Raw genomic sequence first — 144179 nt, forward strand, 5'->3', positions numbered from 1 at the left:
TTGCATTGTTGTACAGCAGAAATCAACACAACATTATAAAGCAATTTTCCTTCAATTAAAAAATAATCAAAGAAAAAAAAAAACAAAACACTGGAAAAAAATCCATAAGAGGGTCAATAGACAGCCATACTATCTTACTTCACAAAAGCAAGTAGAGCCTCTAAATAGTATAAAATCACTGGTTTAGACATCCCACACAATAGCTCATGTAGTAAATATGAAAACAGCATTGCTTTGCAGGTCATTTAATATGGATCTGTCTGTTTAAGTGTGGAAGACTGGAGGGCAAGGACAGTTGGAAAGGGACTTATTAAAATGTATTACTTATGAAACTGAGCAGGACCCTGAGGGGCCTTCCTGAGTACAGAATCCCCTCTATGCCCCCATTTCTTGTTTGTAGAAAAAAAGGCTTTAGTCTTCAAAATCTTTACTGAGCTTCAGAGAGTAGGCTCAAGCAGTTAGTGATTAGGACAACAGAGTCATTAAACTCCTAATTCTTCCTGAAGGGATATAGATAAAATTTAATGCATATCTTTGAGCTTTTGTGTAGAAACTAAGACCCCACCGAGGTGGAGGATGGTGACTACATGCTGACTACACACATGTAGGCCCCAGACTGGAGCCGGAAGACTGTGGTTTCCCAAACATCACCTTATTATCTCACCACCAACCTGTTACTGAGTCCAAACTCACTCTGCTCACCACATGACAGGTCAATAAATCCAAAAGACTAGGTGTTGAGGCAAGGAATATAACTTTATTTGGAAAATTGTCTGGCCAAGAAGATGGCAGAATAATATCTCAAAATAACCATTTTATTGGAATTGGGAAACCGGTATCTTTTACAGAAAGGAGAGGGGGAAGCAGTGAGGAAATAAAGTAAAAAGTCATTAATCCTGCAAATATTTCCTGGAATGGGCCAATCTCAGGGAGGAGATAAGTTAAGTTCTTCCTTCCTGTAGCCATCCACAGGTGAACAGGGTCCTGAACAAAGGCACTTTGTTTTAACATTCAGACAGAGAAGCAGGGTTTCCCAAAGCAGGCCATTATGCATGACATAATAACAAAAGCAACAAAAAGCAAAGATTAAAGTCAAAGAAACAGATCCAACATGGATTGGATTTAATCCATTTAATGACTGTTGTCCTAATCACTAACTGCTTGAGCCTACTCTCTGAAGCTCAGTAAAGATTTTAAAGACTAAAGCCTTTTTTTCTACAAACAAGAAATGGGGGTATAGAGGGGATTCTGTACTCAGGAAGGCCCCTCAGGGTCCTGCTCAGTTTCATAAGTAATACATTTTAATAAGTCCCTTTCCAACTGTCCTTGCCCTCCAGTCCTCCACACTTAAAAATTGGCTCTTCCCTATCAACCAATCAGAAGAATGTCCACAGTTCTTTCCTAACATTGTCTTTAAAACTCTTGCTTGAAAGCCATTTGAGAATAATCTGCCTGTTCTTCTTGCTTAATGCCCAAATAAATCCTTACTCTGCTGCAAACACCCACTGTCAGAGTTTGGCTTTCTATAACATGGGCACCAGAGCACTTATTTAATAACAGCTTCAAACATAGTAGATATTTAAGGTTTCTTAAATTGACGGTGAAATTATTTCTTTAGTCAATCTGATCTAAAAACAACCCAGATCGATGTGCATAAAAACAAAAAGCAAATGAAGCCAGTAGATTATACTTTGTCTTAATTCATGAAAGAAAAAATAGTCCTTAGTTATACCAATTGTCCTATGAATCAGGTTAAAATGATTCAACTAATATATGCTCCCTACTGGGATGCTATGCCAAATGTTTACCCTAAGCTTTACCATAGTGTCCTTACAGAAGAAATAATTTATCACAAACTGGAATGGTTTAAAATAAAACTACCTATTCTTTGGGAACAAAACCTGCCACCCCAAAACGTCTCTTGGGCACGCAGATTATTTTGAGCTGAAAACAACACCCAAAAGACTCAGGAAGAAATTTTGACAGTCCTCTCAGCTGCCTAAAGAATGTAGCTAGAGCTGTTCCAGGAAGGGAGCTATCATCAAAGAAAACTGTTGTATGAACTACATGTGTAGACTGGGAGAAACCTAGCAAAATCTGTTTGTTAAAAGTCTCATTGTCTCCTATTGTCTCTATATGGCAGAGTAAACATTTGTTTACCAAGCATCTGCCTTTCCATCTCCTTGTGAATTGTCTTCCACCCCTCCGAGGTCCTCGGATACCCCCAAAGTCCTCTTTTGTCTTTAGCTGAAGAGGGCATTTAAGGTGAGGGCTTCAGCCATTTTGGTGAGTCACTCATTTTTCCTCAGTCTCTCACATTGTACATTACTAGTTTTTTTTTTTCTCCTGTTGATCTTTCTCACATCAATTTAATTCTTAGATCACCCTGAAGGATCAAGATGGGTAGAGGGAAATTTCTTCATCCTCAACATGAACAAATTAAGGATATTTCACTTCTAAAATAAAGAATCCTTACCTAACAAAATAAATTTACATTGCTTTTAAATTGTTTTCAGGCAGAGTTTGATCCCATATTCAGATTATAATATGGGATCAAACTCTGCCTGAAAACAATTTAAAAGCAATGTAAATTTATTTCCTATAAGCGGCACATGTTTATTAACATTATTTTGTAGCTTTAGCTCCATTCATTTGCGTTAGAGAATTATAAGAGTCTAAACCCTTCAGTTAGCCCTTTGACTTAGTTAAAGCCCTGAAAGCAATTTCCTCAGGTTGAGCAATCTGTGTGACAGATTTGAACTTACCCCTTTCCCCTTTAACACCTGTGCCTTGTCTTCTTCAGTACTTAAGTCACTTGAAAGAGTGATAAAGGAGGTCAGGTTATGCAATCTCAATTGCCAGTTGCATATTAATGGCAAAATTCGAACTGAATATTAATACAAACAACATATTTTGTTTTGTGATCTCTTAAATTTAGTAAAAAAATTTAAATAGCAATGAACAACTTTGCCTATTCACTTCATTTATGCATAAAGAAACCTGAACTGGGTAAATGGTAAATGCACCTCATGGAGAATTTTACTATTAGTAGTAAAAAGAGCTCTTGGGTTGAATATTCTGTTTTCTAAACAATCATAGTTAGAAATCAAAAAGAAAAAAGAAGTCATTTCTAAAATGCTTTCCTGGGATGTCTTTTTTTCTTTCTGTAGACTTCTGGTTTGATCGCTCATCTACTAGATATTTCGTTAACTTTTTCAGTTTGTTTTCAGTTTGGCATGATCTTTTAAAGAAAAGCATAGAATCAGAGCACATCTGTAATCAAGGGGGTTTCGGTAGGGGGTACGGAGGCTGGGAAAGGTACCCAGAAAACCAAGATTTCTCACCAACCTGCGCGCCAGAAGAGCATCTCTGGCCTCAGCAGGAAAACCCAGCAAGGGCGCCTGGTGGCGCCTCCTCTGTTGTCTCCCGCTTCCCCCAGTGACTAGAGAAGGGGTCACCAGACCCGCGCCAGGCTGCGATTGGACGCGCCGTCGTCAGGCGCCCTCCAGAAACACAAACGCTTCTGCAAGTGAAGGGCTTTAGGTTTTTTACGTCTCCCCGCGCTCCCCTCCGCTCTCCATGCCAGGTCTCTCTGGCTTGCTTGGGCTCGTTCGCGCGGCCTGAGAGTTAGCAATAACCTCGCTGCCGCCTCCGCCTAGCTCTAATTTCCGCCCCAGCCTCTCCACTTTCTCTGAAGCCCTCTGCTCCCGCCATGGGGCCAACTTGGGGCTCCTAAGAGTTGTCACCTCTTAGCTGCGCGCTCTTGGGCCAAAGTCTCCGAGGGCGGGATATGGCTTAGGGCGCTAGAGTGGTCAGCACAGAGGTAACTGGAAGGGGAACGAACGGCTCTCTGGGATAAACGAGGCCAAACGATGAGTTTCCATAAGGAGGACGGAGTGAGCAGCCTGTGCCAAAAGGCGCTGCACATCGTCACGGAGCTGTGCTTCGCGGGCCAGGTGGAGTGGGAGAAATGTTCGAGCATCTTCCCCCCGGACGGGGGCAGCCAAGGCGGAAGTAACACAGGTAACTGCGGAGGGCTCCGCTCGCGACCTCGCAGTCCTAGGGGACTCGCGCTCTCGGTCCTAAGCTCCTGGGTCCTGCGCCTTCCGCGCGGCGCAGGGGCTTCTTTAGGACGCCTAGCCTTCGTATCTTACCCGTCTCCTTTGGTTAGCTCCTGGCGACTTCCAGTGTGGACTGTTCGGGTTTTGTCTTCTGCCTCCATCTGTCTGGCTTCTTCCACTTCTCTGGTCCGCTTCGTACCCGCTGCCGCCGTTTCTCGCTCCTAGGTTCCTGTACCCTCTTTCTCTGAGCTCTCCCACGCCTCCCATCTCGCTCTCAGAGAGAGGCGAGCGCGGGCCGCGGTGTCCAGACCGTTAGCCGAGAGCTGCCCGCGGGGGCCATTTGCCACCGGGACTCTGGCTGCCCTCGCTTTTGTCCCGCAGGTGGCGGATCGCGGCTTGGGGAAGGGCCCAGGCCGAAGAATCCGTACTTAGATGCAAAAAAAAAAAAAAAAAAGAAAAGAAAAGAAAACCAAACCAAAGAAACAAACAAACAAAAAAACGCCTTGGAAATGGGGCTGCGTTGGTCCCCGAGAACAGAAAGGAGCCCGGTAGGGGTAACCCACAACCAGTGTCATGTTTGCATTTGACAGTGTGCAAAACCCTTTAATATATATGAAATTCTAGGGCTTCTTGACAACGTTGGACCAACAGCAGGGATGATCTACTCCATTTTTCGAGGCAAAAAGTAAGGCTTAGAGGACAGACAGATTTAAGTGGAAGAAGGAAAGGTTTATAAATCCTTTCTACACAGGTGCTCATACAGCCCTTAATACAGGCATCCTCTCTGCCCGTCAACAAACTTGGGGGGAAAAACGGGGTGGGATGGAGGAGGCACACGGACCTTTAGAAATCTGAAGGTGGAAAGAAGTCTCAGGTAACAGATTTTTTGCAAAAGGAATGTGGAGCATAGCAGAGCCACTCAGGGGTGATGCCTGGAGGGAAAGATTTATAACCACCTGCGCTGTGAAGTTTGTCTAGCCTATTGTGCCATTGATGCGGTCTAGCTGGATTCCTGGAGTTGCAGGCCGAGTAGTTTTAGTATATGTGCTGCCGAAGCGAGCACAGGCCGAGTAGTTTTAAGAGTGCCATGGGAGAGAGTCCACATAGTTCTGGGAGATGAACACAGGTTTGAGGATTTTTGTTATTGCGCTGGAAGATCGTCATTCCTTCTGTAGGGTTTGTTTCTTTCCTTTTACTAGCCTGTCATTTTAGTCTTCTGGTGGGACCTCGTGGATTGAGGGTAGTCAGGGCAACAGATGAGAGCTGGACCTTAGCTCAGCGTGGAATGTTAACAGTGGAGAACCCTGTATTCTGAGAAGGAGACAAGGAAGGCACAGTTAGCGGGCTCCCCAACCACTACCACCAAAGACAAAGAGAGAAAGGAGGGAGGTGGGGAACAAATGTGTTTTAACCTTTACAGTACCATTATTTAAGTGGAATATTTGTACTTTAAAAAATTCTCTGATCATGGCAACAGGAACCAAGAGAGGCTTCTGTCTGCCCTTGGCAGAACCTGAGGAGATGTTGCTACTTGGGCCCTGGAGAGGAATGATACATAACTGCTGCTGTACATATGCTGGAAACATAGACATTTTGTGAATTTTAATAACCATAGCAGAGTCTTTTCCATTTGTTCAGCAGGTGTTACATTCCTAGGAGTGTGTGAAATTCAACTACTAGTTGAAGGCACTGGCTGAATATTGCCTATATGCCTGTCTTGTATATAGTTGCTCAGCATGAGGTAAACACTCAAAATAGTTTGAACTTAAAGTCTTCTGTGGTAATTGGATAAGTTGTTCTGAAATGATGATATACATGCTAAAGATAAGACTCAGAGATGGAAGTGCAGTGAAAGAAATGAGAGTATTTAAAAGATCTGAACTTTGGTCATTTAATAGTTGATGCTGTGGATAAAACTACTGATTTCCACTCCAACCCCAACCCCACCCCCTTGTGATCATACAACAAATAGTGGTTTTCTGGGCCTCAGATTGGCTGGTAATGAGGAAAATCTGAAGACTGGAAGCCAAATACTAGCTTTTAAATCTTTATAAATACACAATTATGGCCTTCAGGTGGGCTTCCCAGGTGGCTCAGTGGGTAAAGAACTTGCCTGCAGTGCAAGAGATGCTGGAGATATGGGTTCGATTCCTGGGTCAGGAAGATCCCCTGGAGGAGGGCACAACAACCCACTCCAGTATTCTTGCCTGGAAAATCCCATGGACAGAGGAGCCCGGTGGGCTACAGTCCCTAGGTCTCAAAGAGTCGGATATAACTGAAGCAACCTAACTCAGCACAGCTCAAGGTAAAACACAGCATATGAATTGTAGAGAGAATTCTGAACTTGTTCTAAGCATTACAGAAAGTAATTGTAATCCTAATTCCTTTCGGATTTGTGCCTGGGAACAAAAATGGAGCAAAACAAAATCTCAAACAATTGCATGGGTATTTTTCTGCCCTTAAGTGAAAATATGTACTATTCACATTGGGTATTCAATTTAATATATGAATACTTATTGAATGATTACCACTAAAAAAGACATCCTACTAGGTTGTCTATGAGATATAAGGACGTAGAAGCTTGTTTTACACTTTCCATTCATAAATCCATGCAACAATTAAAAGTAAAATAATCTGCAAATAAGCTCCTATTACTAATAGATATCTATGAAATGTATCAAAGATTAATTATCAAATCTTTAGCTATATTAATTAGCTACTCACCCTCACCTTGTTCTTTGTAGTAGATTTTCTTATGCACTTGTTCTAGTAGGTGGTTCTTGACTCACTGTTTGTTTAATGAGAAACACATTATGGTAAGAGGAAATGGACATTGAATAGAATGATGGTTTTTTACTTTCAGCACTGCCCAGGTGGTGCCAGTTATTCTAAGGTTGCAACGACAATTGCAAGCTTCCAGATTGTGCATGATTTTAGATTCCTTCATGCAGGGGTTGGGGGAGAGAAGTTTAGGTACAGGGCTCTCTTGGTCTCCTTGGGGGATTGAATCCAGGAGGCCCCACAGATACCAAGAGTTATGATGCTCAAGTTCCTTACATAAAATGCTGTAGTATTTGCGATAGCACTTCTTCTCATATACTTTAAATAATCACTAGATTACCTATAATACCTAAATCATCAAGAGATACTTCTAATACCTCTTCATCTTCTTGATGAAGAGGTATTCATACCTTCATCAAGGTATTATAAATACCTCTTGATGAAGGTGAAAGAGGAGAGTGAAAAAGCTGGCTTAAAATTCAACATTCAAAAAACTAAGATCATGGCATCTGGTCCCATCACTTCATGGCATGAAAAAATGAAATGGAAGTTGCTCAGTCATATCTGACTGTTTGTGACCCCATGGAGTCTACAGTCCATGGAATTCTCCAGGCCAGAATACTGGAGTGGGTAGCCTTTCCCTTCTCCAGGGGATCTTCCCAACCCAGGGATTAAACCCAGGTCTCCTGCATTGGAGGGGGATTCTTTACCAGCTGAGCCACCAGGGAAGCCCACTTTATGGTATATAGATGGGGAAATAGAGAAAGACTTTATTTTCTTGGGCTCCAAAATCACTGCAGATGGTAACTGCATATATGAAATTATAAGATGCTTGTTCCTTGGAAGAAAAGCTATGGCAAACCTAGACAGAGTATTAAAAAACAGAGTACTCTGCTGACAAAGGTCCATATAATGAAAGTTATGATTTTTCCAGTACGTGAAAGTCACTCAGTCATGTCTGACTCTTTGCGACCCCATGGACTGCAGTCCATGAAATTTTCCAGGCCAGAATACTGAAGTGGGTAGCCTTTCCCTTCTCCAGGGGATCTTCTCAACCCAGGGATCAAACCCAGGTCTCCCACACTGTGGGTGAATTCTTTACCAGCTGAGCCACAAGGGAAGCCCAAGAATTCTGGAGAGGGTAGCCTATCCTTTCTTCAGCAGATCTTCCCAATCCAGGGATCAAACTGGAGCCACAAGGGAAGCCCAAGAATTCTGGAGAGTGTAGCCTATCCTTTCTTCAGCAGATCTTCCCAATCCAGGGATCAAACTGGAGCCACAAGGGAAGCCCAAGAATTCTGGAGAGGGTAGCCTATCCTTTCTTCAGCAGATCTTCCCAATCCAGGGATCAAACTGGAGCCACAAGGGAAGCCCAAGAATTCTGGAGAGGGTAGCCTATCCTTTCTTCAGCAGATCTTCCCAATCCAGGGATCAAACTGGAGCCACAAGGGAAGCCCAAGAATTCTGGGGTGGGTAGCCTATCCCTTCTTCAGCAGATCTTCCCAACCCAGGGATTGAACTGGGGTGTCCTGCATTGCAGGCAGATTCTTTACCAACTGAGCTATCGGGGAAGCCCTCACATATGGATGTCAGAGTTAGACCATAAAGGCCGATCGCTGAGGAATTGATGCTTTTAAACTGTGGTGTTGGAGAAGACTCTTGAGCATCCTTTGGACTGCAAGGAGAACAAATTAGTCTATCCTAAAGGGAATCAGTCCTGAATATTCTTTGGAAGGATTGATGCTGAAGCTGAAGCTCCAATACTTTGGCCATCTGTTGCGAAGAGCTGACTCATTGGAAAAGACCCTGATGCTGGGAAAGATAGAAGACAAGAGGAGAAGAGAACAACAGAAGACGAAATGGTTGGATAGCATCACCGACTCAATGGACCTGAGTTTGAGCAAGCTCTGGGAGATGGTAAAGGACAGGGAAGCCTGGCGTGTGCAGTCCATGGGGTCACAAAGAATGAGACACGACTGAGTGACTGAACAACAACAATCTAAATCAAGGTAAATGATATGTCACTCATTCATTTGGCCCTCAGCCATGTCTGACTCTGCGATCCCATGGACTGTAGCCCTCGAGGCTCCTTTGTCCATAGGTTTTCTCAGGCAAGATTACTGAAGTGGGTTACCATTCCCTTCTCCAGAGGATCTTCCTGACCCAGGGATCGAACCCAGGTCTCCAGTGTTGCAGGCAGATTTTCTTCCATTTGAGCCACCAAGGAAGACCCATGTAAAGGTAATGTAGACAGTTGCTTGTTTGACAATCCATTTTTTTTTTAATACTTCCTGAATTTTTAAAAATACTTTCAACCTGTGGCTGATTGATTGCATGGATATGAAACATGGATACAGAAGACTGATTGTAAGCCTAAAGTTACTCTACCTTAAAGAAGTCATGAATTACATATAGAAATAAAATATTCTTCTACTGTTTTTTTTTAATACCAATAAAGAACAGGCTTCACTATTCTCTTTACCATTTACTACAATAGCAGTAGCAGAAGCAGTGATAATGTTATTGACTTGAGAATCAAGCAGTCAAGTTGACAGATTCTATATTTTAGTAAACTTTACAGTAACTTAACTGCAGATGGCAATACTGGTTAATTTACTCTTTTTCAGAGACATTATTGATGTCAACATTACTAGTACACTAGAAAGTTCATTGTATGCAGTTTTTTAGAAAATCAGATTTTTGCAGTCTTTTTAGCACTGATTCTCCCCCTCCAAAATAGACAGGTCACCCACTAAATTCATTAATGTAAAAGAGAACTTAATATTCTAATACTTAGGGAAAATACAAAACAGTATATTGGCCTATTGCCTTAAATGTAATTCTTCATGTATACTGTGACTGAATATACATAATAGTTTTTGAACTGGATTTGAGTTCATTTCTGGTCTTTAATTGCTATTCCATATCCAAATGCTTATGAGATTTTAGGAAATTTCATTACTTGAGAAGCAGACCTCATAAATGCAGCTAATCAACCCTCCTTAAACTCAGTCACATCACAACTGTGCAGACCTAACCATAATTTTAAAATTTTATACAAACATTTAATTTCTCAATGTTTTAAATTTACATTTTACACTTTTAAATTAGTACTAAAATTCTAAAATAAAAATGTAAACAAATTCTTCTAAATTAATATATGTGTTCTTCATTTTCTTAAGATGTGGGAACAAGTAGGTATTTATATGGCAGACACTTTCGTTGAAGTTACTTGACTAATAAAAACAGAGATGGCTAAGTAAAAAAATCAAAATAACATGATTTCCTTTGAGAATAAGGCATTTTCAGTCTGTCATAATAGTTTAAAATGAATAAAAAGACTTTATAGGTTTTCTCTACAGATAGAAAGCAAATGATTACCCAATTAATTTAATTATTTTGTATCACTAGTAGTGATGAGTTTTATACATTAGATCTGATAGATAGAGTGCCTGATGAACTATGGAATGAGGTTCGTAACATTGTACAGGAGACAGGGATCAAGACCATCCCCATGGAAAAGGAATGCAAAAAAGCAAAATGGCTGTCTGGGGAGGCCTTACAAATAGCTATGAAAAGAAGAGAAGGGAAAAGCAAAGGAGAAAAGGAAAGATATAGCATCTGAATGCAGAGTTCCAAAGAGTAGCAAGAAGAGATAAGAAAGCCTTCCTCAGTGATCAATGCAAAGAAATAGAGGAAAACAACAGAATGGGGAAGTCTAGAGATCTCTTCAAGAAAATTAGAGATACCAAGGGAACATTTCATGCAAAGATGGGTTCGATAAAGGACAGAAATGGTATGGACCTAACAGAAGCAGAAGATATTAAGAAGAGGTGGCAAGAATACACAGAAGAACTGTACAAAAAACATCTTCATGACCAAGATAATCACGATGGTATGATCACTCACCTAGAGCCAGACATCCTGGAATGTGAAGTCAAGTGGGCCTTAGAAAGCATCCTTACGAACAAAGCTAGTGGAGGTGATGAAATTCCAGTTGAGCTATTTCAAATCCTGAAAGATGATGCTGTGAAAGTGCTGCACTCAATATACCAGCAAATTTGGAAAACTCAGCAGTGGTCACAGGACTAGGAAAGGTCAGTTTTCATTCCAATCCCAAAGAAAAACAATGCCAAAGAATGCTCAAACTACCGCACAATTGCACTCGTCTCACACTCTAGTAAAGTAATGCTCAAAATTCTCCAAGCCAGGCTTCAGCAATATGTGAACCGTGAACTTCCTGATGTTCAAGCTGGTTTTAGAAAAGGCAGAGGAACCAAAGATCAAATTGCCAACATCCACTGGATCATGGAAAAAGCAAGAGAGTTCCAGAAAAACATCTATTTCTGCTTTAGTGACTGCCAAAGCCTTTTACTGTGTGGATCACAAGAAACTGTGGACAATTCGAAAGAGATGGGAATACCAGACCACCTGACCTGCCTCTTGAGAAACCTATATGCAGGTCAGGAAGCAGCAGTTAGAACTGGACATGGAACAACAGACTGGTTCCAAATAGGAAAAGGAGTACGTCAAGGCTGTATATTGTCACCCTGCTTATTTAACTTATATGCAGAGTACATCATGAGAAACGCTTGGCTGGAAGAAGCATCAGCTGGAATCAAGATTGCTGGGAGAAATATCAATAACCTCAGATATGCAGATGACACCACCCTTATGGTAGAACGTGAAGAGGAACTAAAGAGCCTCTTGATGAAAGTGAAAAAGGAGACTGAAAAAATTGGCTTAAAGCTCAACATTCAGAAAACTCAGATCATGGCATCTGGTCCCATCACTTCATGGGAAATAGATGGGGAAACAGTGGAAACAGTGTCAGACTTTATTTTTCTGGGCTCCAAAATCACTGCAGATGGTGACTGCAGCCATGAAATTAAAAGACGCTTATTCCTTGGAAGAAAAGTTATGACCAACCTAAATAGCATATTCAAAAGCAGAGACATTACTTTGCCAACTAAGGTCCATCTAGTCAAGGCTGTGGTTTTTCCTGTGGTCATGTATGGATGTGAGAGTTGGACTGTGAAGAAGGCTGAGTGCCGAAGAACTGATGCTTTTGAACTGTGGTGTTGGAGAAGACTCTTAAAAGTCTCTTGGACTACAAGAAGATCCAACCAGTCCATTCTACAGGTGATCAGCCCTGGGTGTTCTTTGGAAGGAATGATGCTGAAGCTGAAACTCCAGTACTTTGGCCACCTCATGCAAAGAGTTGACTCATTGGAAAAGACTCTGATACTGGGAGGGATTGGGGGCAGGAGGAGAAGGGGACGACAGAGGATAAGATGGCTTCATGGCATCACTGACTCGATGGACATGAGTCTGAGTGAACTCCAGGAGTTGGCTATGGACAGGGAGGCCTGGCGTGCTATAATTCATGGGGTCTCAGAGAGTCGGACACGACTGAGTGACTGAACTGAACTGTCCTGAAAATTGTATAAAGAATTACAGTTTAGAAACATAGTAGGCATGTTAGGGTCAGTAGAAATCCTTGAGAGTTGTAGGTTTCAAAAAGTAACTGAAGCACAGTGAATTCAGACCTGTAGGCACATTTGAAGAAGGATGCACCAGAGGGTTTTTTCCTTCCCCATACTGATACTCCACTGAAGAATGGCCAGCTTCTACTATTTCTAGTCTCATATTTACATGATCTTCAGTACATATTGTGCTTGGTCTCAGTTACTTCTAGGCAAATGGATGACTACCTTGGCTTCAAAGGCCAAGCAGGTATCAGCAAACATCCAGTACTCTTCCCTGTGAGATATCAATATTTTGGCAGTATTGTCATGATTTATTTTTTGCCTTAAACTTTTTTCCACTTTGAGACAATTTAAGATCTGTGTTTCCTCTCTATATGAACTGTGAATTTCAGAAATCTGATTCTTTCAAGAGCAATTTAATATACAAAGTATATAGCTGTCCATTTCATCCCTATCAGATTTTCTTTAAAACTTAGTCATCATTGTAATCTGGTTTTATGGAGTAAAATTGTCATTATTGGGAATACATCTGCATTCATTTACAAATTGTTTTTGTACAAAAACTGTCAGAAAATGAGCATTATCATAAATGTTTAATGGACTTTCCAATTTCAATTTCAATAATCTGTATTTTGAAAATATAATTATGTTTTTCCTGATCTACCTTTTATTCTGTTAATGACATTAACTCAATAGGCTGTAAACACTTTGGGGGCAGTGGCCAGTTTATTGTTTTATCCTCAGTGCCTAGAAAAAAACTGTGGCTTGTTAAGAGTTTCAATAAATATTTATTGGATACTGAGAGAATGAATATTCAATTAATGAATTTATCCTCAAGAAGCCTCAATATCCTTAACTGTATAACAGTGGGTGCTATTTAGTCATTTCCCAATTCCTTCTGAAACTCAGTCAGTTCAGTTCAGTCACTCAATCGTGTCCAACTCTTTGTGACTCTGTGGACTGCAGCACGCCAGGCTTCTCTGTCCATCACCAAATCCTGGAGCTTGCTCAAACTCACGTCCATCCAGTTGGTGATGCCACCCAATTATCTCATTCTCTATTGTCCCCTTCTCCTCCTGCCTTCAAACTTTCCCAGCATCAGGGTCTTTTACAGTGAGTCATTTCTTTATATCAGGTGGCCAAAATATCAGAGCTTTCAGCTTCAGCATCAGTCCTTCCAGTGAATATTCAGGACTGATTTCCTTTAGGATTGACTGGTTTGATCTCCTTGCAGCCCGAGGGACTCTCAAGAGTCTTCTCCAACAGCACAGTTCAAAAGAATCAATTCTTTGATGCTCACCTTTCTTTATGGTCCAACTCTTACATCCATACATGACTACTGGAAAAATCAAACCATAGCTTTGATTATAGGGGCCTTTGTCGGCAGAGTAATGTCTCTGCTTTTTAATACTCTGTCTAGGTTTGTCATAATGTTTCTTCCAAGGAGCAAGTGTCTCTTAATTTCATGGCTGCAGTCACCATCTGCAGTGATTTTGGAGCCCCCCAAAATAAAGTTTCTCACTGTTTCCAATGTTTCCCCATCTATTTGCCATGAAATGATGGGACTGGATGCCATGATCTTAGTTTTTTGAATGTTGAGTTTTAAGCCAGCTTTTTCACTCTCCTCTTTAACTTTCATCAAGAGGTTCTTTAGTTCCTCTTCACTTTCTCCCATAAGGGTGGTGTCATGAGCATATCTGAGGTTATTGGTATTTCTCCTAGCAATCTTGATTCCAGCTTCTGCTTCATCCAGCCTGGCATTTCACATGATGTACTTTGTATATGTCATTTTTGAGTTTCAATTTTGAACTTCTGAAACTAAGTTGTATATATTTGTATCTTTGTGTCTATGGTGTCCAATACAGTATTCTATGTAGCTAATATACTACCGATTTAGTTTTATGATAATGGCAAAAATTAGAGCACTTAGGCATTTACAAGCTAGAATATGATAAGCAACATACTCAAAAGTAACAACTTTGGATGTGCATTCACTTCCTGAGTGTATTCAGGTAGAACTATGACTCCATGGCTCAACTTATATGTTACATAATAAATGTATTGAATTTATTAAAGTTCTAGAAAAGTGGGAATATCTGTTTAATATACCCATTCATAATAGTAAAAGGAAAGTCTGTTCATTTGCTTATGTAAAAAGTAGCATAGAAAAAATAATATTATTATTATTCAAACTGCTATTAGTCATTCCAGTAAGAACTAGAAATCATCATTTTGCAGTTGTGAAAACTAAGGCAGGAAAAGTTAGCAACTTCCCCTCAATCACAACTAATTAATGATGTGGCTAGGATAACAATGCTGGGCTCTTTAGATCCTGTCCTAGGCTCAACAAAAAGTAGACATAAAAAGAGATCCTGGGGCCATCCATGGTGCTAAAGAACACTAGAACAACATCGATTTCCTCTGTTGGTGTAATAAGCAATACTGTTCAAGTTTAGAAACAGAATTCCTGAAGAGAGCTTCTAAATAGAGTTATTTTCTTTTTCCTTACAATATTAAATGTCCTAGTGACCATTGAAGCTGTAAGAGCTGACAATAACATAGCTTAGGTAGACTGTCAGAAAGTAAAGCTATATATATATATATATATATATAATGAATATATTAATTATTTCCTGGAATTGTGCTGTGATGGCCTAAGAGCTAAAAGGTAAAATCATCTAGAGGGAGAGGTGAGGGAAAAACGAACTGATATTAACTTTTTTCCATTCAGATGTGTCCCAAAGTGTTATAATCTACTGTTAAATATTCTGTTATTGAATAGAGAACATGATAGCTTTTAAAACCTTGTAAGTCAGTTTGTCCATACTGCAAGGTTATTTTAATTTAACAATGAGGACTGTTGTTTTCTCTTCAGTATCCATTGTTCCTTTAGTTGTGTTTAAGTAGTCACACATTTATTTATTTATTTAAAATTATTATTATTATTATTTTACTTTACAATATTGTATTGGTTTTGCCATACATCAACATGCATCCGCCACGGGTGTACACATGTTCCCCATCCTGAACAAAACAATATTAAGTGATATATTATCATTTTGAATATATTATGAGTTGTTAATATACATGAGAGGTAGTTTTAGCATTATGCTTTTTTTTTGACAAATATTTACTGAGGTCTTACTATGTGAAAGCCACTGTGCCAAACATTTAAATGTACGGGTACCATTAAATGTGCATAGTTTTTCAAGTTAACATAAATGTAGAGTTAATATATAATAAGAGATTATAAATTATTTACTCAATTATGAATATATGTAAAGATTTATAAGTAAATTTGGCTAATTTAATTATATTTGATATCATGCTTGATACTGTCAGGCAGGCTTATTTCTCTCCCTTGATTTTTGTCTCCTCATAACAAAGGTTTGGAATGACAGACTAATTACAGCTCAAGCAGGCAGGATTTCTCAGCCCCTGTCTTTTCATAGTAAACATTCAAAACAATGGTAAGGTTACAGCTCAGTTATAGCTCAAACAGAGAGGTTTTTTACTAAACAGACAAGGGATAGTACACTCCTGAGATGTGGGGACAAACCAACCCTGAAGTACTGGCCACAATCCCTCTTGGCTTTCCCTTTTTATACTCCCTGTTTCCTCCTCTTAGTTCTACCCTGTACAAAATGCAAATGGGCCAGTCAGGGAAGGGATGCATAGTAGGTCACATGGTCACATGCATAATAGGGCTTTTATATATTCATCTAAATGGATGCAGACTGAGAGTTTTGATAGTTTCAAGTTATATAATAACAGGCTGTATTGTGTATGTCTTTCCCATAATTCAGTCTGTTATAATCAGATGTATGTATGTATAGAATATTTATGAATACCTAATGGACTCCTAGGAGCCTAAGGTCACTTAAGGAAGTCCCTGTGGTTAGTTTGTATCTATTGTGTGCCTACATTACCTGTGCAGGAGTTGGAAAAGTTTCTGGGGTTATTTTTATAGCCTATATGTGAGCACTCCTGGGCCTGCCTGGAATGGGATTTAGAGATCAGCTTGCATCCTTTTCAGTTAGGCCACCTCTTGTTGCTTATGCCTAACTTCCTATCTAACAATACCATTTCATTGAATTTAGGATGCTGTTGATTACAAGGCACACCATTATTTTATATTACACCAGGAAAATCAAAAAAGACTACAAAAATTAAATTATGACTTGGTGCTTTTTCATCACATAGAACTTTTAGTTTACACTTATGGAAAAATTTCTTTTAAAACAGACATAAATTTTAAAAATCATATATCACTCTTGTACAAGTATAAAAAGGGAAACAAAACAACAACAACAGAAATGAAAACATAAAAGACAAATAGATTAATTTAAAATGTAAAGTACTGAGTCTGATTCTTCTGAATGGTGATACTTTCATTTATGCACATATTATTGGAGACTATGGCATCAAAAATACTGTCAAGAGTAGTAATGATCAATTTTTTTCCTTAAAGGAGTTCATTGTTGTGCTAAGTTGCTTCAGTCATGTCTCTTAGCAGTCCCATTGTAGCATGCCAGGCCCCTCTGCCTATGGGATTCACCAGGCAAGAAAACTAGAGTGGGTTGCCATGCCCTTCTCTGAAAGAGATGGGAATACCAGACCACCTGATCTGCCTCTGGAGAAATTTGTATGCAGGTCAGGAAGCAACAGTTAGAACTGGACATGGAACAACAGACTGGTTCCAAATAGGAAAAGGAGTTCGTCAAGGCTGTTTACTGTCACCCTGTTTATTTAACTTATATGCAGAGTACATCATGAGAAACGCTGGACTGGAAGAAACACAAGCTGGAATCAAGATTGCCGGGAGAAATATCAATAACCTCAGATATGCAGATGACACCACCCTTATGGCAGAAAGTGAAGAGGAACTAAAAAGCCTCTTGATGAAAGTGAAAGAGGAGAGTGAAAAAGTTGGCTTAAAGCTCAACATTCAGAAAACGAAGATCATGGCATCAGGCTTCCCACCACTTCATGGGAAATAGATGGGGAAACAGTGGAAACAGTGTCAGACTTTATTTTTCTGTACTCCAGAATCACTGCAGATGGTGACTGCAGCCATGAAATTAAAAGATGCTTACTCCTTGGAAGGAAAGTTATGACCAACCTAGATAGCATATTGAAAAGCAGAGACATTACTTTGCCAACAAAGGTTCGTCTAGTCAAGGCTATGGTTTTTCCTGTGGTCATGTATGGATGTGAGAGTTGGACTGTGAAGAAGGCTGAGCGCTGAAGAATTGATGCTTTTGAACTGTGGTGTTGGAGAAGACTCTTGAGAGTCCCTTGGACTGCAAGGAGATCCAACCAGTGCATTCTGAAGGAGATCAGCCCTAGGATTTCTTTGGAAGGAATGATGCTAAAGCTGAAACTCCAGTACTTTGGCCACCTCATGTGAAGAGTTGACTCATTGGAAAAGACTGTGATGCTGGGAGGGATTTGGGGCAGGAGGAAAAGGGGACGACAGAGGATGAGATGGCTGGATGGCATCACTGACTCCATGGACGTGAGTGTGAATGAACTCCGGGAGTTGGTGATGGACAGGGAGGCCTGGCGTGCTGCGATTCATGGGATCACAAAGAGTCGGACACGACTGAGCGACTGATGTGATCTGATTTGATCTCCTGGGAATCTTCCTGACCCAGGGATTGAAGCTGTGTCTCGTCTCCTGCATTGGCAGGCAGGGTTTTTTTTTTTTTTTTTTTAACCACTAGTACCACCTAGAAAATCCCAGAGGAATTCAAAAGAGATATAAATACTAGTGTTACTGTGCTCTAAAGCTAGCTAACAATACTTTCTGCGGGGTGGCGCGGAGCGGATGCGAAGCGGGGCGGTCCGGCGGCATGTCGGTCAGCAGGAAGAGCTGGGCCACTCTATCCAGGTGAGCCGGGGTCCCGACTGCTCTGGGGGCCACAGGGTCGGGGCCACACGGAGCAGCCCCTGGGGTTCCAGCCCTCCTTCCTCCTTGGGGACGCAGGCCTGAGCAGGCTGCCTACGGAGGGCTGTCCAGCCTGGAGAGGCTGCTCTGGGGGCTGGGGAGGTGTTCAAGAGGTAAACGGCCAAGTCTCAGCTTCTGAGCCACCCCTGACTGCTTGTCTTTCTTTGGAAAATCTGAGAGGCCCCTCCCGGGAGGAGGTGGCCACACTGCCTCGCAGGGTCAGTGAGTGGGCCAGGCGGGAAGGTGCCTTCCCAGGGATGAGGCTCAGGCTCTGGGCGCAGCGTTTTGGGGTGCTGTTGGGGCTGGGAAACCTCATGTTTGGCGCTCTCCCTCTCTGCACTTCAGTTTTCACTCACGAGCGGGGCCTTCAAAGGGTCTGGGGACTGGGTGTCTTATCCTTGTCTGCTGGACATCTAGTCAGAGAAGCCTGGGGGGTGAGTGTCCAGGAGGTAGCACCCTCATGCAGTTGGAGTGCCAGGCTGCCTCGGCACAGGAGTGGCTGAGAGGAGCTACCCCACGCCCGAGGTCAGGGGCGGCGGCCGAGAGGAGCTACCCCACATCCAAGGAGCAGCGGCTGAGTGGGCGCAAAGGTCCGAGAGGAGCTACTCCATGTTCAAGGTCAGGAGGTGCTGCGGTGAGGAGATACCCCTCGTCCAAGGTAAGGAGCAGCGGCTGCGCGTTGCTGGAGCAGTCGTGAAGAGATACCCCACCACCAAGGTAAGATAAACCCAAGTAAGATGGTAGGTGTTGCAGAGGGCATCAGAGGGAAACACACTGAAACCATAATCATGGAAAAATAGCCAATCTGATCACATGGACCACAGCCTTGTCTAACCCAATGAAACTGAGCCATGCCATGAGGGGCCACCCAAGACAGATGGGTCATGGTGGAGAGGTCTGACAGAATGTGGTCCACTGGAGAAGGGAATGGCAAACCACTTCAGTTTTATTGCCTTGAGAACCCCATGAACAGTATGAAAAGGCAAAATGATAGGATACTGAAAGAGGAACTCCCTGGGTCAGTAGGTGCCCAATATGCTACTGGAGATCAGTGGAGAAATCACTCCAGAAAGAATGAAGGGATGGAGCCAAACAAAAAACAATACCCAGCTGTGGATGTGACTGGTGATGGAAGCAAGGTCTGATGCTGTAAAGAGCAATATTGCATAGGAAACTGGAATGTCAGGTCCATGAATCAAGGCAAATTGGAAGTGATCAAACAAGAGATGGCAAGAGTGAACGTCGACATTCTAGGAATCAGTGAACTAAGAAGGACTGGAATGGGTGAATTTAACTCAGATGACCATTATATCTACTATTGTAGGCAGGAATCCCTTAGAAGAAATGGAGTAGCCATCATGGTCAACAAAAGGGTCTAAAATGCAGTACTTGGATGCAGTCTCAAAAACGACAGAATGATCTCTGTTTGTTTCCAAGGCAAACCATTCAATTTCACAGTAATCCAAGCCTATGCCCCAAACAGTAATGCTGAAGAGGCTGAAGTTGAATAGTTCTATGAAGACTCTTGAGAGTCCCTTGGACTGCAAGGAGATCCAAGCAGTCCATTCTGAAGGAGATCAGCCCTGGGATTTCTTTGAAAGGCATGATGCTGAAGCTGAAACTCCAGTACTTTGGCCACCTCATGCGAAGAGTTGACTCATTGGAAAAGACTGATGCTGGGAGGGATTGGGGGCAGGAGGAGAAGGGGACGACAGAGGATGAGATGGCTGGATGGCATCACTGACTCTATGGACGTGAGTCTGGGTGAACTCCGGGAGTTGGTGATGGACAGGGAGGCCTGGAGTGCTGCAATTCATGGGGTCGCAAAGAGTCGGACACTACTGAGAGACTGATCTGATCTGATCTGACCTGATGAAGACCTTCAAGACCTTTTAGAACTAACACCCAAAAAGATGTCCTTTTCATTATAGGGGACTGGAATGCAAAAGTAGGAAGTCAAGAAACATCTGGAATAACAGCAAATTCGGCCTTGGAGTATGGAATGAAGCAGGGCCAAAGGTTAATAGAGTTTTGCCAAGAGAACACACTAATCATAGCAGACATCCTCTTCCAACAACACAAGAGAAGACTCTACACATGGACATCACAGGATGGTCAACACTGAAATCAGGTTGACTATATTCTTTGCAGCCAAAGATGGAGAAGCTCTATGCAGTCAGCAAAAACAAGCCCGGGAGCTGACTGTGGCCCAGATCATGAACTCTTTATTGCCAAATTCAGACTTAAATTGAAGAAAGTAGGGAAAACCACTAGACCATTCAGGTATGACCTAAATCAAATCTCTTATGATTATACAGTGGAAGTGAGAAATAGATTTAAGGGACTAGATCTGATAGACAGAGTGCCTGATGAACTATGAATGGAGGTTCATGACATTGTACAGAAGACAGGAATCAAGACCATCCCCATGGAAAAGAAATGCAAAAAAGCAAAATGGCTGTCTGAGGAGGCCTTACAAATAGCTGTGAAAAGAAGAGAAGTGAAAAGCAAAGGACAAAAGGAAAGATATAAGCATCTGTATGCAGTGTTCCAAAGAATAGCAAGGAGAGACAAGAAAGCCTTCCTGACAATCAATGCAAAGAAATAGAGGAAAACAGTAGAATGGGAAAGACTAGAGATCTCTTCAAGAAAATTGGAGATACCAAGGAAACATTTCATGCAAAGATGGGCTCGATAAAGGACAGAAAGGGTTGGACCTCACAGAAGCAGAAGATATTAAGAAGACATGGCAAGAATACACAGAAGAAGTGTACAAAAAAGAGCTTCACGACCCAGATAATCACGATGGTGTGATCACTCACCTAGAGCCAGACATCCTGGAATGTGAAGTCAAGTGGGCCTTAGAAAGCATCACTACAGACAAAGCTAGTGGAGGTGATGGAATTCCAGTTGAGCTCTTTCAAATCCTGAAAGATGATGCTGTGAAAGCGCTACACTCAATATGCCAGCAAATTTGGAAAACTCAGCAGTGGCCACAGGACTGGAAAACATCAGTTTTCATCCCAATCCCAAAGAAAGGCAATGCCAAAGAATGCTCAAACTACCACACAAGTGCACTCATCTCACACGCTAGTTAAATAATGCTCAAAATTCTGCAAGCCAGGCTTCAGCAGTACGTAAATCGTGAAATTCCAGATGCTCAAGCTGGTTTTAGAAAAGGCAGAGGAACCAGAGATCAAATTGCTAACATACGCTGGATCATCGAAAAAGCAAGAGAGTTCCAGAAAAACATCTATTTCTGCTCTATTGACTATGCCAAAGGCTTTTACTGTGTGGATCACAGTAAAGTGTGGAAAATTCTTCAAGACATGGGAATACCAGACCACCTGCCCTGCCTCTTGAGAAACCTATATGCAGGTCAGAAAGCAACAGTTAGAACTGGACATGGAACAACAGACTGGTTCCAAATAGGAAAAGGAGTACGTCAAGGCTGTATGTCGTCACCCTGCTTATTTAACTTATATGCAGAGTACATCATGAGAAACGGGGGCTGGAAGAAGCACAAGCTGGCATCAAGATTGCTGGGAGAAATATCAATCACCTCAGATATGCAGATGACACCACCCTTATGGCAGAAAGTGAAGAGGACCTAAAAAGCCTCTTGATGAGAGTGAAAGAGGAGAGTGAAAAAGTTGGCTTAAAGCTCAACATTCAGAAAACTAAGATCATGGCATCTGGTCCCATCACTTCATGGCAGATAAATGGGGAAAGAAGGAAACAGTGTCAGACTTTATTTTTCTGGGCTCCAAAATCACGGCAGATGGTGATTGTAGCCATGAAATTAAAAGATGCTTACTCCTTGGAAGGAAAGTTATGACCAACCTGGATAGCATATTGAAAAGCGGAGATATTACTTTGCCAACAAAGGTCCATCTAGTCAAGGGTATGGTTTTTCCAGTGGTCATGTATGGATGTGAGAGTTGGGCTGTGAAGAAAGCTGGGTGCCAAAGAATTGATGCTTTTGAACTGTGGTGTTGGAGAAGACTATTGAGAGTCCCTTGGACTGCAAGGAGATCCAACCAGTCCATTCTTAAGGAGATCAGCCCTGGGATTTCTTAGGAAGGAATGATGCTAATGCTGAAACTCCAGTACTTTGGCCACCTCATGCGAAGAGTTGACTCATTGGAAAAGAGCCTGATGCTGGGAGGGATTGCGGCCCAGAGGAGAAGGGGATGACAGAGGATGAGATGGCTGGATGGCATCACCGACTCGATGGACATGAGTTTGAGTGAACTCCAGGAGTTTGTGATGGACAGGCGGGCCTGTTGTGCTGTGGTTTATGGCGTCGCAAAGAGTCGGACAGGACTGAGCGACTGAACTTAGCTAAACTGAATGGTAGCCGTATAGTTATGTTGAATCTGACAATGTTGCCAAACTCATTTGACCCAGCAAAAATTTGGTTATGAAGGTTATGTGTTTGTTTCACTATTTTCTCAACACTTTCTTCCAAGCCATTTAAACTCATTCTTTGACTTCTGATTCTGATGCATTTGCTTTAGCATAAACAGAGAGAAAAGTATGACACAATTACTTAATGACTACTAGTAGTTGTAACAGGTCATTGATGCTGATACATTCTTATTTCGAAAACTGAAATGTCAAAAATATGCATATTATAATCAATTAAATATGGTAATGATATGAAGTTTCTATCATCTACTAAAATTCAAAAAAAAAGGCACACTGCTGCTACTGCTGCTCCTAAGTCACTTCAGTCGTGTCTGACTCTGTGCGACCCCGTAGACGGCAGCCCACCAGGCTCCCCCGTCCCTGGGATTCTCCAGGCAAGAACATTGGAGTGGGTTTCCATGTCCTTCTCCAATGCATGAAAGTGAAAAATGAAAGTGAAGTCGCTCAGTCGTGTCTGACTCAGCAACCCCATGGACTGCAGCCTACCAGGCTTCTCTGTCCATGGGATTTTCCAGGCAAGAGTACTGGATTGGGGTGCCATTGCCTTCTCTGGAAAAAGGCAAAAGTCAATAACAATTAAAATAGAAATTTTAAGAGGCATTGTTGCAACAGTAATAGGTTGGTTGATTATGTATTGGATTTATGGTTGAGGAAGAGACTGATAGCTGTTTCCTAGTATTCATTTCCCCCTTCTATTTCACAGCATTAGAATCCTTTAGTTTTAGTTTGGTATGTGGCAGCATTATTTAAAAAAAAAAAAAAAAACAACTTTAAAAAGGACAGCTTTTTTCAGCATACTTTATAGGTTGGTACAATCGCATGACTAAGTTATGATTGTCGGAATATTAGCAGCAGTGATGTGCACTACTTCTAGATTTTTCCCTTGAAGTGAAAGGACACACCATTACCTTCCTTTCTCCCTTGTTATTTTTCATCCAGCTGCCTGGAATGTAGACATGTAAACTTGCATCTTGGACATTAAGGAAGAGGTAAAAACCTTTGAATAGTAAAGCAAAAACATGGGAAAAAACAGGATTTCAGACACTTAAGCTGATGTGTTTACCATGACTTGCTTATACTGGACCAATTAATTAAATGAGAGAGAAATAAACTTCTATTTTGTTTGTTACTATCAATTTGGTCCCTTGTTGTAGAAATCAGAATTATGTGGCATTATAATAATAATACCATATTGTTGTTGTTGCTTAGTTACTAAGTCTTGTCCAACTCTTTGCAACCCCATAAACAACAGCATACCAGACTTGCCTGTCCTTCAGTATATACCTGACTTTGCTCAAACTCATGTCCATTGAGTCAGTGATGCCATCTAACCATCTCATCCTGTGTCACCCCCTTCTTATCTTGCCCTCAATCTTTCCCAGAATCAGGGTCTTTTCCAATGAGTCAGTCCTTAACATCAGGTGGCCAAAGTACTGGAGCTTCAGCTTCAGCATCAGTCCTTCCAATGAATATTTAGGACTGATTTCCTTTAGGATTGACTGGTTTGCTCTCCTTGCAATCCAAGTGACTCTCAAGAATCTTCTCCAGCACAGTTCGAAAGCATCAATTCTTCAGCGCTCAGCCTTCTTTGTGGTCCAACTGTCACATCCATACATGACTACTGGAAAAACCATAGCTTTGACTATATGGACAATGAAGACAACCAAAGAAACAAAAGATTTGCAATTTACAAGAAATTATAATTTCTGATTAATTGAGAAGTTACTTATTTGTACATTTTGAGAAATTAAAGAACTAGAATTTTTAAATTTAAAAAAGTGGTACAGTAGTAATTGGAATCGAGAGAATAGCAATTGGTCTATGATTTTCTGCATCATTGTAGCCATCTGCATGGATAATACGTACTTAGTCCTAACAGTATTTACAATTTATAATAATTAAGACCATGCAAATATTAGAAATTAGCAAAATCCTGGTTTATTAAAAGCTTATGAGGACGTAGCATGTTTTTGCTAATTATGTTTTCTGATGAGAGTGGTTTTTTTTTTTTTTTTTCCCCAGAACTCTCTGACTTTATTTTGAGCTATTAAGGCATGATAAAAGAATAAGATCTTTATAGCTACATATGAAGAGTCAGCCAGCCAGACAGATAAGTAGACACATAGAGGTAGAAGCAATAGTTATGCATATGTATGTAATCAAATCAGGGTTTGTGTAATATTAAACCTGATTATCCTTGAGCCTAATTTAATTTTTGAAATTACATTAACTTCAATTCTTACCAAGATATAATTGGATGCATGGTATATAATGGGCTATTTTTAATTATCCAGAGACATTGAAAGTTTGAGCTACAGAGATCCTACTCATCAAGTTTATTCATTATACAATGGGTAACTTCAAAGTCTGTGTGGCGAAGGAAAATCATTCATATTCATCTCCCTCCAGTGATCTCATCTCCACCTTACTTCATTTCTTTCATGATCATTACCAAACACTTGTCATTATGTTAAAAGTACTATTTTAGAATTATAAATCCAAATATTCCAAACCCCAACCAAAAGCTCCTGTGCTTTCTTCTTTTGCATTTGGAAACTCCATTCAATTTTCTACCTCTAGGTGAATTCCCTGTCAATAAATATTGCATCATGCTTATGATACATCATTTAATCATTGCAATCACTTTCTCCTTTGAGGTTTATTACATTCTTCTGGGAGGATAGAAGATGCTCATTCATGGATAAATTCATCTGCTTCTTTATTCCTACACCAAAGAACCTGAATATTTAGAAGATTTTAAAACCAGGCAGGCTAGTATCACTCTTAGTCTTCAGTTGCAAAAGAACCCTCAGTTCTGACCAGATGTCGTGTGTTTTCCTATTCCATTTTCTCCTATTCTCTAAAGTTCATGTATCAAATTTTCCCCACTGTATTTAAATATTCCAAATTATTTTCCAACATCCCAAAATAACTGGTAGTTGACTCTAACTCCTATTTGGAGAGAAAATTATAAACAAGAATTCTCTTGAATTCCTGCCTATACTTATAGAATTTGACTTCAGAACTATCCTCTTTTTCTTGAAAAGGAAGAAGTGATAGAGTTCTTTCATCTTTGCTTCAGATTCCATCCATCATCACCTTTTATGTGACTTTATTAATTATTCACTCTGCTTGATTTTCTTTCTCTCCTTATCTGGTACTACTTTCCCATAAATTATAAACCGTGATGAAATATTGCACATTTTAATTAAAAACACCCATTAAAAACATCAATTCCAAGAGTGATTCTTTTTTTTTTTTCCTTTTATTTTTTTTTATTTTTTAAACTTTACATAATTGTATTAGTTTTGCCAAATATCAAAATGATTCCGCCACAGGTATACATGTGTTCCCCATCCTGAACCCTCCTCCCTCCTCCCTCCCCATACCATCCCTCTGGGTCATCCCAATGCACTAGCCCCAAGCATCCAGTATCGTGCATCGAACCTGGACTGGCATCTTGTTTCATACATGATATTTTACATGTTTCAATGCCATTCTCCCAAATCTTCCCACCCTCTCCCTCTCCCATAGAGTCCATAAGACTGTTCTATACATCAGTGTCTCTTTTGCTGTCTCGTACACAGGGTTATTGTTACCATCTTTCTAAATTCCATATATATGTGTTATTATATTGTATTGGTGTTTTTCCTTCTGGCTTACTTCACTCCAAGAGTGATTCTTTCCTCCTTTCCTAAATACAATATCTTGAAAGAACTATCTATACTCATAGAATTCACATCCTCACTCTCATTCATTCATTAAACTACATTCATCTGGTTAACACAGTCTCTGCTGCACTAGTCTCATTGAATTCACTGCAGACTTACTTGTTTAAGTTAATATTTACTTATCTACCTTAGTTTTGATTGAACTTATTTTAACTTCTTATACTACTTATCACTTTATAAATACTCTCCAAACTTCTATGAAAGCACCTTGACCTCATTTTTTTTCATGTCTCTACTCTTTCTCAGTCTTATATGCAGGTTCTTTGTTCTTTAAATTTCTCTTTCTTTCTTTAATTATTGATGTCTTCAGGATTCTGTTGAGGAGCTTTAACCTTCTTTGTCATGGATTCAGATTCTTCTGTTTAAAGAAGTCCTTCAATTTTATTTTCAGTTGCAGTCATATACGACCAACAGCTTACTCAAAATTTCTACTTGCATGTTGAGTATTATTATTAATATATGGTCTCAACCCAACATAGTTGAAGTCATGGTCTTCCTTACTTCATCATCCTGTTTGTCTCCCAATGAATCACATTCTTATTCTTCAATCTTCACACTCCTCACTAGCCCCTTGCCTTGCCAAATACCTCTAAAATGTGCTCTTTTTCCCATTCTAGCCACTCTTGTTCAGAAATACTCTCATCTCTCATGTGGATGACTACTATAATCGGTAACTATTTTTTCTCTTCTCATCTGGTCTCCACTTTTATTTTCTCCCCAGCCAGAGTGTTATTTATGAAATGCATATTTAACCATTTCATACCTTGACATAAAAATGCTTCTGGGACTACATCTTTCAATTTGAACTAAGTCCAAACTCATAACATCCTTTATGTCATAGTTAAATGTTGAAAAACAAGCATTAAAAAATTTTTTTAAAACATTTTGATGACTTTATAAATTCTCACAAATCCTCCCTTAATCTTTTTTAAGCTCCCTTAATCTTTTGATAGTCAGAGTCTTTATCTTGTTTAACAAATTTTGTTGAAGAAAACGTCGTAAAGACCTAATAATTAAACTCTTGGTTTTGTTTTTGAAATACTCTTATTTGTCATAATTGCAATAATAAGAAATGTAAAAATATATAATGCAATAAGCTTGTTTTTATAATTTTAGTTTTATTTTTCTCAAAGAAATTCTAATTAATGAAACTCCTTTCACCTTTTCCTGTTGTGGGAAAAGCCCTTTCCCCTCGTTTTGCATTTCTGGATGGAAGAAGCTACAAGATAAGATAATCATGGAATCTTAGCTTACCCTATCCCTAAGACATGACTTACCTGTTTCCCTATTCATTGATGGATATTCTCTACTCCTTCATGTAGTAAATTTTATAGGGTCAAGTACTCATGGAGAATACTTGTGGTTGTCCAGCCAGGCTTCTGGCTGTATCTGAAAGTCTAATTAATTCAAGGTGATTTGTTAGAAAGTCCACTTTCTAACAGACCTAAGAAGAGTTGATTCTTTTGAACTGTGGTGTTGGAGAAGACTCTTAATGTAAAGCCTCTAATTAAAAAAAAAAAAAAAAAGAGTCCCTTGGACTGCAAGGAGATCAGTCCTGGGTGTTTATTGGAAGGACTGATGTTGAAGCTGAAACTCCAATACTTTGGCCATCTGATGTGAAGAGCTGACTCATTGGAAAAGACCCTGATGCTGGGAAAGATTGAAGGCAAGAGGAGAAGGGGATGACAGAGGATGAGATGGCTGGATGGCATCACCGACTCAATGGACATGAGTTTGGGTAAACTCTGGGAGTTAGTGATGGACAAGGAGGCCTGGCATGCATGGGGTCGCAAAGAATCAGACACGACTGAGTGACTGAACTAACTAAGCTTATACTCACTTTTATTATAATTGCTACCTGGTTGAACAGTTTCTCTGAGCACAACTGGGTAGAAAAATAGAATGTTATTTATTAGCTTCTTGAAAAAATAATTTTTACTTAGAAATCTTGGTCTCTAATATAAATAAATTCACTCCTTTTAGTACCAAAATAACATTGGAAGATGTTTCTCTTCTTATTAATCTGTGAATCACCATTCAATCCATACTCATTCCATACCTATGCCTCCTTTCCCCTAGGTACTCTTGTTTAAAGAAAAAAAAAAAAAGTTGATAATAGTAACAACCCATTGTTGCCCTTACTATGTTGTTGTTACCCATAGTTGTTGCAAACTATGATGATAAATAATTTACATACATTTCCTTATGTAAAACTCACAGCATTCCTATGAAACAAAAACATAAATTCCTCAATTATACTAAGATTCTTAAAGTCTAAACAAGTTGCCCGAAGCTACACAATGGTGGGGCTGACATTTGAACCCAGGTCAAAATGGTTTCATAGTATAATTATACTATTTTCCTAGTATAAGAATTTCTGCATATTCCTTTCATATCCCTCAACTCTTAGTTATCCAGCTGTCTTGAAGTACATAGGCATATCTTTTTAGATAATTCCCCTAATATGTTTTCAGAAGCCCCATAAATATTTTTTGACTGTGTGATATATACTAAACACTAAAAAAGGTAAATAAAGGAAGTGAGTTTATTTTTAGGCTGGGAACACTTGGAGAAGCAAAATAAACACATATTCACAATCCCTTATCCACAATTATTAAACCTCCAAACCTCAAAAAACTGAAAATTATTTTGTAAATTGTCCAATTTGGCACCAATATCTTACCTAAATTGACATTAAGTTGCTTATGGTCTTCAGTGATCCCATTCACTGTGCCTAATTCATATATTTCATTACATATCTATTAATGTATTTGGTTACTAGATGTTATCCCTGATAATGTTTACCATAATACCTTTCTAATATCCAAAAGAAAATAAGTTTTGAAACCATTGTATCCCAAGCATTTAGGATAAAAATTATAGGCCAAAAAATTATTACTGTTACAATACTAGTGCTGTGGTGGTGGGTGTGCTTTAAAAGCCGTTAGGAACAGAGGAGGCAGAAAGAGCTGCAGGGAAAGATACTACTGGATCTGGTTATTGAAGCATGAATACAAATTTGCCAGGCAGACAGATAAGAGAAAACAATGGAGCCACTTGAAACAGACTGAGCAGAAATCGTGAGAGAGTAATATGTAGCCCGGAGGAGGAGAATAGGCAAGAGAGTGACAGATGAATGAAGTTGGGTCAGTAGCCAGGGGTCAAATCACAGGACACTGTGGAATGTTATGCAAAGTTTTAATTTGATCCAGATTGACTAAGGTGACCTGGGAGGATGTTAGGCTAAAAGAGGTAGGAACACAGTTTATCTAAGATGCATAATAATATAATATATAAATTAATAATAACTTTATTCCTCCTATCCCGGTATTACTGATAGTATAGGCTGTCACTTTCAAAAGTGATTTGGTTTGGATTAAATACATGACCAAGAACAGTGAGAAGAGAGGTGTGATATTGTGCATATGTATTTAGTCTTTGTCCACAATTCCTGGCTCACAGCTCCCCAAAACCTTAGAATTTCTTCAGTGATGAGAGCCATAAAAGTGTCTTGTTAGGTTAATGGCATGACTTTTGGATCCCAGCTAAGGTTGGGTACTGTTTTCCAGAAGATCAACCATGTATTAGAGGACTGGAACTTTAGTTCCACCCCTGCTGAACTTTTGCCAGGGGAGAAGGGCTGGAGGTTGAATCAGTTGGAGGTTGAACCACTGGCAGTTTTTTTACTCAGCCATGCCAGTATCTTGAAGCCTCTATAAAAACCCCAAAGGATGGGGTTTGAGAGCTTCTATGTTAAACATGCAGAAATTTGAAAACAGTGTGCTCTGAGAGGGCATGAGAGCTTTCTCAATACTTTGCCCAATGAACTCTTCAATCTGGCTATTCCTGAGTTATATCTTCTTTTAATAAACTGGTAAATAAACAAGTTTCCTGAGTTCTATAGGCTTGTCTGGCAAATTAATCAAACCTAAGGAATAGGTGGTGGGAACCTCCTCCAATCTTTTGCCAGTTGGTCAGAATCCCACAGGTGACAACCTGTGTTTGCTACTGGCATCAGAAGGGAGAGGGACAGTGTGTTGGGACTGAACCCTTAACCTGTGGAATTTGATGCGACCTCCAGGTAGTCAACCATCAGAACTGAGTTGAATTTTAAGAACACAATTGGTATCCAGAGAATTGTTTGTGGTTTGTGAATCACCCCTCCTCCCACACACACATTGAAATTGGGTAAAAGAACCTAAAAACAGGGGGTATTTTCAGTTATAGACTGAAAACTGTTTCTGTCCTTTCTCCTATCCCACATTGTCCTGCCGTCTCCTTATATCTTGGCTTTAGCTCCAACTGAGCAGAACTTAGCCACTGAAGAAGTTAACTGGGTTAAAATATCCAGAAAAAATATGTAAGTGGGGCTTAAAATATATGAAGATTATGAAGCAAATCATAGGCTTCCTTTATTTCAAAATTGTAGTTAAAAATCAGGAAGCATATTGATTTTATATTTTTTCTCTTTTACTCAAGTTATAGTGCTAAAAATAAACTACAAAATATAAAATATGATCACACATTCCTCACCAATGGAATATAAATGGAAATTATAATCTATGTAGCTTTAGCTTCAATTGAAAAATGAAGGAAAAATTAATTTCTGTATATATAGCATGTTAAAATTAATTTTTATTCATATAATTAAGAAGCAATAAAAACTTAGAATTATTTCAATTTCTGAATGGATTTGCATCAGCAATAGATTGAGAATTAAAGCAGAACCATTTTGTCTCACTAATTACAGACAGATAAAACTACCAATCATTTCCCTATCAGGTCAATGAAAATAAAAGTAAAATAATATTTCTCTGAAATTGTAGGAACTGGTAAACTTACATGATGTTTTTATTAGTGAGTCTGTGTTCTGTTTTGAAATATCTGTTGTTGTTGTTGTTCAGTCATTAAGTCGTGTCCGACTCTTCGAGAACCCATGAACTGAGGCACACCAGGCTTCTTTGTTTATCTCTAGCTCCCTAAGTGTGCTTAAACTCATGTCCACTGAGCCAGTGATGCCATCCAATGATCTCATCCTCCGTCACCTACTTCTCCTTCTGCCCTCAATCTTTCCCAGGATCAGGGTCTTTTCCAATGAGTCAGCTCTTTGCATCAGGTGGCTAAAATATTGGAGCTTCAGCATCAGTCCTTCCAATGAATATTCAGGATAGATTTCCTTTAGGACTGACTAGTTTGATCTTCTTGCTGCCCAAGGGATTCTCCAGAGTCTTCTCCAACATCACAGGTCTTAAGCATCAATTCTTCAGTGATCAGCCTTTATGGTCCAACACTCATGGTCCAACTCTTATGGTCCAGCTCATCCAAACATGACTACGGGAAAAACCATAGCTTTGACTACACAGAATGTTGTCAGCAAAGTGATATCTCTGCTTTTTAATACACTGCCTAGGTTTGACATAGCTTTTCTTCCAAGGAGCAAGTGTCCTTGAATTTCATGGATGTGATCACCATCCACATTGATTTTAGAGCCCAAGAAAGTGAAATCTGATCCTGTTTCCACATTTCCCCCATCTATTTGCCATGAAATGATAGGACCTAGTTTTTTTGATGTTGAGTTTTAAGTCAGCTTTTTCACTCTCCTCTTTCACCTTCATCAAGAGGTTCTTTAGTTCCTCTTCACTTTCTGCCATTAAAGTGGTATCATCTGCATATCTGAGGTTGTTGATATTTCTCCCAAACATCTCAATTCCAGCTTGTGATTCATCTAGCCTAGCATTTTCTGTGATGTATTCTGCATATAAGTTAAATAAGACTTATGTACAGCTTTGTTGTACTCCTTTCCCAATTTTGAACTGGTCAGTTTTTCCATACATGTGGGCTTCCCTGGTGGCTCACTATAAAGAATCTGCCTGCATGCAGGAGCCCCAGGAGATACAGATTCGATCCCTGGGTTGGGAAGATCCCTTGCAGGAGAGCATGGCAACCTATTCCAGTATTCTTGCATGGAGAATCCCATGGCAGAAGAGCCTGGCAGGCTACAGTCAATAGGGTTTCAAAGAGTTGGACACAACTGATGCGACATAGCATGCACAAATACATGGAGTTGTTCCATGTCCAGTTCTAACTGTTGTTTCTTGACCTGCATATGTGTTTCTCAGGAGTCAGGTATGGTGGTCTGGTATACCCATATCTTTAAGAATTTCCCACAGTTTGTTGTGATCTACATTGTCAAAGCCTTTAGTCAATGAAGCAGAAGTAGATGTTTTTCTGGATCTCCCTTGCTTTCTCCACAATCCAACAAATGTTGGCAATTTGATCTCTGGTTCCTCTGCCTTTTCTAAATCCAGCTTGAACATCTGGAATTTCACAGCTCACATACTGTTGAAGCCTGGCTTGGAGAATTTTGAGCATTACTTTGCTAGCGTGTGAGATGTGTGCAATTGTGCAGTAATTTGAATATTCTTTAACGTTACCCTTCTTTAGGATTGGAATGAAATCGGACCTTTTCCAGCCCTATGGCCACTGCCAAGTTTTCCAAATTTGCTGACATATTGAGTGTAGCACTTTAACAGCAATGAAATTTTTTAGGATTTTAAGTAGCTCAGCTGGAATTCTATCACCTCCACTAACTTTGTTTATAGTAAGGCTTCCTAAGGCCCACTTTACTTCCCACTCCAGGATTTCTGGCTCTAGGTGAGTGATCAAACCACAGTGCTTCTCTGGGTCATTAACACCTTTCTGAGTATTCTTTCCATTTCTTCTTAATCTTCTGCTTCTATTAAGTCCTTACCATTTCTCTCCTTTATTGTGCCTATTCTTGTATGAAATATTCCTTTTATATCTCTAATTTTCTTGAAGAGACCTGTCATCTTTCCCATTCCACTATTTCCCCCTATTTTTTTGAATCATTCATTTAAGAAGGCCTTCTTGTCTCACCTTGTTATTTTCTGGAATTATGCACTCAGTTGGGTATATTTTTCCCTTTCTCCATTGCCCTTCACTTCTGTTCTTTCCTAAGCTATTTGTAAAGCCTCCTCAGACAACCACTTCGCCTTCTTGCATTTCTTTTTCTCTGGAATAGTTTGGTCACTGCCTCCTGTACAATGTTACAAATTTCTGTCTTATTCAGGCACTCTATCAGATCTACTCCCTTGAATGTATCTGTTACCTCCACTGTATATCACAAGGGATTTGACTTAGGTCATACCATGAGTGACTAACACTTTCACTGAATGATCTAGTGGTTTTCCTTATTTTCTTCCATTTAAGCTTGAATTTTGTAATAAGGAGCTCATGATTTGGGCCAACTGCAGATCTTGTTTTCAGTTCAGTTCAGTTCAGTCGCTCAGTCGTGTCTGACTCTTTGAGACCCCATGAATCGCAGCACGCCAGGCCTCCCTGTCCATCACCAACTCCCGGAGTTCACTCAGACTCATGTCCATCAATTCGGTGATGCCATCCAGCCATCTCATCCTCTGTCGTCCCCTCCTCCCCCTGCCCCAAATCCCTCCCAGCATCAGAGTCTTTTCCAATGAGTCAACTCTTCGCATGAGGTGGCCAAAGTACTGGAGTTTCAGCTTTAGCATCATTCCTTCCAAAGAAATCCCAGGGCTGATCTCCCTTAGAATGGACTGGTTGGATCTCCTTGCAGTCCAAGGGACTCTCAAGGGTCTTCTCCAACACCACAGTTTAAAAGCATCAGTTCTTCGGCGCTCAGCCTTCTTCACAGTCCAACTCTCGCATACATACATGACCACTGGAAAAACCATAGCTTTGACTAGACGGACCTTTGTTGGCAAAGTAATGTCTCTGCTTTTCAATATGCTATCTAGGTTGGTCATAACTTTTCTTCCAAGGAGTAAGCATCTTTTAATTTCATGGCTGCAGTCACCATCTGCAGTGATTTTGGAGCCCAAAAAATAAAGTCTGACACTGTTTCCACTGTTTCCCCATCTATTTCCCATGAAGTGGTGGGACCAGATGTCATGATCTTTGTTTTCTGAATGTTGAGCTTTAAGCCAACTTTTTCACTCTCCTCTTTCACTTTTATCAAGAGGCTTTTTAGTTCATCTTCACTTTCTGCCATAAGGGTGGTGTCATCTGCATATCTGAGGTTATTGATATTTCCCCCAGCAATCTTGATTCCAGCTTGTGCTTCTTCCAGCCCTGCGTTTCTCATGATGTACTCTGCATATAAGTTAAATAAGCAGGGTGGCAATATACAGCCTTGACATAGTCATTTCCCTATTTGGAACCAATCTGTTGTTCCATGTTCAGTTCTAACTGGTGCTTCCTGACCTGCATATAGGTTTCTCAAGAGGCAGGTCAGGTGGTCTGGCAGTCCCATCTCTTTCAGAATTTTCCACAGTTTATTGTGATCCACACCGTCAAAGGCTTTGGCATAGTCTTGTTTTAGCTGACTGTATATAGCTCTCCATTTTCAGCTGCAAAGAACATAATTGCTCTGATTTCCATATTGACCATCTGGTGATGTCCATGTCTCATGGTATGTTGGAAAAGGATGTTTGCTATGACCAGTGTGTTCTCTTGGAAAAACTGTTAAACTTTGTCTTGCTTCATTTTGTACTCTTAGGCCTAACTTGCTGGTTATTCTGGGTATCTCTTGACTTCCTACTTTTGCATTCCAATCTGATATAATGAAAAGGACATCTTTTGCTTTTTGTTCTAGAAAGTATGGTAGGTCTTCATAACCAGTCAGCTTCAACTTCTTCACCATTAATGGCTGGGACACAGACTTGGATTACTGTGATAATAAATGGTTTATCTTGGAAACAAACTGAGATCTCTCTGAGCTTGCACCCAAGTACTACATTTCAGAATCTTTTGTTGACTATAAGGGCTACTCCATTTCTTTTAAGGGATTCTTGCCCACAGTAGTGATATAATGGTCATCTGAATTAAATTTTCCCATTTCTGTCCATTTCAGTTCACTGATTCCTAAGATACCAATGTTTACTCTTTCCATCTCCTATTTGACCACTTCCAATTTACCTTGATTCATGGAGCTAACATTCCAGGTTCCTATGCAATATTGTTCTTTATAGCTTGGACTTTACTTTCACCACCAGGCGCAACCACAACTGAGCATCATTTCTGCTTTGGCCCTGCCACTTCATTCTTTCTGGAGCTATTAGTAATTGTTCTCTGCTCTTCCCCAGTAGCATATTGGACAACTTTTGATCTTGGGGGCTTGTGTTATGGTATCATATCTTTTTGCCTTTTCATACTGTTCATGGGATTCTCAAGGCAAGAATACTGGAGTGGGTTATCATTTCTTCCTCCAGTGCATTTCTATATTTTATTCTATATTTAAAATTCTATACTTTATGATTACTTAAGAGATATTTTTGTTTATTAGTGCTTGGGCTGGACAGAGTCACACCAAACTGAGGTTACTGGTTGCTTTCAAGGAGTGGTGTTTTACAATGGTGATTAAAAGAAATTAGATTTGTTCTTTAGTTTGCTAGGGCTTCCATAACCAAGTACTACAATGGGTCACTTAAACAACAGAAACTTACTCCTCAGAGTTTTGAAAACTAGAAGTCTTAGATAAGTTGTCAGGAGGGTAGATTTCTTCCGAGTCCTCTCCCCATTGGCTTCTTGATAGCTACCTTCTCCCTGGGTCCTTACATGGTCTTCCTTCTATGACTCTCTTTGTTTTAATCTCCTCTTCTTATAAGCACCTCAGATATATTGCGCTAGGGCTCATTCATATGACCTCATTTTGCCTTAATTACTAATTTAAAAGGCCCATCTCCAAACACAGTCATATTCTGAGGTCCTGGGTGTTAGGACTTTAACATATGGATTTAGAGGTGGTGGAGGGACAGACACAATTCAGTCTATGTTATATCCCTAACATATTTTATTTAAAACAGAGAAACAAAAGAAATTAAGAGTTATATTTGACACTGATGCTAAACAAAGTTGTGTAATAAAAGTATATGGTTATCTAAGTCTAGAAAAGTTCGTGGGATATCTATTTAGTCTTCCAAACTTTAAGAGTGCTGCTGCACTGGGATGACCCAGAGGGATGGTACGGGGAGGGAGGTGGGAGGGGGGTTCAGGATGGGGAACATGTATATACCTGTGGTGGATTCATGTTGATGTATGGGAAAACCAATACAATATTGTAAAGTAATTAGCCTCCGATTAAAATAAATAAATTTATATATAAAAAAAGAGTGCTGCAGCACCAGATTGCTAACATTTGTAATTTTAGGAAGGTGAAAATGGAAATTGGTAGAGGGATATTCTTAACATGCTTCAATGGATTTTACTTTTTGAAACTGTTTTCAATGTACAGAAACATTTGGGAAGACAGTACAGAGTTTCCATATTCCCCACACTCAGTTGCTCCTATTATCAACATTTTACATTAGTATGTGAAATACTAATGTATTTGGTTACAGTTGCTGAACTAGTATTGATACATTGTTAACTGAAGTCCATACTTTATTCAGATTTCCTTTTTCATAATGTTCTTTATTTTTTTAATTTAAATTTATTTATTTTAATTAAAGACTAATTACTTTACAATATTGTATTTATTTCAGGTTGGAGAAGGCAAAGGAGACTAGGATAATTCCATCTAGATTACCATATCACATTTAATTATCATGTCTCAGTCTCTCTGAGAAATGACAGTATGACAGTTTTTCAGACTTCCTTTTTTTTGACAACATTGGGTTTTGAAGAGTACTGGTCAGGTGTTTTGTAGAATGTCCCTATACTCAAATTTTATTATTTTTTTTTTCATGATTAGATCTGGGTTATTAATTTGGGGAGACAGATTGCAGAGATAATGTGCCATATTCATCACATCATATCAAGGCTATTGCCATGATTTGTCACTGTTGATGTTCCCCTTGATCACCTGGATGAGGTCTGTATTTTTCAAATGTCTCCTGTGGAAAATTATACCATTTTGCCCCTTTTCATACAAAAGGTACTAATTTAGGTACTCATTAGGAGGAAGTACTCATTAGGAGGAAGTCACTTTGTACATTCCACAGTTAAGGAGTAGAGAGCTGTTTTCCACTTCTTTGAGGGCAGAGTATCTACATAAACTCCTTGGCATGATTTTGCATGAGAGATTTGTGATTTCTCTCCCATTTATTTATTTATATAATCTTATTAACTTTTTATTGTATTCCTTTTAATTATTTTATACATATATTAATTTTGTAATTATTTAAAAATAAGAATATTTTAAAATTCCTTAGCAAATTATTAACCAATTTTGGACTTCAGAAGTTAGGAGCACTCGAGCTTATTAGAAAGGTCCTATGGAGTTTTGAAGAGGGGTTTCCCAGGTAGCACAGTGGTAAAGAATCTGCCTGCTAATGCAGGAAGTGCAAGAGATGCATGCTGGTTTGATTCCTGGGTTGGGAAGATCCCTGGATTAGGAAATGGCAACCTGCTCCAGTATTCTTTCTTGGAAAATTCCATGAACAAAAGAGCCTGGTGGGTCCATGGGGACACAAATACTCCAACATAACTGAGCGACTGAGTACATACACACACATGGAGTTTGAAAATACAACTAATTGTGTACTCATTCTCTATTAGTAATGTGTCCTAGGTGGTGCTAGTGGTAAAGATGCTGCTTGCCAGTCCAAGAGACATAAGAGACATGAGTCCAATCCCTGGGTTGGGAAGGTTCCCTGGAGAAGGGCATGGCAACCCACTCCAGTATTCTTGCCTGGAGAATCCTATGGACAGGGGAGCCTGGCAGGCTATGATCCATAGGGTCACAAAGAGTCATACATGGCTGAAGCTGCTTAGCACACACACATTCTCATTTAGACCACAGAAAGCTGCTTATACAAATATTTAACATTATTACTGCTTAGAGAGTAAAAAGGTTACATCTGTAGATCAAAGATGAAGCCAACAGAAGGCTTTCTTGTTAAATACAGTCTTAGAGCATGTTAAGCTTCATGACTTCAAGGTAGGTTGCAAGGAACTAACCTTCATTTTGCAAACTCTTGGACCCCCTTGTACTATACTTGGAAATGATATGTATATATCATGCTTTTCTTGTATACAACTGGAAACTTCCTGGGATAGAATTTTTCAATTTTTTCCTTTGAATATATATATATATATATATATATATATACATACATACATATATATGCGTGTGTGTATATATATATATATATAGTTGGAGTATAATTGCTTATAATACTATGTTAGTTTCTTCTGTACAATTAAGTGAATGAACTATATGTAAATATACATATTTCCTCTCCCTCTTGGACCTCCTTCCCACCTCCCACCATCCCACCCATTTATGTCATCAATGGTATAGATGAACCTATTTCCAGGGCAGGAATGAGATGCAAACATAGAGAACAAACATAATTATTAATATTTCCTCCTTACGAAATTACTTAAAAGTAGATTATTGAAACTCTAAATCGGCATACTATTAGTAATAACCATAATATCACATTATCCCACAATTACTGCTCTGCTATATACATTATCAATGACTTAATATTTCTCCTACTTTGTAATTTTTTTCCAGATATTTCAGTCAGCCTGTTAGCAGTTGTTGTCAGCTTTTGTGGCCTGGCCTTGTTGGTTGTTTCACTTTTTGTCTTCTGGAAGTTATGCTGGCCTTTCTGGAAGAGCAAACCCATGACTTTCAATGTCAGTACTCTACCACAGAGCATGTCAAGTGCTCCCACTGAAGTTTTTGAGACTGAAGAGAAAAAAGAGATTAAAGAAAATGGAGAACCAGCACCAAAAGTTATTGAGCCTGCAATAAAAATCAGCCACACTTCCCCTGATATCCCAGCCGAAGTCCAAACTGCTGTAAAAGAACATGTAATTAAACATGCACGTGTGCAAAGACAAACAACTGAGCCTACATCTTCATCCCGGTAAGGAAAGATCAAATAAACAAAACTCTTTGGGCTGTGTGTGTGTCTGTATTTGTGTGTGTTGTATATGATTTTCTAAGGGAGAAAAACTGAGGTGGGAAAGGAGAAAAGACAAACTAGAGAAATGAGAAAGAGGAAAATAAATAATAGAGTAAGGAGGGAATTGATAGGACAGAATAAATAGGGATGAAGACAAAGAAATTGAGGACAAAGTCAGACAGAGAGTGGTACCATGAAAGGTAGAGGTTTCATTAAAATAATCTAATTAGAGATTTATTTATTGGCTTTTTCCTTTGAAATATTTTTGGTTGATCTCCAGTCTTTTGATTTAGTTTAATACAACCAATAAATAAATCAGCCATTTGCCTTGTGTTCCATTAAATCATCTACAAGTTCACAGTCAAAACTGAGTAACAGAGGCTAATGTTAGTTTACACTTGTTTAGCACCTATACCATAAACTGCTAGAAAATTTCATTGCTTATTGTAACTCACAGACCAAACTATTATGGTAAATTCCACAACAGCTTTGGTGAGTATCATGAACATAGCAAGAGTGTACATGAAGGGAAGCCACAGGGAAACCTCCTTAAAGTGATACATTTTAAGGAGGTACATTTTAATTCAGCCTGGAAAAATCAGCAAGTTTATGTGAACAAAAATAATTTGCTATAGTGTATTTCAAATTGTGTTAACTGTAAATGGGAAAAGATTCTTATGAAAAGATTTTTTTCTACTAAGTATGGTCTTCGATCTTTACCATGAAAAACCAACATGTTGGCTGCGACGGGTGCACTAAAGCGCGGGCGGCTGTGACTGGCGCACTAAAGCAAGGCGGAGAGGAGCTACCCCACTTCCGAGGTCAGGGGCAGAAGCCGGGAGGACCCCATGCCCGAAGGGCGGTGGCCAAGAGTTACCCCATGTCCGAAGTCAGGGGCAGCGGCCGAGAGTGCCAGGCTGCGCCGGCGCAGGAACGACCGAGAGGAGCTACCCAAGTCTGAGGTCAGGGGTGGCTGCCAGGAGCAGCAAACCCACGCCCGAAGCCAGGGGCTGCGGCTGGGAGGCGCTACCCCACGCCCCCACACCCGAGGCCAAGGACCGCGGCCGGGAAGAGCTACCCAACACCCGAGGCAGGAGCGGCGGCTGGGAGCAGCAAACCCATGCCCAAGGCCAGGGGCTGTGGCTGGGAGGAGCTACCCCACACCTGAAGCCAGGTGCCGTGGCCGGCAGGACCAACCCCAGGTCCAAGGAGTGATGGCTGCATGGGCGCAGGAGGGCCTGGAGGAGCTATCCCACGTTGAAGGTCAGGAAGGGCGGCGGTGAGGAGATACCCCTCATCCAAGGTAAGGAGCAATGGATGCGCTTTGCTGGAGCAGCCGAGAAGAGATACCCCACGCCCAAGGTAAGAGAAACCCAAGAAAGATGATAGGTGTTGCAAGAGGGCATTAGAGGGCAAACACACTGAAACCATACTCACAGAAAACTAGTCAATCTAATCGCACTAGGACAACAGCCTTGTCTAACTCAATGAAACTAAGCCATGCCCGTGGGGCAACCCAAGATGGGTGGGTCATGGTGGAGAGATCTGACAGAATGTGGTTCACTGGAGAAGGGAATGGCAAACCACTTCAGTATTCTTGCCTTGAGAACCCCATGAACAGTATGAAAAGGCAAAATGACAGGATACTGAAAGAGAAACTCCCCAGGTCAGTAGGTGCCCAATATGCTACTGGAGATCAGTGGAGAAATAACTCCAGAAAGAATGAAGGGATGGAGCCAAAGCAAAAACAATACCCAGCTGTGGATGTGACTGGTGATAGAAGCAAGGTCCGATGCTGTAAAGAGCAATATTGCAGAGGAACCTGGAATGTCAGGTCCATGAATCAAGGCAAATTGGAAGTGGTTAAACAAGAGATGGCAAGAGTGAACGTCGACATTCTAGGAATCAGCGAACTCAAATGGACTGGAATGGGTGACTTTAACTCAGTTGACCATTATATCTACTACTGCGGGCAGGAATCCCTCAGAAGAAATGGAGTGGCCATCATGGTCAACAAAAGAATCCGAAATGCAGTATTTGATTGCAATCTCAAAAACGACAGAATGATCTCTGTTCGTTTCCAAGGCAAACCATTCAATATCACAGTAATCCAAGTCTATGGCCCAATTAGTAATGCTGAAGAAGCTGAAGTGGAACGGTTCTATGAAGACCTACAAGACCTTTTAGAACTAACACCCTAAAAAGATGTCCTTTTCATTATAGGTGACTGGAATGCAAAAGTAGGAAGTCAAGAAACACCTGGGGTAACAGGCAAATTTGGCCTTGGAATATGGAATGAAGCAGGGCAAAGACTAATAGAGTTTTGCCAAGAAAATGCACTGGTCATAGAAAACACCCTCTTCCAACAACACAAGAGAAGACTCTACACATGGACATCACCAGATGGTCAACACCGAAATCATATTGGTTATATTCTTTGCAGCCAAAGATGGAGAAGCTGTATAAATCAACAAAAACAAGACCAGGAGCTTACTGTGGCTCAGATCACGAGCTCCTTATTACCAAATTTAGACTTAAGTTGAAGAAAGTAGGGAAAACCACTAGACCATTCAGGTATGACCTAAGTCAAATCCCTTATGATTATACAGTGGAAGTGAGAAATAGATTTAAGGGCCTAGATCTGATAGATAGAGTACCTGATGAACTATGGACTGAGGTTCGTGACATTGTACAGGAGAAAGGGATCAAGACCATCCCCATGGAAAAGAAATGCAAAAAAGCAAAATGGCTGTCTGGGGAGGCCTTACAAATAGTTGTGAAAAGAAGAGAAGCGAAAAGCAAAGGAGAAAAGGAGAGATATAAGCATCTGAAGGCAGACTTGCAAAGAATAGCAAGGAGAGATAAGAAAGCCTTCCTCAGCGATCAATGCAAAGAAATAGAGGAAAACAACATAATGGGAAAAACTAGAGATCTCTTCAAGAAAATTAGAGATACCAAGGGAACATTTCATGCAAAGATGGGCTCGAGATAGGACAGAAATGGTACGGACCTAATAGAAGCAGAAGATATAAAGAAGAGGTGGCAAGAATACACAGAAGAACTGTACAGAAAAGATCTTCATGACCCAGATAATCAGGATGGTGTGATCACTCACCTAGAGCCAGACATCCTGGAATGTGAAGTCAAGTGGGCCTTAGAAAGCATCACTACGAACAAAGTTAGTGGAGGTGATGGAATTCCAGTAGAGCTATTTCAAATCCTGAAAGATTATGCTGTGAAACTGCTGCACTCAATATGCCAGCAAATTTGGAAAACTCGGCACTGGCCACAGAACTGGAAAAGGTCAGTTTTCATTCCAATCCCAAAGAAAGGCAATGCCAAAGAATGCTCAAACTACCGCACAATTGCACTCATCTCACATGCTAGTAAAGTAATGCTCAAAATTCTCCAAGCCAGGCTTCAGCAATATGTGAACCATGAACTTCCTTATGTTCAAGCTGTTTTTAGAAAAGGCAGGGGAACCAGAGATCAAATTGCCAACATCTGCTGGATCATGGAAAAAGCAAGAGACTTCCAGAAAAACATCTATTTCTGCTTTATTGACCATGCCAAAGCCTTTGACTGTGTGGATCACAATAAACTGTGGAAAATTCTGAAAGAGATGGGAATACCAGACCACCTGACCTGCCTCTTGAGAAATCTGTATGCAGGTCAGGGAGCAACAGTTAGAACTGGACATGGAACAACAGCCTGGTTCCAAATAGGAAAAGTAGTACGTCAAGGCTGTATATCGTCACCCTGCTTATTTAACTTATACGCAGAGTACATCATGAGAAATGGGGGCTGGAAGAAGCACAAGCTGGAATCAAGATTGCTGAGAGAAATATCAATAACCTCAGATATGCAGATGACACCACCCTTATGACAGAAAGTGAAGAGGAACTAAAAAGCCTCTTGATAAAAGTGAAAGTGGAAAGTGAAAAAGTTGGCTTAAAGCTCAACATTCAGAAAACAAAGATCATGCATCTGGTCCCATCACTTCATGGGAAATAGATGGGGAAACAGTGCAAACAGTGTCAGACTTCATTTTTTTGGGCTCCAAAATCACTGCAGATGGTGACTGCAGCCATGAAATTAAAAGACGCTTACTCCTTGGAAGGAAAGTTACGTCCAACATAGATAGCATATTCAAAAGCAGAGACATTACTTTGCCAACAAAGGTCCTTCTAGTCAAGGCTATGGTTTTTCCAGTGGTCATGTATGGATGTGAGAGTTGAACTGTGAAGAAGGCTGAGCTCCAAAGAATTGATGCTTTTTAACTGTGGTGTTGGAGAAGATGCTTGAGAGTCCCTTGGACTGCAAGGAGATCCAACCAGTCCATTCTGAAGGAGATCAGCCCTGGGATTTCTTTGGAAGGAATGATGCTAAAGCTGAAACTCCAGTACTTTGGCCATCTCATGCAAAGAGTTGACTCATTGGAAAAGACCCTGATGCTGGGAGGGATTGGGGGCAGGAGGAGAAGGGGACGATAGAGGACGAAATGGCTGGATGGCATCACTTACTCGATAGGCTGAGTCTGAGTGAACTCCGCGAGTTGGTGAGGGACAGGGAGGCCTAGCGTGCTGCGATTCATGGGGTCTCAAAGAGTCGGACACGACTGAGTGACTGAATTGAACTTAACTGATTGTAATAGTAACATTGTTTCTGATAATAACGGTCTAATAATAGCAGTATTTCTCTGATTCCCAGACGTAACAACTAGTTTTACCCTAGGGACATTGTAAAAATCAAAAGCAATGAGGGTAAGTGATATTTTCTGCCAAACAATTGACTTCCTAATCTTACCTTCCTATCTCTCTAAATCAAAGATGCATTTATGCTTTCTGATATGACATACTTTTTGTGGATTTGGAAATCTATCAAGTTGAAAAACTGCAAGAGTCATGTTTACTACTAGGATTGAAAGAATATTCAATATATCTTTTGTAAAATTAAAAAAAAAGATTGTATCTATAAATAAACCATTCTGAGATAAATTCCAGTGAAATAGGTAAGAATAATTGTTAGTTCAGGGATGAGGAACTTTGGGGTAAGGAGGATGGATGAAAGTGTTATACTTTTCAAACTATTTAAATTTTATAACCTAGATGTGCTTCGTGTTATTATGTTGACAGGTTTTCCTGAGCACTGCATCCATTCACTTTTATGATCCAGTATGCATTAATTTAAGTTTATTTATAGATAGTTAATTCTAAAATAATTATTCCATATGCTTCTTCTTTATAGGAAAAAATGCTTTAAGTTTATTTCATGTGGTTACATGATTATCATTACTATCAAAACTTCAAATTGTGGCCAAATATGATATTTAATAAAGCCTTAACATACTCAGAAATTTCAGGGTAAAAATATCCAATTAATCTACAAGACATTTTTAAAAAAATATTGATACTGTCTGTGACTATATATCAACTTAGTGTTCAGAATTATTCAAATTGTTTAGTGGATAAGTGCACCCCAAATAAAGACACTCAGTTAATGAAGATAACTTGGGCTTCTCACGTGATAATCTGCCTACCAATGCAGGAGACACAGAAATCGTGGGTTCATACCCTGGGTCAGGGAAATGTCTTGGAGTATAAAATGATAACGCACTCCAGTGTTCTTTCCTGGAAAATTCCATGGACAGAGTAGCCTGGCAGACTGCAGTCCATGGGGTTGCAAAGAGTTAGACACAACTGAATGACTGAGCATGTACAATAAGAATAACTTGCCTTTCTTTGCTCAGTTTTTTTTGGAAACCTCAGAAAAATAAAACACTATCTCCAAAAGATTATCTGTTGAATGTAAACATACAACTTATCCAATTATCACTAGCTAGCGGGGAAGCCTGGTGGGCTGCCGTTTATGGGGTCGCACAGAGTCGGACACGACTGAAGTGACTTGGCCGCAGCAGCAGCAGCAGGGGAGAATGAAAGAATACATACTGAGAACACATGTTTGAAGAATTGGTTTTGGATGCAGAATTGCTATCTAGAAATAAAATACAGTAAAGAGTGACAACACATCATTTTAGCACTAAATTTCTCAGTCAGTGAGTCACCGAGTCATGTATGGCTCTTTGTGACCCCATGGACTGTAGCCCATGAGGCTCCGTCCATGGAATTTTCCAGGCAAGAATACTGGAGTGGGTTGCTATTTTATACTCCAGGAATTTCTCAGTAATTATAGGAAATTAAATCAGAAAAAAATCATTTTTTCTCTTAATCTTAAAAAATATAAAGATGGCATTGTACATATGTCTCATATTTTTTAAGAGAAAAAGTATAGTACAGATTCATAGTTTTTCTATAAGCTTGATATCATTGACCTCTTTGAATTTCCTTGTTTATGAGAGGTTGGGGAAGGAAGAAAATAAAATATCATTTTTGAGTGCTTGCAGTTTAGTCACCATGCCAGCATCCTTCCTGCTAATCCTCCACCAGCCTGCATGAAGTTATTATTAATTATCCCTATTGCTTCTGAGTTAACTGAAATCCAGAGAGGTTCTTAAAATTTCCTAAAGAAATGAAGCTGGTGAAAATTAGAACTCACGTTTATCCAGATTTATGTAACACATTTTTAGAGTTAAAGCCAAGAAGATATGGTTTTTTCACAATCAGATGTTACAAACAAGGACCTGCTGTATAGCACATGGAACTCTGTTCAGTGTTATGTAACAGCTTGGACAGGAAAGGAGTTTGGGGGAGAATGGATACATGTATATGTATGGCTGAGTCCCTTCACTATTAACCTGAAACTATCATGATATTGTTAATCAGCTCTACCCTATTACAAAATAAAAATAACAGGAAAAAAGATGGTTACAAAGTCCACTGAGGACAGGTAGCTTGGAGGTTGGAGAATGAGGGCATCTTCCTGCTCATTCTGCTCAGTTAGAAATGTGGAATTATATGTGGTTATCATGAATAGCTAGTCACGATTTTAATCTGTTTGACCTTGGGATGAATTTCTTGCAGAAAACTTGATTATTCTATTTCTCAAAACTCCCCATATATGTTAATTACTTCATCATACTAATTATCTTTATATAGAGAGGAAGGGGAAATTGATGTTTATTATACAGAGAGCTTGAGGGCACATTATTATAAATTGGATTATTCTGCTCAAATGCTAACTTTTCATTGAAGTCTAGCAATATCAGGAACCCTACCCCACCAACCCACACAGTAATTTAACTTTAATGCTTGGTTCCCTCCCCTTATTAGGATATCCCAGCTCTAGTCTGGTATCAGGACTCCCTTTTATTTGGCTTAGACAATAGATGACAAGCATCATAGTCTCTCAACTTTTAGTTGTCTCTATTTTTAAGTGACATCCTAAATAGTTAACAACATGCTAGAAACTATCGCATTTCTCAAGTTCTCATCTTCCTTTTCAAATATTTGGACATTTGACCCCATCAGCCTCCTGGCAGCCCAACAGACGTCTGTGTATTTCTTACTATTAACATTATTCTAGCATCTATCTTGATTGCTTTTTCATTCATCCAGTAGTCTTACTTAGTAGATATATTCAGTAGATATAACTTTTAAGTATGGTCAGGGTATTCTGCATACTGTATCTGATCTGCAACTCTAGGGAACTGAGAAAAACATCCACAACATAATGCAGAAAGATAAGAAACATAAGAAATTACAGTATTCAAAATTACAAGTACATACTGTGTGGTAGAAAATGTGGACTTAAGAGAATAGAAAAATCATTGCCAGCTGAGGCATGGATCTGAGGCCGAAGGAAACTAGAAATTCACATAAATGGCAATTCGAAGAGGGTATGAATTCCAGATGGAAACATTTTATATGGAAAGATACAGAATAGGAAATCTTGCTATGAAAACATCAGGTAAGTTACCTTGATCAGAAAATAGAGGTCAGTTGAGGGATAATTGAAGATAAAGTCAGTTGGAATTAAAGTCTGAGAAGGCCTTGAAATCATAGACAAAATGTTCAAGGTCTGTCCTGTCAAAAATATTTGTGTCAGAAGAATCTCTTGGTTAAAGAGCTGTGTTTTAGTGAACTTAATTTGACGACAGTTTGAGGGCAGGCTGTAGAAAAAGACATCTATTTTGAAAGTAATATATTAGTTCAGGCATGATAAAAATCAGGAAGTTGCAAACAACTGAATGAAAACTGAGAAAAGTTATAAAGGAAGAATCTAAGATTTCATAAAAAGTATTAAGTGACACTTCTGTCATTCCAAGTCTAGTCAAATCCTAGACTAAAAGCTTGACATTCAAACTTTTGATGTTTGATGTATGTGTCTGATGATGCCAAGCTGCCATTATAATGTTTTAGGTCCATATTGCCCCAAACATATAGCCCTGCCTTCTTAGGCAGAAAATCTGCTGATTTCACTTCTGCATTGCTCTTGAAACCTAGACAAAGCACTGTAGGAATTCAGGATATATTTGTTGGATTTAAAAAATCAGTAAATGAATTTGATGACTTCATCTTATCTATCCAAATGGGTCTTTCATGGTTACCAGTTAGAAAGGTCCTTGGTCTTTTTATCATCTTCCTGTAGATCTCAACTTTGTTCTTCTGTGCTCATTTCCTTTGTCTAGAATGACAAACTGTTTTATTCACTATCAGATCTTTAAGGAAATAAATCTTTTCCTATCCAATTATCAGTTATTGTCCTTTAAAGTCATATCTACAGTCTAGCAATTGTTTATTGTCTTAATGTTGAGCTCTAGCTGATTGCCATACCTAATAGGATAACTTCTCAGAGAACCAGTGTGTATATAACCTACTTTAATGTGCTCTTTTTTTCCATCATTGAAAGACACTGAGAGTGTTAGTTGCTCAGTCATGTCTGACTCTTTGTGACCCCATGGACTATAGCCCGCCAGGCTCCTCCGTCCGTGGAGTTCTTCAGGAAAGTATACTGGAATGGGTACCCATTCCCTTCTCCAGAGGATTTTCCCAACCCGGTGATTGAACCCAGGACTCCTGCATTGCAGGTGGATCTTTACCATCTGTGTCACCAGGGGAGCCCCAATTTCCATCACTGGGTAAGTGCATAAAAAGCATCAAGTGACTGATTTTGATTGATTATATCTCCACTTTCCTCCTTTAAAGACATCATCAGCTGGTGAGATAATAATGATGGTTAATCCTAAGTCAACTCCCTAGGATGAGTATAAGGAACAATTTTCTATGCATTCATTGCTATTGTGAAATGAGGTGAATTGTAAGTGGCAAAATAATTTGTTGAGGATGAGAAAGTATGTTGGTTGATCACTTTTAGGATTCTAAGTACCTACTGAAAATAATTAAAGAAATCATTGACTTATATGTGCTGATGGATTTACATTAGCCATGGTTTCATAGAAAAGTAATTCTTAAAGTCATCACAAATAAAGTTAGAAAGAACACTCAGAAATAAATTATGCAAAAATATTTTAATTATATATAAAACTGAATTGTATAGTTTTCTTTAAGAGATTTTTTAAAAATTAAATCCTTCTCAAAAGATAGCAAAAGTTGCAATTTTCATTCCAAGATAGTGAACAGAGTGGGAAACAAGATGTTACACAAATGAAGAATTTAGAAGATGTTTAACTGCTAGGATATCATGACCAGAACAATAGGAGAACCTCAGATCTGTTGTTGTTCACTCACTCAGTGTGCTCAACTCTTTGTGACTCCATGGACTGCAGCACATCAGACTTCCCTGTCCTTCACTATCTCACAGAGTTTACTCAAACTCATGTCCATTGAAATGATGATGCCATCCAACTATTTCATTGTCTGTCACCCTCTTCTCCTCCTGCCCTCAATATTTCCCAGCATCAGAGTCTTTTCCAATAAGTCAGCTCTTTGGCGTCAGGTGTCAAAGTATTGGAGGAAGCTTCAGTTTCAGCATCAGTCCTTCCAATGAAAATTCAAGGTGGGTTTACTTTAGAATTGACTGGTTTGATATCCTTGCTGTTCAAACGACTCTAAAGAGTCTTCTCCAGCACCATAATTCTAAAGCATCAATTCTTTGGTGCTCAGCCTCCTTTATGGTCTAACTCTGATACCCATACATGACTCCTGGAAAAACCATGGCTTTGACTATACAAACCTTTGTCGACAAAGTGATGTCTCTACTTTTAAATTTGCAGTCTAGGTTTGTCAAAGCTTTTCTTCAAAGGAACAAGCATCTTTGAACTTCATGGGTGCAGTCACCATCTGCAGTGATTTTGGAGCCAAATAAAATAAAGTCTGTCATTGTTTCCAATTTTCCCCCATCTATTTGCCATGCTCAGTGGTAAAGAATCCACCTGCAATGAAGGAGACCCGGGTTCAGTCCCTGTGTTAGGAAGATCCCCTGGAAAAGGAAATGGCAACCCACTCCAGTATTCTTGCCTGGAGAAGCCCATGGACCCAAGAGCCAGGTGGGCTGCAAAGAGGGTCGCAAAGAGTCAGACACAACTGAAGCAACTTTTCATGCACACACAATGGGAATGGATACCATGATCTTTGTTTTTTGAGTGTTGAGTTTTAAGCCAGTTTTTTCACTCTTCTCTTTCACCTTCAACAAGAGATTCTTTAGTTCCTCTTTGCTTTCTGCCATTAGGGTGGTGTCATATGCATATCTGAGGTTATTGATATTTCTCCTGGCAGTCTTGATTCCAGCTTGTGATTCTTCCAGCCCAGTATTTTGCATAATGTACTCTGCATATAAGGTAAATAAGGCATATCTAGTTCCTTGAAATAACAATTCATGAAATATACTGTACAGATGCTTGAGGTGGTTAAATAATCTCCTTTAGGAAACATATGCTTTTGGTATATAATCTAACTTTTGAAATGGAGTGGCTCTTCGAACCAAGGTCAGAGATAAAACCTTATAAGGTATAAAAACTAGGAGATTTTGTTTAATGATACTGATAAATATTATCTCCTCTTTATAAGCACCAATTATAAATTGGCTAGGGCTTCCCTGGTAGCTCAGCTGGTAAAGAATCTGATTGTAATGCAGGAGACTCCTGTTCAATTCCTGGGTCAGGAAGATCTTCTAGAGAAGGGAGAGGCTACCCACTCCAGGATTCTTGGGCTTCCCTGGTGGCTCAGATGGTAAAGAATCTGCCTGCAATGTGGGAGACCTGGGTTCAGTCCCTGGGTTGGGAAGATCCCCTGGAGGAAGGCATGGCAACCCACTCCAGTATTCTTACCTGGAGAGTTGCTATGGACAGAGGAGCCTGGAGGGCTACAGTCAGTGGGGTTGCAAAGAGTTGGATGTGACTGAGTGACTAAGCACAGTGCAGCACATAAATTGGTTAGGCCCACTTCTTCATAGTACAAATAATTCTTGGGAAGTTGACTTTTATTAGTCATAAGATCTTTTAGTAATCATTTGATATGAACTCCAACAGATATTTCCTGAATCCCAGCTTGTGATTATTATGAAATTCATAAAAAGATCAATGAAACTTATTTTCTGCTATTATAAAGAATACTAGTGGAAGTGTTGGGGAATGGTAGATAAATCTGAAGATAGGATATTTCAATACACTCTTTGCAGTATGCTCAAGGAGATGTGAAGGTACAGAAGGAGGGCCCCAGAGTGGTAGGTAAATTCATTTGAAGGATTTTAACACTTTCCTTCAAATCCTAGCTGAGCTCACTAGAAGAGAGGCTCATGATAGACATCAACATACTTAAAATTAAGGGACAGCCTAAGTGACATGTTTAGCATAGAAAGTTAAAGCCAAAATACATAATTATAAGGTCAAAAGACCTTATAGGGGATGTAGCAATACCAAACAAAATATTCTTGGTTTTATTATTGTGATAAGATGTTATTGTAAGATTTTTTTAAATTTAGGCTTTTATATTGCTTCATTCTTTTAATATAAAATATTATGTTTTCAGAACTTTATTTGTAGATAAAAAACTACCAAGAAAAATTTCCCAACCTAATTACTTCATATGCATTCCTTTAAATATATGATACATCAAAAGCAATTGCTTATCATCTCTTGTTTTGATTTATAAACATTTTTTAACATGATAAAAGGTCAGGGACAAGTATTTTCTGAATACCATAATTCATCTTATTAATTTCTATTAAAGAACAAATTTCCTTGAACAGAATAAAGATAAGTTACTCAAATTAATTTTAACCATTATATCACATAATTGAAAGAAAAACAGTTTTTCTCTCCAAACAGCTTTTATTATTATTGGATTGTTAGTCATATAGCTAAAGTTTTCACGGAAAATTTTAACTTATTTATTCAACAATATTTACAGAGCAGGGCTTCCCTAATGGCTCAGGGGTAAAGAATCCACCTTCCAATGCTGGAGACTTGAGTTTGATCCCTTGGTCAGGAACATACTGTGGAATAGGAAATGGCAACCCACTCCAGTCTTCTTGCATTCTTGCCTGGAAACTCCCATGGACAGAGGAGCCTGTTGGCTACAGTCCATGGGGTTGCAAAAGAATCAGACATGACTTAGCAACTAAACAACACCAACAACGGTATGTGCATCTCTGTGTATGTGTGTGTATTCAGTTCCATTCAGTTGCTCACTTGTGTCCGATTCTGTGACCCCATGGACTGCAGCACTCCAGACTTCCTGGTCTATCACCAACTCCCAGACCTCACTCAAACACATGTCCATCGAGTAGGTGATGCCATGCAACCATCTCATCCTCTGTCATCCCCTTCTCCTCCTGCCCTCAATCTTTCCCAGCATCAGGATCTTTTCCAAAGAGTCAATTCTTCACATAAGATGGCCAAAGTATTGGAGTTTCAGCTTCAGCATCAGTCCTTCCAATAAATATTCAGGACTTATTTCCTTTAGGCCTGACTGTTTGGATCTCTGTGCAGTCCAAGGGACTCTCAAGAGTCTTCTCCAACACCACAGTTCAAAAGCATCAATTCTTCCGCGCTCAGTTTTCTTTATAGTCCAATTCTCACATCCATACATGACTACTGGAAAAACCATAGCTTTGACTATATGGACCTTTGTCAGCAAAGTAATGTCTTCATTTTTAAATATACTATCCAGGCTGGTTGTAGCTTTTCTTCTGAAGAGCAACTGTCTTTTAATCTCATGGCTGCAGTCACCATTTGCAGTTATTTTGGAGCCAAAGAAAATAAAGTCTGACACTGTTTCCATTGTTTTCCCATCTTTGCCATGAAGTGATGGGACCAGATGTCATGATCTTAGTTCTCTGAATGTTGAGTTTTAAGTCAACTTTTTCACTCTCCTCTTTCGCTTTCATCAAGAAGCTCTTTAGTTCTTCACTTCCTGCCATAAGGGTGGTGTCATCTGTGTATCTGAGGTTATTGATATTTCTCCCAGAAATCTTGATTCCAGCTTGTGCTTCATCCAGTCTGGCATTTTGCATGATGCACTCTGCATATAAGTTAAATAATGAGGGTGACAATATGCAACTTTGATGTACTCCTTTCCCTATTTGGAACCAGTCTGTTGCTCCATGTCTGATTCCAAATGTTGCTTCTTGACCTGCATGCAGATTTCTCAGGAGGGCAGTAAGGTGGCCTGCTATTCCCCTCACTTGAAGAATCTTCCACAGTTTGTTGTGATCCAGAGGAACCAGAGATCAAATTGCCAACATCCACTGGATCATGGAAAAAGCAAGAGAGTTCCAGAAAAACATCTGTTTCTGCTTTATTGACTAATCCAAAGCCTTTGACTGTGTGGATCACAATAAACTGTGGAAAATTCTGAAAGAGATGGGATTACCAGACCATCAGACCTGTGTCCTGAGAAATCTGTATGCAGGTCAGGAAACAACAGTTAGAACTGGACATGGAACAACAGACTGGTTCCAAATCGGGAAAGGAGTAGGTCAAGTCTGTATATTGTCACCCTGCTTATTTAATTTATATGCAGAGTACATAATGAGAAATGCTGGGCTTTAGGAAGCACAAACTGGAATCAAGATTGCTGGGAAAAATATCAATAACCTCAGATATGCAGATGACACCACCCTCATGGCAGAAAGAGAAAAACTAAAGAACCTCTTGATGAAAGTTAAAGAGGAGAGTGAAAAAGTTGGCTTAAAGCTCAAAATTCAGAAAACTAACATCATGACATCCAGTCCCATCACTTCATGGCAAGTAGATAGGGAAACAGTGGAAACAGTGACTGGCTTTATTTTTTCTGGGCTCCAGAATCACTGCAGATGGTGATTGCAGCCATGAAATTAAAAGACACTTACTCCTTGGAAGGAAAGTTATGACCAACCTAGATAGCATATTGAAAAACAGAGATATTACTTTGCCAACAAAGGTCCATCTATTCAAGGCTATGGTTTTTCCAGTGGTCGTGTATGGATGTGAGAGTTGGACTATAAAGAAAGCTGAACACTGAAGAATTGATGCTTTTGAACTGTGGTGTTGGAGAAGACTATTGAGAGTCCCTTGGACTGCAAGGAGATCCAACCAGTCCATTCTGAAGGAGATCAGTCCTGGGTGTTCATTGGAAAGACTGATGTTGAAGCTGAAACTCCAGTACTTTGGCCACTTGGTGTGAAAAGCTGACTCACTAGAAAAGACCCTGATGCTGGGAAGGGTTGAGGGCAGGAGGAGAAGGGGACAACAGAGGATGAGATGGTTGGTTAGCATCACTGACTCAATGGACATGGGTTTGGGTGGACTCCTGGAGTTGGTGATGGACAGGGAGGCCTGGCGTGCTGCAGCTCATGGGGTCGCAAAGGGTCGGACAATACTGAGTGACTTAACTGAACTGAGTCTTCAACAGTATGTAAACTGAGAAGTTCCACATGCTCAAGGTGGATTTAGAAAAGGCAAAGGGACCAAAGATCAAATTGCCAACATCCACTGGATCATAGAAAAAGCAAGCAAATTCCAGGAAAACATCTACTTCTCCTTCACTGACTACAATAAAGCCTTTCACTGTGTGGATCACAACAGACTGTGGAAAATTCTTAAAGAAATGAGAATAAAAGACCACTTACCTACCTCCTGAGCAACTTGTATGCAGGCCAGGAAGCAACAGTTAGAACCAGACATGGTACAATGGACTGGTTGACAATTGTGACAGGAGTGCATGAAGGTTGTATATTGTCACCCTACTTATTTAACGGATACACAGAGTACCTGATGTGAAATGCCAGGCTGGAATTAGGGTTTTTGGGAGAAATATCAATAACCTCAGATATGTAGATGACACCACCATAATGGCAGAAAGCTAAATGGAACTAAAGGGCCTCAATGAAAGTGAAAGAGGAGAGCAAAAATGCTGACTTAAAACATTTAGAAAACTAAGATCATGGCATCTAGTCCCATCACTTCATGGCAAATAAATGGGCAAAACATGGAAACAGTGACATACTTTATTTTCTTGGGCTCCAAAATCTCTGCGGATAGTGACTTCAGTAATAAAATTCAAAGATGTTTGCTCCTTGGAAGAAAAGCTATGACAAACCTAGACAGCATATTATCATGTAAGAAACGAGTTGCCAGTCCAGGTTCGATACACGATACTGGATGCTTGGGGCTAGTGCACTGGGACGACCCAGAGGGATGGTATGGGGAGGGAGGAGGGAGGAGGGTTCAGGATGGGGAACACATGTATACCTGTGGCATATTCATTTTGATATTTGGCAAAACTAATACAATTATGTAAAGTTTAAAAATAAAATAAAATTAAAAAAAAAAAAAGCAGAGACATCTCTTTGCTGACAAAGTCCCAATTGTCAAAGCTATGGTTTTTCTAATAGTCATGTACAGGTATGAAAGTTGGACCAAAAAAGGCTGAGCACTGAAGAATTAATGCTTTCAAATTGTGGTGCTGGAGAAGATTCTTGAGTTCCTTGAATAGCAAGGAGATCAAACCAGTCAATCCTAAAGGAAATCAACTCAGAATATTTCCTTGGAGGACTGATGCTGAAGCTGCAGCTCCAACACTTCAGCCACCTGAATCAAAGACCTGACTCACTGGAAAAGACTCTGATGGTGGGAAATATTGACAGCAGGAGGATATGGAGGTGACAGAGAATGAGATAGTTAGATGGCATCATCAACTCAATGGACATGAATTTGAGCAAGCTCCAGGTGTTGGTGATGGACAGGGAAGCCTGGTGTGCTACAGTCCATGGGGTCACAAAAAGTTGGACACGACTGAGTGACTGAACTGAAAGTACTCACAATAAGTGTTAATGGGAATATGATCTGGTTTTTTTTTTAATATAAATTTATTTTATTTTTTATTTTTAATTTAAATTTATTTATTTTAATTGGAGGCTAATTACTTTACAATGTTGTGGATATGATCTGTTGACTTGAACTTTTTAGAGCCTGGAGTGGTGTATTCAGGGGGATTGATGTGAAAGTGGTAATAGAAGACAAGAAAGAAGGGTGGTGTGCAGTTATGTTGTGTCTTCTATGGCTGCTGCACCAGCCAGGAGAGAATAAACAGGTCTGAAGTTCCTAGACTCCTCACATTTTCTTCCAGTCTCTTATCTCTCACCTTGCTTACTGTGGTTTCAGCGAACAGTGTGTACAGTGAGATACAGCAAGACAACTGGCGCTGTGAGCAGGATGAAGAACAATACATTGTAAGAGACATGGGTTTGATACCTGGGTCGGGATTCCCTGGAGAGGAAATGGCAACCTACACCAGTATCCTTGCCTGGAGAACCCCATGGACAGAGGATCCTGGTGGGTGACAGCCCATAGGTTCTCAAAGAACCGGACATGACTGAAGCAACTGAGCAGCAGAATGGCAGCATGGATGAAGAAAATAAAGCTCAAAATGTGAAGTGACTTGTCCAAAGTTGCTCACTTCATAGGAAGGCTGGGACCAAACTACTGTCTGATTTCAAGTGCAGCATTTTAAAAATCTCATCCCAGTGTAATCCTATTCAAGTGCTTTTGCTTGGATAGTGGGAAATATTGGCATGGTTTCCAGTGTGATTCCAGGACTCTACTCACATGTCACCCAAAGAGATTCTGTCCATATGTATTCAACTTCTGGTCTCTGATTTTGTTTGAAAGAAAAGAACTGTTGGTAAAATAATATTTTAAAATTGCTGTATTAATACATTTGTTCCTGTGACATTATGTAATATTGACTATAATTAGTAGCTACCCTCGGATGTTCCAGGTAAGGTGGATAGAACTTTTCCTTCTCCATCAGGAGGAGTATATATGTGGTGTCTTCCTAGGTTTGAAGGTTAAGAGTGGGGTCTGTAGCAGTCTAATGGCCTGTACTTTAATTGGTTGGATATTTGTGTGAGACTAAATAGCCACTTACCACTGTCATTCCAAAGGAGAAAAAAAAAATGCAATAAGGTAAAGAAGATCTGTGTTGTCATGACAGTACTTTAACATTGTAATAATTAAAGCTTCTCCTAGCTGACTAGCTAAACTCTGACTTAGAACAGGCACTATTTACTCTATAATTAGGGTACTGGCTTACTAGAATGAAAATCTTACTACTTTTTGATTCTTGTTAGAAGGGGCTTACAGCTGCACAGTTATAGTCAGTGACATAAGAAATAAATTATTGATTTTTTAGGGGGAGGATAGACGGAGAAGGCAATGGCACCCCACTCCAGTACTCTTGTCTGGAAAATCCCATGGATGGAGGAGCCTGGAAGGCTACAGTCCATGGGGTCGCTGAGGGTCGGACATGACTGAGCGACTTCACTTTTACTTTTCACTTTCATGCATTGGAGAAGGAAATGGCAACCCACTCCAGTGTTATTGCCTGGAGAATCCCAGGGACGGGGGAGCCTGGTGGGCTGCCGTCTATGGTGTTGCACAGAGTCAGACACGACTGAAGTGACTTAGCAGCAGCAGGGGGAGGACAGAAGATTAAATTTTATTGAAAAGCATAGGGAGGTGAAATCATGGGTCAACTTATAAAAAATAAGAAAAAAATTTTTGTCGGGTTTTTTGCTTGCAAAAAAAAATTAAATTGCTGCATAAGTGAAAGTGAGTTTGGCAGAAACATTAGATTGTTTAGTTAAGTATTCCAAGTCTCTTAAGAATGTTGAATGTATAAAGTGGGATATACTAGATCTATTTAATAATTCACAGCAATATATACTACCTGTATTCCTTTTAAAATTCTTATTATTTCCTGATGATTTGTGACCCTAATTTAAGCCCCTGATCTTATATATCAGGAATAGAGTCAAGATTAAAATGCATTTTATAGCGTATTCAACACGTTAAAATGGGATCAGTCTGAGGAAGCAGATCACTTCAAGCTTGAAGTCAGTCAGTAAAGACTTTTATATTTATACTCAAATACTGAAACTAAAATATTGAATTATTTTAGTTTTGAATTCAGTATAGTTTAATTAGGAGCAAATTCCCTCATCTGAGATAAAGTAGTCCTAGTTTGTTTTTGTATAGAAATATTTTTTAAATTATGATCAACTGGAAAAAGATATAATGACATGAGTAAAGGATTTTGATATAAGCGCTGGAGAGCTATTGAGTGTAAGAGAGAGCTGAAAGAAGGAAAGCCAAACTGAAGGCTACTGTAGAAAGCAAAGTATGAGGTGATGAGAATCTGGACTGAATAGCAATGGAAATGAAGCAGAATGGGCAATTATATGAGCTGTCTCAAAGCAGCAGATCAACAGGACTTAGAAAGTTGAGCAAAGCCCATGAATTAAAGAAAAGATGATTCAAAGCATACTGCAGGATTCCAAGCATAAGTGATTGAGAAAACTGTTAGACCTGTTATAAGAGATTATAGAAGAGATAACAGATTTGAAAGCAAAATAGAGAAAATAATGAATTTGCTTGACTTTGGGGCAAAATTAGGACATTTGTTTAGAAATCCCTCTTGAAGACAAAGAGATATGGAACTAAATTTTTGTCTATATGAGATATATCTATATCTCAGGAAACTCTGGGAATCATCAGATTTAAGATAGTAATTATAGCTCAGGAACTGATTATTAGTCTAGTGCAGTGACTGAAAAAAGAACAGAAAACCTGGAACTAGACCTTAAGGAAATACATAAGTTGACATGGCTCATGCTAGAAATCATGCAGAAAGTATAAAAGAATCAGATCTTAATGCAAGTCACAGTTAGGTGACGATTAGTAAGCTGATATATATATATATAAAATGTTTTGGAAATGTTGATGAGATAAACAGTAACTGAGTATATGAAATTCAGTTTGAATTTTAAGAACTATTATTTAACCCCAAATTCTAAAATTCTGCAATCTTTCAATCCTTAAGAGTTTCTGAAGCCACTCTATGTTGAAAAAAGTAAAATGTCCTCATTTTGGCTGTCATAATTATATATATTTTGAAAAGTAAAAATTAATTTGGTTAAATGTTAGAAATAACACAGTGTAAGAGCATGTGGACGTATGTCTTTAATATTGACACTAAAATGGAAATTCATAGGACCAAAATATCCAGATGAAAAGAAACCAGTCATCTGAATGATTTGTTTGCATAATGTTTAAATCTTGATGCACGTAGGTAATTGATAACATTTATAACATTTTGTGTAATATTGAACTTTTTTGGTAATCCTCTTTCTTTGTAATTGTGCTTATGATGGTAAGTAAAAATACCAAGAACTTGTAAATTGTGCATTTGTGTGTTTTAGGTGTTTCTATAATTTTAGGAGATTTTTTCTTTGAATACTTCATCCCTGGTTTTTCAAAAGTACTGTGTGTATATGTGTGTGTGTGTGTGTGTCCATCTGTTTATTGCTGTCGATAGATTACTTCATTATCATGGGTGTGAGGAAGAGTTTTTATGCCACTTTATGTAACATTATTATCAAAACAATCTGCTTAAATGATTTTTTGTGTGTATATATATATATGTATACAGACACAATTCCTTCAGAAGACACCTACCAAGGCAAATGCAGGTTTCCAGTGTTGATTTTGGCATGGGCACAGAACCCATTTTACAAAGAGGAGAAACAACAACCAGCATTGGGAGAATAAAACCAGAGCTCTACAAACAGAAATCAGTGGACTCTGAGGACAACAGGAAAGAAGATGTCAAAACCTGTGGAAAGCTTAATTTCACCCTCCAGTATGACTATGAAAATGAACTTCTAGTGGTGAAAATTATCAAAGCCTTAGATCTCCCTGCTAAAGACTTCATCGGAACTTCTGATCCTTATGTGAAGATGTATCTTCTTCCAGATAGGAAAAAGAAATTTCAGACTCGTGTGCACAGAAAGACTTTAAATCCTCTGTTTGATGAAACTTTTCAGTTTCCTGTAGCATATGATCAACTAAGCAACAGAAAATTACATTTCAGTGTGTATGATTTTGACAGATTTTCTAGACATGACATGATTGGGGAAGTGATTTTTGATAATTTGTTTGAAGCCTCTGATCTCTCCAGAGAAGCCACAGTATGGAAAGATATTCATTGTGCTACCACAGTAAGTTATAATAACACCAATGTATTCCTTTTATTTGACCTGCAGTGATATATAAAACTAATTTTTACCCAGATTAGTTTAAAAATTTAGGGAAATTTTGTCCTAAATACCTGCAGTGTATGAATTATGTATGTACATACATAATTCAGGCACTTAACACTAGGTAATATTAGTTACTGTGTACATAAAAAATCTTTTCTTTTAATGTCTAACCTTTGTTTCTACACTTCTTGTTTTGAGGAAGTTCATTACTTCACCATACTGGACAGTTCTTATAATTTGCCAAAAGTAGTAGGCCTTTCACTTGTAAAATATTTATCTTTAACTTATTCTCTACAGTCAATTTCCAAATAGTTATTATTGATTTTAATTTTTTAAGACTATTTCATTCCTCAGATTTAACCTAAAATGTACTTTGATGCCATTTGGAAAGGCCTTGATTGAGCTTAAAGCAGCCCACTCCTTCAGAAGCTTTTGTGGAATTTGTAAAATTATACTATTTGAAATGGCAAATAATGAGGAAGTGATTCTTTACATTCAGTTGAGTTCAGTTCAGTCACTCACTTGTGTCTGACTCTTTGCAACCCCATGGACTGCAGCACCCCAGGCCTCCCTGTCCATCACCAAATCCCAGAGATTACCCAAATTCATGTCCATTGAGTTGGTGATGCCATCCAACCATCTCATCCTCTGTTGTTCCCTTCTCCTCCTGCCCTCAATCTTTCCCAGCATCAGGGTCTTCTCAAATGAGTCAGCTCTTTGCATCTGGTGGCCAAAGTATTGGAGTTTCAGCTTCAACATCAGTCCTTCCAATGAACACTCAGGACTGATCTCCTTTAGGATGGACTGGTTGGATGTCCTTGCAGTCCAAGGGACTCTCAAGAGTTTTCTCCAACACCACAGTTCAAAAGCATCAATTCTTTGGTGCTCAGCCTTCTTCACAGTCCAACTCTCACATCCATACACGACCACTGGAAAAACCATAGCCTTGACTAGATGGACCTTTGCTGACAAAGTAATGTCTCTGCTTTTTAATACGCTGTCTAGGTTGTCATAACTTTCCTTCCAAGGAGTAAGTGTCTTTTAATTTAATGGCAGAAATCACCATCTGCAGTGATTTGGGAGCCCAAAATAATAAAGTCAGCCACTGTTTCCACTGTTTCCCCATCTATTTGCCATGAGGTGATGGGACTGAATGCCATGATCTTAGTTTTCTGAATGTTGAGCTTTTTTTTTTTTTTTTTAGGAACAAAATTTTATTTAAAATAGCATAAAAATACATAAGATTAAATTTTACTAAAGACATGTACACTGAAAACTATAAGATATTTCTAACAGGAATTAAGATCTAAATAAATGAAAAGCCATTCTATTTCATAAATTAGAAAGTTTAATATTTTAACATGACAATTTACAAGTTAGATGCAATCCTTATGAAAATCCAAATGAAAGACAAGCTAATCCTAAAGTTCATATGTAATTGCAAGGAATCCTGAATAGCTATCAGTTCAGTTCAGTTCAGTCACTCAGTCATGTCCAACTCTTTGCGACCCCATGAATTGCAGCATGCCAGGCCTCCCTGTCCATCACCATCTCCCGGAGTTCACTCAGACTCATGTCCATTGAGTCGGTGATGCCATCCAGCCATCTCATCCTCAGTTGTCCCCTTCTCTTCCTGCCCACAATCCCTCCCAGCATCAGAGTCTTTTCCAATGAGTCAACTCTTCACATGAGGTGGCCAAAGTACTGGAGTTTCAGGAGATCCAACCAATCCATTCTAAAGGAGATTTCTTTGGAAGGAATGATGCTAAAGCTGAATGTTGAGCTTTAAGTCAACTTTTTCACTCTCCTCTTTCACTTTCATCAAGAGGCTTTTTAGTTCTTCTTCACTTTCTGCCATAAGGGTGGTGTCATCTGCTTATCTGAGGTTATTGATATTTCTTCTGGCAATCTTGATTCCAGCTTGTGCTTCATCCAGCCCAGCATTTCTCATTATGTATTCTGCATATAAGTTAAATAAGCAGGGTGACAATATACAGCCTTGATGTACTCCTTTTCCTATTTGGAACCAGTCTGTTGTTCCATGTCCAACTGTTGCTTCCTGACCTGCATACAGATTTCTTGGAGGCAGGTCAGGTGGTCTGGTATTCCCATCTCTTTCAGAATTTTCCACAGTTTATTGGGATCCACACAGTCAAAGGCTTTGGCATAGTCAGTAAAACAGAAATGTTTTTCTGGAACTCTCTTGCTTTTCCATGATCCAGTGGATGTTGGCAATTTGATCTCTGGTTTCTCTGCCTTTTCTAAAACCAGCTTGAACATCTGGAAGTTCACAGTTCATGTATTGTCGAAGCCTGGCTTGAAAAATTTTGAGCATTATTTTACTAGTATGTGAGATGAGTGCAATTGTATGGTAGTTTGTGTGTTCTTTGGCATTGCTTTCTTAGGGATTGGAATGAAAACTGACCTTTTCCATTCCTGTGGTCACTGCTGAGTTTTCCAAATTTGTTGGCATATTGAGTGAGCACTTTCACAGCATCATCTTTTAGGATTTGAAATAACTAAACTGGAATTGTTTACATTAGAACTTGTCTTTTTCATTGTAAAATGATTTTTATGATTATAAAATAATTTAATATAAAAATTTGAAAAATAGAATAAAAATATGCAATTAAATAGCCTATAATGCCATCAATTAATATGTAAAAACTTGGCATATTGCTATTTGTTTTTCTATAAATGTTTGTAAGTAATTAAAGTCAATATAAGTTTAAACTTTTCCATGCTTTTTTTCAGATGATGTTTGTTTTAGTACATGATGTTCAAGATATGATCCATTTTCCCCAGTGAGTCTTTTATTGTTGAACATATAAATTAGGCATAAATTTGTTTATACTAAAAATTGTTGCATTCTTTTTACAGAAATTTCTTTTATATTCAAGAATATTTGTCCAGAATAGAACTGGAGAACCAGAATTAGTGAACTGGTCTCCTAGGAGGTTAGATTGCTAATTTTTTTCATTTATTATTAAATGAAGGTATTTAATTTTTTACTGCCAGGCTGTCTTTATGTATTTAACATCTTTTATAAAAGTTTTACCACAAATTATAAACTTAAAAAAGTTGAAGTTTTAGACAGAGACAGAAGTTATTTAAAAAATAAGAAAACTGTTAAATTTGAAATAGCTCCTTTTGTAGCACACTAGTATTTGAGGTCAACACATTTCCATTATAAATTATACAGATAAATTAAATAAAATTTTATATTGTCAGTTTATTGCATTACATCATCAAAACATTTTAGCTTTTGGGTTTTTATTTCATCGTCTCCACTGTGATTCTCTATTAAGGAACAAACTAGATTATATTTCAAAGGAACATTGGAACTTTTTGATTTCATATAATTTTTTACCTTATTACTTATATTCCTACAGGAATAACAATGGTGAAGAGGGAGTTTTTACTGTTTTAAACATATGACATATTCTAGAATTATAAAATGCAGATAACAATTAATTGTTGGGTTATTTCTCTTGATTCTCCAATCTTATTCCTTCTTTTATTTATTCAGCAACTATTTGCTGATTACCTACTCTGTGTTTGACATACTCTGAGTACTAGGAATGTGAAAAATGTTACCATAAAAAATTGTTTGACATACATTCTGTTCATATATTTGGGATCAGAGGTAGGTAACTCCTAAATGAAGTATAAAAATTAGCATAATTTTATAGGTGACTGATAGTGGATTTTCTTTTTAACATTTATATGTTATTTATATGTTCCATAATTGGTCCTTAAAAACATAGTAAGGATTCCTCATGGAAGCTTCAATTTTTGACTGTTTATAGAACATAAACTGTTTTTTGGTGAACATAAATCAACTCCTCAGTTTTATTTTTACTTCTCCCATATGATTCAGGTATTACTTTTTTATTTCTCTTGTAAAACCTACCACAAATATAATGTCTTAACACAAATTTATCACGTCATACTTCTGTAGGTTAGAAGTCCAACATAGGTCTTATTGGACTGATCAAGGTGTTGGCAGGACTCTGCTCCTTTCTAGAGGCTCTAGGGGTGAGGCATTTCTTGCCTTTTCCAGATTTTAGCAGTCACAGGAATTCCTTTGTGTTGATTGAGCCCATGTGAGCAATCAAGGATAAGCTTCCCATCCCAAGGTTTATAATCTTAATCATATCTGCGAAGTCCTTTTTTGCCATGTAGGTAACATACTCAGGTCTTGTAATTAGGATGCAGCCATCTTTAAGGATGCCTTTATTTTGTCTGCCATGGCTATAGATATTTTCATTTCAGTATTCTGGATATAAAAGGAAGTATGAGAATAATAATGTGTATTATTAAATTATTCTAGTCAAATGACGTTTCCCTTTAACTGGAACACCGAGCCATGCACTGTTCTAGATACTACTTATGACTTTTTTGTTGTGAAGATAGTGATGAAACTCAAGTTTCTTGAATATGGAACCAAAGTTCTCAGTATGCACTAGTATCATCTTTTAGGTTAATGTAGTATTTAACTAAAAATTCTCTTCAGCTTTTGAGAAATTATTAAGCATTTTTATATCCTCAGATTAATAAAAATGAAAAGAAGAACGAATTGAAATTTGCTTAAGAAATTGTCTTTTCCTACTCACACATCTTTAATTTTTAAAAATTCACACAGAAACTATAGAGTTTTCTAGAAAGAAGGAGAAAGGAATGAAATAGTAATGTAGTCATATGCCCTCACTAAACACTTGTTGAATAATTAACTTAGCATATTTTCATATAAGGTCAGTAAAAGAATGTATGTTAGTACAAACCTCCCAGAGGGGGGAAAAACAATGCGATGAAGTACTTTATTGATATGTTTGTTTATATTTGTTGCCATTAACTACTTTCTGTAGACAAAAAAATTTAAAAATTATTGAGTGTGTAGCACAAATTCATATGTGAAATAAGCCAGAAATATTAATATTTTAAATTTATTGTTAATCCTATCAGGTTGAAAAAAGAGACACATATCAGGTACAAATGTATTACTAATTATTTCTATACAAGTAGGATTAACATTTTTATCAGGAATTAGCAGGTTTTTAAAATTTAAATTGATTTATTTTAATTGGAGGAAAATTACTTTACAACATTGTATTGGTTTTGCCATACATCAACACGAATCTGCCACGAGTGTACATGTGTTCCCCATCCTGAACCCCTCCCTCCTCCCTCCCCATACCATCCCTCTGGGTCATCCCAGTGCACCAGCCCCAAGCATCCTGTATCATGCATTGAACCTGGACTGGTGATTCGTTTCTTATATGATATTATACATATTTCAATGCCATTCTCCCAAATCATCCCACCCTCGCCCTCTCCCACAAAGTCCAAAAGACTGTTTTATACATCTATGTCTCTTTTGCTCTCTCACATAGAGGGTTATCGTTACCATCTTTCTAAATTCCGTATATATGCGTTAGTATACTGTATTGGTGTTTTTCTTTCTGACTTATTTCACTCTGTATAATAGGCTCCAGTTTCATCCACCTCATTAGAACTGATTCAAATGTATTCTTTTTAATGGCTGAGTAATACTCCATTGTGTATATGTACCACAGCTTTCTTATCCATTCATCTGCTGGTGGATATCTAGGTTGCTTCCATGTCCTGGCTATTATAAACAGTGCTGCAATGAACACTGGGGTACACGTGTCTCTTTCAATTCTGGTTTCCTTGGTGTGTAGGGTTTTTTTTAAATTTCAGGTTGAATGACTAAGAAAACAGTAAAGTTGTATCTTTATTTTGTGCAAAAAATTAGTTATCACTTTAGAGCTCGTCTCATTGCATGTTAAAAATATGATAAGCCAATTAGCGCTTCACCTAACATAGAAATATCTCCAATGTAGGAAAAAAATCACATTGAAGGACAGTATATATACTATACCTCTACTTCTAAAATGGGAAAGAAAAATATATATTCGCATTGAGTTATATATGCAATAAAGGTCTTTATAAGGAGACATAAAATTTTAGTACTAGCAGGAGGAGAAGGGGACGACAGAGGATGAGATGGCTGGATGGCATCACTGACTCGATGGACGTGAGTCTGAGTGAACTCCGGGAATTGGTGATGGACAGGGATGCCTGGCGTGCTGCGATTCATGGGGTCGCAAAGAGTCAGACACGACTGAGCGACTGATCTGATCTGATTGCATGTGTCCTTCGTAGCTCAACTGATGAAGAATCTGCCTGTAATGCAGGAGGCCCTAGTTGGATTCCTGGGTCAGGAAGATCCCCTGGAGAAGGGACAGGTTACCCACTCCAGTATGCTTGGGCTTCCCCGGTGGCTCAGACAGCAGAGAATGCAGTGCGGAAGATCTGGGTTCAATCCCCAGGTTGGGAAGATCCTCTGGAGGAGTGCATGATAACCCACTCCAGTATTCTTTCCTGGAGAATCTTATGGACAGAGGATCCTGGTGGGCTATAGTCCATAAGGTCGCAAAGAGTCAGAAACAACTGAATCAACTTAACATGCATGCAGGCAATGTGCTTAGCTGCCCAGTCCTGTTGGACTCTTTGTGACCCGATGGACTGTAGCACATCAGAGTCCTCTGTCCATGAGATTCTCCAGGAAAAAATACTGGGGTGGGTTGCCATGCCTTCCTCCAGGGGATCTTTCTGACTCAGGGATGGAACCTGCATCTCTCTCTTACATCTCTTGCATTGGCAACTGGGTTCTTTATAACTAGAAACACCTAAGAAGCCCAATAATAGTGACTAGTGAAGTCGTTCAGTCGTGTCTGACTCTTTGTGACCCCGGTGACTGAAGCCCACCAGGCTCCTCTGTCCATGGGATTCTCCAGGCAAGAATACTGGAGTGGGTTTCCATTCTTTTTCCAGGGGATCTTCCCGACCCAGGAATCGAACTCAGGTCTCCCGCATTGCAGGCAGACACAGACAGACACAGGCAGACGCTTTAACCTCTGAGCCAATTACCTATTGGCAAAAATGGTAGAAACTCAATGAATATGGAAAAGGAATAATTTGTAATATATTACTTTATATACATTTTATGTTTCAGTAGTTCAGTTCAGTCACTCAGTCGTATCTGACTCTTTGTGACCCCATGGACTACTGCACACCTGGCTTCCCTGTCCATCACTAACACCCAGAGTTTGCTCAAACTCATTTTGGTGATGCCATCCAACCATCTCAACCTCTGTCATCCCCTTCTCCACCTGCCTTCACTTTCATTAAAAGGCTCTTTAGTTCTTCACTTTCTTCCATAAGGGTGATATCATCTGTGTATTTGAGGTTATTGATATTTCTCCCAGAAATCTTGATTCCAGTTTGTGCTTCATCCAGTCTGGCATTTTGCATTATATACTCTGCATTTAACTTAAATAAGTAGGGTGGCAATACACAGCCTTGACTACTCCTTTCCCAATTTGGAACCAGTCTGTTGTTCCATATCCAGTTCTAACTATTGCTTCTTGAACTACATACAGATTTCTCAGGATGGAGGTAAGGTGGTTTGGTATTCCCATCTCTTTCAGAATTTTCCAGTTTGTTGTGATACACACAGTCAAAAGCTTTGGTGTAGTCAATAAGCAGTAGATGTTTTTCTGGAACTCACTTGCTGTTTTGATAATTCAGTGGATGTTGACAATTTGATCTCTGGTTCCTCTGCCTTTTTAAATCCAGCTTGAACATCTGGAAGTTCACGGTTCACGTACTGTTGAAGCCTGGCTTGGAGAATTTTGAGCATTACTTTGCTAGCATGTGAGATGAGTACAATTGTGCGGTAGTTTGAACATTCTTTGGCATTGCCTTTCTTTGGAATTGGAATGAAAACTTACCTTTTCCAGTCCTGTGACCACTGCTGAGTTTTCTAAATTTGCTGGCATATTACTGAACTGAACTGAACTACTGAAATGTAAAATGTAAATAAAGTAATATATTACAATGTGAGTAGAACACATTAACAGAATCATCTTTTAGGATTTGAAATATCTTAACTGGAATTCCATCACCTCCACTAGCTCTGTTCATAGTGATGCTAAGACCCTCTTGACTTCGCATTCTGGGATGTCTGGCTCTAGGTGAGTGATCACACCATCATGGTTACCTGGGTCGTGAAGATCTTTTTCTATAGTTCTTCTGTGTATTCTTGCCACCTCCTCTTAATGTCTTCTGCTTCTGTGAGGTCCATACCATCTCTGTCTCTTATTGTGCCCATCTTTGCATGAGATGTTCCCTTGGTATCACTAATTTTCTTGAAGAGACCTCTAGTCTTTCCCATTCTATTGTTTTCCTCTATTTCTTTGCCCTGATCACTGAGGAAGACTTTCTCATCTCTCCTTGCTATTCTTTGGAACTCTGCATTCAAATAGGTATATCTTTCTTTTTCTCCTTTGCCTTTAGCTTCTCTTCTTTTCTCAGCTATTTGTAAGGCCTCCTCAGACAACCATTTTGCCTTTTTGCATTTCTTTTTCTTGAGGATGGTCTTGATCACTACTTCCTGTACAATGCCATGAACCTGTGTCCATAGTTCTTCAAGTACTCTGTCTATAAGATCTAATCCTTTGAATCTATTTGTCACTTCCACTGTATAATCATGGGGGATTTGATTTAGATCATACCTGAATGTTCTAGTGGTTTTCCATACTTTCTTCAATTTCAGTCTGAATTTGGCAATAAGGAATTCATGATCTGATCCACAGTCAGTTCCCAGTCTTCTTTTCGCTGACTCTGTAGAGCTTCTTGGAGAAGGCAATGGCACCCAACTCCAGTACTCTTGCCTGGAAAATCCCATGGATGGAGGAGCCTGGTAGGCTGCAGTCCATGGGGTTGCTAAGAGTTGGACATGACTGAGCGACTTCACTTTCACGTTTCACTTTCATGCATTGGAGAAGGAAATGGCAACCCACTCCAGTGTTTTTGCCTGGAGAATCCCAGGGACGGGGGAGCCTGGTGGGCTGCCGTCTATGGGGTTGCACAGAGTCGGACACGACTGAAGCGACTTAGCAGCAGCAGCAGCAGCAGCAGCATAGAGCTTCTCCATCTTCAGCTGCAAAGAAAACAATCTAATTTCGGTATCGACCATCTGGTGATGTCCATGTGCATAATTGTGTCTTGTGTTTCTGGAAGAGGGTGTTTGCTATGACCAATGCGTTCTCTTGACAAAACTCTGTTAGACTTTTCCCTGCTTCATTTTGTACTCCAAGGCCAAATTTACCTGTTACTCCAGGTATCTCTTGACTTCCTACTTTTGCATTCCAGTCCCATAAAATGAATAGGACATCTATTTTGGGTGTTAATTCTAGAAGGTCTCCTAGGTCTTCATAGAACTGTTCAATGTCATCTTCTTCAGCATTACTGGTTGGGGCATAGATTTGGATTACTGTGATATTGAATGGTTTGCCTTGGAAACGAACAGAGATCATTTTACATTTAAACTAATTATTCAAATTTTAATTAACTTTTTCAAAAAGTCCAATATCATAAAAACTAATGTATTTTGAATATGTAAATGTAGTTTTCTTATGAACACTCAAGAAGCCACTGAAAGTATAAATATATAAGGAAAGGCTTTCCTTCTTATAAACAGAACCACTTCATTTGCACATTTATTTATTTATGCTGCTATTGAAATAATATTTTTTGAGCACCACCTATGTTCTAGACACTCAGGAACCTCAAGGAGGGAAGGATGTATGTATGTGTGTAACCACATTGACCTGGCTTACAGATATAACATGTTTCAATCTATTATCTTTAATAGTCTATCAAAAGTCTATTATGTTTTGACTGTTTCTGTTTTGTAAATAATTTTGTTTGTATTATTTTTTAGATTCCACATACAAGTAATAGCATATATTTGTCTTTATTTTTTTGTTTTTTTAATTTATTTTTTAAATATAAATTTATTTATTTTAATTGGAGGCTAATTACTTTACAATATTGTATTGGTTTTGCTATACATTGACATGAATCTGCCACATGTGTTCCCCATCCTGAACCCACCTCCCACCTCCCTCCCCATACCATCCCTCTGGGTCATCCCAGTGCACCAGCCCCAAGCGTCCTGTATCATGCATCGAACCTGGGCTGGTGATTCATTTCACATATGATAATATACAAGTTTCAATGCCATTCTCCCAAATCATCCCACCCTCGCCCTCTCCCACAGAGTCCAAAATACTGTTCTATACATCAGTGTCTCTTTTGCTGTATCGCATACAGGGTTATCATTACCATCTTTCTAAATTCCATATATATATGTGTTAGTGTTTTTCTTTCTGGCTTACTTTACTCTATAATAGGCTCCAGTTTCATCCACCTCATTAGAACTGATTCAAATGTATTCTTTTTAATGGATGAGTAATACTCCATTGTACATATGTACCACAGCTTTCTTATCTATTCATCTGCTGATGGACATCCAGGTTGCTTCCATGTCCTGGCTATTATAAACAATGCTGTGATGAACATTGGGGTACACGTGTCTCTTTCAATTCTGGTTTCCTTGGTGTATGCCCAGCAGTGGGATTGCTGGGTCATATGGCAATTCTATTTCCAGTTTTGTAACTCCATAGTGGCTGTACTAATTTGCATTCCCACCAACAGTGTAAGAGGGTTCCCTTTTCTCCACACCCTCTCCAGCATTTATTGCTTGTAGACTTTTGGATCGCAGCCATTCTGACTGGCATGAAATGGTACCTCATTGTGGTTTTGATTTGCATTTCTGTAATAATTAGTGATGTTGAGCATCTTTTCATGTGTTTGTTAGCCATCTGTATGTCTTCTTTGGAATTATGTCTGTTTAGTTCTTTGGCCCATTAGGAGTTGCTTGTATATTTTTGAGATTAATTCTTTGTCAGTTGTTTCATTTGCTATTATTTTCTCCCATTCTGAAGGCTGTCTTTTCACCTTGCTAATAGTTTCCTTTGTTGTGCAGAAGCTTTTAAGTTTAATTAGGTCCCATTTGTTTATTTTTGCTTTTATTTCCAATATTTTGGGAGGTGGATTATAGAGGATCCTGCTGTGATTTATGTCAGAGAGTGTTTTGCCTATGTTCTCCTCTAGGAATTTTATAGTTTCTGGTCTACATTTAGATCTTTAATCCATTTTGAGTTTATTTTTGTGTATGGTGTTAGAAAGTGTTCTAGTTTCATTCTTTTACAAGTGGTTGACCAGTTTTCCCAGCACCACTTGTTAAAAAGATTGTCTTTTCTCCATTGTATATTCTTGCCTCCTTTGTCAAAGATAAGGTGTCCATAGGTGCGTGGATTTGTCTCTGGGCTTTCTATTTTGTTCCATTGATCTACATTTCTGTCTTTGTGCCAGTACCTTACTATCTTGATGACTGTGGCTTTGTAGTACAGCCTGAAGTCAAGCAGGTTGACTCCTCCAGTTCCATTCTTCTTTCTCAAGATACCTTTGGCTATTTGAGGTTTTTTGTATTTCCGTACAAATTGTGAAATTATTTGTTCTAGTTCTGTGAAAAATACCATTAGTAGCTTGATAAGGATTGCATTGAATCTATAGATTACTTTGGGTAGTATACTCATTTTCACTATATTGATTCTTCCGATCCAAAAACATGGTATATTTCTCCATCTATTTGTGTCCTCTTTGATTTCTTTCACCAGTGTTTTATGGCTTTCTATATATAGGTCTTTTGTTTCTTTAGGTAGATATATTCCTAAGTATTTTATTATTTTCATCACAAATGTGAATGGAATGGTTTCCTTAATTTCTCTATTTTCTCATTATTAGTGTATAGGAATGCAAGGGATTTCTGTGTGTTGATTTTATATCCTGCAACTTTACTATATTCATCGATTAGCTCTCGTAATTTCCTGGTGGAGTCTTCAGGGTTTTCTATGTAGAGGATCATGTCACCTGCAAACAGTGAGAGTTTTATTTCTTCTTTTCCAATTTGCATTCCTTTTATTTCTTTTTCTGTTCTGATTGCTGTGGCTAAAACTTCCAAAACTATGTTGAATAGTAGTGGTAAGTGTGGGCACCCTTTTCTTGTTCCTGAGTTTAGGGAAAATGCTTTCAATTTTTCACCATTGAGGATAATGTTTGCTGTGGGTTTGTCATATATAGCTTCTATTATGTTGAGGTATGTTCCTTCTATTGCTGCTTTCTGGAGAGTTTTTATCATAAAGGGATATTGAATTTTGTCAAAGGCTTTCTCTGCATCAATTAAGATAATCTTATGGCTTTTATTTTTTGATTTGTTAATGTGGTGTATTTCATTGATTGATTTGTGGATATTGAAGAATCCTTGCATCCCTGGGATAAAGCCCACTTGGTCATGGTGTATGATGTTTTTAATGTGTTGTTGGATTCTGATTGCTAGAATTTTGTTAAGGATTTTTGCATCTATGTTCATCAATAATATTGGCCTGTAGTTTTCCTTTTTTGTGGCATCTTTGTCAGGTTTTGATATTAGGGTGATGGTGGCTTCTTAGAATGAGTTTGGAAGTTTACCTTCCTCTGCAATTTTCTGTAAGAGTTTGAGTAGGATAGGTGTTAGCTCTTCTCTAAATTTTTGGTAGAATTCAGCTGTGAAGCCGTCTGGACCTGGGCTTTTGTTTGCTGGAAGATTTCTGATTACAGTTTCAATTTCTGTGCTTGTGATGGTTCTGTTAAGATTTTCTATTTTTTCCTGGTCCAGTTTTGGAAAGTTGTACTTTTCTAAGAATTTGTCCATTTCTTCCACGTTGTCCATTTTATTGGCATATAATTGCTGATAGTAGTGTCTTATGATCCTTTGTATTTCTGTGTTGTCTGTTGTGATCTCTCCATTTTCATTTCTAATTTTATTGATTTGATTTTTCTCCCTTTGTTTCTTGCTGAGTCTGGCTAATGGTTTGTCAATTTTCTTTATCCTCTCAAAGAACCAGCTTTTGGCTTTGTTGACTTTTGCTGTAGTCTCTCTCTCTCTCTCTCTCTCTCTTTTTTTTTTTTTGCATTTATTTCTGCCCTACGACAGAGGATGAGATATCTGGATGGCATCACTGACTCGGTGGACATGAGTCTGAGTGAACTCCGGAAGTTGGTGATAGACAGGGAGGCCTGGAGTGCTGCGATTCATGGGGTCGCAAAGAGTCGGACATGACTGAGCGACTTAACTGAACTGAACTGAACTGCCCTAATTTTTAAGATTTCTTTCCTTCTACTAACCCTGGGGTTCTTCATTTCTTCTTTTTCTAGTTGCTTTAGGTGTAGAGTTAGGTTATTTATTTGACTTTTTTCTTGTTTCTTGAGGTGCTCCTGTATTGCTATGAACCTTCCCCTTAGCACTGCTTTTACAGTGTCCCACAGGTTTTGGGTTGTGTTTTCATTTTCATTCATTTCTAGGCGTATTTTGATTTCTTTCCTTTTTTTCTCCTTTTTATTTTATTTATTTTACTTTACAATTTTGTATTGGTTTTGCCATACATCAACATGATTTCTTTTTTTATTTCTTCTATGCTTTGTTGGTTATTCAGCAGCCTGTTGTTCAGCCTCTACATGTTGGAATTTTTAGTAGTTTTTTTCCTGTAACTGAGATCTAATCTTACTGCATTGTGGTCAGAAAAGAGGCTTGGAATGATTTCAATTTTTTTGAATTTGCCAAGGCTAGATTTATGGCCCAGGATGTGATCTATCTTTGAGAAGGTTCCGTGTGCACTTGAGAAAAAGGTGAAATTCACTGTTTTGGGGTGAAATGTCCTATAGATATCAATTTAGTCTAACTGGTCTATTTTATCATTTAAATTTTGTGTTTCCTTGTTAATTTTCTGTTTAGTTGATCTATCCATAGATGTAAGTAGGGTATTAAAGTCTCCCACTATTATTGTGTTATTGTTAATTTCCCCTTTCATACTTGTTAGCATTTATCTTACATATTGTGGTGCTCCTATATTGAGTGCATATATATTTATAATTGTTATAGCTTCTTCTTGGATTGATCCTTTGATCATTATGTAGTGTCCTTCTTTGTCTCTTTTCACAGCCTTTGTTTTAAAGTCTATTTTATCTGATATGAGTATTGCTACTCCTGCTTTCTTTTGGTCTCTATTTGCGTGGAATATCTTTTTCCAGCCCTTCACTTTCAGTCTATATGTGTCCCTTGTTTTGAGGTGGGTCTCTTGTAGACAACATATATAGGGGTGTTGTTCTTATATCCATTCAGCCAGTCTTTGTCTTTTGGTTGGGGCATTCAACCCATTTACATTTAAGGTAATTATTGATAAGTATGATCCCATTGCCATTTACTTTATTGTTTTGGGTTTGAGTTTATACACCCTTTCTGTGTTTCCTGTCTAGAGAAGATCCTTTAGCATTTTTTGGAGAGCTGGTTTGGTGGTGCTGAATTCTCTCAGCTTTTGCTTCTCTGTAAAACTTTTGATTTTTCACTCATATTTGAATGAGATCCTTCTTGGGTACAGTAATCTGGGCTGTAGTTTATTTTCTTTCATCACTTTAAGTATGTCCTGCCATTCCCTCCTGGCCTGAAGAGTTTCTATTGAAAGATCAGCTGTTATCCTTATGGGAATCCCCTTGTGTGTTATTTATTGTTTTTCCTTTGCCACTTTTTAGTATTTGTTCTTTGTGTTTGATGTTTATTAATTTGGTTAATATGTGTCTTGGGGTGTGTCGCCTTAGGTTTATCCTGTTTGGGACTCTCTGTGTTTCTTGGACTTGGGTGATTATTTCCTTCCCCATTTTAGGGAAGTTTTCAACTATTATCTCCTCAAGTATTTTCTCATGGTCTTTCTTTTTGTCTTCTTCTGGGACTCCTATGATTCAAATGTTGGGGCGTTTAACATTGTCCCAGAGGTCTCTGAGATTGTCCTCATTTCTTTTAATTTGTTTCTCTTTTTTCCTCTCTGTTTCATTTATTTCTACCATTCTATCTTCTACCTCACTTATCCTATCTTCTGCCTCCATTATTCTACTGTTGGTTCCCTGCAGAATGTTTTTGATCTCATTTATTTCATTATTCATTATATATTGACTCTTATCTATTTCTTCTAGGTCCTTGTTAAATCTTTCTTGCATCTTCTCAATCCTTGTCTCCAGGCTATTTATCTGTAACTCCATTTTGTTTTCAAGATTTTGGATCATTTTCACTATCATTATTCAGAATTCTTTATCAGGTAGATTCCCTATCTCTTCCTCTTTTGTTTGGGTTGGTGGACATTTATCCTGTTCCTTTACCTGCTGGGTATTCCTCTGTCTCTTCATCTTGTTTATATTCCTGTGTTTGGGGTGGCCTTTCTGTATTCTGGCAGTTTGTGGAGTTGTCTTTATTGTGGCATTTCCTCGCTGTGGGTGGGGTTGTACGGGTGGCTTGTCAAGGTTTCTTGGTTAGGGAAGCTTGTGTCAGTGTTCTGGTGGGTAGAGCTGGATTTCTACTCTCTGGAGTGCAATGAAGTGCCCAGTAATGAGTTATGAGATGTCAGTGGTTTGGGAGTAACTTTGGGCAACCTGTATATTGAAGCTCAGGGCTATGTTCCTGTGTTGCTGGAGAATTTATATGGTATGTCTTGCTCTGGAACTTGTTGGTCCTTGGGTGGTGCTTGGTTTAAGTGTAGGTATGGGGGCATTTGATGAGCTCCTATCAATTAATGTTCCCTGGAGTCAGGAGATCTCTGGTGTTCTCAGGATTTGGATTTAAGCCTCCTGCCTCTGGTTTTCAGTCTTATTCTTACAGTAGCCTCAAGACTTCTCCATCTGTCACTTCCAAGGCAGTTCCCTCTGTTTGTTTTAGCTTCCTGTGTTTGCTGATGACTGCAGCCATGAAATTAAAAGACGCTTACTCCTTGGAAGGAAAGTTATGACCAACCTAGATAGCATGTTCAAAAGCAGAGACATTACATTGCCAACAAAGGTTCGTCTAGTCAAGGCTATGGTTTTTCCTGTGGTCATGTATGGATGTGAAAGTTGGACTGTGAAGAAGGCTGAGCGCCGAAGAATTGGTGCTTTTGAACTATGGTGTTAGGGAAGACTCTTGAGAGTCCCTTGGACTGCAAGGAGATCCAACCAGTCCATTCTGAAGGAGATCAGCCCTGGGATTTCTTTGGAAGGAATGATGCTAAAGGTGAAACTCCAGTACTTTGGCCATCTCATGCGAAGAGTTGACTCATTGGAAAAGACTCTGATGCTGGGAGGGATTGGGGGCAGGAGGAGAAGGGGACGACAGAGGATGAGATGGCTGGATGGCATCACTGACTTTATGGACGTGAGTCTGGGTGAACTCCGGGAGTTGGTGATGGACAGGGAGGCCTGGCGTGCTGCGATTTATGGGGTCGTGAAGAGTCACACATGACTGAGCGACTGATCTGATCTGATCAATGTCTAATTTCCGCCCTGACATAAGGGGGCGATGGTGGACACTTTTTTAGGCTCACTTGTTCAGTCGTGCTGTGGGGAGGGAGGAACGCTGCAAACAAATAACACTGGCTTCTGTGGGGAGTGCTCGCAGTGTCTCGGCCACATTGGGTTTGCCCCCACTCACAGGGTGTGTGCTTTCCCTGTCTACACTCTTAGGCTCTAGGTTGCTCTGCCAGGAACTGTCTGAGGCTGGCCCTGGGTTGTATGCACTTCCCAGGTCTAAGCCGCTCAGGTTCAGGTACTTGGGTACTCCTCAAAGGCACAGACTCGGTTGGGCCTGCGTTTGGTGCCCTTCCCAGGTCCGAGCAGATCAGGTGACCAGGTGTTTGGCGAGCGCGGTCGCTGCGACTTATCACCTCCCCCGTCCCTGCTGCTTGGTTTTCTGGGTGTATAATTGGCGCACCTTCTCAGGTGGATGTTGACCATCCAGAATCCCAAGAAGTCTTGGTTAGCAACGAAGCCTGCTTGCAGTTTGGTAGGTGATGCCATCTCTGGGGCCACGATTGCCCCCTTCTGGCTCTGGCTGCCCTTCCCTGCCTGTCTCTGGCAGGGGATGGGCCGGTCTGCAGCCGGCTAGCTCTAGTTAGTCCTTTGTTCTGTGAGCATGCCTGGCGGTGTCTTAGGTTAGGGCTTTTCGCAGGGTAGCTGTCCCACAGTCTGGGTTGCTATCTCAAGTTAGTTCCCTCAGATTTCCCTTGGGGCATTCAGCCCTGGTCCTTACTCTAAGCAGTGCAGCCCGCGCCTCCCTGCCCAGCCCCCGCTTGCTAGTGGTGTATGCGCGCATCTGCACTGCTTCTCTGCTGGGAGTTACCGTTGGGCACCCAATCTGGTTTTAATTATTTATTTATTTTTCCTCCCATTTATGTTGCCCTCTGAGGTTCCAAGGCTCACCACAGACTTGCCAATGAGAATGTTTCCTGGTGTTTGGAAACTTCTCTCTTTTTTAAGATTCCCTTCCCAGGACGGATCTCCATCCCTACCTCTTTTGCCTCTCTTTTTATCTTTTATATCTTTTCCTACCTCCTTTCGAAGACAATGGGCTGCTTTTCTGGGTGCCTGCTGTCCTCTGCTGGCATTCAGAGGTTGTTTTGTGGAATTTACTCAGCGTTCAAATGTTCTTTTGATGAATTTGTGGGGAAGAAAGTGGTCTCCCCGTCCTATTCCTTTGACATCTTAGGACCGCCCTCTGTCTTTCTTTAATCTCTAAGTCCATCCATGTTGCTGCAAATGGTATTATTTCATTCATTTTTATGGCTAAATGTTATTCCACTGTATATATATATTACATGTTTATCCATTCATCTGTTGATGGACATTATGGTTGCTTCCATGTCCTGGCTATTGTAAATAGTGCCACTACAAACATTGAGGTGCATGTACTTCTGAATTAGAGTTTTCATCTTTTCTGGACTTATGTCCAGGAGTGAAATTGCTGGGTCATATGGTCACTTTAATTTTAGTTTCTTAAGGAACCTCCATACTGTTTTCCAAAGTAGCTGCATCAATTTGCATTCCCACCAACAGTGTAGGAGGGTTCTCTTTTTTCCATACCCTCTCTAGCTTTTAATTGTAGACTTTTTGATAATGGTCATTCTGAAGGATGTGACATGATGCGTCTTTGTAGTTTTGATTTGTATTTTGCTGATCATTAGGGCTTCCCAGGTGGTGCAAGTAGTAAAGAACCCTCCTGCCAGTGCAGGAGACATAAGGGACACTGATTCAATCCCTGCATCAGGAAGATTCCCCTGGAGAAGAGCATGGCAACCTACTCCAGTATTTTTGCCTGGAGAATCCCATGGATAGAGGAGCCTGGCAGGCCATAGTCAATAGGGTCACAAAAAGTCAGAAATGATTGAAGCATGCATGATAATTAGTGGTATTGAGCATCTTTTCATGTGCCTATTGTCTTCTTTGTAGATATGTCTATTTAGGTCTCCTGCCCATTAAAAAAAAAAAAAATTTCATTGTTGAGTTGTATGATCTGTTTGTATATTTTGGAAATTAAGTCCTTGTTGGTTCCATCCTTTGCAAATATTTTCTCCGAGTCCATAGATTGTTTTTTCATTTTGTTTCTGGTTTCCTTTGCTATGCAAAATCTTATAAGTTTGATTAGGTCCCATTTGTTTACTTTTTTTCTTTTATTTCTATTGCCTTGGGAGCTGACCTAAGAAAACATTGCTACAATTAAGGTCAGAGAATGTTTTACCTATGTTTTCTTCTAGGAGTGTTATGGTGTCTTTTCATATATTTAAGTATTTGAGCCATTTTAAGTTTATTTTTGTGTATGATGTGGGAGAGTGTTAACTTCATTGATTTACATGCAGCTGTCCAGGTTTCCTAGCACTTGTGGAAGAGAATGTCTTTTCTTCACTGTATTTTCTTGCCTCCTTTTTTGAAGATGGACTGTAGGTGTGTGGCTTTATTTTTGGACTCTATATTCTGTTTCACTGATCTTTGTCTGTTTTTCTGCCCATACCATGTTTTTCTATCACTGTGGTTTTGCAGTCCTGTCTGAAGTCTGGAAGGCTTATACCTCCAGCTTTCTTCTTTTTCCTCAGCATTGCCTTGGCAATTATGACTCTTTCATAGTTCCATATAAATTTTAGGATTATTTGTCCCTCCCTTCTGGCAACCACCAGTTTGTTCTTTGTACCTATGGGTCTGTTTCTGTTTTATTTGTATTTGTTTTTTAGATTCCACATATGAGCGAATTTATATGCCACTTGTCTTTCTCTCTGATTTATTTCATAAACTTGGGGTATAATGCCCTCAAGTTCTATCCATATTATTGCAAATGACAAGATTTTATTTTTATGATTGAGTACTATTCCATTGTGTGCATATATACATCTTCTTTATCCATTTATCTTTCAACAGAAACAGGTGGCTTCCATATCTTGGCTACTATAAGCAGTGCTGTAATGAACACAGAGGTACATATATATTTTTAAAAGACTATTTTTATTTTCTTCAAACAAATACCCAGAAGTGTAGTTGCTGGCCCATATTTCAGTCCTGTTTTTTTTCATTTTTTGAACAACCTTCATACTGTTTTCTACACCAATTTACAGCTTGCACCAATTTACAGCTTCCATTAACATTGTATGATAATTTTCTTTTCTCCGTATTCTCACCAAAACTTTTTTCTTGTCTTTTGATAATAGCCATTCTGACAGTTGTGAGGTGGTTATATCATTATGTTTTTTGACTTGCATTTCTCATTCTTATTTTTCCCATTCAGTAGGCATTTTAGTTTGATCTAGTCCTACCTATTTGTTTGTTTATACCTTTGTCTTCCTTCCCTGATGAGACACATAGAAAAAATATTAAAATCAGTGTCAGGGAATGTACTGCCTATGTTTTCTTCTAGGAATTCTATGGTTTTGTTTTGTACAGTCTTTAATCCATTCAAAGTTTGTTTTTATATGGTGTGAGACAATAGTCAATTTGATTCTTTTGAATGTAGCTGTTCAGTTTTCTAACACCATTTATTGTATAAGCTTTTCCCATTGTCATTTCTTACCTCCTTTAATGTAGATTAATTGTCCATCTAAATTTGTGTTTATTTATGGGCTCTCTACTGCTGCTACTGCTAAGTCACTTCAGTCGTGTCCGACTCTGTGTGACCCCATAGACGGCAGCCCACCAGGCTTCCCCGTCCCTTGGATTCTCCAGGCAAGAACACTAGAGTGGGTTGCCATTTCCTTCTCCAATGCATGAAAGTGAAGTCACTCAGTTGTGTCCGACTCTAGCAACCCCATTGACTGCAGCCCACCAGGCTCCTCCGTCCATGGGATTTTCCAGGCAAAAGTACTGGAGTAGGGTGCCATTGCCTTCTCCGTATGGGCTGTCTATTCTGTTCCATTGATTATACTGTTTTGTTTACTGTAGCTTTGTAGAATAGTGTGAAGTCAAGGAGCATGATATTTTCAGCTTTCTTCTTTTTCTCAAAATTACTTTGACTATTCAAGGGCTTTCATGATCCCAAACAAATTTTAGGATTATCTGTCCTACTTCTGTGAAAAAACATCAGTTATTTTTATAGATATTGCAATGATTAATAAAATATTGATTTTTCCAATTCATAAGCACAGTCTGTCTCTCCTCTTACTTGTAATGTCTTTGATTTCTTTTATCAAAGTCTTAAGAATTTTCAGAATAAAAATCTTTCACCTCCTTGGCTAAATTTATTCCTATATATTTTATTTGTTTTGATGCAGCTTTAAATGGGATGTCTTTTTTAATTTCTCCTTCTGATAGTTTGATATTAGTGTATAAAATGCAACAGATTTATGTATATTAGTTTGTATCCTTCAATATTGCTGAATTTTTTAATTAGTCCTAATACTTTGTTGATGGAGTCTTTGGGGCTTCTCTATATAGTGTCAGGTCATCTGAAAACATTGATAATTTTACTCCTTCCCTTCCACTTTAGATGACTTCTGTTTATTTTTCTTGACTAATTATTGTGACTAGAATTTCTAATGCTCTGTTACATAAAAGTGACAAGAATGGGCATCCTTGTCTTGTTCCTGACCTAAAGGAAATGTGTCTTCAAATTTTTATCATTGAGTATGATGTTAGCTATGGGTTTATCATATATAGTCTTTATTATGTTGAAGTATGCTCCTTCTATGCCCACTTTGTTGAGAGTTTTTATCATAAATTGATGTTGAACTTTATAAAATGCCTTTCAACATCTGTTGAGATGATCATATGATTTTTACTTTTTGTTTTGTTCATATGGTATGTCACATTGATTGAATTTGTGGATATTGTACCATTCTTGCAACCCTGGAATGAATCCAAGTTGATCATTCTCTCTTTAACTTTTGCCATTTTCATTATGATATGCCTTAGTGTGGACCTTTTTAGGTTTATCTTGTTTGGGGCTGCCTGTGCTTTCTATACCTGGATGTCCACAGGTTAGGGAAGTTTTCAACCATTATTTCTTCAGATATATTTTCTTTCTCTTTGTCTCTCTCTTCTCTTTTTGGGGACCCTGTAAATATTATAATGCTTGATTTTTTTAGTGTATTTTTGTGTCAGTTATTGTATTCTTAATTTCTGACTGATTCATTATTATATTTTCTAAGTCTTTGTGAAAGTTCTCACTGACAGAAAGTCACAAGGATACCCACCCAAATGAGGAAAAGAATGGAAGAATTCAGTGAGAACTTTGAAAGAAACTGACCATGGATTTGCATACATACTAGGTCATTAATCTGTATATTTTTGAGCAAGTTACTATATCTCTCTAAGTCTTAATTATCTTATCTGCAAAATGGGGATTATGAGCACATTAATCATGGTTTATTGAATAAACTAAATAAGATATGTGCTTAGCATAGATCCAGACCTTTTCTAAATTCTCACTATACATTAGCTGCTAAGAAGTATTGGCAAAATGATATCATTGGTATATTGTTTTGGTTTTTGTTATAGTTGGCTTATTATATAGGAATGAAGATCTTGGTGCTAAAAGTAGCTTCGCCCTGTTATTATACTGAAGATAGTTTTAGATGGTGTGTTTTTCTACTTAGATTGGAAAGTTTTGTGCAAGAGATAATTCAAATCTATTTAGTTACTGTATGCCATGACTCAGTGAGTAGATACTACTTTTTCTTTTATGATATATACTGCTACCTAACATGCTTCTTATCTCCCACCTGACTTGACTCTTCCTTTTCCACTGGGCCCATCTCCTCCTCTTTTTCCCCTCACCAACCTCTGCACGCACTTATAATGTGTATCTTATAAAACCTCAAAAGTTAATGATGCTGGTTATCTTCAGTATGCTACTTTCCACTATTCTTCAACCTGTTTGATGCATAAAGAGGTTGACTTGTTTGTCCACACACTCTATGTTCTCTGAGTTCTGGCAAAAGGTGTTAGGGCAGAAGGAGAATGGTATTTGGCTATGTAGTCTCTTTAGATCTTTCTATGAGAGATTGTCTCAGGCTGGCTATGTGCTTTACCTGAGGGTACAGTTCCTCTCAAAGTAGGCTTTTCTTATTACACCTCTTTCTGAGATCTGGTAACTGTCCTCTCCCTTGCCCTTTCAGACCTCGGGGTCATTACTACCTCTACTCTTACCAGCAGCCAGGATATCACACTGTCTCTTGTGGTTTCCCTACTTCCTGCTTACACCCCTTAGATTCTCCCCACCCCCAATTAAACCCTTTGGAATTACTCTGATTTGTGTGTGTAACCCACTCCAGTAGTCTTGCCTGAAGAATCCCAGGGACGGAGGAGCCTGGTGGGCTGCCGTCTATGGGGTCGCACAGAGTCGGACACGACTGAAGCTACTTAGCAGCAGCAGCAGCAGTGTGTGTCATTCTGTTTCTTCTTATATCCCTGAAAGATATAACAAAGAGATAAAATGATTCCTGATTACAAACAGCTTAATTTCCTGTAAACTTCTAGGATCATGCATGCATGCATGCTTAGTTGCTCAGTCTGTCCAACTCTTTGCGACCCTATGGACTATGGCCTGCCAGTTTCTCTGTCCATGGGATTTCCCAGGCAAAAATACTGGAGTGGGTTGCCATTTCCTTCTCCAGGGGATCTTCATGACCCAGTGATCAAACTCACGTTTCCTGTATCTCTGGCATTGCAGGCGGATTCTTTATCCATTGAGTCATTGGGGACCGTGCCACATGTGGAATATATTCCACATATTTATTACTTTTAGGGAAGCTAAATTAGTCCTTTAAATGCTTGGTATTAAGATAAAGTTTTCAGCTATTAACAAGGCAAAATAGGTATGACATTGTTACAGTCTTCTAATCTTTTTTATACAGAGAATTTCAATGGGCTTCCTTGTATCAGAATTTCACATTTCATTGCAACTGAAAAAAATCTGAATTTCTGACTTTTAAAAAATCAAGATTTCAGAATAAATAATACACCATTTATTTAGATAGTCTAAAAAAATGACTCTATTTATGATAATTTTTTTAGATTTCAAAACATATATTTGTGTGCCCAGTTTAGAAATATAATTTAAGAACACATTATACATACATATATATATATATATATATATATATATATATATATATGTATATATATCTCCCTACTTTTTCAATAGAAACTACTGAATATAATTTAGCCTTTGCTTATCAGTGGTGATCTTTATGACCATTAATTATGATAGTAAATTTAAAAAGCAGACTTTTATTTTTGTCCTTTATTCATCTATTACACTGTTTTTTCTCCATATAAGTATACATGCTTCCTACATTCCTTACTTCTCCAATTTGTTCCTTTTAGGTTGTATAATAAAATATCTAAGTTGGACTATATATAAGTAGAATCAATATGTGTTAAATAATGATTTGAGATTTTGTTCTCATAGTAAAGTGCATGAGGCTTGTAACAGGATAGAAGTCTTTTTATATTAATCTAAAAGCTCAAGGGTATGTTCTGAGTAGGTTTTGAAAATCTGTATCTTATGATCATATTATTTTAGAATTGGTAGAGAATTCAAGTGATCCTTTTGTTTTATAGTTTAGCAAATGCAAGTCCAATGATAAGAAAATTACCAGTTCACACTGCTGATTAATAGAAAGTTTAAAACTAGATTTTAAATCATTAATTAACTCTTGGTTCAGTGTTGTTTGCCTTGAAATATGTTAGATTGCATGTTTGAAATATGCTAAAAATAAATGAAAAGAATTAATTTTTTAACATGGAATTTCACTTTTGGTTTACAGAACTAAAATCTCAAATTACTTACATAATTTGAATTTAATAAAAATTTAATATGATACTTCTGACAAAATATATGTCAAAAATTTAAAACTTACAACCCTGTCAAATTTATCTTTACAACATTGATCAAAAATGCATGAAGTGCTAAGCAGTAATTGTTGTGGCCTTATCACAACAGTAGTCAGAATCAATGCTATTTCAGGGAATGTCTAGGCTATTTTTCTTTCTTATATATATGTGTGAAAAATCCACACTAGAAGTATAATTTGATTGTATTTATTCTTTGTATCTTTCTATATTATAATGTTTGGAGGTTATAGGAAATAGAAAGAAACTTTTTATGCCCATGATGTTCTAGCAACATATACAGGTCTGTTGCAAGTTTTAGGGATTTAGTATAATTCTACTGGTAGTATTTAATTAAAATTTTTCCTTTCTCTCTTGCATTTAACTAGTTTAATTATTAATATTCTCTTATATAGTGAAAATAATATGCAGTTGATTTTTAAATATTCAAAATCTTCTCCTCTTCTATAATAGACTGAATTAAATAGTTTCCTAAAATTCAGTAACTGATTTTCTAATTAAAATTTTTTTTTCAAAGAAATATAGTACTTCATTCACTAGCTTTGAAATCTAAGTCCATGAAAACAATTCTGAATTTGTCCTTCTGATTTGTAAAATGTGAAGCAGTATTTCCTTTGAAGAAAGTCACAGAGGAAAGCAGAAGACCACAGGAACTCAAAATGAGTGTCCTTTAATTACAATCCAGGATTTGTTACCATCTAGTCATATCATTTTGGGGAAACTGCTTACCATTTCTGAACTTGTCCCTACAACCATAAAAAAAAAAAGGTTTATAATAATATCAGCCCCATGGGGATAATTTTGAAAATAAAATAAGATAATAAAAGTGAAGTTCTGTAAAATTTAGTTACTTTAAAATAAGTTGTGTCACTTATACCCAACATGCTATAATCTTGTAAATAAAGAAAACAGCTACTTGTTATCTACTTCATTCAGTTCAGTTCAGTCTCTCAGTCGTGTCTGACTCTTTGTGACCCCATGAACCTCAGCACACCAGGCCTCCCTGTCCATCATCAACTCCCGGAGTCCGTCCAAACCCATGTCCATTGAGTCAGTGATGCCATAAAACCATCTCATCCTCTGTCATCCCCTTCTCCTCCTGCCCTCAATCTTTCCCAGCATCAGGGTCTTTTCAAATGAGTCAGCTCTTCCCATCAGGTGGCCAAAGTATTGGAGTTTCAGCTTCAACATCAGTCCTTCCAATGAACACCCAGGACTAATCTCCTTTAGAATGGACTGATTGGATCTCCTTGCAGTCCAAGGGACTCTCAAGAGTCTTCTCCAACACCACAATTCAAAAACATCAGTTCTTCGGCACTCAGCTTTCTTTATAGTCCAACTCTCACATCCATACATGACCACTGGAAAAACCATGGCCTTGACTAGACGGACTTTTGTTGACAAAGTAATGTCTCTGCTTTATAATATGCTGTCTAGGTTGGTCATAACTTTCCTTCCAGGGAGTAAGCCTCTTTCAATTTCATGGCTGCAATCACCATCTGCAGTGATTTTGGAGCCCAGAAAAATAAAGTCTGACACTGTTTCCCCATCTGTTTGCCATGAAGTGATGGGACCAGGTGCCATGATCTTAGTTTTCTGAATGTTGAGCTTTAAACCAACTTTTTCACTCTCCTCTTTCACTTTCATGAAGAGGCTTTTTAGTTCTTCACTTTCTGCCATAAGGGTGGTGTCATCTGCATATCTGAGCTTATTGATATTTCTCCCAGCAATCTTGATTCCTGGGTTTGTGCTGAGGAAGTTTGTGCTTCCTCCAGCTCAGCGTTTCTCATGATGTACTCTGCATATATGTTAAATAAGCAGGGTGACAATATACAGCCTTGATTTTCTTGAATATCTTGAATATCTACTTGATTAGTAATATCCAATTCCCTCCATGTGTTAAATCTCTTACCTTAATATTTAACTTTCTTAAATGTATTACTGTCACAATGTTTTTAAAAATGAATAAGATATTCTTTACTATTATCCTCAATCTTAAGTTGATTAAAACATGACACATTATAAAAGACTGTGCTTTGGCATACACTGCTTTAAGTCTTTCTATAAATTTAATTAGTTCACTAAACCAATTTTTTACTTGGTTTTTTATTTGGTTTTGTAAATTTTTACAAAATGTTTACCAATGTTAAACCATTCAATCACTGATTGTATACCAATTTTATTTATATTTTTAGAATGCTTTTAATTTTTGTATATGCTATGCACAGTCCCATACCCCATAGTAAGCAATAGGATGATTTACAAGTATAGGCACATATTAAATAGCAATCTAGGAAAGAGCTTAGACTCTTTCTAAGGAGCAGGAAATTATGTTTAAATAGGTTGCTACTGTACCAAGTAGATGCAGATGTTTCAATTTATAACTAGTTATTTATAGAGAAGCAACTATGATATAACTGATATGATGACTATAAAATATTGCCCACACAGTGAAAAATAATGACTAGGTGAACATTTTTATAACAGATGCTGGTTACCTGCTATGCCTATTTAGACCAAGGATTTAAATTATCTATGTTATAGGTTCAATAACTTCTGTTTAGTTCTTCTATTTGCCAGGTATTCTTCTGGATGTTTTAGGACATAAAGTGTCCCCAGTCTAATAAGGCTTACTATGTAGAAACAGGTGATAATGAAAGAAATATGAATATCTCCAGTGAATGAAAGTGCTATATGAGGCAAGGTAAGGGACAAGAAGTTGGCAGTGAGGCAGAGCCACTCTTCATAGTATGGTCAGATAAAACCTCTCTGATGAGCGTGGTAGATGAGGGTCAGGTCACTGAGAGCCTATAGGTCTTGGAAAGAACTTTGAATGATATTCTGAGTGACATGTGAGACCACTGATGGCTTTTGATCAGAAGTGAGCCATGACTTCATTTATTAGCTGTAAGATCTCTGGCTACTATATGGAGAAAAAACTTTGGCAAAGGAATGTGGAACCAATTAAACCAATTTCTTATTTTTTAAAATAGTGAAGCTAAATTCATCCAGTTCAATATCTTCATATAGCAATAACTGAGAAGAATTCCTTCAATCAGGAATTTTGTAATGATATTTAAAGGCATCAAACATTCTAAGGACTGCTGTATACAGTTTACTACACAAGTTTCTATAACCTATCTATAAATAGTAATTAAGTTTTGAAAATAAGTCTCCAGTTTCTCTCAGCAAGAAACTTCCTTATCTCTTAACCAGTAAGATGAAGAGTTCTTATCAAATTTGTATACTCTTATTGTGTTCCAAGTTCTTCTTGTCCCAGTGTCTATATTAGTCTATCCCATTTGCTCTTTATGTAGATGGTTAGGATACTTCATTTGTTAAATCCAGGAAGGTTTGTTTCAGCTCTATCTCTTCAACCTGAGCATTCAATGACTCCTGGTAGCTAATCCAAATGGCTGTATTGGATTGTATAAGAGTTAAACCATTGTGTCAGGTAGTTATTTCCTGCTTGAATTAAGGGCTGAAAATGGTTCTCCTACTGAGACAAAACAGGGGCAATATTAAATAGCATCCTTGGCAATAATAGCTCTTGGCTGTGATCATTAAGCACTTAATGCTCAGTATGCTTTATAATGGTCCCATCTATAACACTACTATGCTGTCTGCCCACTTCTGCCTTGACTTCAAATAAGTTTCATCTTTGTTCCATGACCAAGCACAATGCTTAATATTATATGCTTAATACAAAGGCATTCCTCCGTTATGGAAATACTAGCAGGTCCTGCTAAAGGACACCAGGTGAGCCTTTTCTCTGTTTTTAATGGAGATGGTGGGAAAGAATCAGTAAAGAAAATGTGAGGTAAAAATTCAGGAATGTAACTAGGTTTTCTGATAAGACCCTCATTTGGTTATTTCTTCTCCGTCTTCATTGAACATGATGAAATCTAATTTAATCGGAATCACTGAGAGAAATAAGAAGGGCAGGGAGGAAGGGTTGTTCACAAATTGTGGTTCTTTGAAGAAGAAGGAGGGAAATGAGCTAGAAACTGGAACAGGATTATAATGTTAATTATATTTCCTAATTGTAATTCTGCCAAGCACCTTCTTCGTCGTTTTCCCTTGCTCCCCATAGTCACTAGACTGCTTGCCCTGGCTGAGTGGAAGAGATGGTCAGATGTACAAAAAAAGAAGCAATTTTTCCACCTTAGGGATGTATTTATTTTGAAATTCCAGAGTGCTATAGAATTATAGCAAACATAATGCCAAATCACCCTAGAGTAAAGGGATCTATAAAGAAATAGGTTCAATAAAACTAGCAGATACGTATCATGCAACTTCAGCTCTCCAAATCCTGTGTACCTTTAAATGACTCAAAAGTGTTTTGAGCCATACATGGATATGCCCTTGCACACTTCTAGAGGGTTTCCTCATAAAGCCCTCAACAGTCATGAACAGTGTCTTAGCTCAGTTGCTCTCTGGTTAATGAGCAGTCTTTACATCTTCAAACGGAAGTGAAGTCCCTGCTGCCACTGACCTGGCTTGATGCTTTTATGATTTTTTCATTCAGTATGCTTTTTATTGAGAATCAACATTATGATGCTCATGAACAATAGAAATATTGTTATAAACAAGAAAAGAATAGTATTTCTTGAGCGTCTGCAAATTGAACATACATTATCTTTGCATATTATCCCTTTTAAGTCTAAATGCAACCTCCCCAGAAAATTATTATCGATATTAGTCATGAAAGTGGATCTCATCTTGATTACAGAGAAATTCTGGGTTGATCTGAGTAAGTATTATTGAGAATGGGTCCTAAAGCAGTGATCTTGTTTACATTCTGGTCATAGTTAGACACTTAAAAGCCTTACCTCACAACATCTTTATATGATGCTTCCTCTATTTGTAATTTCCTTTACCATTAGTCATTCTTCAAGATTCAGTCACCCACTTCTGAAGTTCTCCTAGATCCTCATGGGAAGAAGCAAGTATTTTTCATCTCTACTCTCACAATTAAAACCCAGGAATCCCTCTAAAAGACTGTACAACACTGGATTTAAAAATGTACTTTAAAATTATACAGACGTAAGTATTTTTTATTCCATTTTGTCTCTTAATTATGTGATGTTCTGAGAGGCTATGTAACTTACACAAAATCCCATATAAGCCCTATAAGGAGAAAAATTTTGTCCTGATCATCAGTGATCCCCTAATGACAAGAACGGAGAAGGCAATGGCACCCCACTTCAGTACTCTTGCCTGGAAAATCCCATGGACGGAGGAGCCTGGTAGGCTGCAGTCCATGGGGTCGCTAAGAGTCAGACCTGACTGAGCAACTTCACTTTCACATTTCACTTTCATGCATTGGAGAAGGAAATGGCAACCCACTCCAATGTTCTTGCCTGGAGAATCCCAGGGACGGGGGAGCCTGGTGGGCTGCTGTCTATGGGGTCGCACAGAGTAGGACACGACTGAAGTGACTTAGCAGCAGCAGCAGCAGCAATGATAAGAACAGTGTTTTCCATTTAAGCTGTTCTCAATAAACACAAGCATACTAATAAATGAATGAATGTTTAAAAAATGATGAGGTATTTGATAAAGCTAGAGTGCAGAGTCTGTTGTATCACTTCAGCTGAGTTTAGTTCAGTCACTCTGTCATGTCTGACTCTTTGTGATGCCATGGACTGCAGACGCCAGGGCTCCCTGTTCATCACCAACTCCTGGAGTTTACCTAAACTCATGTCCATTGAGTTAGATGGTGATGCCATCCAACCATCTTATCCTCTGTCATCCCCTTCTTCTCCCACCTTCAATCTTTCCCAGCATCAGGGTCTTTTCAAATGAGCCAGCTCTTCGCATCAAGTGGCCAAAGTATTGGAGTTTCAGCTTCAACATCAGTCCTTCCAATAAACACTCAGGACTGATTTCCTTTACGATAGACTGGTTGGATCTCCTTGAAGTCCAAGAGAGTCTCAAGAGTCTTCTCGAACACCACAGACCAAAAGCATCAGTTCTTCTCCACTTAGCTTTCTTTATAGTCCAACTCTCACATCCATACATGACCACTGGAAAAACCATAGCCTTGACTAGATGGACTTTTGTTGACAAAGTAATGTCTCTGCTTTATAATATGCTATCCAGGTTGGTCATAACTTTCCTTCCAAAGAGTAAGCATCTTTTAATTTCATGGCTGCAATCATGATCTGCAGTGATTTTGGAGCCCAGAGAAATAAAATCTGACACTGTTTCCACTGTTTTCCCATCTATTTCCCATGAAGTGATGGGACCAGATGCCATGATCTTTGTTTTCTGAATGTTGAGCTTTAAGCCAACTTTTTCACTCTCCTCTTTCACTTTCATCAAGAGGCTCTTTAGTTCCTCTTCACTTTCTGCCATAAGGGTGGTGTCATCTGCATATCTGAGGTTATTGATATTTCTCCTGCTAATCTCGATTCCAGCTGTGCTTCATACAGCCCAGAATTTCTCATGATGTACTCTGCATATAAGTTAAATAAGCAGGGTGACAATATACAGCCTTGATGTACTCCTTTTCCTGTTTGGAACCAGTCTGTTCCATGTCCAATTCTAATTGTTGCTTCCTGACCTGCATACAGATTTCTCAGCAAGCAGGTCAGGTGGTCTGGTGTTCCCATCTCTTTCAGAATTTTCCACGGTTTATTGTAATCCACATATTCAAAGGCTTTGGCATAGTCAATAAAGCAGAAATAAATGTTTTTCTGGAACTCTTGCTTTTTTGATGATCCTGCTGATGTTTGCAATTTGATCTCTGGTTCCTCTTCTTTTTCTAAAACCAGCTTGGACATCTGGAAGTTCAAAGTTCATGTATTGTTGAAGCCTGGCTTGGAGAATGTTGAGCATTACTTTACTAGTGTGTGACCCACTATGACTAAATTAATGGAAAAAGGCATTGAAGTCATGTTTTCTCCCCACCCTTGCCCTACTTGGACCCTTGATTGGGATACATTTCCTGCAGCAGTGAGCCCAAAGGAAGGAGATACCCCATGTCCAAAGTCAGAGAAACCCCAGTAAGACAGTAGGTGCTGAAGTGGCTGTGAGAAGATACCCCATATCCAAGGGCAAAGGAGATGCCCTAGATGGTAGGAAGATGCAAGATGGTAGGAGGGGCAAATTTGCATTTAGAATCAAACCCCATTCCCACCAGAGACACTAAGAGGGCTCAAACAAAGCTTCTGTGCACCAGGACCCAGGGACCCCATACAGACTGAGACAGAACTGTGTTTGAACATCTCTTGTGGAGGTATGGGTCAGCAGTGGACTGCCACAGGGACAGGGGCTCTGGGTGCAGCGGACTTGGGTATGGTATAAACCCTATTGACGGAGGTCGCCATTAACCCCACTATAGAGCTTCTAGAACTTACACAGGACTGGGAAATAGACTCTTAGGGGGCACAAACAGAACCTTGTACACCAGGAGAAAGGAGCAATGACCCCACAAGAGACTGACCCAGACTTGCCTGTGAGTGTCCAGGAGTCTCCAGCAGCGGTGTGGGTTTGTGGCGGCCTGCTGCAGGCTTGGGGGCACTGAGTGTAGCAGTATAAGCCTGGGATCTTTTGAAGGAGGTCACTATTATCTTCATTACCTCCACCATAGTTTGAAAGTGAAAGTGAAGTCGCTCAGTTGTGCCCGACTCTATGCGACCCCATGGATAGTAGCCTGCACCAAGGTCCTCCATCCATGGGATTTTCCAGGCAAGGGTACTGGAGTGGATTGCCATTTCTTTCTTCAGGGGATCTTCCTGGCTGGCTTCAGGTAAATAGCAGAGAGGGAACACAGCTCCACCCATCAAGAGGAAATTGGATTAAAGATTTACTGAGCATGGCCCCTCCCATCAGAACAGGACCCAGTTTCTGTTGACTATGCCAAAGCCTTTGACTGTGTGGATCACAATAAACTGTGGACAATTCTGAAAGAGATGGGAATACCAGACCACCTGACCTGCCTCTTGAGAAACCTGTATGCAGGTCAGGAAGCAACAGTTAGAACTGGACATGAAACAACAGACTGGTTCCAAATAGGAAAGGGAGTACGTCAAGGCTGTATATTGTCACCCTGCTTATTTAACTTATATGCAGAGAACATCATGAGAAACGCTGGGCTGGAAGAAGCAGAAGCTGGAATCAAGATTTCAGGGAGAAATATCAATAATCTCAGATATGCAGAGGATACCACCCTTATGGCAGAAAGTGAAGAGGAACTAAAAAGCCTCTTGATGAAAGTGAAAGTGGAGAGTAAAAAAGTTGGCTTAAAGCTCAACATTCAGAAGATGAAGATCATGGCATCTGATCCCATCACTTCATGGGCAATAGATGGGGAAACAGTGGAAACAGTGTCAGACTTTATTTTGGGGGGCTCCAAAATCACTGCAGATGGTGATTGCAGCCTGAAATTAAAAGACGCTTACTCCTTGGAAGGAAAGTTATGACCAACCTAGATAGCATGTTCAAAAGCAGAGACATTACTTTGCCAACAAAGGTTCGTCTAGTCAAGGCTATGGTTTTTCCAGTGGTCATGTATGGATGTGAGAGTTGGACTGTGAAGAAAACTGAGTGCCAAATAATTGATGCTTTTGAACTGTGGTGTTAGAGAAGACTCTTGAGAGTCCCTTGGACTGCAAGGAGATCCAACCAGTCCATTCTGAAGGAGATCAGCCCTGGGCTTTCTTTGGAAGGAATGATGCTAAAGCTGAAACTCCAGTACTTTGGCCACCTCATGTGAAGAGTTGACTCATTGGAAAAGACTGTGATGCTGGGAGGGATTGGGGGCAGGAGGAGAAGGGGACGACAGAGGATGAGATAGATGGATGGCATCACTGACTCGATGGACGTGAGTCTGGGTGAACTCCGGGAGTTGGTGATGGACAGGGAGGCCTGGCATGCTTTGATTCATGGTGTCGCAAAGAGTCAGACACGACTGAGCAACTGAACTGAACTGAACTGAGCATGGCCCCTCCCATCAGAACAGGACCCAGTTTCCCCCTCAGCCAGTCTATCCCATCAGGAAGCTTCCATAAGCCTCTTATCCTTCTCCATCAGAGGGAAGACAGACTGAAAACCACAATCACAGAAAACTAACCAATCTGATCACATAGACCACAGCCTTGTCTAATTCAATGAAGCTATGAGCCATGCCATGTAGGGCCACCCAAAACAGACAGGTCATGGTGGAGAGTTTTGACAAAATGTGGTCCACTGGAGAAGGGAATTGCAAACTACTTCAGTATTCTTGCCTTGAGAACCCCATGAGCAATATGAAGAGTTTGTTGTATATAACAAGGAATTTGTAAATGAAAGTAGAAAAAACATAAGAACCAACTTGATACGGACTATGTGTCATGTTGAGGAGTATGGACTATATTGAAAGTCCTGTGTGTCCAACATGTATCAGAGAGTCAAATACTTGGAATTTTTAGCAGAGCCGGGGAACAATATAAATGACCCTGAATGTTACTTGTTCAACATGGTCTTTTCTCACAAATCCCTAACCAAATAAACCCTATGTTCTCTACCTTAAGGACTGTATCCTTCCTCATCTGAACGACATTGTCTTGGAATTTAATTGACAGCTATGTTTTATAACTGCTTATTCTTAAACTTGAAATCAAGCTATGAGCACCAACTGATCCTTTCTAGTCTTTCCAATGAGGTTTTGTCGGCTCTTTAGCACACAAAGACTAAAAGGGCCTGTCCATCCAGTCTAAACATACCTGAACTATGTAAATTATTTAGTCCTCATTTTACTAGCAATTAAGACACAAAATTTTAGAGCTGGAAAATCAACTAGTTTTTCTCTTTGAACACCTTCATTTTATACCAAAAAACACCAAGGCCAAATAGGGTTAAATGGATTGATTGATTTCCTCAGGTGTATAGGAGGTGTGGGTCAGAGAGATATAAGTATTTTACTGTAGTTTAAATTCAATAGACCCTCTTTGGGTCTGCATTTCACTATAGCTTCATTTCATGAAGTAAAATAGTAACTTTAAGAAGACACTCATTTGATCCAATAACATATTTAACAAAGTGAGGAAAGCCATCTGTTTTCTTACCAAGCAGGAAATTTGGAAGGCAGGCTGCATTTAGGATCCTAAGTGGATGTGATGACTGCTGTCACTATGGCAACAAGTTGTTCATTTAAAGATTTTTTAAAATAAGTCTTAATGATCCTTCTAATATATCTGAATTCAAGCATGTCTTTAGCCAGCACTTCCCTATATCTGTTTACTTCAGTGATCCCTCTCTTTTGTCTTTTCCTGGCCTAATGTAGCCTACTCAAAATAAATAAATGTTTTTAAACCATTATTTTCATTGGTATCATTACTTCTGAATGTCTATTCATGCCAGGCACTTTATATGGATGATACCTACCTTGTGAGGCAGAAGTTATTATCCCCATTTTACTTGTGATCAACCTGAAGTTAAAGGAGGTCATATATTTGCCATGTGCTTGGGAACTAGTACATGGAATATGTAGCTTTCAGCTCTGGCTTTTCCAATCCAGGAACCTATGCCCCTTTCACTCTGCCAAGCTCCCACTCTCTAGTGTTTCCAAAACCTTTGGATCCCTGTTGCCCAGAGAAGTCACCAAACCAACTATATCTAGCCTTAAACCTCCTTCAACATGTTGCCAAACTCCATATTTCTCAACATAAATTGTCCATTTTTATTTCTGAGTATTTATCATAGTACTCACCTGTAGCATTATTCCTACTCTTCCCTGTAAAACTCAATTTCATTAATTCTTCAAACCCAACATAAGGATTATTTCCCTCAAGGAGTGCTTCTGTTGGTTATTGTACACACTAGTCATTGAGCCTTTAAACTGCCTCCTCTCCATATCTTGAGCTCACTATTAGTTCAGTTAGTCCTGAAATAAGATATGCAGTGCAACTGTTTGCATACTGATTTATCTTTCCAATGATTGCTGTTTTAATGAGACAGTACACACAAGAACTTTATAAATGTGACTATGTTTCAGAAGTTGACTGCAGCCAGTCATTAATTATCTTGATCTCTCCAGCTCTATGTCTGTGGAACCAGGTAAAAGAAATCAAAGATAACAGTGTCTAACCTGACCCTAGTGTTAGCTTTTATTCATAAGCCCTTTATTCCAATGGATTAAGAAAATTGTCACTGTGACTGTTTCACCAATTATGTGTGTGTGTATCAGAATTAAATTTAAGTTGTCCTATCTGAAAGAAAATTTATGGAACATGATATCCTAGACTTAATAGTAGGCTTTCAAATAACTATATGCATAAAGACACAAATGTTTTTCAAAGGTTAATATGGGGAGTTCATATTTATAGAGCATTACAGTAAATGAGATTACTCATAAATAAAATTTTCAGAAATTCAAAGCATTTCTCATTTTAAGCCAAAATTATTATTTTAAACACTTTAAGGTTTGGGGATAAAAATAACTTCAAAAAGTAGTGTATACTTCTCTACTTTCTTAAACAAAATATAAAGGATAATTTTCCCTAGCTTGATGACTCAGAATCATCATTTTGAACTTTAATTACTCTTCAACTCTGTAATAAGATGACATTTTTAAGTTACTGAGGCATTATTAGTGTTAGTCACCTTTGATACAAAATGATTCTAGATTGCTATCCTTTTTAGGATACAGTATTTGCTTCTTTTTTATATGCTTTGTATCTCTGTAGCTATTGTTTATCTCTGCTTTGCTAGACCTAGTGCTGTTAGTTTTCCCAACTTTACATTTCATGTGTGAGTTTTGACCTGTTACAGATCAATACACCAATTAAAAATTCTTCTTAGAATTTTGTCTAAAATAATAGTAAATGGGTGTTGGATAGGGATGGTATAGCATTCTTATATAAGAGAATTTTACTGCATAACTATGTTATATTTATGCTGTATATTCAGAGACCTTTCAGTTTATTTCCTGGTCTTTTGCTGGGTCTGGGAAGTTCAGATTGTTGAAAGTGACTTTCCTTATAAACTGCATTGCTCTGGGACAGACAGAGTCAAATAAAACTCAGTCTGGTCCCTGGAAGAGGGCTATCAATATAGGGACAGATTCAGTGGTGGGTACTGAGATCAATGCACATTGTAGCTCAGAAGACTGTCACCAAAATCCAGAGATTTGATGCACTTTTGTTATGGGATCTTTTTATAGGTCATACAGCCCTTTACCTTCATCAAGTTCATTTCTCATAATTATCTCTTGTATTGCTTCCAGATTTAAAAAGCTGAAGAATATTGGTATTTACCCTAGAGAATATTTTGCCCTTTTCTATATATGGGCAGTTTTACTTCTTTCTAATTTTTACTTCCTAAAGGAAAAACTTAGTCTTAACGAAGACTCAAATTTTGTGCAGTTATTACACATGCCTACATGTGTAATTTTTTTTCCCCACTCAGCTCATTCCAGTTTCCTTAAAACTCCTGACTATATGGAATTGACACATTTAAGTAGATTTCTTAGTACTTCAGTGAGCAAAAAGCCAACTAGCTTGTCATCAAAGTGGTCCTTTAAAAAGTGGTCCATATTCTTTTCTTTCAGTTTATTTGGGCTAGTTCTTCAATCACTCGTCAATTTAACCTCTTCATATTTGCCAATACCTATTGATAGTCAAAATTATGTTGCAATCAATTCACAGATAGGATCTTTCAGAGATGGCACCAAACACAGCAAACTTTCTTTGTTCTACCCTGTAAACATGTGATACATCAAAAGAAAAAGAAAATTACTCCTACAGATTGTGTGATGTATAAAAGTAAAACCATCAGTCAGAGGTATGAAAATGTTTTATTAACCCCTTTAGAAGTCTCTGTGTACTTTTTTTCTGCACAAGCAGAAAATGTGGTTCATGTCCTGTTGAATTCTAAGTATGTTGTCTCTGAGATTATCTCTCCTATTTCTTGCCTAATTTATCCATCACAATCCCCAACATGTTTCTTGGTGGTACTTGGTAACTTGTTCTATATTTATAAAGGGATCCTTTAATTTTTGTTGTTGTTGTTCAGTCTCTCAGTCATATCTGACTCTTTGTGACCTCGTGGACTTCAGCACGCCAGGCTTCTTTGTCCACCATCTCCCAGGGCTTGCTCAAACTCATGTCCATTGAGTTGGTAATGCCATTCAACTATCTTTTACTCTGTCATCCCCTTCTCCTGCTGCCTTCAATCTTTCCCAACAACAGGGCTTTTCTAATGAGTCAGCTCTTCCCATCAGGTGACCAAAGTACTAGAACTTCAACTTCAGCACCAGTCCTTCCAATGAATATGCAGGACTGATTTTCTTTAGATTGACTAGTTTGATATCTTTACAGTCCAAGGGACTCTCAAGAGTCCTCTCCAACACCACAGCTCAACAGCATCAATTCTTCAGTGCTCAGCTTTCTTTATGGTCCAACTCTCATATCCATAAATGACTACTGGAAAAACTATAGCTTTAACTAGATGGACCTTTGTTGTCAAAGTAACGTTTCTGCTTTTTAATATGCAGTCTAGGTTTGTCATAGCTTTTATTCCAAGGAGCAAGGGTCTTTGAATTTCATGGCTGCAGTCACCATCTACAGTGATCTTGGAGCCTCAAAAATAGTCTGTCACTCTTTCCATTGTTTGTCCATCTATTTGCCATGAAGTGATGGGACCAGATGCCACAGTCTTAGTTTTTTTGAATGTTGAGTTTAAGCCAGCTTTTTCAGTGTCTTTTTTCATCTTCACCAAGGCTCTTTAGTTCTTCACTTTCTTCCAAAAGAGTGGTGTCAACTGCATGTCTGAGGTTGTTGATATTTCTCCCAGCAGTCTTCATTCCAGCTTGTGATTCATCCAGCTCTGCATTTCTCATGATGTACTCTGCATATAAGTTAAACAAGCAGGGTGAAACTATACAACCTTGACATATTCCTTTCCCAATTTCAAACCAGTTTGTTTTTCCATGTCCAGTTCTAATTCTTGCTTCTTGACCTGCATACAGATTTCTCAGGAGGCAGGTAAGGTGATCTGTTATTCCCATCTCTTTAAAAATTTTCCACAATTTTTTGATCCACACTGTTAAAGGTTTTAGCATAATCAATGAAGCAGAAGATGTTTTTCTGGAACTCTTGACTTTTCAATGATCCAATAGATGTTGACAATTTGATCCCTGGTTCCTTTGCCTTTTCTATATCCAACTTGAACATCTGGAAGTTCTCGGTTCATGTACTGTTGAAACCTAGCTTGGAGAATTTTGAGCATTACTTTGCTAGCGTGTGAAATGAGTGCAATTGTGTAGTAGTATGAACATTCGTTGGCATTGCCCTTCTTTGGGATTGGATTGAAAACTTACCTTTTCCAGTCCTATGGCCACTTTTGAGTTTTCCAAATTTGCTGGCATATTGAGTACAGCAGTTTAACAGCACTTTAATTTTTACCAGCTTTCAACAAAAAGTGCCTACTCTGATTGATAGTTCCTGGGAGGACAAACATCCAGAAAAGGAAAGAAGGATGGGCTACAGACAAAGAATTTTAACCCATTAACTGAGCCTAAAGAAATTCTTGGAAAAGAGAATAAGTAAAGAATCAGATAAATAAATTCAGACTTATTTTATTAGCTGTTTATAGTCTTATATACTGACTTCCTCCTCAGCTGAGATCTTCAAGGGCAGAATCATGCCATCTCTCTTTTAGTATCTATAGCACCTACCAGTGTACCTAACAAATAATGCTCAATATTTTCTTGGTAGGGAAAAGAATGAGTCCTGTAGGAGGCCGTACCTTCCTGTTTTCCTCAGGCTTCTCCTTTTAGATCTTTCTTGCTCTTTTAAGTGTGCAGCAAACAACCCAGAGGAGAGCCATTTGGATATACTTTTGTTTTAAAATAATTATTTTCTTACCCTTTTTTAAAAATAATAATTCTTCTATTTATTTTTTTCACTTATCCAATATTTCTGAGCGCCTGATATGTGTTAAGACATTGCTCCATGTGATAGCAATACAGCAATGAACAAAACAGCATGCCTTATCATATGCCAGACACTTTGTTAAATGCCTTGAACTTTATTTACATTATCTCAATTACTGATTAAAACCCCTGTGGGGAGGATATTTTCTTCAATCTGAAAATGAAATTTCCGAGATTCAAAGCTTAATTAAATTTCCTAGGATCTCACAGCTCAGAAGGAGAAAACAGGAGTCAGTGCAACTTTAGCTGACTCTAATATTTATGCTCTTAATTGCTAGGCCTGATGGTTCAGAAGGTAAAGAATCTGCCTGCAATGCAGGAACCCCAGGTTCTGTCCTTGGGTCAGGAAGATCTGCTGGAGAAGTGAATGGCTATCCACTCCATATTCATGCCTGGATAATTCCATGAACTGAGGAGCCTGGTTGGCTATTGTGCATAGTCCATGGGGTAGAAAAGAGTCAGACATGACTGAGCAACTAACACTAATTCTAGACCATGAATAAAGAAATGGGAATTACATAGATCAGAACTTGAATTGTAAGAATTAGTCCAATAAATGTTAATAGTGTTTCATGAAAAATTTTTAAGAACCAAGTTTTATGAACCTGAATGAATAGCAACTTGTTCTTCCCCATATTAAATCTACCACAGATTTTCTAACCAGGAATAATTTAATTTAACTCCTGTAAACAACTTTTTGAGAAGCATCCAGAATGTGCATTGTTCACACTCATTTTCATTTGTCCACCATCTATGCAGACTTTGACAGCAAATTTATCTATTCCAGGATACTACGGACAGTTTTACTTTACAAATGAAGCAAAGCTGTTCAGATTTTTATCCAGATTAATTAATAGTATTTTCATTCCTTAGAAACTGCACTGAAAGTCAGCTATGTACTTTCACTAGGTTACAAAAATAAGATAGATAAGATCTATATTCCCTTAGACCTTACATATGGGAGTCGGGGAAATGAAAAATGAATTTAAAAGATAATTCTGATGATGCTTAGTGCTATGAAAAAATGTGAAGAATCTGTGATTAGGGTGGGTATAGGATAGGAAGGAGGAAGGCCTCACTGAAGAGATTTTTTTTTGAGCTGAGCCCTATATGGTGAGCTGAGTCAGCCATATAAAGTTATGGGAGAGAAAAAAAAAATGCAAAAGTCAAAAGCACAAACACCATCTGATGAATAACTGAGAAAAAGGCTTTTGGCCTACATGAGAGTGAACTGAGGAAGGGGCAAGAGATTAATAGAGTGATAGATGAGACCAGATCACATGGGGCCTATGTGAATGACTTTGTAATACATTATCTAAACAAAGACATATTTAATAATAGACAGAGATATTCTGGATAATTATACCAGGACAGAAGGTATTAATCTGGAATTTCCTAGATATACCAGCTGTTTAGATGATTTTAAGCAGGAAAGTGAGATAATGTGGTTTGCATTTCATAAGTCACCACACTGACTGCTTCTGATTAATCTTTGCAGTAATCCTGATAAAAAGTGAAAGTGGCTTCCATGAGATTAATAGTAATAGAGCTGCAAAGAATGTCAGTAATTTCAGATATGTTTTATAGATAATGTAGGCAAGATGTGGATTGGATGTGTTAGGGGTGAGAGAAAAAGAAGAATAAAAGTAAGTGCTAGGTTTTTAACTGCAACCTCTGGATGAATTAAGATACCATTTCCTGATTTTGGAAAGATGACAGAGGAACTGGTTTTAGTAAATGTTTGCAAATAAGTAGAACCAGCAGTCTTATTCTGACTGTATTAAGTTTGAGATTCTGGTTAGAAATACAAGTAGATATATCAAAATACCACCTGGGATATACTCTCTTTTCTTACCTGTTTATTAGAGCATTTTTGCATTGTAACATATATCCTCAATAAAAAAATTTAAAATGGAATTCAAATAGTCCATTAAAGTGATTTTTTTTACTCAGCAGTAATTTTTTTTTTCACTATCTGGTGTTTTAAATTGCTAATGTTACTTATTTCCTTTCTAGGAAAGTATAGATCTGGGTGAAATCATGTTTTCCCTTTGTTATTTGCCAACTGCTGGACGTATGACATTGACCGTCATCAAGTGCAGAAACCTGAAGGCTATGGATGTCACTGGCTCATCAGGTATGTTCACAATTGGCTAATGGGGACATTACCAAAATAACATGCCATATAGCTGAAATTATGAATGGCTACTGAATTATTAAGTTCATTTGTCTGTTGTGGGGCACTATATGCTAAGTCACTTCAGTTGTGTCCGACTCTTTGTGAACCCATGGACTGTAGCCCGCCAGGCTCCTCTGTCCATGGGATTCTCCAGGCAAGAATACTGGAGTAGGTGGCCATTTTCTTCTCCAGGGGATCTTCCCAAGATTGAACCAGCATCTCTATGTTTCTTGCATTGACAGGTGTGTTCTTTACCACTAGCACCACCTGGGAAGCCTGGGGCACTATAAAAGTAGGAAAAAAAATTACCAACTAAAGTGTTCTAAACACCTCTTTAGTTTACATTATCACTATGGCATTTTTGAAAGGTATTATCAAGTAGATTGTCTTTGAACTTGGGTTTATATTTTAATTTCTTTCTCTACTGATTTAGTTCTTTCACAAAAAATGTGTAACTTACCATATACTTTGGGGCTTCCCTTGTGGGTCAGCTGGTAAAGAATCCACCTGCAATGTGGGAGATCTGGGTTTGATCCCTGGATTGGGAAGATCCTATGGAGAAGGGAAAGGCTACCCACTCCAGTATTCTGGCCTGAAGAATTCCATGGACAGAGGAGCCTGGAGGGCTATAGTCCGTGGGGTCACAAAGAGTCGAGCACAACTGAAGTGACTGAGCATGCATGAATGCAGGAACAGAGAGATATAATAAAGTAAATGAACACACCTTAAAGTTTCTTAAAAACATTAGTGGAGAAAATTACCCTTGTTCTAGATTTGATAAAGAGATAAAACCCCATCATTCTCTTTAATCCCTTCATTTAAATCACCGCAGTTCTGGAGAGTTATTTGTAAGTTAATAGGGAACTTTGGCACAGCTCTGTGGAAGAAAAAATGATAAGGACAGAGTACGGAGGTCAATAGCATTTGTTGAATTAAATAAATAAGAAATAGTAATGCAGATATAGTAAAAGATGACATGGGGAGTGCAATCTATAACCTTTTAGTTCTTCAGAACAAAATAAACTAAATTTGCAACACAAAAAATATTAAGAGCTCTAATGTAGAAAGGATTCCAGGAAAAATTAACTGAATAAAAAATGATGTACAAGCATAAATATGGATATCATGCTCCTTTTGATATAAGAATGTGTAATCTTAAAATATATATCATGTTGCTAATATTTGCATAAAGAAATAATTGAGTGATATATAAAAACTGAGGGGTGGAGAAGTATGGGAACAGATGGGAAGGAGACTTCTCATTGCATGTCTTTCTCTGTCTCATCTTTTAAAATTTGTTATGAATTTTTATTCATTTTTTAAAATTTGCAATGCATAATTGAAATGTAAAGATAGAAAGAAAGGAAATTAATTCTACATTCATTTTGGTGAAAAAGTCTTAGGTAAACAAATGTGGAAGAACTTAAGATAAACAATGTATTCTGCAAATTATTGTTTATTTTGCTCTTTCTACCATGTATTGAAAGAGAACCAAATTTCCAGACAAGCAAATAGCAAAGTTGTAATTAAATTCAAGAATATTTTTTATTTCTATGAAGCTTCTCATCAGGGGAGTGCATGCTTTGAGAACATCACCTCATTAAGTCACACATCAGCCTTGTGAATCAAGTAAGGAACCAGTAAATTATCTTTATCACTAATAGAGAAATGTCATCAGAGACATGATGGGGGTAGTAAATGATAAACCAGGCCTCATTCTCACTGTTAATAAGAGGCTTAGGCCTGGGGCTCATACCACAAAAGTGAGTTTCTTCCTTAGAACATAGTTCCTATGATTAAAAATTGAAAAATATATAGGAATGTTTCTATTTTGCAAATAAGTTCATTTATATCATTTTTAGATTTGCATATAAGCAATACCATGCAGTATTTCTCTTTATTTGACTGATTTAACTTAGTATGACTTCTCTAGGTCCATCCATGTTACTGCAAATGGCATTATTTCATTCTCTTTTAATAGGTGAATAATATTCCATCATGTGTGTGTGTATACATCTTCTTTATCCATTCCACTATCAATGGACATTTAAGGTGCTTCCATGTCTTGGTTATTGTAAAACAGTGAACACTGGGATACATGTATCCATTCAGACCATGTTTTTCTCTGGGTATATGCCCAGGAATGGGATTGCAGTGTCATATGGTAGCTGTATTTTTAGTTTTTGAAGTGAAGTGTTAGTTGCTCAGTTGTGTCTGACTCTTTGTGACCCCATGGGCTATAGCCTGCCAGGGTCCTCTGTCCATAGGATTTTCCAGATGAGAATACTGCAATTCTTAAGGGAAAAAGGGAATGGGTAGACACTCCCTTCTCCAGGGGATCCTCCCAACCCAGGGACCAAACCTGTGTCTCCAGCATAGTGGGCAGATTCTTTACTGTCTGAACCACTAGGGAAGACCCAGTTTTTGAAGAAACCTTTATAGTGGCTGTATCAATTTACATTTCCACCAACAGATTAGGAAGATTCCCTTCTTTCCAAACCCTCTCCAGCATATATTTTTTGTTGACTTTTTTGATAATAACCATTCTGACTAGTGTGAGGTGATATCTTATTATAGTTTTGATTTGTATTTCTCTAAGTAATTAGCAATGTTGAGCATCTTTTCATATGCCTTCTGGCCATCTATATGTCTTCTTTGGAGAAATGTCTATTTGGATCTTCAGCCCATGTTTTGATTTGATTGTATTTTATAATTTTTATTTATTTCTTTATTATTTATATTTTTGCTGTGTTGGGTCTTTGTTGCTGCATGTGCTTGTCTCTAGTTGAGGTGAACGGGAGCTACTCTGTAGAGGCCATTTGGGTTTCTCAATGTTGTGGCTTCTATTGTTGTGGAGCACGGGCTCTAGGGCTCATGGGCTTCAGTAGTTGCTGCATGTGGGCTCAGTAGTTGTGGCTCCTGGGCTCTGGAGTGTTTAGGCTTAAGAGTAGTTGTGGGTTGTGGGCTTAGTTGCTCCATGGAAGTGGGGTCTTCCCAGGTCAGGGACTGACCCCATATCTCCTGCATTGACAGGTGTATTCTTTACCACTGAGCAACCAGGGAAGCCTTGGGTTGTTTGCTTTGATGATGTTAAAATGCATGATCTCTTTGTAAATATTGAAAACAAACACCTTGTCAGTCACATTGTTTGCAAATATTTTCTCCCTTTCTGTGGATTGTCTTTTAGTTTTGTTTATTGTTTCCTTTGCTATGCAAAAGCTTTTGAGTTTAATTAAGTCCCATTTGTTTATTTTTGCTTTCATTTCCATTACCGTGAGAGACAGATAAAAAAAAAAGATGTTGCTGCGATTTATGTCAGAAAGTCTTCTGCCTATGTCTTACTCTAAGAGGTTTTTTTAAAAAAAATTAATTTATTTATTTTAATTGGAGGCTAATTACTTTACAATATTGTAGTGGTTTTTGCCATACATTGACATGAATCATCCATGGGTGCTCTTAAGAGTTTTATAGTGTCTGGTCTCACATTTAGGCCTTTAATCTATTTTGAGCTTATTTTTGTGTATGCTGCTAAAGAATGTTCTAATTTCATTTTTTAACATATAGCTGTCTAGTTTTCCCAGCACCATTTATTGAAGAGACTATCTTACCTCCATTATTTCATTGTTTAATTTTTCCACTTTTGTCATAGATTAATTGACCATAGGTGCATGGGTTTATTTCTGGGTTTTCCATCCTGTTCCATTGATCAATATTTCTATTTAGACAAACTCACAGAGTTAGAGAACAAACTTATGGTTACCAGGGGGAATGGGTGGGGGGAAGGAATAGCCAGGGAATAGGGGATTGATATGTACACAATGCTATTGATATATACAACCTGGGCTTCCCTCATAGATAAGTCAGTAAAGAATCTGCCTGCAATTCAGGGGATCCAGGGTTCAATTCCTGGGTCAGGAAGATCCTCTGAAGAAGGAAATGGCAACCCATTCCAGTATTCTTGCCCGGAGAATCCCATGGACAGAGGAGCCTGGCAGCTACAGTCCATGGGATCACAAGAGTCAGACACGCCTTAGCAATTAAACCACCACCACACCCTGCTATATTTAAAATGGATAAACAACAAGCACCTACTCTATAGGGAAGATAACTCTACTCAATACTGTAACAGCCTAAATGGGAAAAGAATTAGAAAAAGAATGAAGTGAAGTGAAGTGAAGTGAAGTCACTCAGTCGTGTCCAACTCTTTGCGACCCGATGTACTGTAGCCCACCAGCCTCCTTGGTCCATGGGATTTTCCAGGCATGAATACTGGAATGGGTTGCCATTTCTTTCTCCAGGGGATCTTCCCTACTCAGGGATCGAACCCAGGTCTCCTACATTGTAGGCAGATGCTTTACCGTCTGAGCTACCAGGGAAGCCCAGAAAAAGAATAGATGCATGAATATGCATAAAAATATATGCATAACTGAACCACTTTGCTGTAAACCTAAAACTAACACAACATTGTTAATCAACTCTGTATGTGTGTCTGTTAGTCGCTCAGCTGAGTTTGACAACTGTATGCCAATATAAAATAAAAAGTTTAAAAAAATACAAGCAGTCATTGAATATTTCCCTTTTACCTTGTTTTCCTCTATATACCTTATTTCCAGCCACAAAATGTGTTTTGGCCCCTTGGTACAAATGCTTATGAAATATACAGATACATTTTTCTAGAATCTAAAAAACATTCATTTCATTCATTTGCTGAAATAAATTAATGTCACATTTTTGGCTTATTCTAAGGAAATAAGATCTATTATTACATTGATAGAGTGAAAAAAAATTGTGGTGCTATAATTGGAGGGTAATTGTAATGGAAAAAAAAAAAAAAGAACAAATGAAGATAGAATAGACAGTTTTACCACCTAGCAAACTCACCCCAATGCCTATACCCTCTTCCAAAACCATGCTTCCTTTTAATAAAAAGGTACAAAAAGCAAACTTTTGATAAATGTTATATCAGTTCAGTTCAGTTCAGTCGCTCAGTCCTGTCTGACTCTGTGACCCCATGGACTGTTGCACACCAGGCTTCCCTGTCCATCACAAACTCCCAAAACTTGCTCAAACTCATGTATATTGAGTCAGTGATGCCATCCAACCATCTCATCCTCTGTTGCCCCCTTCTCCTGCTTTCAATCTTTCCCAGCATCAGGGTCTTTTCTAATGAGTCAGTTCTTCCCATTAGGTGGCCAAAGAATTGGAGCTTAAGCTTCAGTCCTTTCAATGACTATTGAGGACTGATTTCTTTTAGGATGGACTGGTTGGATCTCTTTGCAGTCCAAGGGACTCTCAAGAGTCTTCTTCAACACCACAGTTCAAAAGCATCAATTCTTCAGTGGTCAGCTTTCATTATGGTCCAACTCTCACATCCATACATGACTACTGGAAAAAACATAGTTTTCACTAGACAGACTTTGTCAGCAAAGTAATGTTTCTGCTTTTTAATATCCTGTCTAGGTTGGTCATAGCTTCTCTTCCAAGGAGTAAGTGTCTTTTAATTTCATGCCTGCAGTCACCATCTGCAGTGGTTTTGGAGCCTAAGAAAATAAAGTCTGTCACCATTTCCATTGTTTCCCCATCTATTTGTTATGAAGTGATGGGACCAGATGCCATGATCTTAGGGTTTTTGTTTTTTTTTTTTAATGTTTTGGAGAAATAACTCCAGAAAGAATGAAGAGACAGAGCCAAAATGAAAACAATGCCCAGTTGTGGATGTGACCAGTGATGGAAGTAAAGTCTGATGCTGTAAAGAACAAGATTGTATAGGAAACTAAAATGTTAGGTCCATGAATCAAGGTAAATTGGAAATGGTAAAGCAGGAGATGGCAAGAGTGAACATCACGATTTTAGGAATCAGTAAACTAAAATGGACTGGAATGGGTGAAATTAATTCAGGTGACCATTATATCTACTACTGTGGGCCACTATATCTACTACTTCTAAGAATCCCTTAGAAGAAATGGAGTAGCTCTCATAGTCAACAAAAGTCCAAAGTACAGTACTTGGGTGCAATCTCAAAAGGACAGAATGATCTCTGTTCATTTCCAAGGCAAATGATTCAGTATCAGAGTAATCCAAGACTGTGCCCCAACCACTAATGCCAGATAAGCTGAAGTTGAATGGTTCTATGAAGACTTACAAGACCTTCTAGAACTAACATCCAAAAAAGATGTCATTTTTGTCATAGGGGACTGGAATGCAAAAGTAGGAAGTCAAGAGAAACCTCTAGTAACAGGTAAGTTAAGTCTAACAGAGTTTTGCCAAGATAAGGCAATGTTCATAGCAAACACCCTCTTCCAACAACACAAGAAATGACTCTACACATGGACATTGGCAGATGGTCAGTATTGAAATGAGATTGATTATTTTCTTTGCAGCTGAAGATGGAGAAGCTCTACACAGGCAGCAAAAACAAGACTGGGAGCTGACTGTGGCTCAGATCACGAACTCCTTATTGCAAATATTGTATGATTTTCTATAATACTATGACAGTTTTTCTACTTAAGGTTAGAGATCGATCAGCTAGGGCAAAACTTGTTACCAATTATTTGTCCTCTTTGGCCCATAAAAATATAGCCTAAATGAAAATTTCTCTTTCCTATTGACATCATATAGACAATACATTTGACGAAACTTCCTTGAGAATATATGTAAACCAAATTTGACCTTTTTTCATTTTATATGGCTGAGCATTTAATAAATGATTTGTAGTAATCATTCCTTCAATCCAAACTCCTTATCAAGCATGATGACTGAAACAGAACCTCTAAATTTAGTGCCTTTTCCAACAATTCAAGACAGTCCTAACAAGTATAGTTTTGCTAATTTCAATTCATTGTGATTATATATACTTATGTAGATACAATTGCTATTTCATAAATTTTAGTCTTCTAATTCTAAATCACTTTGAAGAAAATAAATACAATTGTTCCTATTTGGATTATATTCCTTAGATATCTTTTACACTAAAACATGTCCTCAAATAACTAAAAGACACATTATAATTTAGACTGGCTCCTGGTAAAATAGTGGATTTTCTCTGTTGTATTAAACACAGTGATCAGCTAATTCTTTTCTAGTTCATTCAATAAGAAGTCTTATTCTGTTGCCCCCAGTTATGCCATTTAATTATAAAACTGGTAATACAATAGGACATCAGTCATTCAGTTCAGTTGCTCAGTCATGTCCAACTCTTTGGGTCCCATGGACTGCAGCACGCCAGGCTTCCCTGTCTGTCACCAACAACGGAGCTTGTTCAAACTCATGTATATTAAGTTAATGAGGCCATCCAACCATCTCATCGTCTGCCATCCCCTTCTCCTCCTGCCTTCAACCTTTCCCAGAATCAAAATCTTTCTAATGAGTCAGTTCTTCCTATCAGGTGACTAAAGTATTGCAGCTTCAGCCTCAGCATCAGTCCTTCCAATGAATATTCAGGACTGATTTATTTCAGGATAGACAGGATGGATCTTCTTGCAGTCCAAGGGACTCTCAAGAGTCTTCTCCAGCACCACAGTTCAAAAACATCAATTCTTTGGTGCTCAGCTTTCTTTATAGTTCAACTCTCACATCCATATGTGACTACTGGAAAAACCATAGCTTTGACTAGACAGACCTTTGTCAACAAAGCAATGTCTCTGCTTTTTAATATGCTGTCTAGGTTGTTCATAGCTTTTCTTCCAAGGAGCAAGTCACCTTGGCTGCAGTCACTATCTGCAGTGATTTTGGAGCCCCCCAAAATAAAGTCTGATACTGTTTCCATTGTTTCCCCATCTATTTGCTGTGAAGTGATGGGACCAGATGCCATGATCTTTGTTTCTTCAATGTTGAGTTTTAAGTCAGCTTTTTCACTCTCCTCTTTCACTTTCATCAAGAGGCTCTTTAGTTCCTCTTCACACTCTGCCATAAGGGTGGTGTCATCTGCGTATCTGAGGTTTTTGATATTTCTTCCAGCAATCTTGATTCCAGATTGTGCTTCATCCAGCCCAGCATTTCACATGATGTACTCTGCATGTAAGTTAAATAAGCAGGGTCACAATATACAGCTTTGATGTGCTCCTTTCCCAATTTGGAACCAGTCTTTTGTTCCATGTCCAATTCTAACTGTTGCTTCTTGACCTGCATACAGATTTCTGAGGTGGCAGATAAATTGTTCTGGTATTCCCATCTCTTAGAATTTTCCACTGTTTGTTATAATGCATACAGTCAAAGGCTTTGGCATAGTCAATAAAGCAGAAGTAGATGTTTTTCTGGAACTTCCTTGATTTTTCGATGATCCAATTGATGTTGGCATTTGATTTCCACTTCCTCTGCCTTTTCTAAGTCCAGCTTAAACATCTGGAAGTTCTCAGTTCATGTACTGCTGAAGTGTGGCTTGTAGAATTTTGAGCATCACTTTGCTAGCACGTGGGATGACTGCAATTGTGCTGTAGTTTAAACAATCTTTGATGTTTCCTTTCTTTGGGATTCAATGAAAACTGACCTTTTCCAGTTCTGTGGCCACTGCTGAGTTTTCCAAATTTGCTGGCATACTGAGTGCAACACTTTCACAGCATCATCTTTTAGGATTTGAAATATCTCAACTGTAGTTCGATCACCTCCACTAGCTTTGTTCATTGTGATGCTTCCTAAGGCCTACTTGACTTCTCAATCCAGGATATCTGGCTCTAGGTCAGTGATCATACCATCGTGGTTACCCTGGTCACTAAGATCTTTTCTGTATAGTTCTTCTGTGTATTTCTGCCACCTCTTAATATCTTCTGCTTCTGTTAGGTCCTTATCTTTTCTGTCCTTTAGTATGCCCATTTTTGCATGAAATGTTCCCTTGGTGTCTCTAATTTTCTTTAAGAGATAGCTAGTCTTTTCCATTCTATTGTTTTCCTCTATTTCTTTGCATTGATCACTGAGGAAGGCTTTCTTATCTCTCCTTGCTATTCTTTGGAACTCTGTATTCAAATGGGTATATTTTCCCTTTTTTCCTTTGCCTTTAGGATCTCTTCTTCTCTTAGCAATTTGTAAGGGCTCCTCAGGCAACCATTTTGCCTTTATTTTTCTTGAGGATGCTCTTGATCATCACCTTCTATACAATGTCATGAACCTCTGTCCACAGTTTTCCAGGCACTCTGTGTATAAGATTTAATCCCTTGAATCTGTTTGTCACATCCACTGCATAATTAAGAGATTTGATTTAGGTCATACCTGAATGGTCTAGTGGTTTTCCCTACTTTCTTCAGTTTTAGCCTAAATTTTGTAATAAGGAGTTCATGATCTGAGCCACAGTCAGCTCCTGGTCTTGTTTTTGCTGACTGTATAGAGCTTTTCCATCTTCAGCTGCAAAGAAAATAATCAGTCTCATTTTGATATTGACCATCTGGTGATGTCCATGTGTAGAGTTGTCTCTTGTGTTCTTGGAAGTGAATGTTTGCTATGTGCAGTGTGTTATCTTGGCAAAACTCTGTTAGCCTTTGCCCTGCTTCGTTTTGTACTCCAAGACTAAACTTGCCTGTTACTCCAGGTATCTCTTGACTTCCTATTTTTGCATTCCTGTCCTTTATGATGAAAAATACATTTTTTTTTGGATGTTAGTTCTAAAAGGCCTTGTAGATAATCATAGAACTGTTCAGCTTCTTTAGCATAAGTGGTTGGAGCATAGACTTGGGTTACTCTGATATTGAATGGTTTACCTTGTAAATGAATAGAGATCATTCTTTCATTTTTGAGATTGCACCCAAGTACTGCATTTTGGACTCTTTTGTTGACTATGAGGGCTATTCCACTTTTTTCTAAGTGATTCTTGCCCACAGTAGTAGATATAATGATCATCTGAATTAAATTCACCCATTCTGGTTCATTTTAGTTCACTGATTCATAAAGTGTCAATGGTCACTCTTGCTATCTTCTGTTTGACCACTTCTGATTTACCTTGATTCATAGACCTAACATTCCAGTTTCCTATGCAATATTGTTCATAGGAAGTCATCAGACATTGCTTCCATCACCAGTCACATCCACACCTGGGCATTGTTTTCACTTTGGCTCTGTCTCTCCATCTTTCTGGAGTTATTTCTCCACTATTCCAGTAGTATATTGGGCTCCTACCTAGCTGAGGAGTTCATCTTTCAATGTCTTATCGTTTTACCTTTTCATACTCTTCACGGGGTTTTCAAGGCAAGAATACTGAAGTGGTTTGCCATTCCCTTCTCCAGTGGACCACGTTTTTGTCAGATCTCTACACCATGACCCATCCATCTTGGGTGGCCCTACACGGCATGGCTCAAAGTTTCATTGAGTTAGACAAGGCTGTGTTCTATGTGATAAGTTTGGTTAGTTTTCTGTGATTGTGGTTTTCATTCTATCTGCTTTCCAATGGATAAGGATAAGAGGCTTGGGAAGCTTCCTGATGGGAGAGACTGACTGTGGGGGAATCTGGTTCTTGTTCTGATAGGTGGTGCCATGATCAATATATCTTTAATCCAATTTTCTGTTGGTGATCGGGGCTGTGGTCCTTTCCTGTTTTTTGGCCTGAGGTCAAACTATGGTAGTGGTAATGGCGATAATGGAGACTTCTTTCAAAAGGACTTATGCCTGCACTATTGTATTCAGTGTCCCTGACTCTGCAGCAGGCCACTGTTGACCGATGCTTTCTCCAGAGACTCTTGGACACACACATGCATGTCTGGCTCAGTCTCTTATGTGGACACAACTCCTTTCTCTTGGATCCTGGTGGGCACAAGGTATTGTTTATGCGCTCCAAGAGTCTCTTTCCCCAGTCCTGTGGAAGTTCTGTAATCAAATCCCACTGGCCTCCAATGTCAAAGTCCCTGGGAGTTCTCAGTCCCTTTGCTGGATCTCCAGGTTGGGAAATCTGTTGTAGGTCCTAGAACTTTCTTAACAGTGCAAGAATTTCTTTGGTATAATTGAAACTACAGGACATAATATATCATTATAGGACATAATATACCACTATAGGGCATAATATACCACTTTTCTTATTTAATAAAATTAACCACAGTTTTTATTTGTGCTTTGCACTATTATTTGCATTTTATTAAAACTACCTTTCTATTGCTAGATCCTTATGTCAAAGTGTCTCTGATGTGTGAGGGTCGAAGATTAAAAAAGAAGAAGACAACTACGAAGAAAAACACTCTAAACCCTGTATACAATGAGGCAATTATTTTCGACATCCCTCCGGAGAATGTGGACCAGGTCAGCCTCTCCATTGCAGTCATGGATTATGATAGGTATGTTCATTTCTTTACTCACAGAGTAATTGCTACATTTAGTCATATGTGGACCAAATTCAGCTTTTCAGTTTATTTTCTGCTACAAGAATTTTAATTTAAATTGGAAAAGGGAAAAAATATTTATTCAAAATTTACTTTATTCTGTGCTATAACATTTCATTTTTCTTTTCCAAAGTACATCATTCTGAAGTTGAAGGACAGGTTACCTGAGTATTGTGACATAATGGGTATGGAAGCTGTATGGGATACATTATAAGAAACACTTTTGTGAAGTTTTTAAAAATAGTAACAGCAGAAATTACAATCAATGGATTTTGCTTTTCCAAGTGGGCTGGAATATGAATATCATGATGCTTACCTGAGCTCTATCATTAATTAGCTGTGTAAAGGGCAAGTTTTCTCTTAGAGATTCACTTTTCCATTTTTGAAACATTAGTATAATGTGGAATTGTGAACAGTGAGTATTAAGAATTGAAGGTGAATATTGTCTATATTGTTATTGCCTTGAAGGTTTCACACTAATCTTAAATCATTGCTTTATGGATAGTTCTTCTAGCTCACACATTTTGATTACTTCTCCATTTATAAAATAAACAGGTAACTCCTGAGTAAAGCACTGAATCTTCTTCCTGTTGGAGCACCTACTCCTTCCTTATCTGAAATGTTGCCCTGCTCAGTTTATCTCATTTCATTCATGGTTTACAGCTCCACTCGAGTCACCATTTCTGCGTCTTTCTTGGCTAATCAATCTCTTCTTCCTCTGAACTTGTGTTCCACTGAAGTTCCTTGCTATATAATTCTTCTTATTGTTTTCTCTTTATATTTATGAGGCTTTCAAAAATGAATCTTGTATATTTAAACTACAAAATTATCAGCACATAGATAGTGTCTTATTTTGTTCTAAAGATAACACAAGTGATACAGAATGCATACATATTCAGAGTGTCTATTTTGTATTATTATGTGAATGGTAGTAGACAGGACCCTATAACAGAGAAACATCAAAAATGGTATACTCTGGATGACAGCTAGAAAAATGAAGTACTGAAAGATAAGATGATTTATACTATCTATTTGAAGTTAGTTTATATCACAGATTATAGAAAAGCTGACAATGTTTAAAGAGAGAGAGAGAGAAAAATCTTGAATTTATAGTTGAAATGGCAAACTCTAAAAATATTACAGTGTTTCAATCAGAACCCCTTGTTCCACTTTATCAAAAAATTACTCCCATTGATTTCTCACAGCAAAGACTGCAGGTAGATACAACTGAGCATTTGTCACCCAAATGACTTTAGGGAAGTGGACCCTGACAATCTGTAAAATGAATTTTGAAAGTTATTTATAAATATATACTTTTGTGGGGACTTCATTTTAAAGGGAAAGATACTAAGCATCAGTCCAGTTCAGTTCACTCACTCAGTCGTATCTGAGTCTTTGTGACCCCATGGACGGCAGCACACAGGCTTCCCTGTCCATCACCAGCGACTAGAGTTTGCTCAAACTATGTTTTTCCTTATCTACCTTTTAGTCTGCTAATGACATTAATTCAATAGGTTGTAAACTCTTTGAAGGCAGTGACTTGTTTATTGTTTTATCCTCAGTGCCTAGGAAAAACCTGTGGCTCCTTTAAGAATCTAATAAATATTTGTTGCATACTGAGAAAGTGAATAATTGAATTAATGAATGCATCCTCAAGAATCCTCAATATCCTTAATTGTATAAAGGTGGGCACTATTTAATTATCTCCCAGTCCCTTCTGAAATTCAGTCGGTTCAGCTCAGTCATTCAGTAGTATCTTATTCTTTGAGACCCCATGGACTACAGCATGCCAGGCTTCCCTGTCCATCACCAACTCCCAGAGCTTGCTCAAACTCATGTCCATTGAGTTGGTGATGCTATCCAACCATCTCATCCTCTATTGTCTCCTTCTCCTCCTGCCTTTGAGCCTTCTAAGCATCAGCATCTTTTCTAATGAGTCAGTTCTTCGCATCAGGTGGCCAAAATATTGCAGTTTCAGCTTCAGCATCAGTCCTTCCAATGAATAGTCAGGACTGATTTCCTTTAGAATGGGCTGTTTGGATCTCCTTGCTGTCCAAGGGACTCTCAACAACACAGTTCAAAAGCATCAATTCTTCAGCGCTCAGCTTTCATTATGGTCCAACTTGTGCATTCATTCATAACTACTGGAAAAACCATTGCTTTCACTAGAGAGACCTTTGTTGGCAAAGTAATGTCTCTGCTTTTTAATATGCTGTCTAGGTTGTTACATAGCTTTTCTTCCAAGGAGCAAGTGTCTTTTAATTCCATGGCTTCAGTCACCAGATGCAGTGATTTTGGACCCCCCCCCCCCCCAAATAAAGTCTGTCACTGTTTCCATTATTTTCCTATCTATTTGCCATGAAGTGATAGGACCAGATATCATGATCTTAGTTTTTTGAATGTTGAGTTTTAAGCCAGCTTTTTCACTCTCCTCTTTCACTTTCATCAACAGGCTCTTTAGTTCCTCTTTGCTTTCTGCCATAATACATCAGTTAATTACTACATCATTAATTAACTGTACAATTACTACATCAGTGACAGTGAGAAGTGCCCTAAAATCATCTCAAAAATCTCCTTAGAGTTTTCTGTCAAAATAATGCTAGAAAAAGTGCCTTTAACTTGCATTCTGTTCTTGAGAAGCAGCTTACCCCATATGTGTTTGGGTCAACTCTTTTGATTCAAGGCTTCTATCTCTTACTAAGTGTACAAAGGCAGGCAGGTCCCTTCTGAATTTTAACTTCTTTGTCTGCAAAAATGAATTGATAATAATGATATTCATGGTCATGATGTAAAGATTAAGTGAGTCAGTACATTTAAATTACTTAGAAAAGTGTCTCACACATAATAAGCTCTCAAAAACATTAACTGTCATATTATTTTGATTTATTGCTATGAAAACAAGGCATGAATAGAAAACAAGAATGTTCACTATGCTCTGATGCTATTCAGTAAGTTAAATGCCATGGTTCAAAATGTAGCCCTTCCCTGTTTAATTATTATACCAGTGGTAACATTCACTGACATATCATTTAGAATCAGTTAATTATGGTCATTTATACAAGCTCACTTATGGAACTCTTTATGAGTAATTTATGCATCATTATAAAACATTAAGCCCTTTGGGAAAAGGAGATTAGAGTTACATCACTTAAAGTTAATAGGTCTGCTTCCAAGAAAGAAATGCATCATATAGGTAAGGACCAAGTGGCATTTCTCATTCACACTCCTATTATTGTGAAATGTGCTTAATTTACAGAGCCCTAAAATAGTTTGGGTATAGTCCTTTTCAAAATTCATTTTTGAATGCTGATCCTGCTCAGTGACTTCAGTTGTGTTCTACTTTTTGCGACCGTATTGATTGTAGCCCGCCAGGCTCCTCTGTCCAAGGGATTCTCTAGGCAAGAACACTGAAATGGGTTGCCATGCCCAATTTCAGGGGATCTTCCTGACCTAGGAATTGAACCTGCGTCTTTCATATCTCCTGCATTGGCAGTTGGGTTCTTTACCACTAGAACCATCTGGGAAGCCCAATCTTGTTTAGTAAGTTTTAACTTGCTTAAGACTCTTCATTTGGCCTGAAGTAGTTTAATATGTAAAATTATCTAGAACTTATCACAAAATCTACTGTTTTAATTGTGCTTAAAATTCTGTTAAGGTGTGTGAAACTTATCTTTGAATATTGGAATGAAAGTAAAATATTCTCCAAATCATAGGGTAGGACACAATGAGGTCATAGGAGTTTGTAGAACAGGACTGGACGCCAAGGGTCTTGGGCGAGACCACTGGAATGAAATGTTGATCTATCACCGAAAACCAATAACACATTGGCACCCCTTGTTGGAGGTAAGCTTTGGACCTCTCTCACATCTACTCTTTTCTTTATCTCTTGTTTAAATATTATTTATCTGCTAACATTTCACTAACATTTTACATATTCACCTTTTTTAAAAAATAGCTATTTGCTCTTGTTTTTGTCCCATAGACTCAGTTATCCAGTATGCAAAATTCTGTATGTCTTGTTGGTTTTTTTAAATAACTAAATTTTCTTGAGCTTGGTATTCCTTTAGAGTAAGTCCGTAAAAACTGCAAATCTATTATTTTCTCTACATAATCTGAAAACTTGTGTCATTAAGTGGTGGATCAATCAAGTAAATTCATTATTACCTGGAAACTGAATTTTGTTGCTTCTCTTTTGTGAAAACAGCCACCTCACGTAAACTTCCCAAGAATCCCTAAATAAAGATGTCACTTAATATGTAAGGGAGGAGGTATATAGTTACTGGCTCTGTCCAGGAAGTAAAAAGTCTCACAGATTGTTTTTAAAAATATTGAGGCATCAGTTTGCCTAAGTTGAAAACCTGGCTCTGCTGTGTGACCACATATTGGAGAACCTTGGGCAAGACATAAACGTAAGTTTCTGTTATTACTACTTAATAGCAGTAAACATAGAGTAAAACTAGACAAACTGCTGACTATTAAGTACTTAACACAGAGTATAGCACAATGTTGTTCTAAATAGAACTAATATTAATAGTTATATTAACTAGAAGCAATATCAATACCAGTTTCTATCAGAACTTTTAGCCATGAAAGCAGATACACTGAATGTTGCCAGGTGAAGTGACTTTCTTTTCCAAAGACTGGAATATCTTGAAGAACCTCAAAATAAATTATTTATATGATCTAATTAGTTGTGAGTTGATAAGAGGTGAAATTTATGCAAAAATTTATGATAACCACACAGTAATAGTAAGTGAAGTATACATTGCTATTTCTCCCATGGATAAAATTCTACTTCTTATTCTGTCACTAAGCATACATTGAATAGGAGAGACAGAGCAGTATAATTAACTAAATGTCATTGAGCCCTCGTTCTGTTCTCAGCTTGATCACAAAAATGTGACCTTGGCTGTGTTACTCAAGACATTATGGGAAAAATTCCATGAACACTATATAAACAGCACATACTCAGACATAGGAGGTGAAATGTCATCTTAGATAAATTATCTGCTTTATTACATTAATGTTCCAAATCTTTAACTCACTTCATCATTTATTGTAAATCATAAAAGACAGACATGCTATGCAAGTGCACATTCACACAGCACTTTCCCCTAAATAATAACTGAATAAGTCCTGAGAAGGTTGTTTCATTTCAACAACGTGTATTATCTGAAGTACATGCTACTGCTTAACTATTCTTTTCCTGATTCTCATCTTTGTTTTTACTTAGTTTGAAAAGTGATTATTAGGTCTAAGAATTTAGACATAAGAACAGAGTTTGCTAGGCAGAGTACTACACTGAAGGCAGACATGAATTCTAACCCTTGTCCCTCTGACTGTCTAATCCTGGGCAGACCAGGTGCTTTATCTGCAGCTACATTTCTCTATATTTAGAAAATAGAGATGCACACCTCTGGGACTTCCCTGATTGTCCAGTGACTAAGACTCTGCATTCCCAATGCAGGGGCCTCAGGTTTGACCCCTGGTCAGGGAACTAGGCTCTACATGTGGCAACTAAGCATCCTCATTCCACAACCAAAGATCCTGAAGACCCAGCACAGCCAAAAAATTAATAAATATTTAAAAAAGAGAAATACACGCTCTTACAGAGTTTATAGGAATGATGTAGGGATAAGTGAGATAGTGTGATCAACAACTTTTAACTAATGAAAGGACAGATGTTTTATGACCCAAAGCATACTATAATTTCTTGGCTCACACAGTAAAGCGTCTGTCTACAATGCTGGAGACCTGGGTTCGATCCCTGGGTCGGAAAGATCCACTGGAGAAGGAAATGGCAATCCACTCCAGTACTATTGCCTGGAAAATCCCATGGACAGAGGAGCCTGATAGGCTACAGTACATGGGGTCGCAAAGAGTCGGACACGACTGAGCTACTTCACTTTCACTTTCAGTAAGTTGGGCATGCAGCAGTCCATGGGGTTGTGAAGAGTCGAACATGACTGACTGTTGTTTAGGGCAACTGAACAACAATAAGCAGTTATACATTTATATGATGAGGAAAAACTATGAAATAGGCATGAATTTGTGTGTGAAAACATAGGAGAACTTTTCAGTCATTGTAGGGTATATAGGAAGGATAAACATCAGAAGAAGATCCTAGATACAATTTTCTAGTTGCTAACTAGCAGAGGACAGGAGGGCTGAAAAGATTATGCAGAGGTAGTTTCTCCAGCATATAGCTCACTTTTTCTGACTTCTGCACCTGCATTCACTGGTCAAACAGAACATAGGGACTACAGACCTAAGAACTGGCTGGATTTTGAATTGTGGGAAAGTGCAGTGTGTGGAATTATGTGTTTTGTTGCCACAGCAGGGATTAAAATGAGAAGGGAACAATTACTCAAGAGCTGAATAAATTGGTAAGAAAGAGACTAAAACATCACTTGGAAAATCTGTCTACTTCTACTTGGATATAAAAGTTTATCCTATTGTAATTAAATGTTTAAAATATACATAATATTTAGGGACTAGAAGAAATTATTCTTTATCCCTGTGGCTCCTATTTTCCAAACTCAGTCCTTCTCTTTAATTGCTTCTATAAAAATCACCTCCTGCCTTACAGCAAATGGAATGCAGGCTCTTGTGTCTTGAACCTTCTTGCTTTTACCCAACCTTAGAATGAAAGTGTTAGTTGCTCAGTTGTTTCCCACGATTCTTTGTGGCCCCATGGACTGTAGCCCACCAGGCTCCACTGTCCATGGAATTCACCAGGCAAGAATACTGGAGTGGGTAGCCATTCCCTTTGCCAGGGATCTTCCCAACTCAGGGATCAAACCTGGATCTCCTACATTGTAGGCAGATTCTTTGCCATCTGAGCCTAATAGTCTAAAACTAATAGTCTGTGATAGAATGTGAAATGAATCTGCAGTTTCCCTGCATGTCATCTATGTACCATGCTCTGCCTACATTTTTGTGAGATGTTTGTGTCCCCTCACGCCACCTGAGAAGGTGAGTTATGAAGGTCATGGGGAGTTATGTATATCTTCTCTTCAGAGACTAGCATATCATGGGTGTGAATATTCACTATTAAAAGGTAACAACAATTACCCACTTTATTATTTTTTTGTATATTATAAAATTATTATCTTTCAGTTACCTGGCCGGGCGACCAGTTTTGATAGTCAAGGATCCTGTCCATCTCCCAAGCCAACTTCCACACCATAATGCTTCCAAAATAATGTCATTATAATGAGGACCCAGGACCATGTACTCACCAAATCAGAAAAAAAAAGTGGAAGATTTTATTTCCTCATTTGAAATACATCCTGATAACAAACAAAATATTGTGTAAATTTTATTTGCCTTTATTGTCTGTTTACTGACTTTGAACATCTTAATATATTTTACTTGAATACAAATGGTCTTTACTTACATAAGGCATTTTATTATTTGTGTCATATGCCAATTAGCAGAAAAACTGTTTTTAATAAATTGTAAATTCTCTGAATAAGCAAATAATACATTTTTGAAAATAATCCATACTTATCTAAAATTAAATATAGTTAATGCTGCTATTGTGTAAAGTAGCACATGTCATATATGTATGGTTTTGACTTTGTTAAAATTATGTTCATTTCCAGTTGTGTATATGGTTCTATATAAACCTTAATGGAAAATGTGAGCTTTAGTCACTGCATTAAATAATCAAATTAATATAATTTATTAATTTACTTATTATTTATTCTTTCATTCTCAACAAAATCTTTTCTTGGTGAAGTTTGGTTTTTGCTAAACTCTAAACTTTTTCTTTCAAGCTTATTCTTTAAGATATAGAGAAAACACTATAATTTGAAGATCCTCTCTGAGTATACATTTAAGAATATTTAGTAGCTGGCAAATGGAGATTGAGCCATTTGGGCTACTATTTTATACTGTCTTAAAGTTACTAGTTCAAATATCTGTAGCACTGTTTGATATTTAAAAAATTCTATTATTCGTATTCTCAAATGTAGCATTAGTATTCCTAAATGAATAGAATCAGAACTCATGAGGTTCTCAAGTACTACAACATGTTTATTTTGTGACATAAAGTTATCACATGGATCCTGTATTCCTGATAGACATACTGACACCAAAGTTACAATAAATCTCTGTGCTTATTGCCATTTGGATTGTACACAGTGATAGTGACTTTTAAACTCAAACAGAAGCTAATCTTTAGAACTGGGTATTTTCTTAAAGAAAAAAATTACTTATTTTTTAGCAAATTATAAAATTATAAATAATTCAACTTCAACATCTAATAAAAAACAAATAATTCTTAAGGCACAGACCACAGTCTTTTGTGAAAGGTTTTGTCCTCATAAGAATCAAGAATCAGGCCACTAGTTGTAAAAACAATGCAATGTTTTTGCAGAACTTTCCTTTAAATCATGTCAACTTTTTATTGTCATGTTTCTGGGCCCTATTAGAATATATCTATATTGAATGACCCCAGCCTTACTTTTGAGATGTGTATTGTGTATGTTTCAAGCTTATCCAAAGACAGAAGGTTAAATCCAAATCTTCTCCCCCTCCCCCACCCCCCAAAAAGCAAGAAAATCTGCAGTTAGGCCTTAAAAACAGATTCATCAGAATGAGAAAAAAAATTTTTTTTTCTTTAATAGAAAATTATTTAATTAGTATACATGTGTTCCCCATCCTGAACCCTCCTCCCTCCTCCCTCCCCACACCATCCCTCTGGGTCGTCCCAGTGCACCAGCCCCAAGCATCCAGCATCGTGCATTGAACCTTGACTGGCACCTCATTTCATACATCTGGAGCCTATTATACAGAGTGAAGTAAGCCAGAAGGAAAAACACCAATACAGAATGAGAAAATTTTATCAGCAATTGCAAAATTTTGATTTTAGTAAAATCCCTTATTTCTAAATATTAAAATTAGGTTTCAAAGTCTTGAGATTTTGTATGTTGGCACCTCTCATATGATGGTATTACCATTAATTAAGATGTAACTATTTTACAAATTAATATTTTTAAGTCATACATAATTCCCTAAAATTTTTCAAAACTACTTGTGGCATCTCAATGAAAACAAGTATTCCTGGCTAACATTTTCTGATTTAAAACTAAAGAAACCTTACCAAGCCTAAAAGAACCACTTGCTATAGACAATATGACTGAAGATGACACTTCTATTTTGTAATTCTTTGTTTTATTGGAAAATAAAATTGTCAAATGAGAAGACTCTTAATAAAAATAACATGTTCAAAGACAATTGTTTATAGGCATAGCTGCAGCTTACAATTAATTAGTAACTATATTTCCTTAGTATGATAATTTTTTTTCACCTAAAACCTACTTAAGGATTTTTATTCATGCTTTTCTTTGCCTCCTATGTAGAAATAGTCAGTGTTTACAGTAAAAAAACACAAACAACCAGCCAACTAGGAGACTTTAATGTGGCCATTGTGGACTAAAAGTTTAAGATAATTTTTTTAAAAATTATTGTTTCCTAGGGATTAGAATAAACATATCAGGACTGACCATTTGCTAATCCTTGAGAGATTAAAGGGAGAAAATTCATAACAGATTTTAAATGCATGATTTAAAATGGTGTGAAAGTATTAGTTGCTCAGTCATGTCCAACTCTTTGCAACCCCATTGACTATAGCCTGCCAGGCTTCTCAGTCCATGGAATTCTGCAGGCAAAAGTACTGGAGTGGGTTGCCTTTCCCTTCTCCAGGGAATCTTCTTGACCCAGAGACTGAATTCAGGTCTCCTGCACTGCAGGCAGGTTCTTCACTGTTTGAGCCACCATAGGATTTTCAATATAGTACATCCTACTCTGCACAGTCACACATCCATACAAACATAACTTATCCTCTTTCTACTTATGGTTAAAGATGCAGTGTTTTTCATTTCAATATTTAAAGTAAGGTTTGCTGTTACAGATATTCTCCACTAATTTGTGTGAAAGACCATATTTTAACAACCACACTGATGCATGATGAAGTTGCAGTTTAGGTATATAATGGATACCTAATTCTAGGGACTTGCCAAACATAAATCTAAGAAAAAGAAACATGTTGATTAGTTAGCGTAACAACACTGATGTTCTTTTTGTTTTTTATTTTTATTTTGTTTATTCATTTGCTTATTTTACACTAAATAATCAGGGGAATGAGGAAATTGAGTATAAAAAAGCACAGATGTTTGTGGAGTATATAATCATTCTCTTGCAAAATTCTGAACAGTTGATGCTTTTTTTAACCACAGTTTCTTAACATTTTTATTGACAATTTAAAATTTTTGTCAGGCCAGTCCTATTTCTGGCACTTTATTTAATATATAAAATTTATGACGTTAATACATTAACAATTCATTTAAAAAACTCAGCAGGACTAGTAATGGGGAACTAGGGATGGAACACAGAACCAAGCACCCACTATCTTACGCAATTTTTGAGAGTTTATGTACATTCTAGTTACTGCAGGGAGCTCACAACTGATTGATACTGACTCAGGTATTAGATACAAAATATGTATTTTGAATCTATCTGATTGTGATATTTAATTGACACCTGTACTTATTCTCCTGTAATGTTTGCTATTTTAAAACTTGCACAATGCAATAAAAAGCTGTCAATCCCTTAAAAATGGGATTAAAATCCCATTTAATAATTAATTGCTTCAAAAATGAAAAAGCAAAACTTTCACTTCTTTCTCAACTTTTACTATCTATGAAACAAAATATAACTTATTTCAGAATGAGTCATCAAAAGAGCCAGAGACTGTTGCAAATAAAGGGACACAAAATCTTAACATTGAAAGCATGGCTATTTCTTTACCTCTTTAAAAAGAATACTTGATATTTTCTCAGGTATATTTTCATGGAATGGAGTTCCATATGATTTTTTTGCCACTTTAGTTGCAATCATGGCCAAATAATTTAATTACCTGATAATTAAAAAAAGAAAGAAAGAAAACTAGAGTTGATGAGGATTTAAGAAAATCGTCTTCTAGCAAATCTGTTCTTGAAGCAGCTCTGGCTGTTCTGATATACTTTAATTGATTTAAGAATTTATAGTTTGTAGTGGAGAAGGCAATGGCACCCCACTCCAGTACTCTTGCCTGGAAAATCCCATGGATGGAGGAGCCTGGTGGGCTGCAATCCATGGGGTCGCTAAGAGTCAGACACAACTTCACTTTCACTTTTCACTTTCATGCATTGGAGAAGGAAATGGCAACCCACTCCAGTGTTCTTGCTTGGAGAATACCAGGGATGGGGGAGCCTGGTGGGCTGCTGTCTTTGGGGTCGCACAGAGTCGGACACGACTGAAGTAACTTAGCAGCAGCAGTTTGTAGGCTAGGAATTGATTGCTGCCAATAAGAAATGATACAAAAGCATAGAAAGTGAAGTAAATTAAATTAAGAATCTATGTAACTAAATGACAATTGAACGCAGATGTTAAAGCTTATGGAAATAAAGACATTGAATGCAAAATTAAATGTTTTTTTTAAATTAAATGTAATTTAACTTTTAGGAGAAATAAAATTCTCTAATACTATTCAAAAAACCCATGATACAGCATTTTAATACTTACTAGAAGACGTGGCTCAGGATATGATTCATCTGAACCTACTAAGACCCATTATTTAAAAGAAAATAGTGAATGCATATTTTATATGCAAAAGAGTGCTAATATTTCCAATATGTTATTCAGTGATAATCTCTTAGGTAAGAATTCTGTTTTTCATTAAAAAAACTTTCCCTCTATTTGCTCAATCATATGTTAAGTGAATAGTAATTTAATAAAAGATGCATTGGTAATACTCGCCATCTGTCAATGACAGTTAATCAAAAAGATGTACATTTGAGCCACAGCAACTTGTTCTCAGTTCAAGTGTTTTCTCATCAAGGCAAAAACATGTTTTTATTACCACTTTGTTCATCATGAAGATTGGTAACCAGGGTTTGACTTAATAGCATAATAGTATTATGATATCATGACCTTAAAAAGAAAGCATAAACGGCTGAGGTGGGACTTAAGGATTTATTGAATGCAAACATTTTGGATATTAGAAATAGTGATTGAAAAACATAAGTAGAAGATATAAAGGAGAAGATAGGCTTCTTCATGCTTGAAATGATTTAAATACACTCTTAAAAGAAGACTTGATTATACTAATCCTATTTTATTTATTCTGAAACACTGGAAATGACTTCTATTCAATGGATCTAAATATGCAAATAGTAATTGCATGGAAATGTTTTAACCTCCAATTGTCAGTGATTTCTTTGAAGCTCAACTGGGTCATGAATGCTCTCTCCAAAGAACAAACTATGGCCTGATTTTGTCATAAAAGGGTAAAAATGAACCACTGTCTTCAGAAATTTTGTTATGAGTTGCATCAGCTATACGCAGAATCTATTTACTGTATGGGATGCTGAATTTCAATTATTCGAGATCATAATTTTGTTTCCTCAAAAACAATGTATGGGATAACAGTGCACATTATAAAAATGAGTCAAAAATTGTTCAGAGAAATAATTCCCAATGCTGAAAAGTTAATGCATTGGATTTTCATTTTTGTTATCTTTTCAAAATTGTTTTATTATTTTCCCAGTCTAAACATCCATACAGAGTTATATTTGACTATGACTTTGCTATAGAATAAAGTTTGTGAACCTAAAAAAACAACCTAAGGCTATGTACAAACTGGTCACAGAATGATTCCCCATGAAAATTTCATGGTTTATTCTATTTGTATCCATTTAGACCATTTTGCTAATTTTATTATATATATTTTTGTTTTTTTCTTTTAAAAGACCCTTTAAGCTTTCCATATAGAAGCATAGTAATCCCTAATGTGAATAGCTTCATAAATTCTATCACAGCATAAGAAAGAAGCAGGTAGACAAACTCTAAAATATAAGATATTTACATTTAAAAATTTTATAAACAAAAAGTCCAACTTGAATTTGCATTAACTTTTTGGACTTTTCCAACTGAGAGAAATAATTGCGTTCATCTGCAAAATCTAGATAAGTTTTAGAACACATGAAGTGAGATCTTCATTGAAGAAAGGAGAAGTCAATATAGAAAAGAAATTTCTCACATTGTAAATACAATGATTCCACTAATGAGCAGTCCAAGATAATTTGCCAGTTATTCTAAGCTGGCAGAAGACATGAAACTTCTTCATTTCATATATATCATTGAATAATTTATATCCATTATATTTGACATTTTTTGGTATCCTTCAGTCATTGTTGATGTGGTGGCTTTTTAACTGAAGTTTGTGATATAATATATAGCTATTGTTCAAATAGATTTCTCTGTCTGTATAATAGAACAAAAACTTTAAAATCTTTTGAAATTCATGTTTCTGGCTTTTGTATATGGTAACCAGCCATTTGTGAAACTTGACAACATATAATTGTATTACTTAGAACAAATGTTTTGCAACCACCTTTAAAAGATGTTAAATAGTTCAGTACTTTTACGTCTTCTTTAAAATGTGTGAACATATTTGTCAGGTTCAGATGAATTATGAAGCAATGAAACCTCAAAGCTGTTGTAAAGTCTATGATTACTTTTATAAAAGAAAATGGAAAAGAACTTGAAATATAATTTTATTGTTTCATATGTATTTTGAAAAATAAAGTGATTAGAAATTATTTTTCTTGATATTGAAGAAAATATCTTTTTCAGATTTAGAGACCTTTAAATTGCTGTCTTTCTTTAACAGTCATTATTTTTGGCATTCATTAGAGAGCAGAGTAATTCATTTATCAATAATTCAGTAGGTGAAGCAACTTAATGTCTTTAAAACCTCACTTAATTCTTATCATTATTTTAATAAAATTATGAACTTAAGATCTTGGATTGTTTCCCTATGGAATAATAAAAAAAAAAACATGAATCAGATGTAAGAAGAGGTAAATGCCATTTACACGTACTAGCTACATTTGTTTCATCTGCAAAATATCCCTATAAATACATTATCAGATGATCTAGTAGTTGGGCAATACCAGTTATATTGTTTCTCTTTCCTTCATATTTTCATAAATAATCAGTATTTTCATAAGGAATGTACCCATAGCAACAAATTTTAGGCAATCAACACAGCACTGACTCAAAGGAAATTATAAACCAAATGCTCTATATTTGGTTTTGTTTAAGACAAAACTTAGTCAAATGGCCACTCTTAAAGATATTTTGTGTTTCTAAATGTCTCCCCAGGAAGTTTTTATATTTACTTTTGGGCTAAATTAAAATTTATATTTCCACTAACAATATACGAGAATTTCCAGTTAACCTTGTCAATACGTGACGTAATTATTATTTGAAGCTTTGCCAATTTAAACACAACTAAAATGATATTTCATCAGTGTTTTAATTTTATTTCTTTTTTAATCAGGTGGTATTCATAATTTTTCATAAATTTTGATTGGAAATTTGAATTTTATTGCTTAATATTTCCTCATTCTTTTGTTGAAATTGACTTCCTCATTCAATTTTAGAAGCTTCTTTTCCCCTTAATGTAGACATATTCTTCATATGACCACATCTCAAATTAATTTCCATTCTGCAGAGCTGAAGGCATTTAATGCTAGATTATAATCTGTAAAGGTAGTTTATACAAGCTATACAAGTGAAAAATATATAGTAAAATATATATGAGAAATTAAAAGTGCAATCAAAAGTCACCATGTTTTTATTATAAAGCATAAGATGTTATGTTGACAAGGTTCTAGATCATTTTGTGCTGTCACTGCCAGTGTTTCTAAAAGAATATGAAGGCATCCATTTTATGGATAAACCATTATTTCTTATGTTTTAACTAATTTTTGTGCTGGGTTTTGGACAGTTTCAAAACTATCCACTTTCATAAATTAATACAGAACAAGGGACAATATACCCATTAATGTCTACAGAAAATTAAACCAAAAATCTGAACAGTACCTATGAAAACATACAACAGTTTATGTGTTTTTTTTAAACTCAGTTTTCCTTCAAATGAAAAAAACATTATTCAAATTTCCACCTACAAGTATAAATTATGTAGACGGAGTCAATTCCAACTATGAATCCACTTAATGAGTCTAATTGTTTAGCTTGTGTGCATTTCATGAGCAACATTTGTGTTTGGGGGTAATGCTTGTTTGTTTTTTAAAAATTTCAAAACACATATGACTGAAAATTGTACCTTTTCAGCCTTGAGTCACTAGAATTGAATCAGTGACAGGAACTTAAACCAGAAAGAAAAGAAACTAATAAATAATCATACAGATGGCTGATAAACACATGAAAGATGCTCAACATCACTCATTATTCAGTTCAGTTCAGTTTAGTCTCTCAGTCATGTCCGACTCTGTGACCCCATGGACTGCAGCATGCTGAGCCTCCCTGTCCATCACTAACTCCCAGAGTTTACTCAAACACATGTCCATTGAGTCAGTGATGCCATCCAACCATCTTCTCCTATGTCATCCCCTTCTCCACCCACATTCAGTCTTTCCCAGCATCAGTCAGTCAGTCAGTCAGTTCAGTTGCTCAGTCGTGTCCGACTCTTTGTGACCCCATGAACCGCAGCATGCCAGGCTTCCCTGTCCATCACCAATTCCCAGAGTTTACCCAAACTCAGGTCCACTGAGTCAGTGATGCCATCAACCATCTCATCCTCTGTTGTCCCCCCCTCCTCCTGCCTTCAATCTTTCCCAAAATCAGGGTCTTTTCAAATGAGTCAGCTGTTCGCATCAGGTGGTCAAAATATTGGAGTTTCAGCTTCAACATAAGTCCTTCCAATGAACACCCAGGACTGATTTCCTATAGGATGGACTGATTGGATCTCCTTGCAGTCCAAGAGACTCTCAAGAGTCTTCTCCAACACCACAATTCAAAAGCATCAATTCTTCGGTGCTCAAATTTCTTCACAATCCAACTCTCACATCCATACATGACCACTGGAAAAACCATGGCCTTGACTAGACAGACCTTTGTTGGCAAAGTAATACCTCTGCTTTTCAATATGCTATCTAGGTTGGTCATAACTTTACTTCCAAGGAGTAAGCATCTTTTAATTTCATGGCTGAAATCACCATCTGCAGTGATTTTGGAGCCCCCCCCACCCCAAAAAAAGTCTGACACTGTTTTCACTGTTTCCCCATCTATTTCCCATGAAGTGATGGGACCAGATGCCATGATCTTCATTTTCTGAATGTTGAGCTTTAAGCCAACTTTTTCACTCTCCTCTTTCACTTTCATCAAGAGGCTTTTTAGTTCCTCTTCACTTTCTGCCATAAGGGTGGTGTCATATGCATATCTGAGGTTATTGATACTTCTCCTGGCAATCTGGATTCCAGCTTGTGCTTCTTCCAGCCCAGCATTTCTCATGATGTACTCTGCATATAAGTTAAATAAGCAGGGTGACAATATACAGCCTTGACATACTCCTTTTCCTATTTGGAACCAGTCTGTTGTTCCATGTCCAGTTCTAACTGTTGCTTCCTGATGTGCATATAGGTTTTTCAGGAGGCAGATCAGGTGGTCTGGTATTCCCATCTCTTTCAGAATTTTCCACAGGTTATTGTGATCCACACAGTCAAAGGCTTTGGCATAGTCAACAAAGCAGAAATAGATGTTTTTCTAGAACTCTCTTGCTTTTTTGATGATCCAGCGGATGTTGGCAATTTGATCTCTGGTTCCTCTGCCTTTTCGAAAACCAGCTTGAACATCTGGAAGTTCGTGGTTCACATATTGTTGAAGCCTGGCTTGGAGAATTTTAAGCATTACTATACTAGCATGTGAGGTGAGTGCAATTGTGCAGGAGTTTGAGCATTCTTTGGCATTGCCTTTCTTTGGGATTGGAATGAAAACTGACCTTTTCCAGTCCTGTGGCCACTGCTGAGTTTTCCAAATTTGCTGGCATATTGAGTGCAGCACTTTCACAGCATCATCTTTTAGGATTTGAAATAGCTCTACTGGAATTCCATCACCTCCACTAGCTTTGTTTGTAGTGATGCTTTCTAAGGCCCACTTGATTTCACATTCCAGGATGTCTGGCTCTAGGTGAGTGATCACACCATCGTGATTATCTGGGTCGTGAAGATCTTTTTTGTACAGTTCGTGTATTCTTGCCACCTCTTGTTAATATCTTCTGCTTCTGTTAGGTCCATACCATTTCTGTCCTTTATTGAGCCCATCTTTACATGAAATTTTCCCTTGGTATCTCTAATTTTCTTGAAGAGATCTCTAGTCTTTCCCATTCTGTTGTTTTCCTCTATTTCTTTGGATTGATCACTGAGGAAGGCTTTCTTATCTCTCCTTGCTATTCCTTAGAATTCTGCATTCAGATGCTTATATTTTTCCTTTTCTCCTTTGCTTTTCGCATCTCTTCTTTTCAGTTATTTGTAAGGTCTCCTCACAATGAGGTATCATCTAACACTTGTCAGAATGGCCATCATCAAAAAGTTACAAACAACAAGGCTGAAAAGGGTATAGGGAAAAGGGAACCCTCTTACATTGTTGGTGGAAACGTAGACTAGTACAACCACTATGGAAAAAAGTGTGGAGATTCCTTTAAAAATCTGGGAATAGAACTGCCATACAACCCAGCATTCCCATTGCTGGGCATATACTCTGAAGAAACCAGAATTTAAAGAGACACACATACCCTAATATTCATTGTATCACTATTTACAATAGCTAGGACATGGAAGCAACCTAGATGTTCATCAGCAGATGAATGGATAAAGAAGTTGTGGTACCTATACACAATGGACTATTACTTAGCTATATAAAGGAACTTGTCTGAGTCAGTTCTGATGAGGTGGAATAACCTGGAGCCTGTTATACAGAATGAAATAAGCCAGAAATAGAAAGACAAATACTGTATATTGACACATATATGTGGAATTTAGAAAGATGGTACTGACAATCCTACATGTAGGGCAGCAAAGGAGACACAGATGTAAAGAACAGACTTTTGGACTCAGTGGGAGAAGGTGAGGATGGGATGATATGAGAAAGTAGCATTGAAACATGTACATTACCATATGTAAGCTAGATGACCAGTACAAGTTTGATCCATAAAGCAGGGCACCCAAAGTCAGGGTTCTGGGACAACCCAGAGGAATATGATGGGGAGGGAAGTAGGGGGGTTTCAGGATTGGGGGAACACATGTATACCTGTGGCAAATTCATGTTGATGTATGCCAAAAATCAGCACAATATTGTAAAGTAATTATCTTGCAATTAAAACAAATAAATTAATTTCTTAAAAAAGAATTATATTTGAGAACACAAACAGGTCACCTAATCACACAACTTCTAGAGGCATTGATCACACTCACATGAACATAACCCCTTAAATTAGTGAATAACAAGGGAGAAGTATATTGAAAGCTATAGAGGTACCTTAACTAGAAAAAGTAATTACAAGCTAGAGTCAAGAATTAGGGAGATTCTTTTTTTTTTTTTTTAATAGTGGAGCACAGCTTTGAATACAAGGTAAACTCATTCTTAAATCTGAGCTTTTATTCTCTGCTGCTGCTGCTGCTGCTAAGTCGCTTCAGTTGTATCCGACTCTGTGCGACCCCATAGACGGCAGCCCATCAGGATCCCCCGTCCCTGGGATTCTCCAGGCAAGAACACTGGAGTGGGTTGCCATTTCCTTCTCCAATGCATGAAAGTGAAAAGTGAAAGTGAAGTCGCTCAGTCGTATCCGACTCTTAGTGACCCCATGGACTGCAGCCCACCAGGCTCCTCTGTCCATAGGATTTTCCAGGCAAGAGTACTGGAGTGGGGTGCCATTGTCTTCTCCGTTTATTCTCTACATATCATGAAATATAAAATCTAATATTTAAACTTTTTAAAATGTAACTGTGTTGGATCTCAGTTGTAGCACACGGGACATTTGTTGAGGGCATTTGGGATCTCTCACTAGGCTTGAGGGCTGTCTAATTGTGGCATTCAGGCTTAGTTGCTCCATGGCATGTGGGATCGTAGTTCCCAAACCAGCGAATTAACCTGCATCCCTTGCATTGCAAGGCAGATTCTTAACCACTAGACCACCAGGGAAGTCCGTATACAATTTTAAAATATTTTTACATTTGCTGTTTCTTGATTCTTATCCAAGTCATGTGGGTTTTATCACTCCCATTTAACAAAGATGGCAATTGTGGTTAAAAGAAATTACAAGAAATCCCAAGGTCACATAGTAGACCGTGGAACTGGGCTTCGAATCTAGATCTTTGGCCTCTAAGCTAGAAGTATAAGCAACATGATGCTTTTTCAGTTTAACACTAAAAATACAGCTAATTGGATTTTTTTTTTTTTTTTTGCCTCTTTAGATAAACCACCAAGACCAAAGATGGGTAAACTTTCTTGACCTTTACTCATCTCTAAATTGAGATCAGTTGTATCTGCCTGATCTACCAATTAGTTAATGTTTCTGTCATTTTTACAACATGTAAATCACTATGAACATCAGTAGATACTAGTTTTGTTACCAACATCATTCTGATCATTAACACCTATAACCATGGATAGGGTAAATATTTTTAAGAAGCCTAAGATAGGAATATGTGGGGATCAGTTTGTTAAGGAAAAGGAACTCCCTTTAGATATTGAATCAACCCTGACCTGACAATAAAAGAGCAAAGAAAGAAAGAGAAAGAGCATAGACTCCCACTACAAATATCTCAGGCTTCTCAGGTGGCTCAGAGGTATAGAATCTGTCTGCCAATGCAGGAGACACAAGTTTGATCCCTGGGTTGGGAAGATCCTCTGGAAAAGAAAATGGCAGCCCACTACAGTATTCTTGACTTGGAAGTCCCATGAACAGAAGAGCCTGGTGTGCTGCCAGCCATGGGATTGCAAAAGAGTCGAATGTGACTTAGTGACTAAACAACAGAATGATATCTCATTTAAAAAGTATTTTTTCCATTGATATGATTCTGATTTAGGCCATGAGCCCTCTTATCTGCATTTTATAAATCTTGATAAGTGGTTTAGAAGCCTCCAGATTCTCATAGTTGGAGGCGGGGAGGAAACATGTATGTGTACTGTTGAGAATAATAGTGTAAAAAAAGAAAACATAATACAAGGAAGGGATATAGAATTCCTAAATCAATGACTGTACATGAGTAGAGGTTTAACACACCCATGAACTTTTTGGAGCACAGGGAATTCAGGTAGGAGCACAAGTAGCTCAATTTGCTGTCAAATCTTTTAGCTACAGGTGATGGTCAGTTAGTAGATGTGGTGCTGGGATCTGGAAAAATTCTCCCTTGAATTTCAGTATTCTCAGTGAATAAGAAAGCAAGGGTGTCAGCTGAGAGAGAAGGCCACAGGGGAAGTCTGAGAATGGAAGATGTGAAAAAGTCTTCAAGGATAGTGTAGGGTTGAGCAACCTAGTAAAATGTACTGATTACTAGGCATAATTAAGGGAATACCTTTAAGTTTGTGGCATGAATTTAATAGAAACAATGAATGTGGGTATGTGTTTTTCTCCAGACATGTTCAGTTTCAGAGATATAGGAGCAAAATTTTAATGGAATAGTGATAATATGAATGATCTGGAAAGGCAGGAGATAGTGATCCAAGAGCAGAGTGCATAAAATTTATATAATAGAAGAGTTGCAGTTATTCATGTTTTTGTGAGGAAAAAAATCATAGAAAAATGAATTTTGACCACTTAAAGTTAAAATAAAGATGAAAGAACTGCAGTCTGTAAAACATAGTAAACAGATTGATTTAAAATAATTCATTCAAAACAACTAATCTCAAAAATATACAAGCAACTCCTCCAGCTCAACTCCAGAAAAATAAATGACCCAATCAAAAAATGGGCCAAAGAACTAAATAGACATTTCTCCAAAGAAGACATACAGATGGCTAACAAACACATGAAAAGATGCTCAACATCACTCATTATCAGAGAAATGCAAATCAACACCACTATGAGGTACCATTTCACACCAGTCAGAATGGCTGAGATCCAAAAGTCTACAAATAATAAATGCTGGAGAGGGTGTGGAGAAAAGGGAACCCTCTTACACTGTTGGTGGGAATGCAAACTAGTACAGCCACTATGGAGAACAGTGTGGAGATTCCTTAAAAAACTGGAAATAGAACTGCCTTATGATCCAGCAATCCCACTGCTGGGCATACACACTGAGGAAACCAGAAGGGAAAGAGACACGTGTACCCCAATGTTCATCGCAGCACTGTTTATAATAGCCAGGACATGGAAACAACCTAGATGTCCATCAGCAGATGAATGGATAAGAAAGCTGTGGTACATATACACAATGGAGTATTACTCAGCCATTAAAAAGAATACATTTGAGTCAGTTCTAATGAGGTGGATGAAACTGGAGCCTGTTATACAGAGTGAAGTAAGCCAGAAGGAAAAACACCATACAGTATACTAACGCATATATATGGAATTTAGAAAGATGGTAACAATAACCCTGTGTACGAGACAGCAAAAGTGACGCTAATGTATGGAACAGTCTTATGGAATCTTTGGGGGAGGGAGAGGGTGGGAAGATTTGGAAGAATTGCATTGAAACATGTAAAATATCATGTATGAAACGAGATGCCAGTCCAGGTTCAATGCACGATGCTGGATGCTTGGGGCTAGTGTACTGGGATGACCCAGAGGGATGGTATGGGGAGGGAGGAGGGAGGAGGGTTCAGGATGGGGAGCACATGTATACCTGTAATGGATTCATTTTGATATTTGGCAAAACTAATACAATTATGTAAAGTTTAAAAATAAAATAAAATAAAAAAAATTCAAATAAAAAAAATAATATAAAATCAAAAAAATAAAATAAAATAAAATAATTCATTCAGTTTTTCCCCCATGGATGTTATTGAAAACCTACAAAACAGGCCCAGACCATACCATTATGGAGCTTAAGTTGAGGATAAGAAAGAGTTATTAATAATTTTAACTGAGACATGCACATTTTTAAAACTGTGTAATAGGAAGACCTAACCTAGTCTATTGGAGAGCTTTGTCCTTAGAGACTTTGTTGGAAGAAGGCATATTCTCCTTGAGATGTGAAGAATGAGGTGTACGGTGAATTGGAGAGAAAACAGTAAAAAAAAAAAAAAAAAGGAAAAAGAAAAAGAAAAATGCTAATTATGGGGGAACAAAAAATTGGCAGTCTGAGGAGTAATACAAGATGAGGCTGGAGAGATAGCTGGTTAAGAGCCAGCCCATGCAGTAATATGTCTACTACCCATTTGTTCTATATAATAGGGGAATGAGATACCTACAGACAAGAAAACTTTTTAATACTGCATATTTTTTTAATATGGGGAAAAATGGATTAGAGGCATGCAAGAGTGAAATAGAGATAGAGAACACTGAAGAATGGGCATTTTTGACAGAGAAGAAGTGGTTCAAAAATAGTTTTCCATATACTGACTTTGAAGTGACTAAGACATCTATATGTCTATGTTGAGTGGTCCAAACCATTTGCTGAGAATGATAATGATAATGATGGTCAGTGTTGGGTTTGTGGCCTCTGAAGATTTCACTCAGGGACCAAAGATACAGTCTAAGTCACTCAGAGAGCTTTATGCACCAGAGACTTAAAAGTGAAAGGATAGGGAAAGCTTCTGACATAGACATCAGAAGGGGATAGAAAGAGTACCCACCTTCACTAGTTTAAGCAGGACATTATATACTTTTCAACTGGCTGCTGATAATAGATAAAAAGGATACCTCAAGGTTTTAAAAGTTCCACCAGACCCTTTCCCAAGGCCTACATCCTGAGATAACTTCCGTATAAGATTAGCCAGGAAGAACAAGATCTGGGCAAAATGTATCTGGGTGAGATATATTGCTGTGGTGTAATCAAGGGTACAGATCTTAAGAAACAGGTTCCCAGGAAAGATTTGTTACAATAATAATAATTAACATAGAGCCTAGGAAAAGCACACCCATGAGTAAGATAGATTATTGTGCTATGTAATCATTAGCTCCAGACCTAAAGAAAGGCCAGATCTCAAGCGAGATATACTGTTGCAATATCAGTACAAGGCTTAAAAGAAGCATGTTGTATGTGACTAGGGCAAAAGGATGTACAAAAGAATGTTTGCCTCCTCCTACTTTAAGGGGCTTGGACTGTCTATCAACCTGCCTAAGCTTTAGAAAACAGAAAACTGGGTACAGTAGAAGAAATGAAGAATGCTAATTATGGAGGAACAAAAAATTGGCACTCTGACGAGTAATACAAGATGAGGTTGGAGAGATGGCTAGTTAAGAGCCAGCCCATGCAGTAATATGTCTACTACTCATTTGTTCTATCTAATAGGGGAATGAGATGCCTACAGACAAGAACTTTTTAATACTGCATATTTTTTTAATATGGAGAAAATGAATTAGAAGCACATGAGAGTGAAATGGGAACATTGAAGAATGGGCATTTTTGACAGAGAAGGAGTGGTTCAAAAATAATTTTCCACATATTGACTATGAAGTGACTAAGACATCTAAATGTCAATGTTGAGTGGCCCAAACCATTTTCTGAGAAAAAAATAAGTAGTTCTATAAGGATAAAGAGAAAAACTCTAAGGTAGTTATTTAAAAGCATGAAAAAGCTACATGAGTCGACATTTACACTGAAGCACAAAAATAAAGCAATTATGCCACAACATGGATGGACATTGAAGGTATTAAGCTAAGTGAAATGTCAGACAGAGAAAAATACTCTATGATCTCTTTTATATGTATGGAATCTAAAAACATTGAAGTCATAGAAACAGATAGTAGAATGGAGGTTGCCAGGAACAGGTGGCCAGTGAAGGGAATTGGGAGATGTTGGTCAAAGGATACAAACTTCCAGTTATAAGATGAATAATTTCCAGGGATCTAATATATGGCATAGGAATATAGTTAATGATATCATATTCTATACTTGAAAATTGCTATGAGAGTAGAACTATAATGTACTCATCATAAAAATAACAACAAAATGGTAATTTGGGTAATTTTATGAGGTAAAGGATGTATTAACTAACCTTACTGTGGTAAACAATTCATATATATACACACACACACACACACACACATATCAAATCAATTTGTATACTTTAAATTTACATAGTGTAAATGTCAATTTTATCTCAATTAAGCAGGGGAAAAACCCAATTATGCCAATAGATTATATAAGCCAACAAGAAATATGTTTGTAGACTTATAGTGAAATGTCTGAGTTAGGGATCTTAGAGTGGGACAGCTTTGGGTGCCTAAAGGTACTGGTTCCCTGGTAGCTCACTGGTTCCCTGGTAGCTCAATTGGTAAAAATCTGTCTGCACTGCAGGAGACCTTGGTTCAATGTCTGGGTCAGGAAGATCCCCTGGAGAAGAGCATGGCAATCCTTTTCAGTATTCTTGCCTGGAGAATTCCCATGGACAAAGGAACCTGGAGGGTTCACAAAAAGTCAGACATGACTTAGCAACTAAGCACAGCACAAGAGGCACAGGATACATGAATGGAAATAAGAACCTTAGGTTGATGGGGGAATACCAGTTCATGAAGGTGGTCAGGGCATTAGTAGTTTAAGTGTTGTATATGATCTGACCCAGAAATGAGAAGGGTGTGAGCAGGTAGGCAACCACTGCTTGAGTGATGCTAAAGGAGGAGGTCAGGTTAAGGCAAACCTGTGGAAGATGCTGAGACTATACAAGAGTGATTATGGATCAGGGATAGCAAATTGCAGAGTCAAAGGATTAAGGAAAATGTAGAAGGAGTGAGAGACTGGAACAGTGGAGAAGAGCCTGAGGATTATGAGAATGTGAATTGGAGAGTTTTTGGATGACCAGAGTGTCTGAGGACAGCAGAAATGCCAAGTGACAAATTTCACTTCATAGCCTTAGTGGGCTCTCAGCTTCCAGGGCTGCTGAAGTCTGAAAAAGATGCTCAGTGTTTCACTATGGGACAGGGATCAATCTTCCTTGATCTCTTTGAAAGACAGCTGTGGGAAGCTCTCAGGAAACATTTATTAAATTGTATTATTAAACAGTTCATTTGTACTTCAGTTCTGTGAAAAGTTAAGATTATCAAAAAGAAAAAGAAAAGAAAGAAAGATTAATAGCTTTTAGTGAGGGTTGGAAGTATGCGTTGTTTTATCCCCAGTGAACACCCCCATGTCCTATAGGCTGATATAGAAAGCAAGGTCCTTAATGTAAATGTAATGTAAAAATAAAAACTATATATTTTCATTTTCTACTTCTTGATGACACTTCATTTTGAATAAAGTGATATGAAACTGTACCATAAATGAGGACTCTTTGGCTGAGGTATTATGAAGTCTTTAGTTAATGGATTCTTTCATTCTCAGTTGTTTTAATAAAAGTCAATATATGAGAACCCATTTTTTGCTAAGTGAATCATTCCCATATCCTCACAAGTTGTATCTACATCATGAAAGCAATGAATAAAGTATTTGAAAATCTCTTTACATAATGTGAATTTTCACCTTGATTTTAAAAATATTTTTGTGTTCAGGATTTTCATTAACTGTTACATGTGGACTGTATCAAATGCAGGATCTATTTTGATCTTCTAAAGGGAAGCAACACCAAAAGAAAGCTTCAGTCAAATGTTTATTATTTGAATTGCTACCCTGAATTTCTGCCTCATTTGTACCTTAGTAAATGTGTGTGTGTGTGCTCAGTCACTTCAGTCATGTCTTTGAGAATCTATGGACTGTAACCTGCCAGGCTCCTCAGTCCTTGGGATTTTCCAGGCAAGAATACTGGAGTGGGTTGCCATGCCCTCCTCCAAGGGATCTTCCAGATACAGGAATTGAACCCATGTCTCTTATCTCTCTTGCATTGGCAGGTGGGTTCTTTACCACTAGCACCACCTGGGAAGCCCACCTTAGTGAATAGTTTTAGAAAATTTAGGAATAAACAACAGGTTTACTTTAAGCTTACTCTTTTTAACCAAAAGCACTGAGCAGGGCCTTGGGAGACAAATGACACTTCTTCATTCTGGTTACTCTTTCCCCAGAATTAAAGACTCATCTCAAATGGTAGGTATTCCCTTCAATGATTGGGAGAAAGACTGAGAGCAAGATCCTTCCAAAACTGCAACCTGGAAAGGCCCACATCCAAAACTTCAAATGACCATAAATTTTCCTTTGCTCTCTGAATTTGGTAATCTGTTTATTCAATCAGGAAATCTAGTAATCTTAATAATTCTAACAGATATTGAATGCTTACTTACAACTGTTTATTGGTAACTGGTTATGTTCTTGGCAAGTGTATTTTCAACTCTAATTTGCTAAAAGATTAAAAAAAAATAAGTGAGCCATGGAACCTTTCAATAGCCTTCCCTTAATCACACAATTTTTTGAATAGTAGAGCCATGTTTTTAATAGGAAACCTAACACCAAAGACTTAGATTTTTAAACTTGTGTTCTACCACCTTAAGGAGGCTGAAAGAGGGGTGTACTTAAATAGTCAGCTACCTTCCCTCCCAGAATATAAGATTTTGTTTTCAGTTCAGTTCAGTCACTCAGTCGTGTCTGACTTTTTGCAACCACATGAATCGCAGCACGCCAGGCCTCCTTGTCCATCACCATCTCCCGGAGTTCACTGAGACTCATGTCCATCGAGTCAGTGATGCCATCCAGCCATCTCATCCTCTGTCGTCCCCTTCTCCTCTTGCCTCCAATCCCTCCCAGCATCAGAATCTTTTCCAATGGGTCAACTCTTCACATGAGGTGGCCAAAGTACTGAAGTTTCAGCTTTAGCATCAGTCCTTTCAAAGAACACCCAGGGCTGATCTCCTTTAGAATGGGCTGGTTGGATCTCCTTTCAGTCCAAGGGACTGTTTGTTTTATTGCCTCTCAAAATCTTAATACGTTTCATACAGTGCTTTGAGTTCCTAGCAGGTCCATTTTTTCTTATATTATTTCATTTCATGTTCTGAAATAAAATTCAGGGTGTACGATAAAGGACTACTCAGCAGACTTGGCTTGTCCAAACCCTGCACATTCTGAAACAAAGGTTTGGCCCTTGCTTAGCTCCTGTTAGGTAATTTTTTAGCGCTTGGACAATAGTGCCTTTTTTTATCTTGGCCAGAGAAGATAAATTATGCTACCAAAGTTAATATGGTGGGGGCTTTAGGTCATACAGTATCAATTTGATCTCAGAGGACATGAAGACTGAGTAAATAAAGCCAGGGTTGTGAACGCTCCATAACTATATGACTAATTTTTTTTTTTTAAAGAAAAGAAACCCTGGACACCATGGCTTAAGTGAGCTTCCCTGATTGGCATTACTTCATACATATTATTATGTAATATTATGTTACATTATATTATGTTACATAATATTGCTGAGAAAATTAAGAACTGAGCATGTGGCTTTACTAGAAGAGGGCAACTGAGCTTGTTCCTAATCAACCTGGATTCTTCTCTATGCATACAAGATGTTTGCCAAAAAAAAGGAACACATGAAAGGGAAGTGATTTGTAATAAAATAATAGATACTTAAGTATGGAATTTTTTGAGCATGACTAATACATGATATAGTCAGATGCTTGAACTTAGATCTAAAGCCACTGGCAGCATTTATCATTGGAGGCATGATTTTTACAAATGGTTGACTCTTGGTAAATTTCCAAAAAAAGTTAAGTATAACCTTCCCTCAATAACTCTATTCCTGGAAAATTAAATATATTTCAACATTCCACAAAAAAATTTTGTGTCTATATGTAAACATTTTATCTGGTTTCAGATAATGATAAGTAGATTTTCATCTGTGGGGACAATCTGTGGATAAATTAAAACTTATACAAGTATGCTGGATAAGTTTTTCTTGGAAGGGAAGGCCTTGGTCCTTTCTCATTAAATGAAGACAGGACTGTGACACCTTAAAATACCTCCCTGGGAACAGTGCCATTCCTGGTGATAACTACTGATCTAATGACATCACCTTGTTCTTCACGGTTTCAGTCTGTGTGAAATTTCTAATCTTTCTCCTTTGGTTGTAATTTCCTAAATTCCTTCTAAAGGAACTGAGGTCTTACAGTATTTTATATGCGTCAGATCCGATCAGATCAGTCGCTCAGTCATGTCCAACTCTTTACGACCCCATGAATCGCAGCACGCCAGGCCTCCCTGTCCATCACCAACTCCCGGAGTTCACTCAGACTCATGTCCATCGAGTCAGTGATGCCATCCAGTCATCTCATCCTCTGTTGTCCCCTTCTCCTCCTGCCCCCAATCCTTCCCAGCATCAGGGTCTTTTCCAATGAGTCAACTCTTCACATGAGGTGGCCAAAGTACTGGAGTTTAAGCTTTAGCATCATTCCTTCCAAAGAAATCCCAGGGCTGATCTCCTTCAGAATGGACTGGTTGGATCTCTTTGCAGTCCAAGGGACTCTCAAGAGTCTTCTCCAACACCACAGTTCAAAAGCATCAATTCTTTGGTGCTCAGCCTTCTTCACAGTCCAACTCTCACATCCATACATGACCACTGGAAAAACCATAGCCTTGACTAGACGGACCTTTGTTGGCAAAGTAATGTCTCTGCTTTTGAATAGGCTATCTAGGTTGATCATAACTGTCCTTCCAAGGAGTAAGCGTCTTTTAATTTCATGGCTGCAGTCACCATCTGTGGTGATTTTGTGAAGAGATGACTCATTGGAAAAGACTCTGATGCTGGGAGGGATTGGGGGCAGGATGAGAAGGGGATGACAGAGGATGAGATGGCTGGATGGCATCACCGACTCGATGGACGTGAGTCTGAGTGAACTCCGGGAGTTGGTGATGGCCAGGAAGGCATGGCGTGCTGCAATTCATGGGGTCGCAAAGAGTTGGACATGACTGAGCGACTGAACTGAACAAAAATTAAACACAAAAACCAAATATTAAGAGCAGCAAGGGAAAAGCAGGAAAAAACATACGAGGGGATCCCCATAAGGATAAAAGCTGATCTTTCAACAGAAACTCTGCAGGCTAGAAGGGAATGACAATATATACTTAAAGTGATGAAAGGGATAAACCTACAACTAAGATTACTCTACCCAGCAAGGATCTCATAAATTCAAAGAAGAGATCAAAAGCTTTTCAGACAAGCAAAATCTGAGAGAATTCAGCATCACCAAACCAGCACTTCAACAAATGCTAAAGGATCTTCTCTGGACAGGAAACACAGAAAAGGTTTATAAAATGAACACAAAACAATATTGTAAATGGTAATGAGATTACACTTATCAATAAGTGTTGTTGTTCAATCACTCAGTTGTTTCTAATTCTTTGGGATCCCATGGACTGCAGGATGCCAGGCTTCCTTATCCTTCATCGTCTCCTGGAGCTTGCTCAAATTCATGTCCATTGAGTCAGTGATGCCCTCCAGCTATCTCGCCCTTCTCCTGCCTTCAGAGTTCTCCAGAATCAGGGTCTTCCCTAAAAAGTTAGCTCTTTGCATCAGGTGACCAAAGTATTGGGGTTTCAGCCTCAACATCAGTCCCTCCAATGAATATTCAGCATTGAGTTCATTTAGAATTTACTGGTTTGATCTCCTTGTGGTCCAAGGGATTCTCAAGAGTCTTTTCCAAAACCACAGTTCAAAAGCATCAATTTGGTGCTCAGCCTTCTTTATGGTCCAACTCTCACATCTATACATGACTACTGGGGCAGGGGGGGGGGGCGGCCCTAAGATGGAGGCGGAATAGGACAGGCAGACCACTTTCTCCCCTACAAATTTATCAAAAGAAGATTTGAATGCTGAGCAAACTCCACAAAACAACTTCTAAAGGCTGGCAGAAGACATCAGGCACCCAGAAAAGCAGTCCATTGTCTTCAGAAGGAGGTAGGACAAAATATAAAAGATAAAAAGAGAGACAAAAGAGTTAGGGATGGAGATCCATCCCAGGAAGGGGGTCTTAATAGAGGAGAAGTTTCCAAACACCAGGAAACCCTCTCACTGGTGGGTCCGGGGGAAGTTTTTGAATCTTGGAGGGCAACATAACTGGGAGGAAAAATAATAAATAAACCCCACAGATTACATGCCTATAGGCAACTCCCAGCAGAGAAGTACCCCAGAGGCTTGCATCCACCACCAGCAAGTGGGGGCTGAATGGAGAGGAGTGGACGACAGCGCTTAGGGTAAGGGATGGGCCTGAATGCCCTGAGGGTAATCTGAGGGAGCTAACGTGAGATAGCAACCTAAACTGTGGGCTAGCCAGAGAGAGAGAGAGAGAGAGGGAGAGAGAGAGAGAGAGAATTATCCCACGAAAAGCCCTAACCTAAGGCACTGCCGGCCCACTCACAAATCAAAGCACTGAGCCATATCAGAGAAGAGCTAGCCGGCTGCTGACCAGCCCATCTCCTGTGGGATGCAGGGGCCAAGCGGGTGCCAGCCAGAGCTGGAAAGGGGCAAACTCGGCCCCAGAGAGGGCTGCTGCTGCTGTTGAGTCGCTTCAGTCATGTCCGACCCTGTGTGACCCTATAGACGGCAACCCACCAGGCTCCCCCATCCCTGGGATTCTCGAGGCAAGAACACTGGAGTGGGTTGCCATTTCTTTCTCCAATGCACGAAAGTGAAAAGTGAAAATGAAGTCATTCAGTCGTGTCCGACTCTTAGCGACCCCATGGACTGCAGCCTACCAGGTTCCTCCATCCATGGGATTTTCCAGGCAGGAGTACTGGAGTGGGTTGCCATTGCCTTCTCCGCCAGAGAGGGCATCCCCTACCAAACTGTGAACAGGTTTCCAGTTTCTAACCAAAGATTTCCCGAGATTCTGGACGGTTGACATCCGCTGGGAGAGTCGCAGCCAGAGATCAACTCCCCAGAAGAGACACATGGCACACTGGAGATGGGTGCCTGGAAACCAAGTGGCTGGGACCAGGGAGGTGAAGATGCACTGCACCTGAAGAGAGTGTGCTCACCAAGCACCTGGTCACCTGAGCTTCTCGGAAGGAGGAACAGCACAAAACGCAGGCCCAACAGAGTCTGCGCCTTTGTGGAGTACCTGAGAACCTGAACCTGAGCGGCTTAGATCTGGGAAGTGCACACAACTCAGGGCCCATGCCCTGCAGAGCAACCTGGAGCCTGAGCAGTGTAGATTGGGAAAGCACACACGACGTGAGAGGGGGCAAACTCAGTATGGCCAAGACACTGCGAGTACTCCCCACACATGCCAGTGATATTTGTTTGCAGTGTTCCTCCCTCCCCACAGCACGACTGAACACGTGAACCTAAACAAGAAACCACCTCTCCCCGCTTGTGTCAGGGCAGAAATTAGACACTGAAGAGACCTGCCAAATAAATAGAGGGAACCACTTTGGAAGTGACAGGTGCAACAGATTAAAATCCCTGTAGTTGACACCAACTACATTGGAAAGGGGCTACAGATATTGAAAAGTATAAGCTGGAACAAGGAACTATCTGAAACTGAACTGACCCTACACTGCACGCAACAGCTCCAGAGAAATTCCTAGATATATTTTTACTATTATCATTTTTAGAAATTAAATTTTTTTTCTTTTTTAAGTCCTCTATTACTCCTTTGATTTTCATTTTTATAACCCACTGCTGCTGCTGCTAAGTTGCTTCAGTCGTGTCCAACTCTGTGCGACCCCATAGACGGCAGCCCACTAGGCTCCTCTGTCCCTGGGATTCTCCAGGCAAGAATACTGGAGTGGGTTGCCATTTCCTTATCCAATGCATGAAACTGAAAAGTGAAAGTGAAGTCGCTCAGTCGTATCCGACTCTTAGCGACCCCATGGACTGCAGCCTACCAGGTTCCTCCATCCACGGGATTTTCCAGGCAAGAGTACTGGAAAATCCATTTTCCAAGAGTACTTGGAAAATCCAAGAGTAC

At 38.3% G+C, this 144179-nt stretch overlaps 1 protein-coding gene and 1 long non-coding RNA gene across 3 annotated transcripts; one reads left to right on the forward strand and one right to left on the reverse strand.

The window, feature by feature from the left end:
- Positions 1-3273: 3273 nt before the first annotated feature.
- SYT10 (synaptotagmin 10) lies at positions 3274-119650 on the forward strand. 2 transcript variants are annotated; one of them, XM_086401354.1, is made up of 7 exons: positions 3274-4023; positions 38961-39318; positions 59187-59754; positions 100889-101009; positions 112126-112297; positions 116056-116185; positions 119462-119650. In XM_086401354.1, the coding sequence occupies exons 1-7, from the start codon at positions 3873-3875 to the stop codon at positions 119531-119533; spliced, it is 1572 nt and encodes a 523-aa protein (XP_086257480.1). In that variant the 5' UTR covers positions 3274-3872; the 3' UTR covers positions 119534-119650. The 2 variants fall into 2 exon arrangements, with proteins under 2 accessions (XP_086257480.1, XP_086257481.1); XM_086401355.1 differs by lacking the exon at positions 3274-4023 and adding an exon at positions 8989-9083.
- LOC147372481 (uncharacterized) lies at positions 4644-6028 on the reverse strand. Its single transcript, XR_015164102.1, has 2 exons — positions 5485-6028; positions 4644-5372 (listed from the first exon to the last, which is right to left on the reverse strand). It is a non-coding gene; the product is annotated as an uncharacterized LOC147372481 (long non-coding RNA).
- Positions 119651-144179: the final 24529 nt, after the last annotated feature.

The sequence above is a fragment of the Bos grunniens genome, chromosome 5 (genome assembly GCF_055505025.1).
Source record: "Bos grunniens cultivar Pamir isolate PY7600 chromosome 5, Bosgru_T2T1.0, whole genome shotgun sequence".
Taxonomy (NCBI): domain Eukaryota; kingdom Metazoa; phylum Chordata; class Mammalia; order Artiodactyla; family Bovidae; genus Bos; species Bos grunniens.

Coding starts and splice junctions, on each gene's coding strand:
- SYT10 (XM_086401354.1), top strand. CDS start 3,873: ATGAGTTTCCATAAGGAGGACGGAGTGAGCAGCCTGTGCCAAAAGGCG. Junction 39,319..59,186: donor GAGCCTACATCTTCATCCCG/GTAAGGAAAGAT, acceptor ATATGTATACAG/ACACAATTCCTTCAGAAGAC. Junction 101,010..112,125: donor GGATGTCACTGGCTCATCAG/GTATGTTCACAA, acceptor TTCTATTGCTAG/ATCCTTATGTCAAAGTGTCT.